At 48.6% G+C, this 143673-nt stretch overlaps 1 protein-coding gene across 2 annotated transcripts; it reads left to right on the plus strand.

The window, feature by feature from the left end:
• Positions 1–3090: 3090 nt before the first annotated feature.
• On the plus strand, positions 3091–108233 carry Lrrc20 (leucine rich repeat containing 20). 2 transcript variants are annotated; one of them, XM_021174314.3, is made up of 5 exons: positions 3161–3296; positions 10236–10383; positions 53439–53588; positions 73882–74049; positions 105558–108233. In XM_021174314.3, exons 2-5 carry the CDS (start codon positions 10302–10304, stop codon positions 105710–105712), a joined length of 555 nt encoding a protein of 184 aa, XP_021029973.1. In that variant the 5' UTR covers positions 3161–3296; positions 10236–10301; the 3' UTR covers positions 105713–108233. The 2 variants fall into 2 exon arrangements, with proteins under 2 accessions (XP_021029974.1, XP_021029973.1); XM_021174315.3 differs by lacking the exon at positions 10236–10383 and having other exon boundaries at positions 3091–3296.
• Positions 108234–143673: the final 35440 nt, after the last annotated feature.

The following is a 143673-nucleotide window of genomic DNA, read 5'->3' on the forward strand; positions in this document are numbered from 1 at the left end:
CCCTGGATGTCCTGGAACTCACTTTGTAGACCAGGCTGGCCTCGAACTCAGAAATCTGACTGCCTCTGCCTCCCAAGTGCTGGGATTAAAGGTGTGCACCACCACCACTGCCCGGCCAATGTGGTACATTTACACAATGAAATATTACTTAGCTGTTAAAAACAATGGCATCGGGCTGGAGAGATGGCTCAGAGGTTAAGGGCACTGAGTGTTCTTCTGAAGGTCCTGAGTTCAAATCCCAGCAACCACATGGTGGCTCATACCCATCTATAATGAGATCTGACGCCCTCTTCTGGTGTGTCTGAAGACAGCGCCAGTGTACGGCCTGGGCTCTTAGAGTCCTTTCTGCTTCTCCATCCTCGAGAACTCTGTGAAAGGAGACAAGATACATTGCTTAATGATGACTCATTGCCTAACAAAGCAGAGGACACTCATATGACAATAGAGTAAACAATGGGTGCAAGGACCACTCAGCTGGCTACATTTTAGGCAGGCCTTCTGCTGTTCTGAAGTGACCTGTTTCTAGAACAGGTACTATTTTCCCTAGTGAGTTTGTCCTGCTGAGGTTCCTGACAGATCCCTTTGAATTGACTTTTTTTTTTAAAGTGTATGTGTGTCCGTGTCCGTGTGTGTGTGGTGTTCATCTGTGAGCATAGGCACATACATATGTAAGTAGAAATCAGAGATCAACTTCGGCTGTGGTCCTCACCTCACCTCACCAGAACAACCTCTGGCTCACTGCTACATGCACTGGACTTCGTCAGAAAGCCTCCTGGTTCACAGGAGTCTTCTGAGGCTTAGGATCCCAGGGCCTATGTCTATTAATAACTTTCCAGACAGCTCAGCTTGTCACACCTCTCAGGGCCAAACGGCTCAGGTCTCATGCCTCTCAGCAGCCGATAGAGAGCTGCTGTTTCAGTCCTTGCTTTTCCAAGTTGTTGAGCATAAAGGATGAAAGGACTCTGGCCAGCTGGAGTGTGGCAAGCATGGCTCTGGCAGGCTTTGCGCGTCTCTTCCATTCTCTCTGTGTTAAAATAATTTTTAACTGTTTTCCTTTCCCAGGCCCAGCTCTCAAAAGTGATGACTCGAGACTATTTATTATTAAATGTGTTGGCTATTCCCGGGCTAGCTCTTATTTAATCCATTTAAACTAGACTATGGCTACCCATTTGATTAGTTACCTCGCTTTCAAGCCCGGCCCTTATTCCTAAGCATCTTCCTCAGAGCTTCTCTCAGTGTCTTCCTGAGGTCATCTACCTGCTGGTTTACATCCATCTCTCTGTGGTTCTCTTGAATCTCTCCCTGCCTCTCCTTTTATTCTCTCACTCTCTCCCAGAATCCTCTCTCTCTTCCTGCCAGTGTCCCACCCCTGATTTCCTGCCTCAGCTCATTGGCCATCTCTCCAGCCCGATGTCATTTTTTTTTTTTTTTTTTGGTTTTTCGAGACAGGGTTTCTCTGTATAGCTCTGGCTGTCCTGGAATTCACTTTGTAGACCAGGCTGGCCTCGAACTCAGAAATCCGCCTGCCTCTGCCTCCCGAGTGCTGGGATTAAAGGCGTGCGCCACCACGCCCGGCCTGATGTCATTGTTTTTAACAGCTGAGTAATATTTCATTGTGTAAATGTACCACATTGGCCGGGCGGTGGTGGTGGCGCACACCTTTAATCCCAGCACTCGGGAGGCAGAGGCAGGTGGATTTCTGAGTTCGAGGCCAGCCTGGTCTACAAAGTGAGTGCCAGGACAGCCAGGGCTATACAGAGAAACCTTGTCAGGACGTTATATCCCTAATGGGAGGTGTTGGGTTATGAGTAGTTTATTGCTTAGTCTGGTAGGGAGGGGCCTAGTGAACCTGGTCAGTTTCAGGGACTTCCTGAAGCTAATTTGAGTTTGTTTACCTTCTTCTTTAAGGAGGTTCCCAAAGCTATTTTAAGTGGCTTATTGCTTAAGGAGCTTCCTACAGGATGCAGTGTTTTTGGAAACTGTTACACAACAGGCGGTCTGTGAAGTGGCTATCTTTTAGAAGCTGTGGTTCTGGTGGCTAGTCTGGCGGCCGTGAAAACAAATTACTGAAAAGAACAGCAGCATCTTTTGCTAGTATGATTTACTAACTAGAACTTTAGTGATACAAAAGGGTTGGGTTAAAATGTTGCAGGTCCAGAGCCAGACTATTTTGTGGCATCTTTACGTCCTTTAACAACTACTGATAGCTCTGCCCTCTACTTGGCTTAACATCTTTGTAACTATCCAGTAAGTCATTTAGAGTGCAAGAACAGATCCCTAGTTTCCAATCAACCTAAGGGCTAAGAATGCTCTCAGACTAGCATCTGGGGCCTATAGCTGAGATCTTTTTCTCCTTTGCTGTAGCCTGTTTACCTGATATCCTCACCAATACAATTGAAAAGTGCCTTGTTTTTATGTTTTTCTTTGTTCTTCATTAAGAGGCTGGAGAGACAGCTAGACCGTTCCTTTGCAAGGATCGTCCAATCATGTACAGGATGGTTCATAGCTGTTTGCAACTCCAATCCCAGGAGATTTGACCTCTCTTTTGGCCTCTGAGGACACCAGACACATAGGTGGTGCACAAATACACACGCGGGCAAACACGCATAAAATAATTTAAAAAAAAGCACAAAATATTTCACAATTTTATCAAACTGTTACCATATTGGGACATGGAATAACCTGTATTTGTGTTCCCGGGCTAGGGCCGCTCCTATTTGGCTCTAGGATAAGCCATCTCTGATTCCCTTTGAGGTGAGAGTTGTGTTTTTGCGTCGCAGCAGCGCTGGACTCCACAGTCCCTTCATCAGTTCTCACAGTGACCCGTGAAGCAGGTAGACTTTAGTTCCATGTTTATTCTGCTCTGGAGAGATGAAGTTACAGTGCGGCTTCAATTAGCGTTTCTTTGCGTTTTTCAAAGTTCCCCGATCTGCTGAACCCGGGCTCATCCGCGGAATTAAAAACAAAACAAAATCCAGCCTGGAGAAGCATCCTATACAAGAAGATGCAGGGGCCCGCCCCTAGCGCGCTGGCTTTGCCGACTCCACACAAAGCGGTTCCTCCCTTGGTTCCCGAGCGCGCAGGAGGAGTTGCGCGCTGATTGGTGTGCGCGGGCGGAGCGCTGGCCCCTCCCCGCCCTGGGTCGTATCTTGGTGTCACTATTGGCTGAGCGGCCGTGCGCGCTGAGCTCCATGCCCCTTTGGCTCCGCCCCTCGGGCTCAGAACTTGCACCGGGTGCTGTCGGTCGCCGCGGGAGCGTGAGTGCTGGGCGCTGGGCTCTAGGACGCATTGTCGCCGTAAGTGCTGCCTCCAGCGGCCCACAGGCTTCGCGCCGCGCTGAATAACGGTGGCCAGAGGCCGAGCGTGGCAGGGGCAGAAGGGAAAGCACTGGGCTTGGCCGTGTCCCTTCCCCTCCCCCAGCACACCTGGTAGCACCGAGTCATGGCTCGGGCGGTGCCCAGAGGTCATGGACTATCGCTTGCGGTAGTGGGAGGCTCGTGGTTAGAGCTCTCGGACAGCCCGGCTTCCGTCTCCCCAGTGAGACGCCCTTGCCCACCGGGAGAGGCAGCTGCGCATGTCACTTGGGAGTGTGCCTCTCCGCCCCTGGCAGCGTGGGACGCCCCCGGCCTCTGCGATCACCAGCGTCCCCCTCTGCTTGCTCCATTTGTCCCAGTTCCTGTCTGCCAGGCCAGCGCGAGGCTGGAGACGAGCAGCCACTGGCTGTGAGAATGGGGTCCAGGGATCCTGTCCTTGGTCACTGTGTACTGTCGGTACAGTCTAAGGATGCTCACGCGGGGCTCCCCAACTCTAAAGCTGAGCTGCGAAACCAGGCGCCAACGCGTCCAGCTCATTGCCCCAGCGGGCTCTTTCCCCTGGGTGAGAAAGTGGGTCAACTCTGCTCTGGTCTCGAGTGGACCTTTGGGACTGTTGGGGCGCGATTAGCATTGTGCCCCTTACCTCGCCACATCAGCTCTTGGCTTCGGCAGGGTCCCGAAGTCTGTCTGGAGCCAGCGGTGGGGCAGCTCGTGCGCATGGCTGCGGAGGCTCCGGTTGCCCCGCAGAGAGGCTGCCAGGCTCTAAAGTTCCCAGTTGACCACAACAGTAACTAAATATAGGACCAGCTGGTGCGGCCGGAGTGTCGCAGTGGCTCCTTTGCAGAGATCTTAGGGCTGCAGATAATGAAGTTGAGTTCTGACCCTTAAAGACTGGGTCATTGCCATGGCCAAGGTTTAACTACCCCAGCCCCAAGTTTGGAATTTAGGCGAGATCAGTTTCAGATCTGCCAGAGAAATTATACAGTGTTCACAATCATAGCTTCCTCAAAGCAGAATAGCACACTCACCTTCAATTTATTATATGCAAACTTCCGGTCTGTCCTTGTTTGATGACCTATTGGTTGGTCCTGGTTTAATGTAGGAAGCCCTTAATGGTTTGCAGAGTCTTTTCTTAGAAGTGATTTATTCAGTTAATTTTTATTAACAGTTTCATTGAGGAAGGTGATGTTTCCATCTCACAACTGGGGCTGCCCCACAACATTGAGAACTTTCCAGAATTCTGCTTGGATTAGTTAGGCTCCTCAGGAAGGCCTCCAGAGGTCTGGAACAGACCGCAGGCCTTCTCTGTGGCTTGTCTTTATCTACCTGTTGCTGGCACCCTATGGGCCCTTCTTCTGGGGTCATGCCACAGGCCTCACCCCCAGGCTGTGCAGGCCTATAACTGGTTCATTTTGTCTCCCAGTGGGAAGCTTGTATCATCGGGCATGTCCAGCCTGTGGGCCTGGTTTGTCCCAGGAGAGCTATGAGTGCAGCTTAATAGACATGCAATTTAAAAATGCTGTGTTGCAGTATCATTCTAGTCCACACCCGATCTCTCTCTCTTTATTGTCCAGCATGGCTTTTATAGATGGTGACCAGAAGATTTCAAATTTAAACATATCCTGGGGCTGTGTTACAAACTGGTGGGTGGCAGGAGGGCACAGGTGAGTTGTCTTGTTCTGTAGCTCAGGCTGACCTGGAACTTGGGGTCCTCCTGTTTCAGTTTTCCTTGTGCTGGGGTTATAGGTATTTGCCACTGTGTCAAGTTTCTTTGAAAATTTCTGAGTCTCCCCTATCCAGAGTCTGGGATAGGTGGCACTGCTTTTACGGGAGCAGCTCGGGCCCATGTGGGCCCATAGCTCCTGTTTCTCCCTGACTCTCTGCCACCACCATCCTTATGTGGCGGATTGACTGGATTCCTGCTTCTAGGAGCCTAGAACCTAGACCTCTGGGGCCGGCCTGGGATCTGTGGATTGTTCTGGTTGCAGAGGGGTGCCCAGTGCCTTGATTGTCCAAAGAGTGCTGATGTGCGTGCGGGCAGCTTGTGAATGGGCTCAGATCGTTTATGTAGATGTGGGGGCAGCCCACAGCCTGGTCTCTTGTTTGACATGGACAATTGTCTGTTCCTCTTTTTAAAACATACAAAAGAAAAAGAGAATGCCTTGTGTCCTATCTCATCCTTCCCACCCCACACCAGTGCTGGGATTAAATAAATGCAAGGCCATGAGAAAGCTCTCATTATGTTGATCTTAAAGTCATTTCTATAGTTCGGACAGGTCTTGAACTACGATTCTCTTGCTTCAGGATGACAGGCCTATGCCACCAGCCCCAGCAAGAACAGCTCGTGCTTTTCTCCCCAGCCTTAGCTTCTATTAGATATTAAGTAAGTCCCCATAGGTTAATTGACTGGTTAGATCCCGAACAGGTACAGCCTTTGGGGCCGAAGGAGCCACCAAACAGTTGGATAGTTTCCCTTTGGCCTTTGGTGGGGCCAGGAGTCCACTCCAGCCTCAAGTTTGTTCTCCCTGAGCTCTGGAGCCCTGCCACCCTCTCTGGTCCCTGTACTGAGTGCCCTGTTTCCCTGGAGAGGCAGAAGGAGATGGAATAGCAGAAAAAGCCCCTGGCTAAGGAATCCGAGAGTTGGGGAGTCTGGGCGGGGGTTATGTGTGTGGAGGGCAGCTCTGTTTCCATCCAGCTGGTTGTTCTGCCTTCTTGGTTCTGCAGTTTCTCAGTTTGTGAAGGAGTTAAGGTAAATCCCCTGAGGGGCCAGTGAGATGGTTCTCTGGGTAAAAGCTGGTGATGAGCTGAGTTTGATCCAAGAATCTACAGTAGAGAGGACGACACCCCCTGCAAAGTTGTCCTCTTACCTCCAAATGTGCCTCACAGTATGCTTATGCCTGTATTCATGAATGCGCACGTGCACACACATATATGTATGCATTCTTTCTCTCTCTTTCTTCCTCTCTCTCTCTCTCTCTCTCATACACACACACACACACGCACACACACACACACACACACACACACGCCTGTGCCTGTATTCACACTCCCACACATGCACATGCCTACGCATGCACACATGCACATACACATACTAATAAATAAAATTTAAAAAAGACAAATGAGTCAGCCCAATTTCAACAGCACTAATTCAGGCCTAGGAATTTGAGCTAAGAGAGTGCATATTTCAGGTGGTGGGGTCCCATTTGCCATGCCCCCCACCCCCCATAAATCACTGACCCATGTTCTGTAGACTATTTAGGCATGTGAATTTAGGATCCTATTCAAGTTGGACTTGTAGACATGTTGAAACTTGGACTTGCATTAGATTTGAAACCCAAATGGTGTGTGTTGACCATGAAGAGAAGCATCCATGGTGGATGCGCCACAGCCAGTGGGGGAGGGGAGGGGCGAGGGGAGGCTAGAAAGATTTTTCTTTTCTTTTTTTTTTTTTAAGATTTATTTATTATATGTAAGTACACTGTAGCTGTCTCCAGACACTCCAGAAGAGGGCGCCAGATCTCGTTACGGATGGTTGTGAGCCACCATGTGGTTGCTGGGATTTGAACTCTGGACCTTCGGAAGAGCAGTCGGGTGCTCTTACCCACTGAGCCATCTCACCAGCCCTCTTTTGTTTGTTTTTGAGACAGGGTCTCTATATTATGTAGTAGCTCTGGCTGTCTTGAAACTCACTGTGTGGTTCAGAGCAAGCCAGCCTTGAACTCCCCAGTCCTGGCGTTTAGCTGTGTGCCACCATGCCCAGCTAGGGAGAGACATTTTGAAGCTCACAAACAACCCAAGTGACTTGTGCTTAGTCACTAAGTACCCTTGGAGCTCAGAGGGAGGAGGGACTGCCAAGGCGAGGTGGGTCGGCCAAGGCAAAGAGGGAGTGATCAGGGGACAGGTCCTGGGAGTGGAGAGATGGGATCCTTACTCATTTCTCAAGGATGAGTTCTCACGAGGTGTTTGTTCAGAGTCCTGTGGTTATCCGTGCAAGATTCATCGCCGGTGTCACACCTGCACGTGACACACATTCCTGTACCTTCTCGGCTGGCTTTTGGTGAGGGTTTATGAGGCTCATGTCTGTGGTACAGTCAGATGCTACTAGGCTCAGTGTGGTGAGACCTCCTCCGGCTCCACCCAGCTTCTCGGTGGTAGAGTTGGATTTCTGTCGGTAACCATCGCCAGTGTGTTCTGGGCTTTCGGTGTCAGCCTCCCAGTGGGACACACACATGCTGAGCACCTTTGGCCTCCTGGGCTTGACCTTACCTGCCCTGTTTGGCCAGCTCTGAACACTGTCCTCACACCTCTTCTTTCTGTCCCTGCTCTTTTGCCTCTGGTCCCTGACTCTGATCAGGGTAGTTTGCTGACACTCCCTTAGTGGCTCCTGAGTTTAGGACTAGGGACAGGGCCAGGAGAGACAGAGGAGAGAAGAGGGCCTCAGGTGCTGCCTGTGAGTTCCTCCTTTAGTGTGGTATTGCTAGTGGAGATTTAGGTGAGTTTAGGAGGCAAACACTAGAACCACCAAGTGTGGAGCGATGCAGACCGGATTGTGGCCCTTGTTTGTGCCTTGGTTTCTTTCCCTGTAATAACAGGGTCTTGGTTACTTTTATGTCTTTTTCATTTCCTTATTGATTTATCTATTTATTTAGTGATTGTCATGTTAGCCCAAGCTGGCCTTGAATTTATTCTGTTGCCAAGGATGACCTTGAAATTAAAAAAAAAAAAGATTTCTTCATTTATTTTATGTGAATACACTGTAGCTGTCTTCAGACACACCAGAAGAGGGCATCAGATCCCATTACAGATGGTTATGAGCAACCATGTGGTTGCTGGGAATTAAACTCAGGACCTCTGGAAGAGCAGTCAGTGCTCTTAACCACTGAGCCATCTCTCTAGTCCGACCTTGAAATTCTAATCTCAAACTTCTTAATACTGGGATAACAGGCACATCTCACCATGTCTGGTTTATCCTGTGCTAGGAATTGAACCCAGGACTTTTGAGAATGCTTGGTAAGCATTTTACCAGCTAAGCTACATCCCCAGCCTATTTTCCCATTTTTAAAAAATGTATATGGTATTTTGCCTACATGTATATATATCTGTGCACCACATGCATGTCTGGCTCTTGGTGCCTTCAGAAGCCAAAAGAGTATGCTTATGCTTGTGAGCTACCATGCAGGTACTGGGAATTGGACTCTGGTCTTGTAGAAGAGCAGCCAGTGCTCCTAAGTGCTGAGCCATCTCCCCACCCCTTCTTTAAGCATCTTCTCCCCAGTGATCCAGTTCCCCTTCTGTCTTAGGGTTTTACTGTTGCGGACAAAACACCAGGACTAAAAAGCAAATTAGGGAGGAAAGGGTTTATTTGGCTTACACTTCCAGATCATTGGAGGAAGTCAGGGCAGGAACTAAAGCAGGGCTGGAACCTGGAGGCAGGAGCTGATGCAGAGACCATGGAGGGTGCTGCTTGCTGGATTGCTTCCCTGACTTCCTCAGCTAGCGCACTCTCTCCCTCTCCCTCTCCCTCTCCCTCTCCCTCTCCCTCTCCCTCTCCCTCTCCCTCTCCCTCTCCCTCTCCCTCTCCCTCTCCCTCTCCCTCTCCCTCTCCCTCTCCCTCTCCCTCTCCCTCTCCCTCTCCCTCTCCCTCTCCCTCTCCCTCTCCCTCTCCCTCTCCCTCTCCCTCTCCCTCTCCCTCTCCCTCTCCCTCTCCCTCTCCCTCTCCCTCTCCCTCTCCCTCTCCCTCTCCCTCTCCCTCTCCCTCTCCCTCTCCCTCAAAGATTTACTTATTTTATGTATATGGGTACACTGTAGCTGTACTATTGTGAACCATCATGTGGTTGCTGAGAATGAAGGTTGCTCGCTCCAGTTGGCCCTGCTCGCTCCGGCCTAAAGATTTTTTAATTTATTATTATAGCTGAGTACAGTGTAGCTGTCTTCAGACACACCAGAAGAGGGCGTCAGATCGCATTACAGATGGTTGTGAGCCACCATGTGGTTGCTGGGATTTGAACTCAGGACCTTTGGAAGAGCAGTGCTCTTAACCGCTGAGCCATCTCTCCAGCCCCCTCAGCCTGCTTTCTTTTTGGTTTTTCGACTCAGCCTGCTTTCTTAAAGAACCTGAGATCACCAGCCCAGAGGTGGTACTACCCAGCCTGGGCTGGGCTTTCTCACTAGTTGAGAAAATGCCTTATAGCTGGATCTCATGGAGGTTTTCCTCAGCTGAGACTCTAACATGTGCCAAGTTGACACACAAGACCAGCCAGTACATCTTCTCATTTCCAGCCAGCCCTCCCTCTTCTTTGCTTGCAGATAAACTCCGAAGGAAGCTGAGGGTGAGGCAACTAACCTTTCCTCTCATCCGACATACAGGTAGGGTCTTCCTAGAGACCACCCACCCGCAGGCTCCAAGGTCCATTTGTCTTGACACCATGTTTCCTGCTGGTAAATGGGCGCGGTCAGCAGGATGGCTGGCCTCGTTGTGTTGATTGAGCCCTGGCTAGGAGGCCACAGAATAGACAGGTGTCTTCCCAGTAGATAGCTGGACCTAGTTTCTTCCCAACACCTTGCTCCACCTGTTGAGTCACAGGCCATTTGAGTCCTCCTGTCTGCCTGGCCACTGGTTTAAGTTCTGTGTATGGTGAGGTCAGATGTATATGGTGAGGTCACTCGGGTTGATCCTCTCAGGAAAGTGGTAAAGTCAGCTGCCCTCCCCCTCTGGGTGACAGAGCGGAGCAGCATCTGCACAGGCTAAGCTGGGTGTAGCCTGGGCTCAGGAGGACGAAGAAGAGGAGGAGCAGAGGGAGGTGATGAAAGGCCTAGGGATGTCCTTGTAGCTTCTTGACAGCCTGCATTCCTAGGGAGGAGAATATTGTTCACGGGACCCTGGCAGGTGGGTGCTTCATGGTCCTGTGTCTTTCCCAGGCACAGACCCCCCCTTTGTGAGTCGCAGACCGGCCTGAAGGCTGGGAGCCGAACACCCACGTCTGCATGCTGAGGAAGATGGGGGAGGCCGTGGCCAGAGTTGCAAGGAAGGTCAACGAGACTGTGGAAAGCGGCTCAGATACCCTGGGTAAGTGAGGCCTGGCTTTTCTACTCTGTGGCTGGTTTGTGAACTCAAGAGATGGCTCAGAAAGAGATGAAGGGGACATACGTGTGTGGCCAGGAGGACAAATGTGCCATGGAACTTTCATACAATTGTGGTGGCTGTAGGTAGTGTGTGTCCCATCTTACACTTTGGTCTTTGGTGTTTATTTGTTTGTTTGTTTGGATTTGTGGGGTTTTGTTGTTGTTGTTGTTTTTTTTGAGACAAGGGTTTATCTGTGTAGCCCTGGCTGTCTTGTAACTCACTCTGTAGACCAGGCTGGCCTCGAACTCAGAAATCCGCCTGCCTCTGCCTCCCCAGTACCGGGATTAAAGATGTGTGCCACCACTGCCCAGCCTAGACTTTGTTCTTGTTTTGGGTCCTAGTCAGAGAAATTGGGAGAGTGCTGAGCTGTGGATCCTCCTTGCTTGGACAACTTCAGTGACCTCTGTGTGTGTGCCCTTGAACTGCCTCAATACATCAATCTGGACACGCATGAGTCGCCCCATGTTGGGTGCCTCTTGAGATGGACTAGCCTGTGTGGGCTTTGGAGTTCACCCAGTTGGAAGGCACCTTCACGCTCCACTGTTGTGACATGCATTAAAAAAAAATTGAATGGATCTAGCGTTCTAGCCTTTTACTTACACTGAGATGCCAAGCATTTAAGCAAGCTGTCCATCTAGTTGAGTTCTGTAGATGTGAATGACAGGAGGGGCCAGGGAGACCAAACAATTATCTCTGTGTATGTATGTCTTTGTGTGTGCCTGTGTGAATGTGAATAATTTGTGTTTGAATAGTGCTCGTGTGTTCTGTATATACACGAGTGTGTGTGTGTGTGTGCTTGTGTGCTTGTGCACATGTGTATGAATTCACAGGAATTCAGAGGAATATCAGTGCCACTGAAGAGACCCAGGCATGCTGGCACCTTATGGGAACCCAGATGACTAGAGCACATCTTTGCCTTGGGGATGACAGTGCATGCGGCTGAGGTGGGCATGGGCTGTGGGGAGGGATTTTCCAGGCATGTAGGGGTGTGTGTGCATGTTTGTGTGTTTTTGTAACAAGGAAGTGTTTTGGTAGTGTTTATCGTTGGAGCAGAGACCCAGCTGTGAGCTCCCCTGCAGGTGTGTCTGGAATGCAGGTTCTGAGTCAGAGCATGACAGGGAGTAGAGAGGCAGTCAGCCTTCCCATAGGCTTGGTCACTGCTTCTTCCAGGAAGCCCTCAGTTTTATCGCATCCCACCCTTCCTCCCTCACTCCCTCCTCTGTAGTCACCCATTAGAGGGTAGGAACACCATGGCCCTTTTTCACCAAGTATCTGGCTGGAGTGGAGTGTTATGCTATAGGGGCCAGACTGGCCTTGAACTCACAGCACTATATGTGCCTGTCTCTACCCACTGAGTGCTGGTGTTAAAGGTGTGTGGCACCATGCGCAGCTGGCTGTGTGGTCTTCTGCGACCTGCCCTCTGAACCTAGCATGGCATTAGGCACCATGCTGGTATGTGGAGGGTTTGCTGAGCTGGGTCAGTGGATGACAGGTTGTCAGGAAGTGGAAAGGTTTCTGCTGGTTTTGGAGGGAGCCTCAGGCACAGCTGTGAACTGTGGGCCTCTGTAGAATTCTGGAGTCACCCCCAGCTTACAAGACTCAGCTTGGCTTTGGGCTTTTGGGTCCTGGATGTGAATCTCCACTCTGACACCTACCAGCTTGGCATCTTAGCAGGTCACCTACCCTAAGGTGGGGATGGTGATTGTGTCCTGATGTCAGGGTGGTTAGGGACAATTACATCTGTCACTTGTTTGAGATGCAGGAAGCTCGATAATCGGCAGCTATTATTTTTAATTTTTCTCTCACACCCAGAGGTGGAGGGGGAGGCTAAGTCCTCAGTGGTACAAACACACCTCCACAGGTGCCAGTTATCCGGGTGACACAGGTCCACTTCACATTCCCTCTGAGAGGACCAGTTCAGTACAAGTTGGCAAGGTCTCTCTAAGGTGACAGGGCTAGAGGGACCCGGGCAGCTCCTTCTCATCCAGAACTGGATGTGTGGGACATAATAGTCTGTGAGCGTGCTTCCCCCAGGGGAGAGCCACAGAGAAATGAACTCTGACCCCAGATGCTTCTAAGTGGAAGCATCCTCTGTGAAAGAAGGGACTGGATGGAGCTGACCGTGAGAGTCCCCTGCTGAGTTACAATTGTCACCTCAGCTTTCAGGAGGTGTTGTTGAGGGGTGAACCCCCCCCCAAACACCATGTTGTGAAATCTGGAACTCCAAGAAGGCCAGCATGTGTCCAGCGGTCAGGGGCAGAGGTCAGCGAGCGAGCATGAGTGGGGTCTGTAGGGTCCATGCCCACCAAGAAGCCCAAGGCAGGCTTCCAGCCACCCTGCCAGACCCCTGCAGTGCCTGGGATTGGAGCCCGTGCTTGGGCACCGGAGCCAAGGCCCTCTCTGTACAACACCTTGGAGTAAGGTGATAGCTAGTGATTGCCAGGATTCTGAGGGCAGCAAGGTGCCAGTCAGTGTGGGAGAGCCCATGGCCATGACGGTCCTGCTGAAGCCAGAGGCTTTCCTGTGGTGCGAACTGGGCCTTTAAAGTCAAGGTTGGATTGTCCGTGCCTTCTCATCCCTTTAGTGAGCATAGAAGCAAAGTGTGACACCTGGACACTGAGCTCCCTATAAGTCTGCCTTTTGGAGGGTGACCTGACCAGGCTCAAACAGTCTGAAGGATCTGGGCTTTAGGAAGTGTCCATATATTGAGCACCTACTGTGTGTCACCTGTCTGGAAAACCAAAACCAAAACCAAAACCAAAAACACAAGGCCTGGTTAGATGGCTCAGTGTATAAAGATGCTCGCTTCCAGTCCAAGGATCCAAGCTTAATCCTTAGAACCTACACAGCAGGAAAGAACCAGGTCCTATAGATTGTCCTCAGACCTGACATTTGGGTGTATACACACACACACACACACACACACACACACACACACACACACACTATACATATTCCAGACCCTGGTCTGGAAGGGAAACTGCACTCTGTGGTTTTTGCAGAAATCCACAGCAGGACTTGAACTTGAAGGTCTCTTGCATCAGGCTCTGAAGTCGCTCCCAGGCCTGGCTTTATTCTGATGGTTTGACACTGTCCATCACTTTTCTGGGACAGGCTGTTTTCAGATGCAAGCCTGTTGTCCACTAATGCTGGATTGCCGTGGCTGTCCTGGGTGGGCTCCATGCAGTTTTAGACCCTGGCCTAAGCAGCAGAGCTTTGGCGCTGTGTCCTCTCAGGGGTTGCCTTGGCCCCTGTCAAATACCTGCATAACCGGTAACAGGCGTCTGTTTACTTCTCTGCCTTAAGGCTTTCTGGGCTTTAGGGAAAATGACCACTGAAACCCAAGGTGTGAACAGGCCTTTCAGGGCAGTGGTGGCACCTGACTTTAAATCCCGGAACTTCAGAGGCAGAGCCAGGCAGATGGCAGGTTTCTTGAGTTTGAGACTACAGAGTGAGTTCCAGGACAGCCAGGGCTACTCAGAGAAACCCTGTCTTGAATAGCCAACCAACTAACTAACTAACTAACTAATTAAGTCAAACAAAAAACAAAACAAAGGTTAGACTTGGGATAAGTCAGCTGGTGAAGCGGTTGCTCTAAGACCACAAAGCGCTATGGTGTCGCGTGTCTCTAATCTCATTGCTGGTGGGGCTGAATGCAAGCGTAATCACATCACGTCACCTGGCTTTCATTTTGGAAGTGAGATTTTTATAGATCGGGGGCTAGGCCATCAGATTCAGTCCAAATGACGGTGAGAAGGTCCAAGTTGAGTCTGTAAAAGCAAGGTGGATGCCGGATTTGGTGATGCACACCTTTAATCTCAGCGCTAGGGAGGCCAAGGCAGGCAGATCTCTGTGAGCTGATGTCTAGCCTGGTCTGCAGAGCTGGCTCAGGCTAGCCAGGGGTATATTGTCTCCAAATAAAAATAATGTTGAAAAATGGTTGAGGTAGACATTCCAAGATAGTTCTCCTCTGGCCTCTACATGCACACTCCTGGGCAAGTACACACACACACACACACACATACACACACATTAGCTTCCCCCTTAGCACAACCTTTTGCTGAAGGTCACATACTTAAAAAAACCCCAGTTCTCTGCAGGGACATGGCCTCAGCTCAGTACCTCGCTAGGCTCAGAGCACCTGTCCTCCCACCCCAGGGTAGAGCAGTGTCAGCCCCTCCCGCCGTCCTGCCTCCCCAGTCTCTGTTCACTATGTACTTGTGTGAGCACTTTGCCAATCCTGACTCATTTAACTGCCTTGAGAACTTTGTGATGTTAAAATCCTGTTTTAAAGATGACAAAACAGACTTGAGTGTTTTTAAAGGGCAGTCTATTCCCTTTGTGAGACTGTTTTTTGTTTGTTTGTTTGTTTAAATTTTGTGCCAGGGTGTCACCATGTAACGCAGACTTACTACATCAAACACACTGACCCCCAAACTCATTCTGTAGCCTAGGCTAGCTTTGACCTCACTGGATGGCCCAAGCTGGCCCTGAGCTTATGGTGACCTTCCTACCTCAGCCTTTCAAACACCGGCAATTCAAGCATGTATCACATCACACTGTGGGAATTTTACAGACCTGGAGCTAGGCACAGTGTGTGGGTGACTCTGTTGATCCGGGTGAGTGGAGGTCAAACCCCAGTTCATCCAGCCCTGTGTGCTTCAGAGCCTCACATGGTAAACACCCTGTGCCCTGTGAGGGGGCAGGAGCTGAGTAGCTGGAGTTTGCCCTAGCCTGTCTCCTCTTATGTCTCAGAAACACCACCTCGAGCCCACCTTTTCCTTTGCTTTCATTCCTTTGCAAGGAATCACTATGTAGTCTTTTTTTTTTAAAAATTCTGTGAGGTCGGGCATGGTGGTGCACGCCTTTGATCCCAGCCCTCGGGAGGCAGAGGCAGGCGGATTTCTGAGTTCGAGGCCAGCTTGGTCTACAAAGTGAGTTACAGGACAGCCAGGGCTACACAGAGAAACCCTGTCTCAAACCCCCCCCCCCCCCAATTCTGTGTGTAAGTGCTCTATCTGCATGTACACCTGCATCCCAGAAGAGGGCTCCAGATCGCATTACAGATGGTAGTGAGCCACCAATTGGTTGCTGTGGCTTGAACTCAGGACCTTTGGAAGAACAGACTTATGCTTTTTTTTTTTTTTTTTTTAAGATTTATTTATTTATTTAATGTATGTGAGTACACTGTAGCTGTACAAATAGATGGTTATGAGCCTTCATGTGGTTGTCGGGAATTGAATTTAGGACCTCTGCTCACTCTGGTCAGCCTTGCTCACTCCAGTTGACCCATTTGCTCCTGTTGGCCACTCATTCAGGCCCAAAGATTTATTTATTATAAATAAGTACACTGTAGCTGTCTTCAGACACACCAGAAGAGGGTGTCAAGTCTCATTATGGGTGGTTGTGAGCCACCATATGATTGCTAGGATTTGAACTCAGGACCTTTGGAAGAGCAGTCAGTGCTCTTACCTGCTGAGCCATCTCTCCAGCCCAGACTTAGCTCTTAACCACTGAGCTATCTCTTCAGCCCTTCACTATGTAGTCCTAACTAGCCTGGAACTTGCTCCATAAACCAGGCTGACCTTGAACTTGCAGAGATCCTCTTGCCTTCTGCCTCTGCCTCCCAAAGTGCACCACCATATTTGGCTTATAGTTTTAATTATGTGTACTTGTGTGTGCACACAAATGCAGATGCCCTCAAAAGCCAGAAGAGAGCATTGGATCCTCTAGAGCTGGAGTTATAGACGATTATTTTCTGAAAGAGCAGCAGTGCTCTTTAAAAAAACAAAACAAAACAAAACAGAAAAAAACACCACCAACAAACTTTTTTGTTGATTTTTTTTTTTTTTTTTGAGTTTCACATCAGGCATTCCAGTCCTGCTCATCTCACTGTCCCTTCAGGTTTGCCTTTTGCCCTTGTAACCCCCCCCCCAAATAAATAACACATAGACAAATAAACAACAAACCAAAGCAAAGCATAGTAAACATCTCTTTATGGATGCTGTAGTGTGTCAGAGTGTGACCCACAGTACCTCCCTCTGTCCACACATTTTCACTTGCAAATGTGCAAATGTTAATTGTAATGAGTCATTAGTCTGATCTGAGATATCTGGGTTCTGTATCACCATCAAAATTGGATCCTTACCTGGCTTCCCTCCAGTTATTCTGTTGCCCTGTGTCATGGAGATCCCAAAGCTTTGGATCAGGATTGGCCCAGATTTTAGGGTGGGGCCAACTCAGAGCCCAAGATCTGGGCCTAAGTGGCAGCTGAGCCGATCAGCACCGGCTCTCCCTTATTCATACCACCAGGATGAGCACCTAACACTGCTCAGGCTAGCCTACCCAATGCTGCCATGGGCAGGAGGTGGGGTAGCTCTCACACCCTTGGGGCTGGCTCATGGGCAATCACATCTCCAGAGCCTGCTCCACTGTGCTGTCCAGTCAAGGCGTAGGACCCAGTCTCCCGAGTGCTGCAGACTGTGAGGGGCTGAGCCAGCTCTCTCAACTACCTCAGGTGGCAAGGGGGAAGGATGAGAGGGCACCGTCACCCCCGTTGACCCCATGCCACCTCATGGTAAAGCTATGGCAGGACCAGCTTTTTTTCTCTCTCTTACTCATACCTTTGGGGTTAGCTCAACCACAACCCTGCCACCTGGGCCAGTTGGGTGCAGGGACTGCTCTCCTGAGAGCTGCAGCTGATAAAAGGTGGGGCTGACTCTCCAAAGCGCTGCAGCCAGTGAGGAGGGCAGGCTATTCTGCAGAGCCCCTGGACATCCACATGGTCCCTTGGCAGCTGTCCCCAACCAGGGATGTCTCTAATGTCTCTGTTCTCTAGTGGTAATATAAGCCATGGGCATTGACACCAACCCCTGCTGCAGCATGGCCAGTGACCTGGTACTCATCAGCAGCTCAGGCTGGGACCTCACCATGGCCTCAGGTGGCAGGACTCAGAACAGGCTAATCCTCTACCCTTGGGTCTCCAGTTCTCTCTCTTCATAATGCTCAAACTGTACCACTTCTCTTTCTCTCCCATCCTGTCTGCCACATCCTCACACATGTACTGGCTCCCATTGCAGCCTGACAGGCCCCTGGGTGACATCCTGTGGCAAGCTTGTGTCTATGGCCCACCTGTGCAGTGCACTGGAGGGCAGGTCTGTGGGTGGCATGGTAGACCACAGGTATCTTGTCTGTCTGTCTTCCTCCTCCTGTGCTGCACTGCATGGACGTAGTAGGTGGGGGTCTGTGTGTCTGTGTCCTGCTTGTGCTATGGAGCAGAGAACAGGTCTGTGTGTGTCCCTGCAGAACTTGGTGGCATGGTGGAACACAGGTCCTGTCTGTCTTCCTCCTCTAGCACTCAACTGCCTGGATTTGATTTGATTGAATTTTTATGAGTCGTAGGCATAAAACAGCTTTGGCCACCAAGCCGGGCTTTAACTAGCATGAAGAAAGGACTGCCACCTGCTCTGCCCCTGACTAAGAACAATACCGCCACGACCATCTGGATGTTTCTTTGCCTATTGCCAAGGGCCAGCAAGGGCTCTTAGCCACTGAGCCATCCCTCCAGCCCCCTTCCTTAGCACTTTGAATTTTTGTTTTGTGACAGAGTTTCATCAGACTGTCTAGCCTGGTCCTGAACTTGCAACCAACCCTACTGCTTAAGTCTCCCCCAAGGCTGGAACTCCAAGCAGGGCCAACCCACGCCTAGCAGAGCTGGGCTGCCTTTCCTCAGCAGCCTGTGTGACATGCATCCTGGCTTGCGAGAACCTGTACCTAGCTTCTTTCTCCCCCGAGTGAGGTTAGTGGTGTGACTGTAGCTCTATCTGGGCTGGAGGACATGTGGGTGATTTCTAGGTTTCCCACATCATTAATGAGCCCATCGATGCTGATGTGAAGGTTTTTATGGGTTAGTGCCCTAAACAGTTGCTGGACTTGCTCATGGTGAGTGAGGTCTGACTATGCAGGGGTGAGTGAGGTTTGACTATGCAGGGGTGAAGTGGTTTGACTATGGCATGGCCCTTCTCAAGTCAGATCTCTTTAGCACTCAGTATGGTTTTCAGTTCAGGGGTGTGACAACACCTCTTGTTGCTTTATTTACAGTTCTGTATCGATGACAAATGATGTTGAAAATCTTTTCTTGTGCTTTTTCGCCACCTGTCAATCTCTGATGAAATCTGTGTTCCAAACTTCCACTGTTACCCATTTTAAATAAGTGAGTTTTCTCTAAGTTTTGAAAATATGTCAGTGGTGTGTGTGTGTGTGTGTGTGTGTATTGTATACAGATATATTTGATTTTTTCCCCCTCTTGAGGTAGTGTCTGTCTACGTAGCTCTCGCTATTTTGGACTCAATGACATCTATTTGCTTCTGCCTTCTGGGTGCTAGAACTAAAGGCATGTGCCACCCTGCCCAGATCTAGAAAGATACATCCTTTAAAAGTTACATTTATTCTCTGTTTATTTATTGGTTGGGGCACATGTATGCTGAGTGATTATGTCGAGGTCAGAGATCAGCTTCTCTCCTGCCCCCAGGGGTGAATTCAGTTCATCAGGCTTGGTGGCAAGTGCCTTTATCTGCTGAGCCATCTTGCTGGTGCCTCAGCCTCCTTAGTGCTGGGGTCCTATGTGTACGCTATCATATCTGGCCAGACGTGTTTTGCTAGTTCAGTTTCTGGGCTCTGACTTGTCTTTCAGCCTTCTAACCGTGTCTTTTGAGAGACAGATGTTTGTGATATTGATGAAGTCCAGTTTATCATTTACCGCACCCCCCCCCCCCCCCGTCCCCCTAGCCAAACCCAATCCTGCGCATCCTCCTCTTGGAACTGTCTGGGACCTGGGCAAATATGCGTGGGCTCATGGGCCCCATGTCCCTGAAAGTGCAAGGTTCTCCCAAGCAGCACCTGGATGAGAGGCTTGTGCAAGAATCCCCGCTGCCTTGAGTGGGTTGTCCCGGAAGCATCCAGGTGCGTTTGAGCAGTCAAAGTGAGCATGCGTTGGGAGAGGCCAAGCCTCAGCATGGGAGATGAAGGTTAGGGAGAGCAGGGGCGTGGCCTCCCCTTCCCTTTTCCAGGCTCACCTGCTGTTAGCTACTTTTCCCTACACTTACCAGCAGATGGCGCCCTGTCACCAGCCGGCCTGGCCCTTGCTGGGTTTTAGTCCTCCCCGGGCCAGCTCATTTCCTGTATGTGTACTTGTCTGACCCCTGTAGGGACCACGTGATCTGGAAACTCGTTGCTTGCTTCCTTCCCTCCCTCTCTTCTTCTCCTCCCTCCCTTCGTCTTTTTAAACTTAATATAATTTTTTTATTTTTATTTTGAGATATGATCCCACTGTGTAGACCAGGCTGTCCTGGAACTCCCTATGTAGACCAGGCTGGCCTCAGACAGAGATTCTCCTTCCTCTGCCTCTCAAATATACTCCGCCCAGCAGAAACTTCCTTTTCTTTTTCCTTTTAAAGATTTATTTTTTTATTTTTTTGTATGTAAGTACACTGTAGCTATCTTCAGACACCCCAGAAGAGGGCGTCAGACCTCATCACAACAGATGGTTGTGAGCTACCATGTGGTTGCTGGGAATTGAATTCAGGACTTTCAGAAGAGCAGTCAGTACGCTTAACCACTGAGCCATCTCTCCAGCCCCAGAAACTACTTAATTTAACGACAGTATTTACTATGTACTTGGTATGAGTCTCGCTGAAAATGAAATCTATCTCTCTCTCTCTCTTTTAAAAGATTTATTTATTTATTTATATGAGTACACTGTAGCTGTCTTCAGACACACCAGAAGAGGGCATCGGATCCCATTTAAGATGGTTGTGAGCCACCATGTGGTTGCTGGGAATTGAACTCAGGACCTCTGGAAGAATAGTCTGTGCTCTTAATCTCAGAGTCATCTTCTCTAGCCCCCATGAAAACGAAATCTCTACTGGCTCTTTTACCAACAAATAGACACTGAGCATCGACTGTGTGCTCAGAAGGTCTAGCTGCTCCAGGGGTGTCTGGGATGGAAACCGAGGCAGGTCTCTGCCCCTACCCCCTCCCTCTGTACACATACACATTGAGGACAAGGGGAGCAGCCAAGGCTGCAGCAGGGATGACCTTGTCTTGGCTGAGTGGTAAGACCCGGCCTTAGTTGAGATTCGTTAGCTTACAGCTCCTGGAGCAACCTGTGGGTTTGGGGGTTGTATGTTTCTAGCCTGTAGAGTCCCCAGAGTCTGCGTTTGGCCTTTCTGAGGGCATGAGGGTAGGGCAGGCTCCTGAAGCATCCCTCAGCCTCCCGTCTCTGCTCCTTGAGAATGCCCAAGCCTTTACCCCACTTTCCTGAGTCCTGCCTCTTATGGGGACTACAGACTGGGTGCAGACCCTCTCTCTGTCTGCTGCAGAGCCCTCTGCTGCTCTCCTTGGGGACCCCGAGTACCTGCATGATGGGAACCCCCTCCCAGCTCTGCCTCTGTGCAACGTGATGTGATGTGGAGGGGTGTGAGACGCCTTCTATCTAAACTGTTGCTAGGTCTCTATCTATAAACAGTTTAGGTCTCTAGGGCTTTTCTCTCTCTGGAGCTAAGAACCTTTGAAAGGAGAGCTTTGTATCCCGGATTGGGCGTCCTCAGTCCAGACTGGTCACTTCTGAGCTGAGCTGACCATTTCTCTAGAGTGTGCCTTCCCTCCCACACTGTGCTGTATACCCCATCCCCCACCCCCTTCCCCTGTGGTCTGACCCAAAGATTCTAATGCCCCAGTCCATTCAGGCTGCTGTGATAGAACACCACAGCCCTGGTGACTTAAAAGCAGCGGGAATGCTGGGGAGAGGAATCAGTGGTCCCTGACGATGTTTGCTTGTAACCATGAGGATCGGAGTCTGGAACCCCAGAAACCACACAAAGCCGGGTGCTGAAACACAAGCTGGAGGCAGAGATAGGATGCCTGGGAGCTCAACGGCCAGCTAGCCTGGTGGTTGCGTCGGTAAATAACAAGAACGATGCAGAAGAAGTGTTATGCCCAAGTCACAGGGACCCCAAAGACCACCAAGGAGCCATTCTGATGTCAACACATAAAGGTCTTTATTACAAGCTTGTGAGCAAGGACTCTCACCATCACTGTTGCGTTGGGTCAGAAGTGAGAGCCTCGAGTTTGGGGGTGTGGGGTGTTTATTGTGGTCACAGCTGCTTGGGGAATTTCCATACAGACAGGTCAGCAAGTTAATATTTTAAAAACTGCATTTCTCATTTCTGGTGCAATCTGCAGGAACCAAACACCGGGTGCAGAACCACCTGACAAACATGAGCTAGTGCTCTCTCTCTCTTTCTCTCTCTCTCTCTCTCTCCAACCCCATGTGCTTGAGGGTCACCTGCCAAGGTCACCTAGCTACGACAGGGCTTAGCTAAGGTTCAAGCCTTAGAACGCCTCTTGCTATCAAACAGGCCTATCCTTGAGTGGGTGAAAGGGGCCACAGGTACCCTGGTTATACCCCACCTGCTGTTTCCACCTGTCGGCCAGCGCCACAACCAGTCATTACCCAAGCCAGCCTGAAGGATATCTTTCCTGAAGACCCATCCTACTGTTAGGTTTCAAGCCCAGGAACAAATGGTTGAGGAGCCTATTTCACATCTCAAAGCTGACCCTGGCAGCCAGGTTCTCTCTGCATCCCTCAGTCCCAACGTGATGCAGGGCCCTCTGGACTGGCATTCCCCACCCCACCCCTAAACTTCTCCAGCCCAAGGACTGGCTGCCTTTGCCCCAGCTCCCCTTCCCTATATAATCCAATCATTTCCTTTGGGCCTCCTGGCTGCTGTATCTGGTTTCCCCCTCCCCTCTCTCCCTTCTCTTCTCCTCCTCACAAGACTGAGGGTCCTCCTGTTCACTCCCCATTCTGCCAGACGTGCCTGCCTCTGGCTCTGCTCTCCCACACATCTGTAATAAGCTTTCCTCCAGCATACCTAGGAGCCGTCAAGGCCTTTCCTTTTCATTTCTTTTTTTCATTGAACTACCTAGAGGGTAGGTACTTCTCGCCTGGGTTTCTCCTTACAGAATTCTATGCATGTGAGGCCTGCTAGGCAGCCCTGAGTCTGTGAACAGTGCTGTAGGTGAAAGCTCATGTATGCCCATGAAATATATCACACAGTGATGCCCAGAACCAACTGTGGTTCCAAGCAACCTCAGGGAAGATTCTGAACCTCGAAGAAACAAAAGGGTTTATGTTACCATTTGTTTTAGCCTGTTGGTAGCAAGCTGTGTTCTGTGGCGTGAACCTTAGTTCAGCCCTGTCCTAGCTAGGTGACCTTGGCAGTCACTTCCCAGCCCTGGCCTGAAATTGTATCAGTTCTACCTGTGCTGAGGAACCTGCCCCCTCTCCAAGATGCTTTGTGCGGGTAGAGTCTCGGGTCACCAGGGTCTGAGAAGGCAGGCTTGTGTGGGCTGGCTGCAGCTGCAGGAGCTGTCAATAAGCCTCGGAGGGTCAGAGGCTGTGTGCCTGGCAGGATGTGGCAGTACAGAGAGAGCAGCGTAGGTGGAATCCTGGTAGGATGTGAGGGCATAACTCTGAAGCAAATAACCGGCTTGAAAAGGAAAATCAATAGATTCAGAGAAGCAGAACTTAGCTTCACTACCAGCAAATTGGCCTGGCGCCTAGGCCCTGCTGCACATCAGGGCCCCAGTTTAGGGCAGCTCTGGTTTCTGAAGCGTGCTGCCGGGCCCGTGAATGCAGAGTGTCGTGACAAGGCAGTGGGAGACAGGAGAGGGCTGGGAAGGTTCCAGTAAACCTCTGTCCTTTGTGCATTGTTTCTTTGTGCCGAGGTGGTCCTGGGGCCTGCCTAGACCCCTCAGCCTCAGGTACAGAGACCTGGGGTAGGAAGTGGAGCCACTCTGGTAGGGTGCAGAGATAACCACTCTGGGGTTTGAGAGAGCATCACCTTGCTCTAAGACATTGGTTCTCAACCTTCCTAACGCTACGGCCCTTTAATACAGTTCCTCATGTGGTGACCCCAACCATAAAAAAGTCACTAAATCTGCTACTGTTGTGTGTCATAATGTCAATATCTGATATGTGACCCCTGTTGAAAGGGTTGTTCTGCTCCCAAGGGGGTGAGACAAGACCCAAGTGTTGAGACTCACCCCGCTCTAAAGTCTAGGGGTGGCCTCCACACCTGGAGGAACACTTGAACCAGGCAGATGGTCAATTAAGCAGCAGCCGACATGCTGGGATGTAGCTCAGTGTGGAGAGTGTTCACTTAGTAATTCAAGCCTGGTGGTGTACTCTTGCGGTCCCACCACTTGAGAGGGGGGGACACAGAAGGATCCAGGTTCAAGGCCATCTTCAGCTACGTAGTAAGCTCAAGGCACATGAAACTGTGACTCAGAAAAACATCAGTAAAGACCTACCAACAAAACAGCAACAAAAAAACAAGTGTCAGGCGTGGTAGTACTTCCCTGTAAGCCCAGCCAGCACCCTGGAGGTGGAGATCATGAATTCTAGGCTAGCTTAGACTGCAGCGGGGTACCTGTCTGAAAAACTAACCCTTCACCCCACCCCAACCCCAACCAGAAAGAAAACAGAAATCAAAATCCAAGTACAAAAAGAAGCTGTGGGTAGTCCGTGGGTGCTGATTCCAAGGCTGGGAAGGGTAGACAGTGGGAAGCCAGGCTTCCCCCACCCTGCCCTTGCCCCACCTCACCCTGCCCTTGCCCCGCTCCCACCCCCAGTCCCTTCCTCCCTGGCACAGTGTCTTGTGGGACCAGAAGAGCAGTTATGAAGGTACTGGAGTCAGACTGGCCAGCTGTGGGATTGCTGGGACAGAGAGTGGTCAGCTGGAGTCCTAGGCTGCTGCAGTTCCTGGTAGTGGTGAGAAAGACCCCAGAGCTCTGTGGATGGGTCCTAGGCCTCTCCCTTCCTCTGAGTTCTGCATTCTTTTGGAACTTTGAAAGCATCAGAAAGTGAGGCTCATTCACCCTGCTCTGACATCCCTGAGGGCCGAGAACCCCAGACTTCCCGATTCCAAGGATGGAGGTCAGTGCTCCAAGGACCTCAAGCCCAGGTGACCGATTGCCTAGCTCCCTGGCTCCAGCTCCCTATCATATTGCCACAGTCAGAGGACTTGCCCCAAGCCAGAGCCTGCACTGGAGAAATGACTAAAGCTCCACTCACTTGCTCACCTCCCCTGCAGCGTCCCTTTTCCGTGGTCCTTCCCCTGGGTAGTTTCACGAGAAGCAGGTGGATGGGGGTGGTCCCTCTACAGCAAGGATGCTAAGGCCCAGATGTGGCAGTGATTCATAGAAATGCTACAATCAGCGGAGACAGGGCACCAGATGGAGAGGTGACCCCTGTGGGTTGTACCGTCCTTGCAGAGGAGGAACTGAACTGAATGGAACTTACAGGAGCTCTGCTTTTACCCTCCATACTCTCGCGTGCACACAGGACTGTGGCTGCACATCTGCATTATGGGCTTTGAGTAGAAGAAGCTGCTGAACCTTAGGAGAGAGTCAGGTGCAGGGTGCTGGCAGGGGGCCCAAGTAAGAGTGCACTGACTGCTCTTCCAGAGGACCTGGGTTCAATTCCCAGCAACCACATGTCAGCTCACAGCCATCTGTAACTCCAAGATCGGACACCCTGGCACGGCACAGTACAGACATACATGAAGGCAAAACACCAATGCATATAAATAAAAGTAAATGAATTAAAACAAACAAACAAACAAACAAACAAACAAGAGGTGCCCATGGGTAAGGATGGTAGATCCCTGCCAGGAAGGGCAGGGCTGCACAGAAGGGTAGAGGAGCCTATTAGGAGGTGAGGCGGGATGGCGGTTGTAAATAGTCTGTGCAGTGGGGTCCCACCTTGTACAGGGCCTGAAGATGGAAAACGTCATAGGATTTCATTGCTGTGAAGAGACACCATGACCAGGGCAACCCTTATAAAAGACAACTTAATTGGGCTGGCTTACAGGTTCAGAGGTTCAGACCATTATCATTAAGGCAGGAATCATGGCAGCATCCAGGCAGGCGTGGCTTTGGAGGAGCTGAGAGTTCTACATCTTGTTCTGAATGCAAACAGGAGAAGACTGACTTCCAGACAGGAGGAGGCTTTTAAACCCACCCCCACAGTGACATGCCTACTCCAACAAGGTCACACCTCCTAATGGTGCCACTTCTTGGGCTAGGTGTATTCAATCCACCACAGAAAAAGTCACTTAGAAATAAAATGACTTGTAGATAAGGCAGTGGTGATGCATGCCTCTAATCCCAGCACTTGGGAGACAGAGGCAGGTGGATTTTTGAGTTCGAGGCCAGCCTGGTCTCCAGAGTGAGTTCCAGGACAGCCAGGGCTACACAGAGAAACCCTGTCTCAAAGGGAGAGAGAGAGAGAGAGAGAGAGAGAGAGAGAGAGAGAGAGAGAGAGAGAGAGAGAGAGAGAGAGAGAGAGAACGCGAGTATCCTCTTGCATCCACTTGCTGTTCTTGATGGATCAGGCTGTATTAGCTATTGGACATGCCTCCTGTTTATTCATACCACAGCTACAAAATCTGATTAACCTTAGAAAGTGCCTGTGAGGCCTTCATCTTTTTATATAACTGAGGAGAGTATTAGGATGCCCAGTTTGGTTTCATGTATCCTAGATGAACACTGTATCCACTAGGCTACATTCTGGCCCCTAATTCTGTGTTAACAGATGAGAAAACTGAGGCACAGGGACACGAAGCATCTTCCCCAGGCCACACCTTCCAGGGAGGTAGGAGGAGGGGGGTTTAAACCCAGCCAGAGTTCTCTCCAGGAGAGAGCATGCATTCATACCTCTGAGGAGACTGCTGTTCCTGTGTTTGGGAGCGCTTGAGGTCTCAGGCTTGTGGCCAGCATGTCCATGTTGTAAGGAAATAAGAGCCTTCAATGCCAGAGTCACGTACTGCCTCTGAAAATGAGTCAAATGATTGCGTGAGCTGCCTCTGCTGTTCCCGATCTGGGTGGTGACAGAGGTCCCTGGTGGCTTCTGAGCAAGAGAGCCGTATGACCTGCTCGGGTCTAGAAGGGTCACTGCTGGGTATAGGGCACACATGAAACCACCTTCTCGAACCCAGGCAGGAGGTGGCGCGGCACCTTTGTGGGTGACGAGTAGGTGGTTAGGTGTGCTCTGTGGAACCTGGTTATGCTTTAACCAACAGGGAAGCCTGGGTTGTGTGGGGTTGGTGGTGATGGGGAGTTGTGGGATTGTGATGAGTTTGGGGACCTTGCAGGGCACAGTGAGGAAGCTCACAGCAAGAAACTGGACAGATGGCTTGGCCAGCTGGCACTGGGAATCTCTGCAGAAGAAGTACTGCCCTAGGAGCCAGTCCCACCTCGTCGTTGTCCCCTCCCTTGAACCCATAGACCTGTACAACTCTTTGGGATTGCATGGCTTAATGATGCAGCTTCAAATAGTGCGTGCTGTCAGAAGAGGGAGAACGCCTACCTTCAGAAATCAGCAAATAGATCATTTCACAGCATCAGAAGCTCACGTTGCTCAGGCACGAGAGCATTAGCCTTGGGCACTCAGCCTAATGAAGAGGCTGCGGAGTTTATTAAAACCAGTTCTCTCCACAAATACACACGCAACTCTGGCTGTCAAAGTGGCAGGGGACGGAGGAGGGGACTGGCCAAGCCGGCAGTTCTGGAGTCAGAGCCTCCTCTGGACTCTAAATACAATCCTAAAGATGCCAGAGGCCATCTCTTGCCTGGTGGGGTTGAGAAATTACACTTGCTTGAGGAGATGGTGTTGTCCGGACTCACCCTTCGAAGGCAAGGATGAGATTAAGACCACTGGAGTTATCCTGCCTCAGTTGAACGTGGATTGTCAAGATGATGTTTCTGTCATGCTCTGGTTTATCTGGGAGGAATCTTTTCTCTTCTGTTTCCTGTGGACAGGTACAATTGGCCACCCTGTCGCGTCTGTGTCTGCTGGAGCCGAAGCCAGCTCTTCACAGGCACCATTGAGTCCATTGAGTCTCGCTTACTCTTGTGTCTTACTTACACAGGGTTGACAGAGTGGGTACCCAGGAGAGACTTCTCAAGTGAATGAATGAGTCAAACGAATTAATGATGGCTTTCAACGGGTGGTATTTTTGCATCACACAAAGAAAGAGGGCCAGATATGGAGGTATATCTCTCTAGGTTGCTAGTTCGAGGCCAGCCTGGGTTGTATAGAGAGAACTATATCAAAAACAAACCCCCGGAAAACGCCCCCAAAATTGGGGATGTAGTGTGCCAAACAGTTGCCTGGCATTTGCCAGGCTCTGGGTTCAAATTCTACCACTGCAAAAAAGGAAACAGAAGGTAGGGGTTGGGTTCAACTCTTGTAGCCAGCAAATCTGAAGCTGGAATTTGAACTTGAGTCTGTTGGCCTCTGATGCACTGTTTTAACATGCTGTCTGCCTCAGTAGAACCCAGTCCTAACCCTTGAGGATTTCTCTGCCTGACCAGGAAAAGACAGGCACATTAATAATGCCCTTTTGATCATTATGGAGGAAGAGTTAGAAAAGAAAAAAAGAAATGCTTGCATAAGGTACTACAGGACATGGGGAGGTGGCCCCTTGAGTAAAGTGCTCGCTGTCTGAACATGAGCACCTACTGCCACATTGCCAGTGCACACAAAGGTGACTCCTGACGCTCATATCACCACAGTCTCTCCCACTTCCTCTCTCCTTTTTGCAGTGTGAGAATTTGAACCCAGAGCCTCACGCATGCTAGGCCAACTGGGTACCAGGGTGGAGAGATGGCTCAGTGGTTCAGAGCACACACTGCCTTCCGAGGGCACTTTGACTCCCATGCACACACCTGTACACAGAGAGACATACGTGCATATAAATACAAATCAAATCCTTGAAAAGAGGCTGGTATAGTAGCACACACTTGCAGTCTCAGTGCTGGTGGGTTGTGGGGAGACAGGTGCGTTGCAGGGCTCACTGCCCAGTCAGTCTGGCAAATGGAACTCTGTGTTTAGTGAGTCCAGTGCTATCTACTTAGTTTTATAGACAATGATGTCTATAAAATAAGGTGACGTGTGACAGAGGAGGAGATATGGGAGTATATGTGTGCCAGGTAAGCGCATACACACACACACACACACACACACACACACACACACACACACACATATACAGCGTAATAGGGGAGGGACCTGCCCATGTTCACCTATACAGAGTAGCAGCAGATCAGGATTTGGGTCCCCAAATCCTATAGGGCCATGACCTCAAGAGAAGGCACATACTACCCATTTCCTTTTTAAGATTTTGAGAAAAAATTCAACTCCTCTAGCCTTAGCCTCATCTGCAAAAGAGGGGACATCTCGGATGTCCTGTCTTGGACATGGTTGTCAGGTTTAGTCCAGTGATGTTCAGACTGCTGGGCCCTTATAGAAGACCCTAGGACAGTGGTTCTCAACCTTCCTAAGGCTGCCACCCTTTAATACAGTTCCTCATGTCGGGCTGACTTCCCAACCCTAAATTTATTTTGTTGCCACTTCATAACTGTAATTTTGCTACTGTTATGAATTGTAAATATCTGATATGCAGGATAGCTGCTATGTGACCCCTGTGAAAGAATTGGTTGACTCCCAAAGAGGTCACAGACCCACAAGTTGAGAACCACTGTCCCCCTCCCCCCCCCCCCCCCAGGCCTGTGCATTCGTTCCAAGACCGGCTGAAGGCCCCTGCAGAGCTGTTGATGTCTGCTGTAAGCATCATCACGGCTGCTGTTCTGACTCCTAACTGAGGCTGGGATGAGTCACTGACTAAATTAAAACGACTGTCTCAAGTCATAACCAGTGTGTCATCTATATATTCTGTGTTTTCAAAAGGAAATTTTATTTTTAATTCTTAATTGAATATTGGTGATCTTTTTTTCTTAAAATAGCAAACAGGCTTGTCAGTGAGGAACAAGGGTTATTTTTTTCCCTTTCCTTTTTAAAAAATTTTTTTTAAATGCTGTTTTTATTAATTCCTTGAGGATCTTTTACAGTGTGCTTGGATTATACTTATTCCTCTGCCCTGCTGCCTCCCAGATCCCATACCTTTCTACCCACCCAACCTCATATTCTCTGTTCATATTTCTCTCTCAAACCTGTCAAGCCCTGTCCGTGTTGGCTGACTGTTCCTGAGTGTGGGGTCTGCTCTGGAGGGGGAGCAGTAAGCCAGGTGTCGGTCATATCAGTAGAGAAGACGGACTCTTCTCCCAGCCAGAGTCAGCACCAGTGTCTCCTCAGTGAGGACGAGGACGAAGCTTCATGTCCACTTCCCTTTATGCTGGGATTTGGCCTGGCCTGGGCATATATAAGTCTCATGCATGCGGTCACAATAGCTGTGAGCCCATACATACATCCGTCCTACTGTGTTCAGAAAAGGCTGTTTTCTTTGGATAGATCCCTGAACCTTGTGTGTGTGGGTATAATATAGATGTTCCATCTAGGGCTGCCCACTCCAAAGTCTCTTACTCTCAACTCGACCAGTTGTTGGTTTTCTGTGTTAACTGTCATTTACAGAAAAAAAAAAAAAAGGAACTTCCCATGAAGCTGGAGAGATGCTCCAATCTATGGAGATAACAGTATGTTATTCAGAGTCATTTTTAGTGTTATATCCATTTAGCAGAATAGCAGTCTTAGGGTCTCCCCTAGAGACATGATCTACCTAGCCACAGGCTCTCAGCCTGGCCAGCAGTGTCAGGTATGAGTTCCGTCTCTTGGAGTTGGGTCACAAAGTGGTTGGTTGGTTACTTCAGATAACAGTTGTGCCATTGATGCACTGGTTGGCATATCTTACTTACAGGGTTCAATGGGGGGTGAGGTTCATGGGGGTGAGGTTCACAGGGGGTGAGGTTCACAGGGGGTGAGGTTCATGGGGTGAGGTTCATAGGGGCTGAGGTTCACAGGGGGTGAGGTTCATGGGAGTGAGGTTCATGGGGGGTGAGGTTCATGGAGTGTGAGGGTCATGGGGGTGTGAGGGTCATAGTAGGTGAGATTCATGGTTATTTTTCTTCTTTGGTGCTGTGCACAGCACTTTCCAGTCCAGTAAGAGCTAGCAAGTAGGGATGAGGCTTTCCATTGAGTGTCAGCTAGATTCTCCATGTTCTATGTCTGACTCAAGTATGTGATTTCTTCAGCAGTAGGGTCTTCTTACCACCGAGTTCTGGAGGGAAATCAAGCATTGGCAATGCTTACATAGTTTGGGGAAGTTGTATGTGGACTCAATTGGCCAACAACTCAAAAAGCAATAACCCATTCCTGGCAATGTGGTTTTTATTTGATAGTGTGTAGCATCTAGTTGGAGTGTTGTCCCTCATTACAGGGCAACTCCATTTAAATTCTTTATATATGTGTGTATTTTCATAGTAGGTTCCTATGGATTTCCTTTCTAAAGATTTTTAAGACATGTTTACTTTTATATGTACGAGTGTTTTGCTGGCATGTATTTATGTCTATCACATGTGTGCCCAGTGCCCTGGTGGTCAGAAGGCATCAGTGGCTCTCCTGGATCTGGAGTTAGGAAGGTGGGGAGCTATCATGTGGGTGCTGGGATTCGAACCTTAGTCCTCTACAAGAACAACAATTGCTCTAAGCCACTGAGCCCTCCGTTTGACTTTTTCAAAATGTCTCCAGTGTCCATTACCCCTCCCCATATTCCTTCCTCCACTCTGCCCTCCTCTTCTCCCCCTCCCCCCATTTCATCCTTCCAGATCTCCTTTTTAAAAAAATATTTTATTATATACGAGTACACTATCACTGTCTTCAGACACCAGGAGAGGGCATCAGATCCCATGAAAGATGGTTGTGAACCGCCATGTGGTTGCTGGGAATTGAACTCCAGTCCTCTGGAAGTGCACTGAGCCATCTCTCCAGCCCCCTCCACCCCCAGTTCTCCTTTATCTTTTAATAACACTGTGTTCTATTTACCCATTCTGGAAATATCCCCTCCCCTATGGCCACTTACTGCTTACTTGACCTCTGTGGGTTCCAAATGAAACACACATGTCTAAAACTTATTTTTATTTTTTAAAAGATTTTTGTATGTATGTATGTATGTATGTATGTATGTATGTATGTATGTATTTTATATAGATGGTGTTTTACCTACACGTATATCTGCATACCAGAAGAGGGCATCCTATCCCATTAGGCTACAGTTATAGATCATTATAAGTTGCCATATGGATCCTGGGAATTGAACTCAGGACCTCTGGAAAAATAACCAGTGCTTGTTTACCGCTGAGCCATCTCTCCAGTCTCATAGCTAAAATGCTAATGTCACACATGAGAGAAAACTGGTAGTGTTCGTCTTTCCAGGCCTGGGCTGCTTCACCCAGGATGAGTATTTCCAGCAAGGAATAGGGTTTTGGTTTGTTCTGTTTTTTCCTAAGAGTCCCATATCCCGGGGCCTGGGGAGGTAGCTCAGTGAGTACAGAGTCTGCTGGGCAAGCATGAGGACCTGGGATCAGTGCCCAGAACTCTGGTAAAATGCTGGCTGTGGTGGCAGTTTGCTTGTGTGTCCTAGTGTCGGAGGCAGAGACAGGCATATGCCTGAGCAAACAGCCAGCCAGCCAGCCGAGCTGAAGCAGTGAGCTCCAGGTTCAGTGAGGGGCCCTGGCTCAAGATAGTGGGTGGGGAACAACTGAAGAAGACATGACCCCCCAATCCCTGCTCTTAGCACCCGGAAAATGGATGCAGGAGGCTCAAGACTGAGGCCCACCTGAGCCATGTCACCAGAGACCAGTGTAAAAAACACAAGGAGCTGGAAAGATGGCTCAGTGGACAAGTGCGTGCTCAGAGCCCCAGAGCCCATTTAAATGTTGAGTGGGTGTGGCTACTTGCAGTGCTAACACTCAAGGGACAGAGACTGTGTATGAGGGGGGCTGGTGCAGGTGTGTGTGTGTGTGTGTTCATTCCCTGGGGCAAGCTAGCTATCTTAGATTAGCCAGAATTGGTGAACTCCAGGTTCAGCAGTAGATGCTGCCTCAGGAGATGAAGTGGAGAGCAATGGAGGTAGCTATACCTAATATCAACTTTGCACTTACACTCTTACTCACACATGCACACACCCTTACACAGATGAGCACACATCCACACATGCACACATGGGCAAGAAAAGGAAATCAAAGGGGGAAAAAAAGGAAACCAAGGCAACAAGCAAATGAAGATCACCCCCAATACACACATACATGCATACACACATACATACACACATACATACACACATACACATACATACACATACACATACATACACATACATACATACATACATACATACACAGACACACAGAGACACACATGCTTGCACACAGAGAGAGAGACACACACACACACACAGCATTCAGACATGCACAGACACAGGCACATACAGACATACTCACACAAACATATACAGACACACACAGACATACACACAAACACAGACACACAGATATATATATACACACACACAGATACACACACACACACACACACACACACACCCCTATATCGCTTCATTCCATAGCATTGAGTCCAGCTTATAGTATGCAGACTGCCTGATGGGCACTGTGCCAAGCACCTTGCGTCAAACACATTCCATTCCATGGCCATAAATTGGTGGTTTTTAAATATAATTACAAGATTGTAAAGCCATTACCACTGTCTAATTCTAAAACATTTCCATCACCCTCTATATGAGCCTTTTACCATTAGCTGCAAGCCCTCATGTCCCTATTTGTCCTATCCCCTGGTCTCTACCAATCTGCTCTGTCTCTGTAGACTGGCCTTTTCTGGACATTTCTTGTATATGGGAGATCATATATTGTCTATCCTTTTTGTGGCTTCTTTCACCTCTTAGAAGCTTTTCACAGTTAAGCCACATTGTAGCCAGCATTCAGTCCAAGTTGATGGATGAATGCTATTCCACTGCATATATACACTGTAGCCCTTTTCCCTTTTCCCTTGGGGTGTAGCATTCCACTCTCAGCTGTAGTAAATGGTTCCGCTGTGGATATTCACAAACAGGTTCTGTGTGGCCCTTGTCCTACCATATTGCAGCAGTGTCTTTGTGAGAATCTGTGTCTGGGTTAAGAATCTGCCCCAGAAAGAGTTGTTGGTCTCAGAAAAGGGTTGGTCCGGGTCTGTGCACGTGCAGTGAGTGCTGCAGTGGCCCTGCTCTGTAGCTTCTTGGGTCTTTGTCACCCCTGCTGTCTGGAGCGCATCCTGGTGGGTATGAAGGCCCTTAGCCTGGATCCATAGCTAAGCCTTTGAGAAAGACACCTACAGTCACCTTGCCCCCGTGTGAGGAGGGAACTTTGCATTGGTGGTTGAGAAGGTGCTCATGAGGTTCAGGGAATATGTGCCTAGTTCTTGTCATACCAAGGGCATCAGTACAACCCTGGACTGGCCCACAGTGATGCTCTGAGCTTTGCTCTGCTGGGAGTGGAGATCTCCCATATCTTCCTTGACAGCACTTTCTGCTGATCCAGTCTCCTTGGCACTGGAGGGAGCATCTTCCCCCTGCCAAGTACTGTTAGGGTTTTTCTCTTTCATAATTAAGTAATTAAAACGCTATCCTATAAGTTTAGGTTTATTTATTTATTTATTTATTTAGCTTTGAGGTGCAGGTCTCACTATGTAGCCTTGGCTGTCCTGGAACTCACTACGTAGACTAGGCTGGCCACAAGTTCACAGAGATCCACCTGCCTCTGCCTCTGAGTGCTGGGATGAAAGGTGTATGCCACTACACTGAGGTTAGATTTATTACTTGTATTTTATGAATATGAGTGTTTTGCTTACATGCATGTATGTATACTATGTTCTTACCTGGTGCCCTTGGAGGTCAGAAGAGAGCTGGATCCATTGGAACTGGAATTACAGAAGGTTGTAAGCCGCCATGTGGATGCTAGAAACCACATTTGGGCCATCTACAAAAACAATTGCAGAGCTATCTCCCCAGGCCCTGGAGTATATGTATCAACCAAGGATGGAGAGATAAGTCATGGAATTTGAGGCTAGCCTGGGCTACATGAGACTCTGCTTCCCTCCTGCCCCCAAAGCCTCAGGCCATGTAAAAGAGAGCCATTATCTTCTTATTTTTTAAAACCCTTTCAGGACTGTCTTCTGACCACAGCAGTATTGTATAAACTAATGGGCTTTATGAAAAGATCTTAGGTTTGGGTTGGGCCACTCTGGGCTCAGGTCCCAGTTCTGTTTGGCCTGGGTGACAACACCCACAAGTCACATAATCCAAACCCCATTTGGGGCTGGAGAGATGGCTCAGTGGCCCTTGCTGCCAGGTTGACAAACTGAGTTTAGTCACTGAAACCCACAGTGGTGGAAGGAGGGAACTGGCTCCTAAGGTTGTCCTCTGTCCTCCACACATGCACCTCGTATGCACTCATTGAGCGCATGCACACACCCAGGCCCCGTTTAATAGATAGGGGCTAAGACAGATAGATAGAGCTGAGGCTGTAGATCTCTGAGGCTCAGTGGCTGACCATAGAGATGCTAACGGGAAAACTTAGGTGCCACCCAGGCCAAAGCTTAGGCCTCCTGAGTGTCAGCCCAGGGTTGCTTCCATGCCAAGGGCCATACATGTATGAATTCTCTGAGGGACAGAAAAGAAGGAGGAGATGGTGTCTCTCTCTTGAAATGGTCTGGTTTAGGGGTTCAGCATGAGACCAGAAATTAACATGAATGAATCCAGAGTCTATCCACTGGCACGGAGGAGCCAACACTCAGAAGTTCTTTCCAGGGAATGCAGCTCGGGTAGGAGAGCAAGTGCCTAGCATGTGCGAGGCTCTGAGTTCAATCCCCGCTACTTCACAGAACTGAGCGTGTTGGCTTATGTACTCCTAAACCCAACCACCAGAAGCAGGGAGATCAGAAGTTCAAGGTCAATCTCAGCTAGGCCTGGTCTCAAGAAAAAGTTTCAGTTTATTTAGTCTAACTGCCCTGTTAGCATGCACCAGGGTAAAGCCACCCAGCTGGAGGGAGACCTGATCTCTGTGACTCTCAAACTGGGCACCAGATACCCTTCAAGGCCCCTGAAGGCACAGGTACCTGGGCTCCAGTCCCTATAGGTCTGGGGTGGAGCCTGGGAATTTGCTTTGCTAACAAGTTCTGAGATGATCCTGTGAATCTGGGATCCCCTCTTTGGTTGCTTCTCACTACAGTCCTGGGACCTGTTCAGTAGAAACCCAGACTCATCACTGTCCTGCAGCTTCCGGGTCTGTGCGCATGCAGTGAGTGCTGCAGTGGCCCTGCTCTGCAGCTTCAGGGGGTAATGATGTCACTACCTTCATAGTGGCTTTGTGGTTTCTCTGGATAGCCCTGGCTGGCCTGGAACTCCCTATGTAGGCCAGGTTGGGCTTGAAGTCACAGAGATCCACCTGCCTCTGCTTCCTGAATTAAAGGTGTGCACCACCACATCTGGTTTGCTTGCTTGCTTGATTGTCTCTGTGTGTGATTTAGTTAGTTAGTTAGTTAGTGTGTCTCTGTGTATGCGTCTGTTGCGATGTGTGCACAGGTGCAGGTCAGAAGAATGCCACCGGGCGTTATCAATGTCTCCATGCTTACAAGGCAAGCTGATCTCCTGGACCTTATTTTACTTTTTTTTTTTTTTTAATTAGAAAAATCATTTATTTCTGCTCCGTTCATACACCATGTTGTCCAGGAAACAAGTCTCCCATATGCATCTGAAATTGCAGAGTAGCACACACACCATTTAAAGGGAAAGCACCACTGCAGGAACTGGCCAGTCGCCCAGATATCTCAGCTCTCACCATAGACTTCTCCATTTGCATTAATTTCTGAAAATCAGAAATATCATGTCCAAAACCTGATGATGGGTCTGTAAAAAATAATCACTTTATTCAATACCAAAGTTTTAAGAGGAGTGTATTTTCTTTAAGAGATAAAAAACGAAGGAAAAATGCCATTTAGCATAGCTGGTACACTGGGCTAGGTCATCAGGGAAAATACAGTCATGAACTTGTCTCTGACCTCGTGACTTCCAGTCCTAGCTTTGCTGTGCTTGCTAGGGTGTCACTCAAAGCGACGTTTACACTACTCTTCCTTCTTTTCCACATTGCACAAGGGAGGGAGGGGTTCAGCCTTGAAAACTTTATCAACAGGAGCAAATCCGGGATCCACTGATTTCTTCTCAAAAGACACTAGCCCATCACGTAGCCCGGCAGTTTCATTCTCATGAATACCCTAGCCACGAAGAAACTCAGTAGAACCCAGATGAAAGCCAACAAACAGAAGAAGAAACCTGTCGAGTTTCGATATATTTGGTTCATTGGATCAGTCCAGGATTATGAAACCTAAACCTCGCCTTGGAAACAGAAAGCTAGACGCAAGCCCTTCCATAATATACTGTCCGTTTACTCTGTAAGCCAAGAAAGCTACTGGTCTCTGATGCCCATGTTCATCTGTCATCGAGCCAACACTTGGAGGTTCAATGATAACACCATAGATTATTCCTCCTGTCATGAGGAAGTAAGATACCACCACCAGGGTGTACACCGTCATAGCCGACGGCAATGTGCACCCAGGGCGGTTTCTTCAGCCCCAGGACTTGGTACAGTCTTCATGTCCCCGGCGGTAGGGCCAGCCCACTGGCCTCCTGCCTCCCGAGCCGCCCTTATTTTACTTTTAATAGCACTGTACATGCATGTGTGCAGGTCAGAGGACAAGTCCGTTTTTTTTTTGTTTTGTTTTGTGTTTTTTTTTTTTTCCTGCTATGTGTATGTCTTGGGGATTGAACTTGGGTCCTCAGGCTTGACAGCAGACCCCTTAACTCGATGAGCCACCTGGGTAACCTTTTTTTTAAAAAAAACCTGTCTAATAAATCACATGATCGGAGCAAGCCATTTCCTCTTCTGTTTAAGGATAAGTGAGCACACAGCTGTTCTGACAGCGAGGAGCTAGTGCCTGAGGTGATAACATGCCCCTAGCCCAGCATGGAGCTCAGTTTCAGTGAGCCATGGCATTAGTTAACACTGGATGGAACCCTGCAGGGGAGGAGCCAAAGTCAGAGTATGGTGGCTCCCGCCTGTCTGAGAGGAGCGTTGGGAACCATGGCAATGCTTCTGCCTAGACAAAAGTTTCTGATTTTTCTCATTTTCCCCGGGATCCAGCAGCTGGTGGAAGGGTAGGAGGCAGGTGTCTAGTAAGCACATAGCTTCAGTTGTGCTAGGTTCAGGCATTCTAGAGATTGATTACACAGTACATGACCTTATCCAGGGCCACTGAACAACAAGCTCAAACATGATTATGTGGCCAAAAAAAAAAAAAAAAAAAAGGATTTATTTGTTTTTTGTGCAATTTTAAGTTTGTAGCAAAATGGAGAGGGAAGTAGAGTTTCCACAAAACCTCCCCCAACCTCCTCCCTTGTCCACATCACCGGAGTGGTCCGCTGTTAAGCTGCCTTTCTGATGGCTGTGAGACATACCCAACAGGAAGAGAGGGTTCACTTAGCTCGAGGCTGAGGATATGGCCCATCATGGCCAGTCATGGCCTGAGGCTTCTGGTCACATTGTATCCACAGACAAGAAGCAGAAGTAGATGAACGCTGGTCCAAAGCTTGCTTTTTATGTGGCCCAGGTCCCGTCTCCCCCGCCCCCCCCATTGTTAAGGGTAGGCCTTCCCACCTCAATTAACCCAGCCTACAAGCTGCGTCCACAAACACGTCCACAAACACGGTGGGAAGTTTGTCCCCCAGGTGGATGGAAATGCTGTTAAGTGGATAGCATTAACTATGGCAACTTTTGCCAGGTTAATTGCTGGCCCTGTGTCCCCGCACCATCTTTCTGTCCCACACAACAGTTCACTCACTACTATGCATTCTCTAGCTTTGTGAGGATGTATCCCACCATTGCAGTACCAGGCAAACGCATTCCCTGCTTTGAACCCCCTCTGTGCTCTGCATAGCCATCCTCCACCCCAGCTCTTGGCAGCTCTGATCATAGGTTCTTTTAAATTATTTTTATTTTATTTTTAGTTAAAAGAAATTTAAACTTACGGATGTGTGTGTGCACACTCACAAACACAGACACAGACACACACGCATGCGTGCACACACGAACTATCTTGGGGAAACGTGATGCTGTTTGGTGTGGTGTGCCAGTCAGAGAGGACAACTTTCAGGAGCCCTCGGGGCTTCTCCTTCATCCTTGCTGAAACACTTTTTTTATTTTTGAGATAGAGTCTCCCGTAGCTCAGGCAGGATTCACACTCACTGAGTACCTGAGGATAACCCTGAATATCTGACCTTCCTGCCTCTACCTCTCTACCTACTGAGGGCTGGAATTGAGTACCACCCCCTTCCAGTTTATGCATGCTGAGGAATGCCATCACAGCCCTCTGCATCTTAGCAAGTAGTCCACCAATCAGCTGCCCTCCTGTACCCTGGGGCACGCCTCCCCAGCACACCCGACTTTCAGCTGGCCATGCTGCCAGCTTCTTGGGTTTTGTTTATTGGGACCCATTTCTGCCCGAGGTTATGTGTCATTCACTGCCAGAATGAATATGTTGGGTAGCCTTTTATAAAGTCCCAGGGCTTTGGGAATGGAAGGCCTCTTTATTAATAACACTAAGTAGTGTTTTAATTAGAAGTCTGGGGGAGGGGTGTGCTGCTCAGCCTTCTTGCAGTACGTGTAATTACGAGGATAATTAAGCCTGGTATTCACCGGTACTCTCTTCCAAGGAACGCCTCTCTTGATGCTCAGCTAGGTGCAGCAGGGCATGCTGGGAAAGGACCCTGGAGCCCAGATGTGCCCCAGTATTGATGGAGGGGCTCAGGGTCGCCCTGCTGCTTCATTACCCACCACCCTCCACAGCTTGTGGCATCCCTCTGTGGATAAATGCCACCAGGCATCACAGGACTTGAATGGCAGGAGCCTTCATCTCTGGGGCAAGAGGAAGCCTGGGAGACCAGAGAAGGAAGATCAGGAAGGTGGGAACCTCACGGAGAGAGACCTCAGGGCCTTTGCCCATGCTGTTTCTCTTCCGAGGTTACCTTTCCCTTGTCTGTCTCGGTCAGCCTCCTTCGATTAGCCTGAATTTAGGGTGACTCTAGGCACCACAGTTTGAGGGGACAGGGGACTCTCCATTACTAATATTGGAGAAATCTTGAGCAAAAAATGGCTGCAAATGGCTCCATTGGTTGCCCTGCTTGAATCTCTGGTCTGCAATCTTCATGGTGATATATTAGCCCGTTGTCTTACCAGAGCGACAGTGGATGACCTACCTGGCAGCACAGCTTTAATCTTCCCGTCTAATGAAACCTCCTAGACGGGTCTGGGAGTTCATGGGTCACAGTGCAAGGGCTCATTGCTATTGGCAGCATGTGTTCCATTGGGTATTGGGTTGAATGGGGACCTTTGAGCTCACCAGCTCAGCCCCTATCTACCATAGACATCTCTGCTGACCCTGGCCTGAGCATGGCCTGTGCTACATCCTTCCTCACTTTCTTTATGACCTGGTGACTTCTTAACCCAATCTCTCTTATTTGGGGTCCCCCACACCCACCAAGAAAGAGATCCCCTTTTTAAAAAAAATTTAAGTTACATTTTTATTTATTTATCTTGTGTCTACATGCTAGGATGTGCACGTGAAAGCCAGTGGACAACTCTCCCTTTGAATTTCCCTTTCCAACATGTGTGGGTCCTGGGCATTGAACTTGGGTCGTTGGGTCTGGTGGCAGGTGCCTTTACCAGGTGAGCCATCTCCTCAGCCAAAGGTATCACCCGTGCACCGTTAACTTGGTGTTTGCAGGGCATTTTCTTTGTTTCTGCTACTGGAGATTAACTAGTGCCGCATGCCTGCTGGTCAAGCACTCCCTGGCTGAGCTATACCCCCCCACCCCCATCAGAACCCCTTCCTGAGGGTGCCACCCTGTCTGCAGCCTAGATTCCCTGCTTCCCTGGTTGTGGGCCCTTTACTTTGTTCTTAGTTGAACCAGATCACCACCTACATCCTGGCCATATCTTCTGGAAGCAATGCCTTGTGTTCGCATGACCCAGGACCCAACGTTGAATTTGGCATAGGTTATGGGGACCTTTAATCCTACACAAAACCGTGGTGGGCAGAGAGTGCGTTCAGCTTCTGAATTAAGACTTCAGAGAAACTCAGAGAGAGCAGAGAGCAGGGGAAGCCTGCAGGGCGTTCCTGAGACACTCTGAGGTCTTGGGGTCACAGGCTTTGAGCTGGAAAAGCCTCCAGGTTTGTTGGTAGCTGAAGCCACAGTTTCTCACTGAAGCGCAACCTTGATTTCCCTTTTATCTGTCTGACCTAGAGGTAGACACCCAGGCATAGCCTTGACCCAAGCAGGTGGTCCAGCAGACGGCTTGAGATGAAAGTTTACAAGACCAGCAAGACGGCTTAGCTGGCAAAATCATCAGGCTTGATGGAGCTGAGTTTGATCCCCAGAACCCCCAGAGTGGAACAAAAGAACCAACTCCCACAAATTGTTCTCTGGCCTCCGCACAGGCACCCACCTGTCCTCAAATATAAATGTAATGACCAGGCATTGTAACACCGGCCTTTAATCCCCGCACTTGGTGACGTGGGGAGGGGCAGAGGCAGGTAGCTCTTTGTGAGTTTAAGTCCAGCCTTTGTCTATATAGGGAGTTGCAGGCCAGCCAGGGCTCCATAGAGATAGAGAGCCCCTGTCTCAAAAAAACCAAACCAAACCAAAATAAATGTAGTAAAATCTTAAAAAAAGAAAGGAGGAGGAGGAGGATTAAGAGGAAGAAGAAAGAAGAATAGAGACTCTATCTACCTAATCTCCGTCCAAATCCCCAACCCTCAACTCCCAGCTCTGTACCCCAAGCTAAGGAATGGTGGAGGGGGGAGGGAGGGAGAGGGAGAGGAAGAGAGAGAGAGAGAGAGAATGAACACCTGTCTGTGTTGTGTGTGTGTGTGTGTCCGTCCTGGGAATCGAACCATGTTAGATAAGCACTCTCCCACCAAACTATGTTTTCCAGCCCTTTAAAGTCCCTTGATAGTAGTTTCCTTGTGTGTATGGGTGTGGGTGTATATGGGGTTTTGGTGTATGTGAAGTAATAAATGATAGATGACCATACGGCCACTATCCCTAAGTGCATAAACTCAAAGACTATTGCTTCCCGTGTACTGACAGGAAGATGACTGGACAAGGTAGAGGTTTGTTCCAGGATGGCCGGGTATCAGGATGTTCATGTTCTTGTCCTGAGAACATGACTTCTTCCCTCGGGAGATGATGCTCTCTGCTGAGTGGCTGGTGACACAGCCGGAATGACACATGTTTGCATCAGGTCTGGTGGACCTGTTGAGGGAATCCTTTGTGACCTCTGCTTTCAGGAGCAGCCAGAGTACCTGTGCCTTTGGTAGGCAGTTTGGGGTTACAGGATGCTGGGAACAGATGTGACAAAATCGCAGGAAAGAGACAAGCTACGGAGCCACTAGGTGAAGGGCCAGCACTTAGAGGAGCCTCAGGAGCTAACAGTGGGAAGATAAGGGAGGCAGGTGTTGGGGTGACATTCCTAGTTCTTATCATTCTTGCAGGGGTGCTCTAGTGACTTCCACCATTTAGCCACAGGAAGCTTCAGAGACAGTGTGTTACTCACACCAGTCTGGAAGAGGAGAGGAGAGAGAATTCCTTCCACCCTCTTCTTATCTGCTAATTGTCTCACCGTGGAGAATGAATGAACCTTCCACAAAGGGTGAATGAAATAAAAAGAAGTTTCATTTGTGTGGGAGTGACAGCTTGAAGGTGAAGTGGTAGCTCTTGGTGGGGGGTGGGGCGCCCGCCACCGTGGCAGCTGGCAGAAAGCTGTATTGCCAGTGAACCGGTGACAGCTTTGACTCACAGGCTGACTGACAGGGGAAGAAAAGTGAAAAGAGACAGCCAAGGACCTTGGGCTGCCAGCTGGGAGTGCCTCACCAACAGGTCGCCATCAGGGAGCTGGAGTGAGCATCCTGTCCCAACGCCAGGGTGAGCCAGTTGTTTGAAAACAGAATCATCTCCCCCTACAAGCCCGACCCAGGCATTTAGATAGGCTCAGGTGGGTTCTGACTGGCTGAGTGTCTTAAAATTAGGGGGAAAAAAATAAGGAGCAATCATTGGGTCAGTGGGAAGCTGTCCCAACCCGCGGGGAAATTCTCAATTACAGCTGCCACTCAGCCTCCTTAGGGCTCTGGCTGTGGTAGCACAAGTGGAGAAAAAAATGAATAGAGGAAAGTGGGCTAGCTCCCCCCACCCCAATTCTGCCCCAGCACACAGGTGCAAAACCCTACCCCTTTCCAGTTTTGTGCCTGACTGCCAGCTCTGATCACAACTGGGGCCCTCCTACTGCTTTTAGTGAGAAAATTACCCAGCATCCATAAATACTCGGAGGAAGGACTTATTGTTTCTGACCATCCTGGTGGGAGAGCATGGCAGAGCAGCTGATTCTGGGAAGGGGGAGCAGGGAGTGCAAGCGGTGCTAGGAGGCTTGCTCCTTTCCTTGCTTTTATTCTTGTTCAGGCGTCCAGCATGGACTAGAGCCGTCCTCAGCAGAGCATGTCTTTCCCTAGTAGAGCCTCTCTGGAGTTGCCACCCACATGCTCAGATGTGCTGTACTAATCCTAGGCACTTAGCAAGCTAATCAAGCTGTCAGTCAAGATGGACCGAAACAGTGGTGGAGCATGGGGTTAGGGCTTATAGATGTCTTAATTCGGGTTTCTGTGGCCATGAAAAGACACTGTGACCACAACAACTCTTAATAAAGGAAAGCATTGGATTGGGGCCAGTTTACAGGTTCAGAGGTTTAGCATGTTACCATTATGGCAGGATATGGCATCATGCAGGCAGACATGGCTCCGGAGAAGAAGCTGAGAGGTTTGTATCTTGATCCTTGGGTAGCGAAAGGAGACTGTGTGCCACACTGGGCTTAGCTAGAGCATAGGAGACCTCAGAGCCCGCCCCCACAGTGACATACTTCCCCTCCAACAAGGCCATACCTCCTGGTAGTACCACTCCCTATGGACCAAACATTCAAACACATGACTGGATGGTGGCCATCCTTATTCAAACCACCACAGGTGCTGTTTTTTCTTTCAAACCACCATCATAGACATATTAATGAAAATATACCTTAAATAAAAGACTATGCCCTGGAGCACAGGTGGAAATCTGAGGACAACTTGGTAAGAGTCAGTTCTTCCCACTTTTGCCTAGGTTCCAGGTTCAAATTTAGACAGGCAGACTTGTATAGCAATCACCTTTACCCATTGAGCCATCTTGCTGGCCTCAGTGTCCTGTTTCTGATACCCAACAGCTCTGCTTGTCGCTAGCACCCAGTTCCCAAGCCCGGGTTCCTGCGCTATAGATCCAAAGTTGATCAATTCCACTCATGGTTCCCACCATCAACAAACTTCCTCTCTGAGTGGTGTAATCATATCAAATGGCTGTGTGCTTTCTGGTGGCACATACTAGTGTGTAGTTTTAGATACAGTAATGGGCCGTCCCTGTAACTCCTCGGTGACATTGTATCTGGAAAGTGCCTCATTATATGCCATTCTGTCTGCCTTAGCATTGACACCTCCCTAGATGGATTTCTTCAAATCACTCAAGTTTTTTAAAATAGGATTTTAAGTCTGTGCCTGTTGAGGAAGCCACCTGAAGGGCAGGAAAGAGGCTAAACCCGGCAGCAGTTACAGATGAGGGAGGAGTGATTACCGGGGTGATTTGGAGACTGGACTGGTTGTTCTGGCCTATCAGCGGCACACTCCCATCTCCTGCTGTGCCTGCCTGGCTCTCCACTTAGCTTAATTTTACTGAGAAGAAAGTGACTGCCTAGTTTATCTTCAGATTTGCCAGGCTTTTTCCCCTGTGACAGTTCATTTTGTGATACATGTATTTTTCTGTCATGAAAGTATCACTTACATGAATTTTTTTTTTCTGTCGTGAAAGTATCCCCATATACACCTGTATTTGACAAATTGTCTTATTGTAAATATATAGTAACATTTTACTTCTGTAAAACAAACATTGTGGTCCGGTAGTGGTGGTGCACGCCTTTAATCCCAGCACTTGGGAGACAGAGGCAGGTGGATTTCTGAGTTTGAGGCCAGCCTGGTCTACAGAGTGAGTTCCAGGACAGCCAGGGCTACACAGAGAAACCCTGTTTCGAAGAAACAAACAAACAAATAAACAAACAAAAACCCAACCAACCAACCAAACATTGTGACTGTTTATGGTAACAAACAATTAAATCCTCTCAAATAATTGCTGGTAGCATTCTGGTTATTTTTCTTCTCATTGTCTTTCCAAAGCCTATATACTTTTTATCTAGTTGCAACTACTGTGTATATAGAATTTTTTGTTTTTTTGAGACACTATCTGGCTGTGTTATCCTGCTGGCCTTGAACTCTTGGGCTTAAACAGTCTTCCTGCATCTGTCTCTCAAGTAGCTGAGACTTCAGGCACACACCTTCATGCCCAGCTTAATATTAATGTTTTGTTTCAAGAAAATTGCTGACCCTGGGGCTAGAGATGGTGAATCCTATCCAGCAGGTATGAAACCCTGGATTCCATCCCTAGCATAGCATAGTGGCATCCACCTGTCCCAGCAGTTGGTACATAGGAGGAGGACAGAAAATTCAAGGATGCATTCAGCTGCTATACAGTGTGGTAGAGGCCCAGCCCTGTGCAGAAAAAGAAAATGAAAGAACAATAACAAATATATCACCTCTCTAATGTAAACGATGAAATTTGGAAAGTGTGGTGTGGAATCTGAAGTTGAGATAGCGTGGACTGTTAACTGAAAGTGACCGACAGCAGAGGGCTGAGAGTCACTGGTGAAGGGGCTTTCCTCGGCTTTCAGAGAAAGACCTCAAGAATTGCATACAAAGTAATGTAAGAAGTGAGCAGAATGTCCCATGGGGCAAATCAAGACAGTTAATTGACCATGAAATATAATTAGTCTTATTACTCAAGGCATTGCAGATTAGACCAAGGGATGCCACTTCCCCTGGTCATATTACCAAGGTATGTTTTTAAAGCACAGGCCTATGGTTGAGTAGATTTATAAACTAACATAAGGGGCTGGTGAGATGGCTCAGTGGTTAAGAGCACTGACTGCTCTTCTGAAGGTCTGAGTTCAAATCCCAGCAACCATATGGTAGCTCACAACCATCTGTAATGAGATCTGATGCCCTCTTCTGGGGTGTCTGAAGACAGCTACAGTGTACTAAGATATAATAATAGATAAGTCTTAAAAAAAAAAACTAGCCGGGCATGGTGGCGCACGCCTTTAATCCCAGCACTCGGGAGGCAGAGGCAGGCGGATTTCTGAGTTCGAGGCCAGCCTGGTCTACAGAGTGAGTGCCAGGACAGCCAGGGCTACACAGAGAAACCCTGTCTTGAAAAAAAAAAAAAAAAACCAAAAAAAAAAAAAAACTAACATAAAGTTCTAGAGAGCAGCTTGCAATCCACGTGAGGGCTGTGTATTTGTTTCTGGCCTATATTTTCTTTGTGAAAACTATCTTATATTCTATTTATAGATTAGTCTTAATGTTTCTTTATACTATTATCTAAGCATTTTTATATTATTTATCTTACAGACTTTTTTGCATAATCCATTGTTTGCCTTATTTTTCTTACTTTTTTTATTTTAAGATTTTATTTATTTATTATATGTAAGTACACTGTAGCTGTCTTCATGTCTTCAGATCTCATTAAGGATGGTTGTGAGTCACCATGTGGTTGCTGGGAATTGAACTCAGGACCTCTGGAAGAGCAGTCAGTGCTCTTAACCGCTGAGCCATCTCTCCAGCCCCTGCCTTATTTTTCTTAAAAAAATCCAAGTGTGTGTGTGTGTGTGTGTGTGTGTGTCTTTGCATGTGCTATGTGTGTGTAGTGTTCTTGGAGGCCCCCAAGGGTATTGGATCTCTTGGAGTTGGAGTTCCAGGTGGATGGGAGCTGCCATGGCGGTGCAGGGAGTTAACCGTGAGGCCTCTGGAAGAGCAGCAGGCTCCATTAGCTGCTTTGCCGCTTCCCAGCCCCTTGTCTATCTTTTACAACATTCCTGCCTTATAGACTCTCTGGGTTTGGAAAGATACCTTCGCCTAAGAGCTTACATAGATACTAACTCTACTGATTTTCTGTTGGAGATAAAAGATTTTGAATTTTAGGTGAGTCTCTTGTTTCCCCCTCAAGCTATTAAGTGAGCAAGCTGATGAACGCTTTTTCCCCAGATTCATTTGTGAGGCTCCCATTGGTATTATTAAATTATGACATGTTTTCTTCTGGGTTAAACGTCCGGGCTCAATGTTTTCTTTGTATGATACTTGTCCTTTTGCCCTCTCTTAATTAGTGTGACTTAGAGAGCGACTGTAACCCAGCTTCGTTTCTCAGATCATTCTGTTTATTCACTGAGAAGTGGGATTTGTGTAGAAAGCACGGCAGACCTTCTTTTAAAAATAGCAACATGGTTCTGAGCCGTGGTGGTGGACACTTTTAATCCCAGCACTTTGGGAGGCAGAGGCAGGCAGATCTCTCTGAGTTCAAGGCCAGCCTGGCCTCCAGAGAGAGACCCTGTCCCCAAACCAAACAAACAAAAAAAGGCAGCATGGGCTGGAAAGATGCCTCGGTGAATTGTTTTTTTTTTTTTTTTTTTTTTTTAAGATTTATTTATTTATTATATGTAAGTACACTGTAGCTGTCTTCAGACACTCCAGAAGAGGGCGCCAGATCTCGTTACGGATGGTTGTGAGCCACCATGTGGTTGCTGGGATTTGAACTCTGGACCTTCGGAAGAGCAGTCGGGTGCTCTTACCCACTGAGCCATCTCACCAGCCCCTCGGTGAATTGTTAAGCACTGTCTTAGTTTGGGTTTTACTGCTGTGAACAGACACCATGACCAAGGCAAGTCTTATAAAAAAAAACCAACATTTAATTGGGGCTGGCTTACAGGTTCAGAGGTTCAGTCCATTATCATCAAGGTGGGAGCATGGCAGTATCCAGGCAGGCATGGTGCAGGAGGAGCTGAGAGTTCTATGTCTTCATCCAAAGGCTGCTAGTGGAAGACTGACTTCCAGGCAACTAGGGTGAGGATCTTATACCCACACCCACAGTGACACACCCATTCCAACCAGGTCACACCTATTCCAACAAGGCCACACCTTCAGATGGTGCCACTCCCTGGTCCAAGGATATACAAACCATCACATTCCACTCCCTGGTCCCCATAGACTTGTTCAAAAACATGAGTCTATGGGGGCCATACTTAAACATAGCATAATGCAGAATGCATTTAGTCCAACTTTCAAAGTCCTCATAGTCTATAGCAGTTGCAACAATGTTAAAAGTCCAAAGTTCAAGGTCTCTTCTGAGATTCATTCAACTTAATTAACTGTAATCCCCAAAGCAAGGCAGGAAACCAGCTGGGCAAACTCCAAACTCTGCATCTCCATGGCTGATGTCAAAGTGGTCTTCAGATCTCCACTCCTTTTTCATCTTTTTTGACTGCAACAAACTGCTTCCTCCTGGGCTGGTTCCACTCCCTGTTAGCAGCTTTCCTCAGCATGTATCCCATGGCTCTGGCATCTTTAACATCTTTGAGTCTCCAAGGCAATTTCAATGTTACAGCTTCTTCTTTCAGTGTCTGGGATTCCACTTGATCTTTGGACTCCTCCTAAGGACTGGCATCACTTCTCCATCTCTGTCCTCTGTAGCACTCTATGCTCAGGTTGATCCACTCCATTACGGCCTCTGTTCTTGGTGATCATCCCATGGTACTGACATCTCCAATACACTGGGGTGTTCCACTCCAACTAGGCTTCACCAATAGCCTCTCATAGGCTCTCTTCAGGGTGCCAAGCCTCAAATCCTTTGCATGACCCCTTCAATCCTGGGCCATCAACTACAGCTGAGGCTTCACCTTCTCCAATGGGCTTCCCTGGCCTCTCACAGTGCTAAGCCTCAGCTTCTCTCCATGATCCCTTCATTCCTTCACAAGCAGTACCACCTGAGTGACTCTTACTCATTACCAAGTCCAGCCGCAGCATGAGGTACAACCTTGGGTATCTCTGGAACACAGCTTCTTTGTGCTCCCAGAAAACAATTTCCAGAAGATTTCACCTCAACGATGCTGGTCTCTTCTTAATCACCGCTAATTCCTTAGCTCCAGCTAACCAGCATCAATTTTCCCAGTAGTTCCTTCCATTCTTAACTCTAGAGCCAGAGGCACAATGGCGGAAGCTGCCGAGTTCTGCTGCTTACAGGAATTAGAACATGATCCCCTTGTATTATTACATTATCACTAGCTTTATGTTTTCTAAATCCTTCACTGCCTAAGCTTGGCTATCCTGGTTCTTGCTCTGTAGATTGACCTTGAATGTAGAGATCAGCATGCTTGTCTCATGGGATTAAAGGTGTGTACCACCATGCCTGGATCTAATTTAGCTGGGTAGGATCTTGCCCCAAGGTCCCACTCCCTTAATCTTTATCTCCTAGAACACAAGATTTTGCTCCATTTCATTTCCTGGTACTCCTTTAATACTCAAACCATATATTTTATATTTTTCCTTTCTAAGCTTGCTATGCTTGTTCAAACTTTTCCTCATAAGACTTAACCAGAGAACAAAGTCTCTGCTGGGCTTTTTTGAAACTTCTTTTGTCAATGCAATTAATCCAAGTCTCTTCACCTTAGCCTCAGGCAAACTTTTCAGACAAGGGCAAAAAGTAGCCACATTCTTCACCAAAATACCACAAAACCAGTCTTTATGCCACATTCTGAAATTCTTCTCCTTTGAAATCTCTTGGACCAGGTCAACACAGTTCAAATTACTCCCAGCAACAAAGTCTTCCATATTCCTACTAGGATGACCCATTAAGCCCCATTTAAAGCATTCCACTGCTTTCCAAATCCAAAGTCCCAAAATCCACATTCTTTCAAATAAAAGCATGGTCAGGCCTATCACAGCAATACCCCACTCCTGGTACCAACTTCTGTCTTAGTTTGGGTTTTACTGCTGTGAACAGACACCATGACCAAGGCAAGTCTTATAAAAAAAAAAAACAACATTTAATTGGGGCTGGCTTACAGGTTCAGAGGTTCAGTCCATTATCATCAAGGTGGGAGCATGGCAGTATCCAGGCAGGCATGGTGCAGGAGGAGCTGAGAGTTCTATGTCTTCATCCAAAGGCTGCTAGTGGAAGACTGACTTCCAGGCAACTAGGGTGAGGATCTTATACCCACACCCACAGTGACACACCCATTCCAACCAGGTCACACCTATTCCAACAAGGCCACACCTTCAGATGGTGCCACTCCCTGGTCCAAGGATATACAAACCATCACAAGCACCCTCGCTGCTCTTGCAGAGGACCAAAGTTCAGTTACCAACAGCCAGGTTGGGTGGGTCACATCCACCTGAAACTCCAACTTCTGGGGATCTGACCCCCTCTTCTGATCTTCTCCAGTGCCTGTACATCTATGCATGTATATACCAAAGACACATACATATGCACAACTTAGAAGTGAAGTAAAATTCCTTTTTAAAAAGCAGCACCACTTAAGTGTTTTATCTTGTCATCAGTGAACATATTGTCCATCTTCACATAGAAACCTATTCTAAATATATCTGAGCGCAGACACAGAAAGGTGCTAACAAACCCTAGAATTAAGTGGTCTCAGTGACACTGCCTGAGACTCCAGCTGTTCAAGCATCTGCTCAGGGCAGCGAGAAAGAAGGCTTCGTGGAACAGGTGCCATTGGACTTAGCGTTGGAACAAGAGTATCGATCCCGCAGGCAGTTGCTTGAAAAGGGCTTTAGTTATCTGATAAGTAATCATGGCTATTATATGATGATTTCCATGCGGTGTATATTATATTATTGTTGCTCTTAGGAATAGGAGCTTCAAAAGCCACATTTTCCTACTAGTATACAGCACAACGGTAGAGGGTTTGCCTAGCAAGCCCAAGGCTGCAAGGGTCGGCTCCCGGGGCTGCGCAGCAGACAAACGACAGTGTATGAGAACTCTTACTTTACCGCTGGCACTTGGGATTATTGTTGCCCTTTGCATATTTATTCTGGGACCGCCTGCAAATGCCCAGCAACCCAAGAGAGCTATCTCTTCTGCAGAGAAGAAATGGGATGTCGCTGCCACAGTCCTGGTGAGCCAGGCTTGAAGCAAGTCAAGAGTTTGAACAGAGTGTAGAGGGGAGGGTAGAAGGGGGCAGGGATGTCACCGTAACACGCTGTCTGTCTGTCTTTGTGAGTTAGGATTTTATCACAGTCTGTCTTCATGGCAGCTGCCAGTCAAACACCACTGCCATCGTTTTATACAGATGTGGAAACTGAGGCACAGGGAGCTTAAATGGCTTGGGAGAGCTGGATGGCCTAATAGCATAGCCTCTGCGCGTCACGTGTTTCTCAGTGTGAGCACACAGCTTGATGGCATGTGCTGTAATCCACGTGCCTTATAGTTCATCCATGGGACATTTGAACCACCCGAGCCTGGCCACTGGCTAAGTGTGTGGGGTACTTCCCCAGCCTACACAAAGCTCTGGGTTCGATCCCCGATATTCTGTGAGACTGGGCGTGGCGAGGCTCTGCCTGTGACCTGTGTCCCCAGCCCTTAGTACACGGACACAGGAGGATCAGAAGTTGAAAGTCACCCTTGACCACAGAGAGAGTTTGAAGCTAGGCTGCATGTGTTACATGAGACAGTGAAGAAAATGGAGGAAGGAAGGAAGGAAGGAAGGAAGGAAGGAAGGAAGGAAGGAAGGAGAGGAAAAGAAAGAAATCCTTTCCGTGGTGTGACGTTGCTGCTGCAATTCAATTTTATAGCATTGCGCAGACCCCTCCCCCACACCCCTCCCCCACCACTCACAGCCTCTGGCAGCTCTTGTTGTGGACACTCTCTTCAGTCTACTTGCTGTCTGAGTGGATTTGGCTCTTCTGAATGGTTCTTGTATGTGGAGTCAAGTATGTGTGGTGTTTATGGCTGATTTCTTTGGTTAGGCTGGCCTGTGACCCCCCAGAGCTAAGCCTTCCTAGTACAGGGATTATACACACACAGCACCATAACTGCCTTCCCCGCATCCCATGGGCTTTGGGGGATTATACACAGGCCCTGTGGTTGCAAGGTAAACACTTTTCCAACCACACCACCTCCCCAGCCCCTATAGCATCTACCTTCCTTCCTTTCTTCCTTTCTTCCTTTCTTCCTTCCTCTCTCTCTCTCTCTCTCTCTCTCTCTCTCTCTCTCTCTCTCTCTCTCTCTCTCTCTCTTTTGGTTTTTCAAGACAGGGTTTCTCTGTATAGCCCTGGCTGTCCTGGAACTCACTTTGTAGACCAGGCTGGCCTCGAACTCAGAAATCCGCCTGCCTCTGCCTCCCAAGTGCTGGGATTAAAAGCGTGCACCGCCACCGCCCGGCATTTGTTTCCTTCCTTCCTTCCTTCCTTCCTTCCTTCCTTCCTTCCTTCCTTCCTTCCTTCCTTCCTTCCTTCCTCCCTCCCTCCCTCCCTCCCTCCCTCCCTCTTCCTCCCTCCCTCTTCCTCCCTCCCTCCCTCCCTCCCTCCCTCCCTCCCTCCCTCCCTCCCTTTTTTAAAGATTTATTTATTTTATGTATGTGAGTACACTGTAGCTGTACATATGGTTGTGAGACTTCATGTGGTTGTTGGGAATTGAATTTTTAGGACCTCTGCTCCCTCCAGTCAGCCCCACTAGCTCTGGTCAACTCCATTCGTTCAATCTCTGCTTGCTCCGGCCCAAAGATTTATTTATTATTATACATAAGTACACTGTTGCTGACTTCAGACACATCAGAAGAGGGCATCGGATCCCATTACAGATGGTTGTGAGACACCGTGTGGTTGCTGGGATTTGAACTCAGGACCTTCAGAAGAGCAGTCAGTGCTCTTACCCGCTGAGCCATCTTGCCAGCCCTCTTCCTCCCTCCCTCTCTCCTTCCCTCCCTCCCTCCCTCTTCCTTCCTTCCTTCCTTCCTTCCTTCCTTCCTTCCTTCCTTCCTTCCTTCCTTCCTTTTGTTCCTTCTTTCCTTCCTTCTTTGTCTTTTGGTTTTTTTTGTTTGTTTTTGCATGGAGATACTTGTCTCTGTGGCCCCTGGGTGTATGTAGGAAGGGTGTGTACTGACTGGCTTTGTGTGGACTTGATGCAAGCTAGAGTCATCAGAGAGGGAAGGAGCCTCAGTTGAGGAAGTGCCTCCATGAGATCCAGTAGTAAGATATTTTCTCAGTTAGTGATCAATGGGGGAGGGCCCAGCCCATTGTGGGTGGAGCCATCCTTGGGCTGGTGGTCCTGGGTTCTATAAGAAAGCAGGCTGAGCAAGCCATGGGGAATAAGAAGTCAGTCAGCAGCACCCCTCCATGGTCTCTGTATCAGTTCCTGCTTCCAGGTTCCTGCTGTGTGAGTTCCTGTCCTGACTTCCTTTGGTGATGTGGAAGTGTGAGCCGAATAAACCTTCCCCCACCATCATTGTTTGGTCATACTGTCTCATCACAGCAATAGAAACCCTATCTAGGACAGGTGGCATTCCTTGGTCATATCGTGACTGGTTAGCCATTAGTCGGGTACTAGCCAGTTCTGCTCAGCGGGTTCTCTGTGGCTGCTTGTTTGATCCAGGCCTAGGAAGATGATCCAAACCACAGAGTCTGAGCATCGTGTGCATCCAACACAAGCAATCATCAAGAACTGTTAAGAGGCTGCCTCAGTGTCAAGTGTTTGATTCCAAAGGAATCGGTTCTCTAAGGGAAAGTTCAGAACAGTGCCGCCCTGAAGGACATCATTATTGTGACTCGAAGGTCCTTTTGCCTCTTGGAGTCCAGCTTAGGAGGCTGTGGTAATAGAGACAGAGACAAACCCAAGGTTGACAAACCCAAGGTTCAGAGTATGAAAAAGGGACAAAAGAGCCATAATGCTGATAGGGGTATGACCCAGGCAGGGAAGCACAGAGAGAGGGATGGGTTGGAGCCACATGGGTCTGGGGCAGGACCTTGGGCAGCTGTGTCTCATGGCTCTTTGTCCTTTTTGCTGCAGACCTGGCCGACTGCAAGCTTGTTTCTTTCCCCATCTGCATCTACAAGGTCCTGAGGAATGTCTCTGACCAGATCCATCTCATCACGCTGGCTAACAATGAACTCAAGTCCCTCACCAGCAAGTTCATGACCACCTTCAATCAGCTTCGAGGTAGGCTACGGGTTAGCTCGGGCAAGGAGAGGATGACCAGCCAGACCTTGACTTTCAGGGTCTCACCCCATCTAGGGAATGTCCCCAGAGCTAGCCTTGGTTCAAGCCGACCTATGCAGTCATTCCCAGGAGTAGCCTTTGAAGATAGACCTGTGCCTGGAGGTCTCTGAGTCAAATTCTATTTCCAGTTGGCTGAACGGAAGATTGATTGAAGACAAGAAGATGAGTCTTGGCTTGACTCTCTGATCTGACAAGACCAGCAGGTCCAAGGACATGAATGACTGATCCCTTTCTAGTCCCTAGCACGGCTTGCACCATTCCTTTCTTGGTGCAGTTTGTGACAGGTGCCAGCAATGTCGGCTTATCTCTCTGGCACACACAGAGCGAGTGGAAATGGTTCATGGAGGATGTTAGGCAGGAGGCCAGCAGGTGGGCATTGTAGATCTTTTGCAGTGGTATCTCTGGTGGCTGAGCATAATGTACTGAAACTCTGGTGCCGTGGTACTCCCTCTCTCCATCCTTCTGGTCCATGGAGCAAGACACTTGTGTAACAGTAGGATGCTAGGGTAGGAGAGGTCAGGAGACACAAGATGCCTGAGTAAGGCAGGTCCTGCCTCCTAGGGCTCTCTGTCTGTGTGGGTATGAAAAGAGTCCATGATTCCGTTTAGAGAAACAAGCATAAAACACTGCTCCCGTATGAGGAATGAGCAGGCAATTCTCATACCCCTCCCTGATCTCGGCAGGGCAGGCTGGGCGCTGGATGGAGACCAGGAAGCAGAGACAGATCTGGATGGGCAAAGCTTGGTCCAGCAAGCGGGAAGGACTGGGGTGGTGGCTCAGGGGGAAGCAGACAAGAGCTTCTCGGTGCACTCGGATGAGCAAGGAGGCTGGAGTAGTCTGGGTGGAGGTTGCAGAGCCCAGTGAGCTGTTTCTGCAAAGCTCCAGTGCTTGTGACTGGGGAGTGGGAGGGGCCTGGGGCAGGGCTTGTTTCCCAGAAGTGTGCGTGCGAGTGTGTGTGTGTGTGTGTGTGTGTACACTCTGACCTAGCTGGTTTCTCTTTTCTGTCCTTTCTGGTGTCTGCTTCTTTCCACAGGTGAGGTGGGATCTCACAGCCAGCAGGCTTCTCGGGCTGTTAGCTCATGTCTCTAGCTGAAATCACAACCATCCTAGGAACTTCTCTGTACACAAAATCACCCCAAGACTAGATGCGTCGGGCCATCTGAGTGTGAGTCTAGGCCTTGGCATTAATGCAGGCCATTCTGAAGCATTGACAGCTAGAGTTGAGACCCACATAGTTCAAGGCTTATCAGCACAAATGTCTACGAGACTAGCCTGAGAGTAAGGAGTAACTTGTATTGAGCACGTGGCAGTAGAGAGTAATGGGGACTTACCCATGTGTGTCAGTTGGGTTGCCACTAGAGAAGATGGGCTGGTGCCATCTGTTGGTTTTCCTGAGACAGGGTCTCTTGTAGCCAAAACTGTTGTCAAACTAACCATGGAGCCAGAGATGATGTCAAACTTCCCGGTCTTACTCTCTCTACCTTCCAAGCACTGGGATTATAGCCATACACTCCCATGGCTGCCTCCCGAGGACTACTCAATAAGCAATTATTAAATAAGCAGTTTGCGAGAGTTTTCCCTAGTGTCAAGTTGCATGAAAGCCCGAAGGGATACATTTGCAATGTAGATCTAGCTTGTCAAATATTGGCATGGCCTTTAGCATCCTACTTCATGGAAGAGGATGAAGAATCAAGGAGGGAAGGTGTCTTAGTTTCGGTTTCATTGCTCTGAAGAGACTCCATGACCAAAGCAGCTCTTATAAAGGACGACATTTCACTGGGGCTGGCTTACAGTTTCAGAGGTTCAGCCCGTTATCATCTTGGTGGAAAGCATGGCAGCGTCCAAGCAGACTGGTGCTGGAAGGTCCTAGAGTTCTACAGCAGCCAGGAGAAGGTTCTCTAGTCTACACTGGGTGGAGCTTGAGCACTGGGAGTCCTTCAAGCCCGCCTATGCAGTGACACACTTCCTCCAGCAAGGCCACACCTCCTTGACATGGGCCAGGCATTCAAACCACCACAGAAGAACTTGGCTAAGGTCCCAGAGCAGAATCTTCAGGACTTAGACCCAAGTGGGCCGCCCTACAGTATTAAATCAAAGGTCTTGTAATGTTATACCCAGCAGTTAACCCCCACCGCACCCCAACAAAGTCACACGTAGCTCAGACTGACCTAACTCTCTGTTTGGTTGAAGAAGACTTTTAACTTTACAATCCTTCTGCCTCTGTCCTCTAAGTGTTGAGATGATATGTCCATCTATGTGGTGCTGGGGGCTTCATCATATTGGGTAAGCCACACCCTCAGTCCTGGGTGTTTGCTCTAGAGAGAGAGGTGGTAGGGATGTCAGAGTCCCAGGAAGAGCACCTGGGCAGAGGGAGATCCTGTATGCTTATTGTTCATCTAACACTTTCGCACCTGCAGTCTTCCAGACCTGGGTCTAGAGGTGGGAAAACACAGGAAGCCAGTAAGCCTTGCGTCTCCTTGAAGGAGCCCTGGGTGTGCGCTCATCCATACCTCTGCCCCACACCCCAAGGGCTCAGATGCTGGCTAGGGCAGACTGTGGGAGAGTAGACTGCTGGGCAGAGGAATTGATACTTCCCGACAGCAGTGGGGGCTGGAGAAAGAGATTTCAGAGAGCTGTCAGCAGCAACTTGGGAGAAGTGCTGCCCAGGGCTACCTGCACCCCTGAGCTCTCTCCAATACCATTGGATCAGACCAAATGCCTGTTGAAGAATGCCGTTTGAACTCTTGTCTCTGCCCCCACCAGCTGCTGACTCCTGTATCCCTCAGCTTGGTGTTTCAAAGGGAAAGGCAGCTCTGCTAATTGGATTTTGTACAGTGGATTGTAGGCTGTAGTGGCCAGGAGCTGGGGGTTGCGGGGAGAGCGAGTGTTTGAGCCAAGGCCCATCCGGCTCTTAGAGATAGCTCAGAGCCCAAGTCTTTGTTGTGACTTCTCTTTCAACAGTGCACATGCACACACCCATACTGTGCTTTATAAGTATGGAGAAGGAGGAGGTAGCAGCAGTCTTGTTGACAAGACTCCTGTGCCACCTTCTGGGCTTTTGACTGAGCAATTTCCATGTCAATTGCCCGCTGCCTGCCTCACAGGCTCCCAAGGGTACCCTGGGGGAGAACTCTCTCTGTGAGGCTCTTGGCTTCCCAGGGTCGGGGCATCTTTGAGTCTACACTTCCATGTCCCTCACTTTGTATGAAATGGAAAGGCAGGACTTTGTCTGCAATGTCCTAAGGCTCAGCTGGTTGGCTGGATGTCTAGCATCTAGGACATCTTAGATTCAGTCCCTAGAAGTGTATAAACCAGTTGTGGCGACGTGTACCTGGGATCCCAGAACTCCAGAGCTAGAGGCAAGAGGATCAGGAGTTCAAAATCACCTTCTGCCACTTGGCCCGTGGGAGGCCAGCCTGAGATATCATAGCATGTCTTGGAAACAAAACAGCACGGCCTGAGCAAGGGAAGGAATCAGATAGAGCCAGTGTGAGTGGCAGGTGGCCTAGGGAAAGGATCTCAGTGACTGGGTGTGGCTCTTCTTTGCGCCTGTCCACTCGCTTGCTCTCTGCTCTCACAACTCCCTTGATTGGTTGTATCGTGGACTTGCTAGGTAGGAGGAGTGTGAGACATCCCTAAGACACACCTAAGAGAAAAGGATGTGTGTCTCCTGTCCGCCATGAGACACTTGGAGATCCCTGTCCTTGTAATCTGCCAAGTCCATCAGGTGCACTTGGCAGAGGCTGCAGAGCAGGCTGGGGACCAAGGGAACAAAAGCAAGGATTTCGGTCTGAGTGACTGCTTGGGCAACTGCTAATGGCTTGCTAAAAGCAGGCATCCTTGGTGATAGTCTAGAGTTAGACAGAGCTAGGTTTAGCTTTCTCCTCATGATCCAGTTGGATATAGAGACAAAAATCAGGGAAGTTTACCCAGGTATGATATCTCAAGCCTGTAAGCCCAGTACTTGGGCAGCAGAGGCAGAAGAACCCAGGGGTTCAAAGCCAACTCATTTACTCTGCCCCCTACCCCCAATTTCAGAAGCTGTGCACTATTGAGTCCTGGCCTTTCAATGCTTGTTATAGGGGTTATTGTTTTGCTTGTTGAACCGTTGTTCTAGACAACGGTTCCTCTGATGTTCCTCTGATGTCTGACTTAAGTGAGCAAGTCTCAGCTAGGGTTTCTATTGGTGCAACAAAACACCATGACCAAGAAGCAAGTTGGGGAGGAAAGAGTTTATTGGGCTTACACGTACATCCACATTGTATTCTGTCACTGAAAGGAACCTGCTTTCTTACAGAACCCAGGACCACCATCCCAGGGGTGGCACCACCCACAACGGGCTGGGTCCTCCTTCATCAGTCACTTATTTAAGATAACTCTAGTCTGTGTGTCAAGTTGGCATAAGACTAGCTGTCATATCAAGTGCCCTGGGCTAGTAGGTCCAGGAAATCAGCTTCTTGTGCTACAGGTTGCGGATCAATATTCTGTTTGATGCTGGCTTTCACTATTGTCAGTAAATTCAGTCTTTTGTGAGGCAGGAGCGGTAGATAGTAAACAACTGTAACCCCCCCCCCCCCCCCTTGAGAGATAGAAGCAGGAGAAATAGGAGTTCCAGATTATCCTCAACTGCATAGAAAGCTGGAGGCTAGCCTGGGCTATGTGAGACCTTAACAAACAAAAAACAGAATTCAATCTCTCACACCTTTGCCTTTGACCCAATTCCGTGGATGCTCGCAAGTCTCTGTCTGGATCACCTTGTGGGATGTCCAAACAAATAATAGAGAGTACAGGAACCCACATTCACTGGGCACTCCAATCTCCTGGACCCAGGGGTATGGATTTCTTCTTCTTTTTCTTTTTTTTTTTAAAGATTTTATTTATTTATTATATGTAAGTACACTGTAGCTGTCTTCAGACACTGCAGAAGAGGGCGCCAGATCTCGTTGCGGATGGTTGTGAGCCACCATGTGGTTGCTGGGATTTGAACTCTGGACCTTCGGAAGAGCAGTCGGGTGCTCTTATCCACTGAGCCATCTCACCAGCCCCTTCTTTTTCTTTTTTAAATTTCATTTTATTATTTTGTGTGTATGAGTGTTTAGCCAGCATATATGTCTGGGCAGCACTTGTATACCTGGTGCCCAAAGAGGCCAAGAGAGGGTTTTGGAACTAGAGTTACAGACAGTTGTGAGCAGCCATAAGGACAATAGATGATTCCCTGGAAGAGGAGACAGTGCTCTTAACCTCTGAACCATCTCTCCAGCTCACCCTCCCCCACCTTTGCCCATGATTTGTTATCACTGTAAGGCCAGCATCATTTGAGAATGACAAGACTTAAGAACTACATAGCCCCCGAGGTCCTCACTGTTTGACAGGGGAGGCAGATGTACAAACCACCAACATCAAACTTAAGAACTTGCCTGCTGATGGGTTGCCGGTGAAAGACTCCGAAGCGTGGGTGGGATCTCTGGAAGCGCTAGAGAAGTAATTTAAAGTTGGGATTGATGGATGAGGAGGTGTCTGCCTGATAAGTAAGCTGGAGTTTCTGTAGCAGCCTTCAGTAGCTGAAAGGTATGTTTGGCAAATGACTGTTAAAAATGTTACAAGACCAAATTGTGCAGAGAGCAGAAGGAGGAAGCATGTCCTGGGAACTGGCCTGAGGGAGCTAGCTGCTTAAGCAGGAACATTCCCAGAAGGGTCCCAGCAGGATGAATTGGGGTTAGAAAACCCAGTAAGGGACATTGAGGACAGGCAGGTCCTAAGGAGCCTCTGAGGAGATGGGTCTCCTCCACTCAGGCAAGGCCAGTAAGGTTTGGGCCAGCTGGGAGTATATTATTATGGATGAAGTTGGACCAGTAGGCTTGGGCTATCTGGTCAACCAGCCTGGGTGTCTCAATAAAGGCTAAGCCAACCCAAAGTCTCTATTGTAGGGAAAGCAGGCTTGGGAGAGCTGGGCTCAGGGATAAGGCTCTGTCTGGATTAAGTGTCAGAGAGTGGGGTGAAGGGTAGTGTGACACCTGATCCTTGGAGTGTGAAGCTGGGATATCTCACGATTTCCACGGTGATGGACTTGTTTGCTTGTCCAAGATGGTCTCACGCAACCCAGGCTTACCTCCAACTCTCTCTGTATCCAAGGGTGACCACTGACTCCCAGTCCTCTTCCTCTGTGCTGATTCACAGGTGCGCACCACTGCACCGAGCTGTAATGAGTGACACCACTCTTTCTGGGTCCTTCCCTAAGTGGTGTGTTCCCTGAGCCCTCCAGCTGACAGGAAGACCTCTATCTAGGTAGCTGGCACCCTGTGAAGCTCCAAGCTGTGCTCTATGTACTCCAGCTCAGGCTTGCAGGCCCCCCTCAGGGCCTATCTGTTCCGGGCTTCTCAGCTTAACAGGCTGCCATCATTCTCACCACAGGGGCCCTCCAGGTAGTGACTCCTTTGATTATTGCCAGAGAAAATTACAATTTACTTCATTGCCTCAGCCAAGAAGACAGGAGCACAGGGAGCTTCATCCTTTCTGTCTGGCAAGCCACCGTGTGAGAGGACTGTGCTGTCCTGCACTGGGAGCAGGGGGCTTAGGGGGTCTGAGGTGACTGGGACAATGTGGACAGTGTCCTAGGATGGCTTATTTCCCTCCCGGTGTACTAGAAAAAGGAGGCTGGGCGAGGGTGGGGGAGGGGGAGGTGCTCTGGGGCATGATATATCTCCCGAGCTGTGGATGGATTGAGCCATCCTCACATAGAGCAAGACCAAGTGCGACCAAAGTTGCAGGACACTGGGCCATCACTTCGTGCTCTCCATGGTCCCTTGTGCTAACTTTTCCTCAGCTCGGGCCCTTTAGCAAAGGAAAGAGGCAAGGATAGAGAAAGGGGCGGGGCCTGCTGGCCAGACACAGAAGGACCACTGAAGTGAGGTGCCCACGTCTTAGCTGTTTCTGGGGATGAGTCAGAGCTACTGTCAGGGCACACATTTCCCGCTTCTGCAGCATAGATCCCGATTAGAGTCATGGAGCTCAGAAGGACCCATCTCCATGGGACAGCCATCATCGCTGTCCAGGACCCGAGGAGGTGACAGAGGTGCGTGGTGGTCTCTGGCTTTAGCCCGTGCTTTCTGTCCTCACGGGTGTCTGATCCTGGGTAATGCAGCAGAATACAAGTTTAAATGTTTGCGCTAACTGCTGGGAGACAGAAAGATCGCGTACCAGAGGCAAAAAGGCCTGTAGCGCTAAAAGAAATCAGTTCCCCTCGCAAGGAAGCTGTGCCATCTGCCACTCACACACCTCCATTCCTGCTCTCTGGCTCTCTAGCCAGGGACAGTGTGCTGGCACAAGGGTGGGGGGCACACCCAGAACACAGGGACAGTGTGCTGGTACACATGGGGAGGGGCACACCCAGAACATAGGGACAGTGTGCTGGTACACAGGGGGAGGGACACACTCAGAACACAGGGACAGTGTGCTGGTACACAGGGGGAGGGGCACACTCAGAACACAGGGACAGTGTGCTGGCACACAGGGGGAGGGGCACACTCAGAACACAAAGACAGTGTGCTGGCACACAGGGGTAGCACACCCAGAACACAGGGACAGTGTGGTGGCCCACAGCGGGAGGGACACATCCAGAACACAGGGGGAGGACACACCCAGAAAACGGCCAGTGTGACTGAATTATCTATCTTCCAGCTCAGTTCCCAAGATCACATTTTCCAACCCCTGAGTGACAAAGGACTTTGCATTTATCCCCCCCCCCCTTTCCCTGAGCTCTCTGCACAGATTTCCTTTGCTGCTGTGCTCCAGGCCCCTCAGTGCTGTGCCCTCCCCCACCCCTTTCCATTTCCCTTTGGTTGCTCCCAGCCCCACCACATCTGCAGAGCTCCACCACATCCTTTGAAAGAATGGGTCCTGTCTGCCTGTTTATTTTTGAATAGGCAATAGACATACAATGTAGTGGTCCAGTCAAAAGGAATAATAGGGGGAAATAAGTCTCTCTCATCCCCCCCACCCCCGAAATCTAATTCCCTGCCCAGCAGCAGCTGTCTCTGCCAGCTCTTGAGATGTTGCTAGCCCATGAAATAGAAATTTATCTAGTATTAGTGACATTTACAGCATCCCAGAGCAGACATCGTTGTGAACCCCTTCCAAGTATAAATTGCTTAAAATCTTTATAGTCCTCTCACCTCTTCCCTGCCCTCTGCCTCTGCCTCCTCTTCTTTCCCTCACCGTGTTTCTAGCTCTCCTGATACTCTTCCCTTCTCTCAGAGAGCACAAGGAATTTGCCCAAGGTCATACAGCAAGAGGGTGGGGCTGACACCATTCACTAGAAAAGCATACATGTATCCTTTTACGTTCTAGTTATTTCTTTAACTCCGGTGGATGCTGGTCTAGCTAGGGATGTAGCTCATTTGGTAGAATGTTCCTGTGGGTGTGCACAAAGCCCTGGGTTTGATCCCCAGCACCGCTAAACCTGGCATGGTGGTGTATGCCTGTAGTGGTAACACTTGGAAAATACAGGCTCAAGAATCAAGAGTTCAAGGCCACCCTCTGCTGCCTAGGGCATATGAGTCACTCCTGGGCAATATGACATGAGAACAGCACTAACAAAACTACCTTTATGAGGCTGTCTTAGTCAGGGTTTCACTGCTGAGAACAGACACCGTGACCAAGGCAAGTCTTATAAGGACTACATTTAATTAGGGCTGGCTTACAGGTTCAGAGGTTCAGTCCATTATCATCAAGGCAGGAGCATGGCAGCATCCAGGCAGGCGTGGTGCAGGAGGAGCTGAGAGTTCTACATCTCCATCAGAAGGCTGCTAGTGGAAGACTCACTTCCAGGCAGCTAGGAGGAGGGTCTTAACGCCCACGCCCACAGGGACACACTTCTTTCAACAAGACCAGATCTTCTAATAGTGCCACTCCCTGGGCCAAGCATATACCAGCCATCACAGAGGCCTTTCTGGTGGCAGAACAGTCAATACTTTCTTTTAGTCACAGGCGCTCTGGCCGTCCCCACAGTTCAGTCGGGAGTGTGTTTCCTGGAAGCTTGCCCTGTTGCTTCCTCTCTGACTTGACACCTACTGGAAGCTGGGTGTGTCCCACCCGGCAGCACACATCATCCCTTGGAAGGACGCTTAGCTGCCCCACTGACGCCTAGCTCTGCCAGAGTAGGCAGGGACAGCTGTTCAGGAATGCCGGGTCAGAGCCTCCTCGCTGGCTGAACCTTGCCGGGTAGGCTGGCACATGCCCTTGCAGAGCAGCTGTGCTGTCACATACAAGGCCAGCCTTTCCGTGCCCCCTTGCCCCCGAACAGAATCAGCTGTTTTTCTCTTCCTCCAGGGTTAATGGGAGTCAGCCCTGGCAGCGGTCCAAAGCATAGTGGAGTCAGGAGGGATAAGAGGAACTTGCCAAAGGCAGGTTTCATCTGACAAACACTGGACACCATACCTCGCAGGCAGGAGGGGGTCATTGAGCAAGGGATTGTCACCGCTGGGGCTGCTCACAACGGGGATAGCTCCAGAGCGGTATGCAGCAGGCTCTTCTATCGTGGGATTCCCAAGTAGTCGAGCTCTGACCCCTAAGACAGTCCTTCAGACCTGAGTCCCTCAGCCAGGAGACACTGGGCAAGACACCTGGGTGCTATGATCCTAGGCTGAAGAGCAAAGCCAGGCCTTGGCTCTGGCCATGTCTAGGTAGAAGGAATGTCAACACAATCAGATCAAGTGGCTAGGGCTGTTTTCTCTGACATAATAACAGTAGGCAAAACAAAACCAAACCAAAAACCCCACAGGGCCCCAGAGCAGGCCATATGGAAGATAGAGTGGAGCAGTAGACAGCTTTGCTGGCCCCAGTTGGGTCTCTCTAAGCCTTACTCATTCCTTTCCACCAGTCTGTTTTGTGTTGTCCTAACGAAACACCTAAAGCTGAGAAATCTACAAAAGTGAAGAGGTTTGGCTCCCAACTGAGGCGGCTACAGTGGCTTGAACAGTAAAGCCCTGGTGTCCTGGCTAGGGTGCCTGCCTGGTTGCATCACAGTGTAGCTAAGAGGCAGAAAGGGAGCTGGCCCTGTGCAAGGGAGTCGCTGCATTGAGTAGCTTCTCTGTAAAGTGACTCACACTCTTGAGAACTATCCCACCCTGCAAGAAAGGCACAGGTCCCTTGACTCATAGCCTCCCTCTCTGCAATCCCCTCCCCATAATAAATACCTTGTACTTACTGCCCACTTCCCACTTTCTGAGATGGGGTCTCTCCATAGCCTTGGCTGGCCTGAGACTCATTCTGTAGACTCAAACTCATAAAGATCTGCCTGCCTTTGCCTCCCCAAGTGCTGGGATTAAAGGTATGTGTGGCACACCTGAAACACTGGTTCTACATCTTAAAGTCCCCTACCCCAGTACCCTCCTTCCCCAGGGGTCAGTCAGGCTTACAGCACAAGCACATTGGGGGATGCTCAAACCCAGTCTGAACTGTGAGCATGGGGAAGCATTCACTGCACAGTGGGTGATCCTGTGTGGTTAAAGACAATTTGTTCGGTGCTTAGTAGCCATCATCCCTGTGACAGGATTCAACATCACCATGGAAACACACCTCTGGGCATACCTGGGACAGTCTTCTCAGAAAGGTTTAACTGAGAAAAGAAGACCCACCCTGAATGTGGGCAGCACATTCCCTGTAGATATAGAAGCATAGCCATGTCCCCATTTTAAAAGTGCTGCAGGTTTCCACCCTGGTGTCAGCACAGCCGTATAGTGTGTTGGTTGGCTTAGTTCCTCAAGGTTTTTGTTTTGTTTTTTGTTTTTTGTTTGTTTTGATAACCTGGTGTCTCTCAGCTGCCATTGTTCCTTTTTTACCAGGGTGAAGAAAGTTGAGAGTTAGCAAAGCATTACTTCGTCTGTCCCTTAGGCTTCTTTTCCTCTCCCTTTCTGTGTAATCAACATTTCTTTTAAGGTTCGATCGGCTCTTTCTATAATTACTTGTCCCGTGGGACTGTGTGGTAAACCAGAGGCAGGCTTTGTATTGTAATATACAAAGAGTTGCTTTATCTTATTGGATACATATGTGGGAACACTGTCAGTTTTAATTTGTGCAGGGGTCCCCATAATTGCCATTCTTTCCAATAGGTGTGTAATTACACAGTCAGCCTGTTCAGAGTTTAAAGCAGTTTCCCGTTGAAACCCTGAGTACAAGCCAGTAGTATGGCACAGATGCCTTTGTTTTCCAAATTCTGCAAAGTAGAAAACATCCATCTGCCAGATGTAATTTCTTTTGGCTCCCCAAAGATTACTACCAGCAGGTAACAGAGTTGGGTTGCATAGAGAGCACGTAGGACATTTTATTATTATTTCTTTGGGCTTGTGGCCAAGTGATGGAAATTTTTCTCTTTAAACTTTTCCCATTAATATGATGTTTTTCATGAAACTTTGAGGCTTCTAAGACATTTCCTATCAGTAATTGGTCAATTTCACCATTCCCTTGAGCTAATGGATGGTGAGACTGAATATGGAGTAATAGATAATGGATAATTCCTACTTCTGATGGCCTGCTGCAATTGTATAAATAGCCATGTTAATTCTGAGTGATCAGGTACAAATTCAGCAGTCTCCAGATGCAAAACAGCCCTTTCTGCATATAAAGAATCAGTAATTGTGTTAAGAGGTTCAGGGTAATCTAATAATACCATAAGGATTGCATACAATTCTGATTTTTGAACTGAACTTTTGACCACCTTGCTTACTTATGATTTATAGCATAGCATACCACCTCATCTTGTTTGCATCAGTGTAAAATGTTGGTGCCTCTGGAATTGCTGTTCTCTTTACTCTATATATGTGGAAGAATCCAATTCGTTCTTTTAAAAATACTGTATACATTTGCTTTTCAGATATTTGTTATTAATTTCACCCAAGTAATTATTACAAGCTCTTTGCCAATCTTCATTGGTCATCCATAATGACATAGTCTCAGCATTTGTGAGAGGTACTACAGTATCTGCCTAATCTGTTCCTGACAGTTGATGTGGTCTTACTCTACTTTTTATAATTAATTCAGAAACATTTTCTATATATGCCTTCAAATTTTTACTCTGTTTATGAGCTAGGAAAATCCATTCCATAATACTATCTTCCCTTTGCATAGTGAGCCCAGTAGGAGAAGGAGTTGAAAGGAAAATGACCAAAATACAATCAAGTTTAGGATTGATTTGATCAGCATATGTTTCTTGTAGTCTTTGTTCTACACGTTAACCCTTTTTCTGCTTCAGCTGTTAGGCATCTTGGACTGCTTAAATTTGAATTTCCTAGCAATGTTTGAAACAACTTACTTAACTCATATATCCCTAATCTGATTGTAAGCCTCAGCCAGTTAGTATCTCCCATTAATTTTTGAAAATCGTTAAGAGTTTACGATTGGTCCCTACGGATCTGTACTTTTTGTGGTTTAATTTTTTTTGTTGACTGATTCTGTAACCCTTGCTAAATTACATGGTTGTATTTTTATGGCTTCGTGCCTCCACCAGGAAAACCATTGTCATGGTTGTCAAGCGTTTAGTACAGCTGACACCAGCCCCTTCCAATCTTATGGGATCGCCCCATGCTGCATAGCCCAGGTATCTAGCATTTCTTTAATGGATGGATTCCCTGACAGTGTGACCTGGGCTTGCTTCCCTGAGTATGAGAGGAAGGGTGGCTGCCGTGGCCTTCCTTTTCATCTCCCCGGCACCAGGCAGAGCCTTCTTGGCTCTAACTTCCCCGGTTAGAGGACCCTGCCTCTGCCATCCCTGCATTGATTGATGGCCGAGCTGAAGAGTTGTGAGGAAAATAAGGTCCCCGATGACCAGGAATGACACCTCTGTGGCCACAGTGCTGCAGATAAATAGGCTGTGGGATGAGGCCGCTAAGACCTTCAGAGGACACTTGTAGTGTTCAGAGACAAGAGATACAGAGACAAGAGGAGATGGATGGATGGATGCACACATGATAGATACAGACATACTGTTATAGTTTGTATATGCTCAGCCCAGGGAGTGGCACTATTGGTATGGCCCTGTTGGAGTAGGTGTGTCACTGTGAGTATGAGCTTTAAGACTCATGCTACCTGCCCAGAAGCCAGTCTTCTGCTAGCAACCTTCATTCAGACGAAGATGTAGAACTCTCAGCTCCTCCTGCACCATGCCTGCCCGGATGTTGCCATGTTCCTGCCTTGATGATAATGAACTGAACCTCTGAACCTGTAAGCCAGCCCTAAATACATGTTGTCCTTTATAAGACTTGCCTTGGTCATGGTGTTTGTTCACAACAGTAACACCCTAACTAAGACACATACATGTGTATATATACATATAGGCATAGAGGGATATAGACAAAGATAAATACAAATATAGAAACATATATAGACACAGACATAGGAACATAGCTATGTAGATACATAGAGAAAGAGACACATAAACTAGCATAGGTAATTCACACACCACACACACACATACACACACACGTACACACACACACTTGAACACGTGCTCTTACATATAGATAGATATGCACATACAGAGAGAGCTGTGTAGATATACGCTCTGGCTCCAGGGTGAGCTCCCAGGCTTATAATCCACCTTCAGGGACGCACACTTCTTATATGTCTGAGCCACACTGGGGCTCTGATTAGACTCAGGCCTGAATTGGTTTGACAAAGTCCATCATTTTTTCCCCTTAATAACAGTTGTTATGATCATGTCAGGAAATTACAAGTAACAAAACGGAAAGAGGGGAGTTCCTCCCAGCCTCTGCAGCATGTGAACCTCTTACCCTGCTGAGGTAGGTGTGTGTGTGTGTGTGTGTGTGTGTGTGTGTGTGTGTGTGTGTGTATGTGTGTTTCTCCAACTATCCATCCAGAGGACGGGGGCAGCAGAAGGTCTGAGACCCTTCGCATGGACATACTGTATGTGGGTGATAGCAAGGCTGTTTTATTAACTGTCCCAAACACTTGCTCCCATGTTACTTGGGACATGGTAGGACTCAGCTCTCTTCTCAGCCATTAGAGGTACAGAAAAAGAGGTGGCCGGTAGCCCCAGCACCCGAGACTGTTTTTCAGTCTGGGAGTGGGAATAAAAGCATGCCTGCACCTCCATATAACTCTTCATCCTCCCCAGGATGTGCTCCACCCAGCCTCCATTCATAGATCTTTGCTGTAGGTTTTATGGATGTCTGTGTGAAGGGAGGCCCCAAGCCAGGGGAGAGAGGGGCTCTCCTGCACTTCCCATCAGCAGCGGCTCTCACCCTTCCTAACGCCGAGGCCCTTTAATACAGCTCCTCATGTTGTGGTAACCCCCCACACCCATAAAGTTACTTGTGTTGCTACTTCATAACTGTCATTTTGCTACTGTTTTGAACTGTAAATATCCGATGTGTAGGATATCTGATATGTGACCCCTGTGCAAGAGTCATTGAACCTACAGGTTGAGAGCCACTGCTCTAGAGCCCGGTATCCTGAGGCTCAAAGTCAGTCTGTGGGTGGTGGTAGTAAATGCCTTTAGTCCCAGAACTTGGGAGTCAAGAGTCAGGAGGGTCTCTGAGTTCGAGTCCAGCCTGATCTACAGTTCAAGTTCCAGGATCACCAGGACTACACAGAGAAACCCTGTCTCAAAAACCCAAATCAATCAATCAATCAATCAAAGTCAGTCTGGGTGTAGTGGCATACACCTTCAATCCCAACACTCTAGAGGCAGAGGAAGGTGTCATCTTAGTGAGTTTGGGGCCAGCCTGGTCTGTGGAACTGGTTCTAGGACAGGCATAGTTACATGGTGAGCCTTGTCTCAGAAAACAAAAGTGCTCTCTGAGGGCATAGCTTGAGGCCCTGGGTTGGATCTCCAGCCCTGCACAGTGATGCTGTAATCCAAACTCTCAGAAGACAGATACAGGAGTAGCTGAAGTTTAAGGTCCCCTCAGCTTCCTAGCTCACTTGAGGCTAGCCTAGTCAACATAACACCCTGTCTCAAAAGAAAAACATTTTTAAAAATGTTAAAAATTGGGGCACCTGAGACGGGTCAGTAAGTGGAAGCACTTTTTAAAAAAAGATTTATTTCACTTATTATATGTAAGTACACTGTAGGTATTTTCAGACACTCCAGAAGAGGGCATCAGATCCCATTACAGACGGTTGTGAGCCACCTTGTGGTTGCTGGGAATTGAACTCAGAACCTTTGGAAGAGCAGTCAGTGCTCTTAACCTCTAAGCCATCTCTCCGGCCCAAGTGGAAGCACTTTACTAACACACAGACCCAACACACACACACACACACACACACACACACACACACACACACACTATATTCCATAAATAGTAACAGTAATTTTTGAAATTAAAAATTTATGGGGGGCCCAAGTCCTTCTGATCGAGGCCCCCCCCCAAAAAAATTAAAAAACCTGGGGCAGCAGTATGATTTATTAAGACAAGCTTGAGAGCCTGAGTTTGATCACTAGAACCTACAGCAGGAGAGAGCCAGCCCCCAGAAAGTAGTCCCTGGCCTCTGCTGGAGCACCCCTGCACACATGTGCCCACACCCTCATGCACACGCACAGTGCACACACACTGAAAATAACAATGTCTTCAATGGTCAGGCATCACATTACCCCTGCTCTGTGAACTGCTACGAAGGGCCAGCTCCTACGTGGCCCATCGGGCTACATTGGCCAAAGAGAGGCAGCTGGGCAGCATGTGTGAGGAAAGTGGGAGCTTAGAGAACCACACTGCACAGAGCCTGAGCAACCGGTGGAGGTGGGCTCACCCTCCCAGGAATGAATACCCAGCTGCTGAGATGCTTCAGGGGTCCACCCCTGGGCGATGACCTCATCATCTTCCTCTGCTATCATCTGCCTGGGGCCTTTATCTGGCAGTCTTCAGTGAGGCTTGAACAACGGTACTTTTTATAGCAAGCAATAATAGTTACTCTTTTGTTCTCTTTGGTGAAAAGAACAAATCAATGTAAGGAAGAATGATGATGTCCCCAGAGCTGGGGTGCTGCAGGATGTTTCAGCAGCGATGCTGAAACCCACTCTCTGCCCATTTGTTTACCCGCCCAGCATTATCCAGGGCTCACTGTGGACTGAGCATTTGGGTTGCTTTCCTAGGGCAGCTTACGTCCTCAGGGCAGGAGGCAGACAGAATGCTGACAGGCAGGTACACTTAGGAAACGGTAGGCGGGTGCTGATGGAGAGGAAGAGGTCCTGCTTTAGATGGGGTGGTGCCTGAGTAAAGATATAAATCAAATAAGGCAGCAGACCCGGCATACACACTGCAGAGAAGAACACTGAAGAAAGCAGGGACTGAGGCCTCCTGTATCTCCAGCACTTGAGAAACCAAGGCTAGAAGGCCATCCTCAGCTACCTGATGAATTTGAGGCTAGCCCTGGCTGCAGGCGATCCCATCACCTCAAAAGAAAGGGAAAAGGGGAGGAGAAGAAAGGAAAGGAATGAATGAATCAGTCTGTCAGTCAAACTTTAAGCATGAGGGCCCCAAGACAGCAGCCTGCTCAGCATGAGATAACGTTGCTTGTCAGGGCACTGTGGGTTAGATGTCTAACACTGCCCCCAACACTGTAACCCGGTAACCATTAGCCAGACAGCAGGGTTTGAGAGTCATGGGATTCCAGATGCCTAAATTGAGTGTTCTTCCTTCCTGAGCCTTCTGGGTACTGGATGACTGATAATGGACCCTTGGGCACTACTCATTGAACCTTGGGTTCAAGATTGTCACCAAAGAGAGGACCCTGGGAGGCACCACGCGACATCCTCTCCCATCACTCATTGGATACTTACTAAGTGATCATGTAAGTCCTGAAGGAGGCTGGACAAAGAAACAAAGAAAAAAATCACATGAAGTTCCTGCCTTAGCAGAGCAGAGCAGAGGACTTCCAGTGTAGCCAGTGGGTGTGGCCTGTGCGTGCAAGGTGCATATCTGTGGGTCTGAGGTACCTCTGTGTGCATGTGTGCACACTGTGTGTGCTTGTGCGCCTGTGCGAGCATATGTGTGTGTATCTGTGGGTGTGTGGTGCCTCTGTGTGTGTGTATGTGTGTAAATGCATACATGTGTTTGTGTGTGTCTGCATAGGGGAACAAGGTTCTGAACCCTCACTGTGGCAGGCCTTAAGGTGAGCTGTATGTATCTCAGGGCAGGCCAGAAGCCCAAGTCCTACATCACAGGGGCCCTATGAGAACAGAGCAGCGAGGGCTGGGCCGGCTACAGAGATAGAGTGAGTGCCAGCCTCGGGTTCTGGGGGAAGTGCTGTAAAATAAACAGAAAGCTTTCTTCTGCTGCCACTCACGTAGCTTGCTGTGCTGCCTTTCATTTGCTGGTTAACGTCAAAGTAAAGAAAAATAAGGACTTAGGGTGAGTCACACCCTTCATCTTCATGTCACACAAAATCTGTTTGAAGTGCAATTACGGCAGTTAGCTCACATGCAAAAGCCTGGAATTAGACAACTTGTGCTTTATCACTGGCTTCCAGAGGTGCTGTGAGTGGGCCAAAGAGACCCTTTCAGCCAGGCTCAGGAAAGTAAAAAGGAAAGACAGAAGTGGGCCATTCCCTGCCCTGGACCACCCACGATGCCAGGTGTCAGTATGTACATGGTCAGGCCTCATAATGGCTGTTCTGCTCTTAGTAGATGCCAGACTACCACTGGGGTTCACACTGGCCAGATGTCTCCCTTAACAGAGAAGCCCACTTTGAGAAGACAGACAACTCTATCCCTCCATTTTTAACTCTGGGCATCAAAACCTGTTTGGTACCTGGCACCTGGGCCAGGGATGGCTCAGGGTCACTTCTGCCAAGATTCAGCCTCCAACTGGCCACCCACACCAGGTACACTGTAGTACTGCAGCCCAAGGTCCCTGGGAAGGGGTTGGATGAGGTAGACAACACAGGATACCCAAGCCTGACTGATGCTTCCTACTGCCGAGGGCTGAAGAAGTCCAGAGCAAAGCCTAGCACAGGGAAGGGAGGCTGCAGATGGCCCAGTGATGGAGGCAGACCGACTTGTGAACTCAGCTCTCACAACTCAGCTGCTTATAAAAGAGAGCTGTCATGATGAAAGCTTTCAAGATGACATGTGGGAGCCAGCCATGCTGGGACACCCCTGTAACCCCAGAGCCTGGGAGGCCAAGGCAGGAAGATCTTGAGTTTGAGGCCAGCTGAAGCTATAATGAAACCGAGTCTCAAAACGACAAAATGTTGCATATCGGCATTCCACTCCAAAGGAAAGGGACCCTATCCGACTGTGTTGGTCATATGTTCACAAACTTGGCTCTGGGTAGAAGAACTGAGGGACTTGGTGTGACATTTCAGGGTCTCCATTTCCTTTGGGCCAGACAAGAGTTGGGACAGTCATATCATAGGAAAATAGCCTACTATAAGGTCACATGTGGATGGCTTTGTGTTCTTGCTCCCAGAGTGGCCTGTCCCCACTCCAGAAACAGAGACCCTATTCCCTCCTCCTGGTGCTTTCTCTGTGTGAACTGACATAGCTCTGCACATCCCCCTGAGGCAGGCACCTACTGGCCTCTCTGTCTGATAAGGAAACTGGGATCTAAATGGACATAATGCCTAAGTCAGCCGGGATGGGGTTTGCACTTGAGCAGCGTCTCATGATTTCCCACTGTAGCCCTGCAGTTCACTCCTGCCCTGTTCCTCCTAGGTTGGTTTTGATTTTGTTTGTTGCCTCTTCCTCTATGAGGGTCCCTGTGAGAGCTTCCGTCCTTCCTTCTGTACTGCATTTTTTTATTTAACCATATTTCCAACAGTAATACTATAGCCACATGATTACATCTGCCTTGTATTTTTTGTTGGTTTTCATGGAATAGAAAAAAAGGACAGAAGCCGAACATGGTGGCACACACCTTGAATCCCAGCACTTGGGAGGCAGAGGCAGGCGGATTTCTGAGTTCGAGGCCAGCCTGGTCTACAGAGTGAGTTCCAGGATAGCCAGGGCTACACAGAGAAACCCTCGGGGGAAAAAAGAAAAAAAAAAGAAATGCATATGACATGGACCGAGCTAATAAGCAAGTCATCGCAAAAGAGAAACTCCTCGGGTTAGTCAAGTTGTAGAAACATCCACTGCAGTTTTACAAAGCCTCTCCTCTGATTCATTAGCATCCCTGCCTCACCTGAGTGACGCTGCTTCCTATTGTCTGTGGTCATTATTTCCTTGCTTTCTGTCACTGACATCAGCTCAGGATCTTTTTTTTTTTTTTTTTTTTTTTTTGGTTTTTCGAGACAGGGTTTCTCTGTGTAGCCTTGGCTGTCCTGGCACTCACTTTGTAGACCAGGCTGGCCTCGAACTCAGAAATCCGCCTGCCTCTGCCTCCCGAGTGCTGGGATTAAAGGCGTGCGCCACCACGCCCGGCTTCAGCTCAGGATCTTAACACGGTTTGTTTTTTCTATGAGTTAAAGAACTAAAAGACAGGAAAAAAAAAAAAAACTCAAGTGTGGCGTGGAGTACCAGGGGAGTTCTGGAAAAGAGCCGACAGTGGGAGCTTGCGTCTTTCTTTCTTTTTGGTTGTTGTTGTTGTTGATGATGATGATGATGGTGATTGTTGGGTCTCTCTAGGCAGTTCTGGCTGTCCTGGAACTCACTTTGTAGACCAGGCTGGCCTTGAACTTACAGAGATCCACTTGCCTCTGCCTCCTGAGTGTTGGGATTGAAGGTGTGCGCCATGATGCCTGGCCCAGGAGACCAGCTTCAGCCTCTGCCCTGCTCCATCTCTCTCAGCCTCAGCCTTGCTCCATCTCTCTCAGCCTGTGGCCTGCTCTATCTCTCAGTGCTATCTGGGTCTCCTCAGGAGGGTCCCTCGCACAGGCCCTTCTCCCCTCAGGGGAAGAACCTGTTCACATCTGGTTGGAAGTAGCTGTGTGGGAAATAAGGACAAATGACAGAACTAGGCTTCTGCCAGCAGTCCTTGTGACACTTGGGCATATCCTGACACGTTCACAAGGCCTGTCTGAGGGAGCCATCACGCTTGTATCTGGGCCCCAGCTTCTGTCAGGAGACCCTCCTACACAGCCAAAGTGGGGTACCTCTGCTGGAGTAATGGCAGAAGAGGCCCTGGGCAGTGGTGGGTGCAAACAGACCAGGAGGCATCCTCTTGGTACCTTCCTGTGAGGTGGCGTCTTTCTCAGTGCCCTCCTGGCCAGGGTACCAGGAAAAGGCCTCTGGGCAGGCCTCCCTTCCCTCCTAACTGTCCCTTCTTCAATCCTGTGGCAGAGCTACGCCTGGAGGGCAACTACCTCTATCGACTCCCCAATGAGGTCAGCAGCCTGCAGCAGCTCAGGGCCATCGACCTGTCCCGGAACCAGTTTCAAGACTTCCCAGAGCAGCTGACCACCTTGCCTGCACTGGAGACTATCAACCTGGAGGAGAACGAGATAGTGGGTGAGTGTGTGTGACTACCGCCGCCTGAGGCTCTGAAGAGTGTAGACCGCTGGGAGTTTTTGTTTGTTTGTTTGTTTGTTTGTTTGTTTGTTTGTTTTTGAGGGCACAAGGGAGGCTCGAGTTTGTTGGGCCAAGACACCTGAGCAGGCAGTGGCCTGGGTAGATAACCACTGAAAAGCCCTGCCCCCCTGCCAGGTGCTAGCCTTCCATCAACAGCCCGGGTTTTTGTCTTCTGTCTTCACACTAAGTAACTTCCCAGTGCTGAGCAGGGGCCACAAGCTAGGCATGCTCAGATCAGTCGCTCAGGGCCCCCACCAGGAGGAAGCATTCTGGGACTGGTACCTCCTGCGAACTGCGGGCCCCAGGTTGGGCTCTGCCAGGGTTTGAAGTGTGCTTTCCCCCTTCTCAACTCCATCACACCAAGAACCGAGTGGCCTCTCCAGCTCGGAGCCTGATGTCCCCAGAGAGGTCAGGTGCTCTCCGGTCTCTGTGTCCTCATCTCCTTGGTTCTTAGCTTTCGAGTCGCCGCCTCAGCCTCATACTCTGCCTCTCATAATGCCAGCCATGTTACCTCTGACCCCCTCCAGCTCTGCCTTTATTTTTCCCTTAGTGTCTTGATGGCCCTTTATGCCACTTGATTAAAGGCGATGGGCTTTTGAGTGGGTTTGGGGCTGCAGCTGGGGAGTGCCTTGTGCTCAGTGCTTGCCTGGTGTGGTAGTGAGGGCCTGAATACCCAGGATGCTGTGCACAGGACTCCTGACCTGGACAGGGTAAGGAGGAGGTGAGATCACCTTGACCTTTTCAGTTCTAGGTCTATTATTTTGTTAGTTACTATTAATTTTTAAGTTACATTTATTTGGTGTGTGTGTGTGTCTGAGTGTATACCTTTTACAGAGCATATGTGGAGGTCACAGGGCAGATTGTGGGAATTCTTCAGTCCTCTCCTTCCACGCACATATTGGGGATTGAACCCAGGTCATCGGGTTGACAGCAAGTGCCTTTACTGACGGAACCATCTTGCTGGCCGCTCGATCCGTTCTTTGAGCGATGAGTGCAATGAGCTTAAGGGCGTTATAAAGGGCATCAGGTTGCATGGAGAGACTGCAGAAAATAAAAGCCTGATTATGAACTTTAGCCCTGTGTCTATAGTGAGCTCCCCCCACATGTCTATAGTGAGGGCCCACACCCCCATCCAGATCCCCGCCCCCTCCCCCCACCCTCATCCCCATCCCCATCCCAGTCATTCTTTTTTCCCCTGCTTCAGTGAAGCCTCTGGCCGTGGCACTCCCAAGGCCTGGGGTCCCTGAACAGCCTGGCCTGAGTTGGCTCACTTGTAGGGTCTGTAAGTAGAGTGTCCCTCAGGTACCCTCTCACTGTGAGGTCTCCCTTCTGTGCCACCACCATCACCTAAGTTGTGCTCAGCTCTCTGTCTCATTGGCAGCTCTGCCTCCTCTCTCCCTCCTCTCCTCTCTCCCTCCTCTCCTCTCTCCCTCTTCCCTCCCTCTTCTTCCCCTCCTCCTTCCCTCCTCTCTCCCTTCTCTCCTCTCTGCCTCCTCTCTCTCTCCTCTCCCCCTCCTCTCGGCCTCCTCTTTGCCCTTCACTTCCTTGCTCACTCCGATACCTCTGCTTGTTCCTGCAGCTAATCCACATGAGCCAGCCATCGGGCCAGGGCTCCTGTGCTCAGTGGCAAGTCCAGAGCTGAGCAGGTGGGTCAGGACAGCTCTCTGAGTGGAAAACGCTATGTGGTCAGTAGTTACCCAGTTCTCTGAGCATCTCTGGCCACCCCAGAAGGTGATCCAAGATGAGAAAAAAAGAATCTCACTTCCAGGCTGGGGTGCAGCCTGAAGATCTGTGCTCGCTGTAGCCCATAAAGTGACTCACTGAGGCAGCCCCAGGGGTCTAGATTCTTTCATGCTTCCGCTCCCTCAGGGTCAATTCCGCTCCACAGCCCACAGCAGGGGCAAGCCACTTTGGCTCACTGTCACATACACACATGTCTGCCTTTCTGTGGGATGACAGTAATAATGTCATCTGTGCTTAGTGCTTAGCAAGTCCCTGATGTATTTCCTCAAAGTCAAAGCTCTTAAGAGGTCCATTTAGCTTTTGCTGCCAAGTCCCTACTGTACGCTTGGCCAGGTTAAAGAGAGCTCTGTGCGGAGGCTGTCTCCCACTCAGTTTAAGCCCTGCTCAGGCCTGTGCCAGGGGGATACAGAGATGCCAGGGTGGAGGGGGAGCTGTCTCTTTCTAGCAGACACCACCAATCGTCCCCAAGTAGCAACTGCTCTAGAGATGCCCAGTTAACCTCAGGTAGCCATCAGACTGCAGGAGGCTTGACCCTTCTCATCTGAAGAGAGGGACCAGACAGAGGCAGCTGTCATACCCTGCTGAGGCACCCCAGTCGCCCAGTTCTACATCTTCCTGACCCATTCTTGTTACCCAGTGGCTTTTCTGCTTCCCAAATCTGTGGGAAAGTCCATGCTGCAGTCTCCATAGCTCTTCTGGAGCCAGGCAAGCCCCAGGGCAGGCCAGAGCAGGGTTGATGGCAAGTGAACGCAAGGACTAGGAGTCCTGCAGTGGGAAAGAGCGAGCTTTGTGTGGTTTTACCAGCTCTAGCTCCTTTCTCATAGGACCTCATGTGTGATGGTTTGTATATGCTCGGCCCTCTAAGAGTAGCACCATTAGAAGGTGTGGCCCTGTTGGAGGAAGTGAGTCACTGTGGGCGTGGGCTTTAAGATCCTCATCCTAGCTGCCTGGAAGTCAGTCTTCTGCTAGCAGCCTTCAGATGAAGATGTAGAACTCTCAGCTCCTCCTGCACCATGCCTGCCCGGATGCTGCCATGTTCCCACCTTGATGATAATGGACTGAACCTCTGAACCTGTAAGCCAGCCCCAATTAAATGTTATCCTTATAAAGAGTTGCCTTGGTCATGGTGTCTGTTCACAGCAGTAAAACACTAAAACATCTTGGGAACAGTTCTTGTCAGAGCTTGGGATGTCTTCAAAGTGTGACTTATTTCCCCCTTAGAACTTTATAAGGGAGTTGGAAGAAATAAAGCCAAATTTTTATGAGAAGCGTCTCTTTTAAACAAAACCTTTTACCTGCCGGACAGTGGTGGTCCATGCCTTTAATTCTAGTGCTGAGGAGACAGGTTGATTTCTGTGAGTTTGAGGCCAGCCTGGTTTACAAAGTGAATTCTAGGACAGCCAGGACTGTTACACACAGAAACCCTGTCTTGAAAAACAGAACAAAACAAAAGAAAACAAAACACTTTGCCATGGGATTTTTATTAATTATTTATTTGTTTGATTTTGGTTTTTCGAGACAGGGTTTCTTTGTATAGCCCCAGCTTGTCCTGGAACTCACTCTGTAGACCAGGCTGGCCTCGAACTCAGAAATTCGCCTGCCTCTGCCTCCCGAGTGCTGCGATTAAAGGCGTGTGCCACCACTGCCCAGCTTTGCCATGAGATTTTTATTATATGTATTTGCTTTATTATTACAGGGATTGGGGCATGTATGTGCCCCGGTGTACATGCGGAGGTCAGGGAAGAACTTGCAGAAGTTGGTTCTCTCAATCCTGGCAGAGTCGTGCACACCTTTAATTCCAGCACTCGGGAGGCAGAGGCAGGCAGATCTCTGAAGTTGAGACCAACTTGGTCTACAGAGTGAGTTCCAGGTCACTCAGTCAGGGCTATGTAGAAATAAAGAAAGGATGTCTCAAAAAATAAACAAACAAACAAAACAAAAACAAGAAACAAAAAAAGGGAAGAAACTCATTAGTCTCGGAGCTCAAACTTAGGTTTGAAGTATCTTTGAGGTCTCTGAGTTTCTGTAAAGATTTTACTCAGCAAGCAGAGTAGGCTTTGAGGCAGCTTTAAACGCTTAAAGGGATGCTCCCCACCCCCAGTCTTGAGGGCCACCCCCCAACCAGGCCTCCTATCTGGGTCCTGAAAGATGGATGCCAGTAGCATCTGTGCTCAGCCCAGCTGCCCTGTTTTCCCATGAGTACCACCATCTGATTCCACTCTGCACTTGACGCTGCTCTGCCCTGAGAGGAAGAACAAGGGCATGGAAAAGCGACATCCTGGGCCCTCTGTGGTGGGCCAAGACAACTGAGAGGAGTTGGGACGCTTCTGTCAGCTTTCCGAGGTTCAGGATGGGGTGCCGCCTGCCCTCAGAGTTTTTTAGTGGCTGAATGTCCTCAGGTGTCATGGCTGGTTAGTATGTGGCTTCGATGGCTGTGTAGACAGGTCTCTGGTCTGTCTGTGACTCTACTGCTCTGTGCTCTCCCCTCTGTAGCACGCCTGCTAACCCATGTGCACTGCATGTAGTGTCTGCAGATCACCGGCCGGAAAGCTCAACGCCACAGAGCAGGGATTTGAAAGCCTCAGGGTGCCTGTAATGCCCCCAAGACCAAGTCAGGCTGAGTCTTTCAGCTGCAGGCTGTGATCTACTGAGGAACTATAAATGGTAAATTAGTGGGTTGAGACCAACAGGTTTTTTTTTTTAATAGAGTAGAAAATATCAGGGCACATCACATGAAGCATGGTAAGTTGTTACTTTTGTGTCTTTTAATTTCATTTTCACTGTGTGTACACTCAGGTGTGTATTTGGAGTCATGGTGAAAAATTGTGTTTCTTACCGTGGGTGTGATAAAAACTACCAGGGCTGTCAAGGTGTAATGTGCTTGCTACCCAAGCTGGTGAGACCCTGACCACCTGAGTTTAACCTTGGGGCTCACATAGAACTAGAAGGAGAAAAACTAACTTCACAGAAGGTTCTTTGAAGCTGAACATAGTGGGCACACATCTCAGGATTTGGGAGACAGAGCCATTTTGGTCTACATAGTGAGTTCCAGGACAACCAGGGCTGTGTAGAGAGACCCTGTCTCAAACCAACCAACCAACCAACCAGCCAGCCAGCCAATACCAAAAAATTGTCCTTTGGCCTCTTAGCACACATACACATAATACTAATAAACCAAATCTTAAAAACAAAACCAAAAAAACTACCTAAAGATACTAAGTTGCCCTCCAGACAGCTGGACTGCTTCTCTCGTCAGCCTGGCCAACCAGTCCCATGCTCCAGCTCAGGGTCTCAGCTGTACTGTACAGTCTTCCCCCCTGGCATCCTCTAACCCTTCTCTGGGCAGGGTGCTTAGTCTAGAATTCCTTCTCCATGTCTTAGTACCCTCTCTGCCTTGGCTAGGTTCTCCAGTTTGAACGCCTGCTTCAGACAGACAGGAAGCAAAGCAGGTAATGTTGGCTGCTCCCTGACCCTTCCCCAGCTGTTGCCCGGTACCTCCCATGAAGATGGGAAGCCTTCTGGATTTCGGGGAAACATGGTTGTTTGTTCTGGGGGCAGGGTCTGTGTTTGTGGTTTAAGAATAATTTGTTCCGCCGGGCAGTGGTGGTGCACTTGGGAGGCAGACACAGGCGGCTTTCTGAGTTCGAGGCCAGCCTGGTCTACAGAGTGAGTTCCAGGACAGCCAGAGCTACACAGAGTAACCTGTCTAGAAAAAACAAACAAAAAAGAATAATTTGTTCCTCCTCAAGATAAATGATAGAATACTTTATCTAAGTTGCCAAATATAAATAGACTGGACATTATGAATATAACTCCTACCCAGTAATTCTCATAATTGTTTTATTTCTGTTCCTATTGTATGCTGCTTCTTATTGTAAGAGAAAGAGGCTTTTTATTTAGAGAAGAAAAAAAAATCCAGAATTGTTGAAGTTTGGTCTGTTATTGTGTATTATAATGCCAAATTTTGTATCCCAAAGTCTAGTTGCTTCAAGATGAACAAATTCTCACATGTCAGTTTTTGTTGTATAAACCTAGCTCCTTAATTTAAAAATATTGGTTGAATAAAGATGTCTGTAGCCCGTAACTGAGCAGGAGAGAGGTAGGTGGGGCTTCAGTTCCTGGGCTTGGGGCCTGAGACAGAGACCACCAAGAAAGAGGAGGAAAAAGGAAGGAGGCACCATGGGGTGGTGGGTGAATCATGAGAGCATGGTCATGAGGGCTGGCTTGTTGGGATAGGAGCGGTCCAGGTGGAACACAGCAAGTGATAGCTCCTGGTCATTGACAGCAAAGTAGGCACATTAGCATAGAGAGTTGCTATCTGACCAGCTCTAGTGCTTTAAGGCGGCTGATGTATGTATGTATGTATGTATGTATGTATGTATGTATGTATGTATTTGTTCAATGCCAGGCATGGTAGAGCATGCCTTTAACCCTAGCACTCAGGAGGCGCAGAGGGAAGTGGATCTCTATGAGTTCAAGCCTAGCCAGACTACAAAGTGAGATCCAGGACAGGCAAGGCTGTTACAAAGAGAAAACCTTGTCTCAAAAAACCAAAACCAACCAAACGAACAAAGAGTATTTATCCAAAACAACAGTCATCTAAAAGTTTCTGGGGTCTGAGATGGTTCCTAGCTTTTCCAGACCAGAGAGTGGTACAGTCATCTCTCAAAACCCATAGGCAATGGAGGCCTTAACACTGGAGGTTACCGACCGGCCTGGGTGACCAAGTCCCTTGCACAGACTGGACAGCCTTAGTACAGCTTACACACGGCCTCCAGTGTACTCGGTGTAACACCTAGCGAGAGAAGATGCTGAGTGGGTGGGTGGCTCTTACGTCACAGGGTTTACGGAATGACGCCAAGAGAAGTCTGCGCATGCTCAGTACTGGGGTTTTTCCTGACTAGTTTTGGCCTGTGGCTGGTTGAAATGTTGAGTGAAGTACGTAGAGGTGGGGAGGACTAACTCGCACTGGAGGCTTGTATTTATGAACAAAACGGCTTAGGGGAAAGACAGTCTCTGGAGAGACAGGCTTCGTATCCTGATCTCTCAGCTTGTAACTTCTTGAAAGAACAGAGCCACTAGGGGAGGGCAGATATGCTAGGACCTGGGCATAGAGAAGTCTCAACAAAGGCCGATGGCTGTGCCTGTACTTTTAGGGGAAGGACTCCAGAATCCTCCAGAGAGGGCTTCTGAGGGGGGTGAAGTGTTTTAGACTGACTGTGAGTAGCGATGTGGGTTCCTGACAGGATGCCAATCCCATGAAGTCATCCTCTTCCCACCTCAGGCGTCTCCACATGGGTTACGGTTCAGAGGGAGCAAGCACACCGTGCATCAGAGGGAGCATAGCAGCAATATGTTCTCATTTGCCAGCACTCGCTGCCCCCTGGCATTTCGGGGCTGGAACATGTGGGGGTGAGGAGAAAATCACATCTTCCAACCACTTCATTTTGCTAGGCAGGAGACGTGGTTAAGTAAGATTTTGGCTTCCCATGACCCTCAATCCTCCTGTTGTTTTTGCACCCACCCCGTTCCAGAGAGCAAAGAATCATGGGAAAATGACTTGATAAAAAGCCAGGCATGGGCTGGTGAGATGGCTCAGCAGGTAAGAGCACCCAACTGCTCTTCCAAAGGTCCTGAGTTCAAATCCCAGCAACCACATGGTGGCTCACAACCATCCGTAATGAGATCTGATTCCCTCTTCTGGTGTGTCTGAAGACAGCTACAGTGTACTTACATATAATAAATAAATAAATCTTTAAAAAAAAAAAAAAGCCAGGCATGGTAGCATGCCTGTAATTCCAGCACTTGGAAGGTAGATCTAAGATCAGGAGTTTAAGGTCAGCCTCAGCTACATGGTGAATTCCAGGCCAGCCTGAACTACAGAATTTAACACACATGGGCAGTGGCCATAGCTTAGCGGCAGATCTTGCCTGGTGTGTGGAACCTGGAGTCAGGATTCAGCACCTTTACTTGCTGTGTGGGCTGTTTTTGATGTCAACCTGACACAAGTTCCAGTTACCTGAGAGGAGGGAACTCAATTGAGAAAATGCCTCCATAAGATTGGGCTGTAGGCAAGTCTATTGGGCATTTTCTCAATTAGTGATCAATGCGGGAGGGCCCTTCCCATTGTGGGTGGTGCCATCCCTGGGCTGTAGTCCTGGGTTCTGTAAGAAAGCAGGCTGAGCAAGCCATGGGGAGCAAGCCAATAAGCAGCACCCCTCCATGGCCTCTGCCTCCAGGATCCTGCTCTGTTTGAGTTCCTGTCCTGACTTCTTTCAAAGAGCAGTGATGTGGAAGTGTAAGCCAAATGATCCCTCCCCTCCCCAAGTTGCTTTGGTCGTGGTGTTTCGGCACATCAGTAGTGACCCTGACTAAGATGCCTATAGAGTCACTCCCCATTGCCACCCTCATATCACGCTCTGTTTGAAGCAAGGTCTCTCATTACTCTGAGAGTAGGCAGGACTGGCTGTCCCTCCCTCCCTGGCACTGGGATTATAAACCTGTGGACGGTTGCCCTAGAGAGAAGGTTCAGTGGTCAAGAGCATTAGCTGTTCTCCCAGAGGACCCAGGTTTGATTCTCAGCACCCACATGACAGCTCGCAAACTGTGACGTCCAGTTCCAGGGGAATCATCTTCTGACCTCCACAGACAATACATGCAAGTGTTGCTCAGACATGTATGCGGACAGAATACCCAGACACCTACAATAAAAGTAAATATTATAAAACAGCAATAATAAAAACAGGCACGGGGCTGGTGAGATGGCTCAGTGGGTAAGAGCACCCGATTGCTCTTCCGAAGGTCCAGAGTTCAAATCCCAGCAACCACATGGTGGCTCACAACCATCCGCAACGAGATCTGGTGCCCTCTTCTGGAATGTCTGAAGACAGCTACAGTGTACTTACATATAATAATAAATAAATAAATCTTTAAAAAAAAAAAAAAAAAAAAAAAAACAGGCACATCTCACCACGCCCAGGTCTAGGACTGAACTCAGGTCTTCATGCTGGAAAGGTGTGTTAGGGGTTTCTTGCTGTGGAGAGACACCATGACCATGGCAACTCTTATAAAGGAATGCATTTCACTGGGGCTGGCTTACAGTTCGGAGGTTCAGTCCATTGTTAGCATGGTGGGAAGCCTGGCAGCATCCAGGCAGACATGGTGCTGGAGAAGGAGCTGAGAGCTCAACATTTTTATCCACAGGCAGCAGAGGGAGACTATGTGCCACACTTGGTGTAGCTTGAGCATAGGAGACCTCAAATTCCGCCTCCACAGTGACACACTTCCTCCAACAAGGCCACACCCACTCAAACAAGGCCACACCTCCTAATAGTGCCACTCCCTATGCTCAAGCATCCAAATACATGAATCTGTGGGGATCATTCCTATTCAAACCATGAGGCTTGTAGCCATAACATGATGCAAAAATATATCTGGTCCAACTTCAAAAATCTGCATATCCTATAACAAGTCTCCAACTTATTTAAAACGCCAAAGTTCAAAGTCTCTTCTGAGATTCATGCTCTCACTTAGTTGTAATCCCCTATAAAATCAAAACAAACAAAAAAACCACATCACATATTCCCAACAGAACAAGCATATTCATTACCACCCCAGAATGGAGGAAAGGGAACTATGTATGAAAATAATTGGACCAAAGCAAGACTGAACACCAGCTGGACAAACCCCAAACTCTACATCTCCATCCAGCCCCTTTCAGCCTTGCTGACTGTGACACACTTCCTTCTGTTGGGCTGGTTCTACCTCCTCTTAGCATCTTTCCTCAGCAGGTTTCACATACCTCTGGCATCTCAGGGTCTCCAAGGCAACTTCACAGCTTCATGCAATGGCCTCTCTGAGCCTCCATGCGGAGACATCCCTGCCACTCATCTGGCCTTCCTGACTTTTCCTTGGCTATGGGGAGAGATTCCATAAACCCTTCTTTTAGACTCTAAAGCCAGAGCCACGGGGCCGAATCTGCTAAGTTCTGATGCTTGCTGAGACTAGACCATGACCCCTTTGTTCAATTACATCTCACCAGCTTTCTGTTTTCTATCATTTTCCTTCAATACCTAAGCTTGGCTGTCCTGGCTGTCCTGTCTCCTGAGTGCTTGGATTAAATTCATGGACCACCATGCCTGGACCTTAGCTTTTCTTTTAACAAATCTTTCTAAGCGTGGCCACTGTGGCTCCAAATCTGGATTAAAGGCTTGGGTTGATGTGGATCAAAAGCATATATCATCCCACCTCAAGAGATGGATGAAATGCATGTTGTCTTCCTGCCTCGAGGGCCAGATCACAGGTTTGCTGTCCATTACTTTATAGTAATTCATTCCAGATGCAGTCAAATTGACAACCAAGAATAGCCATCTGTCATGGTTAGAATATGCGTGGACAAAGGAGTGGCACTAGTTTATAGAGTTGTGGCCTTGTTGGAGTAGGTGTGTCACTGTAGGTGTGGACTTTAAGACCCTATTCTAACTGCCTGGAATTGAGTCTTCCACTAGCAGCCTTCAGATGAAGATGTAGAATTCTCAGCTCTCTCTGCCTGCACCATGCCTGCCTGGATGCTGCCGTGCTCCTGCCTTGATGATAATGGACTGAACCTCTGAACCTGTAAGCCAGCCCCTATTAAATGTTGTCCTTATAAGAGTTGCCTTGGTCATTGGTATCTGTTCACAGCAGTAAAACCCTAACTAAGACACCATCACAATCATCCCTTGTCATCTTGACATACAGTTATATCTCCTATATCCAAATAAAAACAATAACCAGGTCATAATAGCACCTAACATGAAATAACTCTCCCTTGTACAACAGCAGACACATAGTAAATTTAGAATTGGTGGCAGTGTCCCTTGGGGAACATCCTTTTCACAAGATGGAAGCTTAGCTGGATGGGATCTTGCCCCAAGGTCACCACTCCCTTAATTCTATTTAATATCTTTAATCTGTTTATCTCCCTGAACACAGGATTTATCTCTGTTTTACTCTCTGGTGCCTCTTTAATCCGTGAACCATATAGTTTGTATTTTTTCTTATACAGCTTTCTCTGTTTGCAAAACACTGTCTTCTTAAGAGGGACCCACAGGTCCAGAGTCTGACTATGCTAGGTTGTTTCAGGTTTTTCTTTGTCAATGCAATTAATCTAAATCTCTTCACTTTAGCCTCAGGCAGACTCTTCAGACAAGGGCAAAAAGCAATCGCATTCTTCACCAGAAGATCACAAGAACAGTCTCTAAGCAACATACTAAACATTATCCTTTGAAACCACTTGAGCTAGGCCCTCAAAGTTCAAATCTCTCTTGGTACCACTGCCTTCCACACTCCTACTAGGATAGCCCATTAAGCCCCACTTAAATTGTTCAACTGATTTTCTTTCAATCTACAGCCCCAAAGTCCATATTCCTCCGAACAAAAACATGTGAAGGCCTATCACAGCAATACCCCACAGTCCCAAAGGTCATATCACTCTAAACCAAAATATGGTCAGGCCTTTCACAGCAATACCCCAATCTTGGTACCAACCCCTGTCTTAATTAGAACAGCATTGTTGTGAAGAGACACCATGATCGAGGTAACTCTTTTTACAGGAAAACATTTAATGGGGGCTTGCTTATAGGTTCAGAGGTTTAGTCCATTATCATCATGGTGGGAAGCATGGCCTTGTGCAGGCAGACTTGATGCTAGAGGAACCCAGATTTCTCTTGATCTGAGGGCAGCAAGGAGGAGACTGGAATTCCACAGTGGGCAGAGCATGAACACAGGAAACCTCAGAGCTCACCCCACAATGATGCACTTCTTCCAACAAGGCCACACCTACTTCAACAAGATAACACCTCCTAATGGTGCCACTCACTATGGGGCAAACATTCAAACCATTGAATGTTTATTGGTTTATTCAAACCAATAAACATTCAATGTCTATTGGAGCCATTCCTATTCAAACCACCATAAGCCTCTAGGATTCAAACCCTGATACTGGGGAAAGGAACATACAGGTATGAAAGTGGAGAACAAGAAGCCACAGGGTAACTGGTTGACTCCAGTCCCTTGTGAAAGGCCTTGTTTGGGCGGTGGGTGACTACCCAAGACAGAAACCCATTCTGATCCTGCAGTGACATCACTTGCCAAGCCTAACTGCCAGGGTTCAAGAAAATGACTGCCAGGGTTCAAGAAAATGTAGGCTTCCTTTCCAGTTTGTTTAGTTTTTTTTTTTTTTTTCCAGTGTGTGGGTGTCACCATTTCCTGCAGTGACTAAAAAATAGATTAAATGAATTCATTTCTTCTAACTGATAGGCAGGAAGTTGTCTGTTCAGAGTTGCCTGAAATATAGTCAAACGGGGGCTTGCAGAGTGTAACTATGTTATCTTGGTTACTTTTCTATTGTTGTTAAGAAACACCCTGACTAAGGCAACTTAGAAGAGTTACTAGGGCTCATGGTTCCTGAAGGTTAGAGTTCATGATCATTGTGATGGTTTGTATATTTTTGGGCCAGGGAGTGGCACCATTTGGAGGTGTGGCCTTGTTTGAATAGGTGTGACCTGGTTGGAGTAGGTGTGTCACTGTAGGTGTGGGCTTAAGATCCTCACCCTAGTTGCCTGGAAGTCAGTCTTCCACTAGCCAACTTTGGATGAAGACATAGAACTCTCAGCTCTGCCTGTGCCATGCCTGCCTGGATACTGCCATGCTCCCACCTTGATGATAATGGACTGAACCTCTGAACCTGTAAGTCAGCCCCAAGTAAATGTTGTTTTTTATAAGACTTGCCTTGGTCATGGTGTCTGTTCACAGCAGTAAAACCCTAAACTAAGACAATCATCAAGGCAGGGAGCATAGCAGTAGGCAGGCAGGCATGGTGCTGGAGCAGTAGCTGAGAACTTACATCCTGATCCACCAGCACAAGGCAGAGAAGAAGAACTAAATGGAATGGTGTAGGCTTTTGAAACTTCAAAGCCCTCCTCCAGTGACACACCTCCTCCAACAAGGCCACACCTCCTAATCCTTCCCAAAGGGTTCCATCAACTGAGGGTCACGCATTCAACCTATGAGCTGCTGGAGTCATTATCATTCAGATCACCACATATAGACAGAAGAGTTGTCCAAGGTCACACAGTGACTTTGCTCTAGCGTGTAAAGATCAGAGCCATTACAGAGCAGTATAGAATGGCATCAGCTGTAGATACCCAACAGTCTGTTGGCATGAGGGCCCCTTCTCCATCCTTCACTCCCTTTCCTTCCCTTTACCACATACACAGAAGGGATTGAAAGCCAGGGAGATGGCTCAGTCAAGAATGAGGACCTGAGTTCACTCCCCAGAAATCACCAGATACTTCTATCAGCAATGTAAAAGGAGAGAAAACCAACTGCCACAAATTGTCCTCTGAACCCGCCCCCCCCACACACACACAGGTGGGCATGTTGATGCCCCTATAATCTCAGCATCAGAGAGACAGACAGGCAGATCCCTGCCAATAGCCAGCCTGCCATACTTGGTGAGCTCCAGGCCAATAAAAAACCCTGTTTCAAAAACCAAGGTGGACAGCAGCTATAGAATGACATAAAAGATTGTCTTGTGGCATCTGTATATACACATGTGTACCTGCACACATGTGAACCCAAACATACATACAACTGAAAAAGGTGGGATTGGAGACCACCCCTTAGCACCTAAGGGAAGGGGATGGTCCCCAGTTCTCGGTCCCCACAAGTATTTGACCAGTCAGGGACCCTTGGTCTGGCACATCTGGAAGTACAAAGCCAAACTGCTCCTCCCCTCTTACCCCTGCATCTCCAAACTTGACTCAGGGAGAAAATGGAGCTATCTTCCTGGCCTTGGAATTTGGAATTTTCCCTGATTTTCCAGGCTCAGCACTGTCTGGTAACTGTGTAGGAACATCCCAGGACCCCAGAAGGATGGCATGGCCTCTCAGATGGTGTTTGCCTGCGTGTACACTTCACTGTAGTGACAGTCTTAGAAATTTGTTTTTTTTTTTAAAACACAGAAATAATATAAGAGTATGTTTTTGTTTTAATCCCAGGTGTGGGATATGGGCTGCTTTAGATTGTCCACAGCAGCTGATTGTGATTTGCCTCGTGCTATAGCAGGGGCGTGATTTTTGCCAGCAGCAGATAGTTTCTGCTGTAGGTATATAAATGCTAGAGCCTTGAGATGCATGGTGGGTTGTTGGTTGTTAGTTGGTTGCTGTTGGTTGTTGTTGACTGTGGTTTATTAAGTAGTCATCCTGTGCAAAGAAGAAACAACAAAAAGACATTAGATAACCTGGCAGTGAAGATCAAACTTGCCCTAAGGAACTCAATGCCCCTAATCTGCAGGAAGCAGTCTAACATAACGTCTACCACTTTCCTTTCTGTCTTTTCTTTTCTCTCCGATCTAGTGTTAGGGGGTCAAGAGGGTGGAGAAGGGTGGAACAAAGAAGAATCCACAAAGAAGCAAACACCAGCTACACCTCACTCATCTGCCTGGTACCTACAGAGCTGTGTATCTTGTCAGCGGTTGGTACTGGTGTCTATTTTGCCAGCCATCACTGGACAGAGAGTACAAGAAAGCACCCTCTGGCCCCAGCTGTGACCTCAACAAATGGGATTCAACAACAGTTGTGCAAAGACGCACTGGCCCTGCAGCCCAAGTGGAGAGAAGATTGTGTTTGCAGTCCTGACCCTGCACAGGTGCAACTAAAAGGGACTAGCAAGGTCATGTCTGGGACCTTTCATACACTTAGTCTCTGCCCAAATGGCATTCTCTGTGCAGGCCACTATGCAGGCGAAACCTTGATGAATAAGAACATACATTTATCCAGGATACTGTGGGCACTTTGCTGGCAGTACACAGGCATATTGCAAGAAGTTCTTTGACACTTGTTGAAAATGTAAGTGAAGGCTTGCAGGGGCTAGGAGTGTGGTAGCTCAGTTGGTAGAGTCCTTGACTGACATGGGCGGGCCTTGGGCTTGATCCTTAGCCCCCTGCTATCTAGGTATCATGACATCTACCTGTAATCCCAGCACTTGGGAAATGGCAGCAGGTCAGGAGTTGGAGAATGGTCAGGACGGCGAGGTTATCTCTGGCTATGCAGTGATTCCTTAGGCTCCACTTTCCCACTGATCTCCCAACACCTCCCACTCTCAGCTCTTCCTAGGCAGAGTGCTGGAGGGGGCTGTGTGATGATCTAGGTCTCTAAGCCCAGCCTTGCAAGGGTTCCTACCCAGGGCAGAAGTAGCTCGTTGGAGTCACAGACATAGGGGTCTAACCAGGGTACATTAACGCTGCATCAGGCACTGAGCTGAGACACAAATAAAAAAAAAATCTTGTTGCTCACGTGGGGCTCCTGGCAACATGGCATCCTAAGTAGCTGGTATTGACCCACTGTCCACGTCATGCCTAAATGGTTTCTGAGGGCTTTTCAAGAATGCGCTCATTTAATCTCTGTAACCTTTCAGAACAAAGTGATGGTCATACCACCTGGACAGAGCAAGCGTTCTGACCCAAGCTCCCTCGAGTCACTCCTGCCAGTACTTTGCACAGGAAGAGGGGATTTAGAAATTTTTTTTTTTTTAGAACAGAGAGCCCCAAGAAAGCTGTGGTCCAAGCACAGAGCCCTGACTGAAAGGGAACCCCAGTGAGATGGAGAGAATATGTAGGGCAGACTCTAGAGGCACATCCTGCCAGCTCCTGTCTGCTCCTGTGTGGGACCCAGTCAGCAGGGCTGCATCCCAGGATGGACACACCCCATGAGCAACTCCACCACCTTCTACTGAATCCTCATGGAGAGAGGAGATGGTACCCACACCGGCTGTACATTCAAGTCATCCATTTTATTTTATTTTATTTATTTATTTATTTTGGTTTTTTGAGACAGGGTTTCTCTGTGTAGCCCTGGCTGTCCTGGAACTCACTTTGTAGACCAGGCTGGCCTCGAACTCAGAAATCCGCCTGCCTCTGCCTCCCGAGTGCTGGGATTAAAGGTGTGCGCCACCACGGCCAGCTTAAGTCATCCATTTTAAACACATCAAATCGGGATCACATCCTACACCTGTTAAAACAGACTCTCTTGTGTTGGAATCGTGATTCGGAACGTTTTTAAACTCTGCAGATGGGGTTCATTCAGGAGGTGGCTCGGAGGAGCAAGTGCGAGGAATCCCAAGCCTGAGAATCCACAGGAAGCCAGATACAGTTGTGTGACACATGTGTAATCCCAGCACATCTACAAAGGGATGTGAGGCGGAGAGAGGAGAATCATAGAAGCTCATTTACAAGCACCCCCACCCTCACCCACACCCACACATCATACACAGTAGAAAATAACTGTTCCAGACGATTCCAGTGTGCAGGCAAGACTGGAGCTGAGCTAGGCCAGACCTTCTATCAAATGAGCATATTCCAACTCAGGATAGGGTCTCTTCTACTCAGAAACATATGCAAACCCAGACAAAACCCCATTTCAGTCCCTGGAAAAGCTCTAACTAACCCCCCACCCCAAACCTCTGGAGAAGTGTATAGTTCTTTGGGAAAAGAAACACTAAACCTGGTCATAGGAGGTGACATTCTGCAGGGGGACAGAATAGTTAAGCTCTGTGACTTGTATCTTACTCAACTAAGCCATCTCCTGGACCCTAGGTATGGTGCTGTGCTGACACACACACACACACACACACACACACACACACCCAATCCCTGACGCCCCAAACTCACTACCTTGGTTACTTTTCTCTCTTGCAGCCTGTCACCCCACCATCCTAGGCATTGAGCTTCTGACAGCCCATTACACAGTTCCAGCCCCCCAGTTAGAGCCTACGAGAGGAGAGAGTGGCAGACACTTGAGAAACAAGAGAAATTGTCTCGCTCTCTGAGCAGCCAAGCTGGAGCCCTGGTGGGTTGGTGCTGACCAGAGGAGGGAGAGCAGGCCAGGGCAGGAGTGGTGATGAGCTGCTAGCCGATGCTTTGAGTTTCTCATTCCTCTGTCTCCAGAGGCAGACTGTTATTTCTAAAGAGAACTGTTGCAGCCAGACTTCATTGCATGTCAGATCCGGGTACAGAGACTTTAAGAAAGTCTATGTGACTAGTGAGTGGCCTCCTTTCTGCCCACTCGGCCACCTTCCATGTCGGCCTGTGGGAGGAAGGTGTCATAGAAGCCAGGGCTTTTCTTTCTTTCCTTTTCTTGTGGCTCACACTTCTGACATGTTGTATCTGTGTGTAGGTAGGAGATTGTTCTAGGTTTCTTCTGAATCCTTAAGAAACTGCAGGCAGCTGGGCATGGTAGCACACTTTTTCCCCCTTGTGTTCAAACCATTTTATTATTATTATTAGATATTTTCTTCATTTACATTTCAAATGCTATCCCGAAAGTCCCCTATACCCTCCCCCCGCCCTGCTTTCCAACCCACCCACTCCCACTTCCTGGCCCTGGCATTCCCCTGTACTGGGACATATGATCTTGGCAAAACCAAGGGCTTCTCCTCCCATTGATGGCCGACTAGGCCATCCTCTGCTACATATGCAACTAGAGACACAGTTTTGGGGAGTACTGGTTAGTTCATATTGTTGCTCCTCCTATAGGGTTGCTGACCACTTTAGCTCCTTGGGTACTTTCTCTAGCTCCTTCTTTAGGGGCCCTGTGTTCCATCCAATAGATGAATGTGAGCATCCACTTCTGTATTTGCCAGGCACTGGCATAGCCTAACAAAAGATAGCTATATCAGGGTCCTGTCAGCAAAATCTTGCTGGCATATGCAATGGTGTCTGGGTTTGGTGGTCGTATATGGGATGGATCCCCGGATGGGGCAACCTCTGGATGGTCCTTTCTTCTGTCTCAGCTCCAAACTTTGTCTCTGTTACTCAGTGGCACAGTTTTAATCCCAGCACTGGGGAGGCAAGGGCAGGTAGATCTCTGAATTCAGGGCCATCCTGGTCTATAAAGTGAGCTCCAGGACAGCCAGGGCTATACAGAGAAACCCTGTCTTGAAAAAAGAAACTGCAGTCTTCCTTCCCATCCTCTCCAAACGGTTGCCTATCACATGCCCCTCAGTAACTCCCTCATCCCTGGAAAACATTTCGTGGTCCTCTTGATGTGCCCATGGCTGCACCCAGCAGGCAGTGAGGCACCAGGCCATCTCAGAGAGGTTAAAACCCAGGCACTGTGGGCATGCGGTATATTCTGTAATCCCAGCCCTTGAGAGAAAGGAATGTTAGGGAGTTTAAGGTCATCCTCAACTACCTAGTAAGCCTGAGGCAGTCATGAGCTATCTGGGACCCTAAGTACACACAGGGGTTGGGGGAACGGCTGAGGCAGCAAAGTGCTTTTCTTGCAAGCATGAGAACTTGAGTTAAGATCCCCAGCACCTATTAAAAAAAAAAAAAAAAAAAAAAAGCCAGGCACGGTTTGCTTTCCATGGTGATAAAACACCATGCAAATGCAACCTGGCAAGAAAAAGGTTTGTTTTGGTTTACAGGTTATATCCATCACAAAGGCAAGCCAAGGCAGGGAGGAGGGAGGAGCCTGAAGCCAGAACCAAGGCAAAAACAGCCCAAACTCTCTGGCCTAAGGAATGGTACCTCCCATGGTGGGCTGGTACCATGTCTATCAAGATGCTCCACAGACATGCCCACTGGCCAGTCTAATGGAGGCAAGTCCTCAAGTGAGAGGTTCCTCCTTTCCAAGTGTGTCAAGTTGACTACTGCCAACGTTAGGCGACAGATGGTGTTGCACATCTATGATCTGAGGTCTAAGAAAATAGAGACGGGCACCCTGAGGCTCACTGGCCAGCCTGGCTAGCTAAAGGGTGACCCTCCAGGTTCCGTGAGAAAGAACCATAGAACAAGACATCTGATGTTGACCTCTGGCCTCTACTTGCATATGCATGCACATCCCATATGTATGAAGAGTACACACCACAGGCCTGGTGATACACATCTCCCGGGGGAAGGTAGAAGCAAGACGATCTTGATTTGAAGGCCAGCTGGTGAAGCCTGTATTGGCCATATTTACTATGTAGCCTTGTATGACACTGATTTCGAGACTGGGGTCTGAATCTCAGGCCCCATCTCTTCAGTAGTGGGTTTAGGACTCCCCATCATACATAGCCTTGCCAAAGGCTGGAACCCAACATGAGGGATTGTCTGAAACCAGCTTTATGCTTTTTCTCCATGAAGGCAGGAGGCTGGCTTCCTGCCTTTCTATTGGTGTTGAGGAGATGGGAGAGTCCTGGTGGCTCCCCTACCTGGCTTCCAGCCAGCCACTGGCATAGTCTGAGGAACTGAGTGTGTCCCAGATGCTGCCCTGTTGTAAGCACCATACCCTCCTCGTGCCTCCCCCTGCCATCTCAACTGGGTCACCTGATTTTATGTGCCTGTCTGTGGCATTTTGAGTGGGATGCGAAGCTGTGCTCTGCATAGCATCCTTCATCTTACTTGGTTTAGTTTCTAGGCACCAAGAGTTGCTACGAGGCTTAGATAGAAGCCAGGCCCTGCTTCCAGCCAGCCTGGATTCCCAAGAATCTAAAGTCATTCCAGATACACTAACCTCTGCTAATTAACTCCATGCTGGAAACACCACCCCTCTACACTTACCTGCACCCAGTCTCCCAGTCTTCTCCTCCTCCTCCTCCTCCTCTCCCTCCTCTTCCCCTTCCTCCTCCTCTTCCCCTTCCTCCTCCCCTTCCTCATCCTCTTCCTCTCCTTTCTCTTCTTCCTCCTCCTCTTCCTCCTCCTCCTCTTCCTCCTCCTCCTCTTTCTCTTCTCCCTCCTCCTCCCCCCTCCTCTCCCTCCTCTTCTTCCTCTCCCTCCTCCTCTCCCTACTCCTTTCAGCATCCTTATGGGCCTTGGGGTCACACAGATGAAGAACATTACTCAGAACATTACTTTGCCTCTCAGCCGTTCCCTCTAGATTCACACAACTGGTCAATAGTGCTAATGACCAGCAAGAGGAAGTCAAGCTGGCTTCAGGGCAGTGATGTCTGTAAATTCTGCCTACTTGGACACTGCCAGGATTGATTACCCAGCCTCCCATCGATAGAGCCCAAGAAGGAGCATCCGGGAGAGCAGGGCATTTATCCTGATTGCGGTCTTTCTCAGCAAGGTTTGGCAAGTCTTTGGCTAAAGCCCCCACCTAGGACACAAGGCTTTGCAATCCCTTCCATACAGGAGTGGACCAAGAGAAATTTAAAAGAATCGGTCAGGTTTTTGTTCAGTATGTATCCCAGATGGGCCTCGAACTCCTAGTCCTCCTGCCTCAGACAGTCCCTTCTTTTGTGAAAGATGTGACCTTACCAAGGATGACCTTAAACTTCTGATCCTCCTGCCTCTACCTCCCAAATGATAAAGTTACAGATGTGTAGCACCACCCCTGAGCTGGTTATGCAGTGCTGGGGATAACTGAGGGTTTTCCTACGTGCCAGGCAGGTACTCTGTCAGCTGAACTACATCCCTACCCCCCACCAGAGCCCCACAACTGCTGGGGTTATTCAGCATATTCAGGTGGCCCACCACACCCGAATTCTTGGAGAGTTTTGCTTTGGCTTCATGAGAGGATTCTAGAACCTCATCTCATACATCCTACAGCTGAAGGAGACAGAAGCTGCTCCAGAATGCAAAACATAAAAGGAGAATCTAGAGAGACGGCTCAGAGGTTAAGGGCACTGTCTGCTTTTGCAGAGGACCCAGGTTCGATTCCCAGTACCCGCATGATGGCTATCAACCATCTGATTCCAGGGTATCTGATATTATTGTCTGGTCTCAGCAGGCACAAGGTACATACATAGTGCACAAATACACATGTATACAAAACATCTACTTACACACACAATAATAATAATAATAGTTGTTATTATTATTATTATTATTATTATTTTAGTAAAAAGAAGCAGGGTACAGTGGTACATGCCTGTAATCCCAGCACTTGGAAGGTAACAGCAAGGCCATTAGGAATCAGGTCAGCCCTGGTTACATCGTGAGTTTGGGACCAGTCTAAGCTACCTGGGAACTTGCTGCAGAATGGAAACAGGAAGCTGGAAAGATAGTGGTTAAGAATGCTTGCAGCCTTTCCAGGAGACCTGAGTTTGGGTCTCAGCATCTATATATGGCTCCTAATTGCCAGTAATCCCAGCTTCAGGGGATCTGATTCCATCTTTTAGACAAGGGTGCACACGTGCACACTTAAAAAAAAAAACCAAAGAACAAACAACAAAAAAACCCCTTTAAAACAGCAACAAAATGTTATATAAGAGTTTGGAGGGGGCACCAAGGAACATGGCCAGAGGTGGCCTTTGAGCTAGAATTAGAGGAGCAGCAGGATGTAAGGAGGTCCCCAGCTCTGAGAGGAAGTGTAGGCCAGAGTGACAAGGCCTTTTCCATTATTAGTGATAGAGTGATATGCTCTGGCCCAGGGAACCGCATTTGACGCAGACACACTTGGTGTTCTCATCCTGAGGCACAGACCATTCTCCATTCTCCATTATCTCACCGCCTCGGCCTCTCGTTCAGATGCGGGGAGTATAAATGATCTTTCTTAAGCTTCATCCCAGAGCTCCTGACTGGCATCTCAGGCTTGTCACCTGTAGTGAAACTGCTCCGGTTTGTCAATTGTGCCAGCGTTGACACGGTCTGCAGCTCCACAGCTCCTACCTCAGAGCTGCTTGTCACTCTAGCTGGAGAGCAGCAAGCCAGCCGCTCTGTGCTTTAAGAGGATTCAAAGAAAAGCTTAGACATGCAGGTAGGTATGGAAGAAGCAGGGACCAAAGTAGCCAGCATCTCGCTGGGCCTGGAGTCCCTAGCTGTCCTCCAAGGCTGGGCTGCAGCACCCAGCAAGCTGTGGCAGGGAGATCCTTTCCAGGGACACCAGCCACTGTGCAGACCCCTCGAGTCCCAGGTAGAGAGACAGAGAAGTCATGAAGTCCACCATGGAGATAGGTCTTAGCAGTGCCCCAGTTCAGTCCCCACTAGAGAACTGAGGCAAGAGCTTTGGTCTTCAGTGTCAGGAAGAAAGGTAGAATGGTTTAGCAGATCTGAGCACCGTCTCTGAGGTGGGAGCACTGTGACAGTCGAGGTGACAAGGCCTAGAGAAGGTTGATTAGTGTCTCCCTTTGTCCCTGTCCCCTCAGGTGGATGTTAGGATCAGGGTCTGTCCTTCCTGTTTGATACCCTGCCTTGACAACCTTGGTCATCAAGAATCTGGGGCTCAGTTTCTTTATCTGTGAAGTGGATCTGTGGTGGTTTGAATGGAAATGGCCTCCAGGAGCCATGGTGGAGGAAGTGTGTTGCTGAGGGCAGACATTGAGGTCCCAGAGGCTCAAGCTAGTCCCGGTGTCTCTTCCTGTTCCTGTGGATCAAGATGGAGAACTCTCAGCTCCTTCTCCAGCACCGTGTCTGCCTTGGCGCTACCATGCTTCCTAGCGTGATAATGGACTAAACCTCTAAGATGGGAAGCCAGCCCCAATTAAATGTTTCCCCTTGTTAGAGGTGCCTTGGTCATGGTGACTCGTCACAGCAATAGAACCCTAACTAAGACAGGATCATTGTGAAGAACCTTTTAGAACAGGGCGTCAGCCTTCAGTTTCTAGAAGTATCTTTCTGCTGGGCCCTCTTAGAGAAGCTGCCACGCTCCTGTGTAACAGGCACTTAGAAGCAGCTTTTGCTAAAAGGATTGACTTCTCGCTTGGACTTACAGGTCACTCAAAGCAGGACAAAAGCCTGCCATCTCTGCCTTTATCTGTGTCTGTCTCCTTGACTTTTACTCCTGTCTGCCAGGCTTGTTAATCACTTAGGAACGCTCGCCGATTCCAGCGCACAGGCACACACACACACACATACACACACTCTCACAAGCTTTTTGAGGCTGACAACACAGAGATGAGTCACTCTCCTACCTTGGATTCCAGGAGCAGCAAAGGCTGGCAGGACAGACAATCCCTGTGCCCCTCCCCTCAACATGTAGGCATCCTCAACTGGGAGCCCGTCATCTTGCCAGAACTGTATGGGTCCCAGTCAGTGATGGTTGCATTTGACAGTTGAATAATTCATTTCTGAGACCCCACTGAAGGACTAGAGTGAGATAAGCTTCACCAGGATCCCTTAATTATACGCATGCCTTTTGTCCCTACCCCAGTTCTTTCTTTATTCAAATGTAAATGTCTCACTTGTACTCATTAATAAGGGATATGGACTCAAATCTGTACCAGAATTCTATAAATGAAGACCCGTCTGTCTATGCAACCACGCTCTGAAACCTTTTGCTGTGGCTAGTGTTTAGTTATCATTGGTTTTGTTTTACTTTAAATTGTCAGGCCAAGAACTACATCGAGCCCATTTATACTGCACAGAGAGACTGGATGACATTTGAAAGAGTCTAAACTGTTATTTGCTTCCTGTGGTCTGAGAATCAACTTGGCCTCTGTTCTTTTTTTTTTTTCTTTTAGCTTTAGAAAAATAATTTTTATCATTTTATATATATGGGTGTTTTGTCTGCATGTATGAGTGTTCCACGTTAGTGCTAGGTGCCCCCACCCCCACCCCGGGGCCAGAAGAGACCATGTGATCCCCTGGGACTGGAGTTATAGATGCTTGTGGGCTGCTGTGCGGATGCTGAGGATCAAACACAGGTCCTCTAAAGAGCAGCCAGTGCTCTTAACTGGTGAGCCATCCGCAGCCCCAAGATTTATTTTATTTTTAGTTGTGCCTTTATGGGGAGGTCTTCCTGCAGAGGTCAGAAGAGGGCCTTGGGTCCCCCTGGAGCTGGAATTACCAGTGGTTATGAACCCCCTGGGGTGGGTGCTAGGAACCAGATTCCAGCCCTCAGCAAGAGCATCAAGCACTCTTAACGCTGAGCCGTCTCTCAGTTCTTAGGCAGATCCAGCGGTGAGAGGCAAACTGAAACAGTGTCCGTGAGCCTTGTTCTTAACAAGGAAAAGACATACCCGCCAGGGACTTGAGGTACAACTTTTAAAAGGTTGTCCCTCCTTTCAAAAGGACTGTCTGTGGTGGGAGAGACAATTCAGTGGGTAAAGTCACTTGCCACCAACCCTGATGGCCTGAGTCTGATCCCTGGGGCCCACATGGTGAACATAAAAGCTGACCCTGGCAAGTTGTCCTCTGACCTTCACAGGTGCTACAGTGTGTGTGTGCGCGCGCGTGCGTGCGCGCGCGTGCTAAATAAATGTGATGATTTTTTTTTAACGTCTACATGGTGGGTGAGCCAACAGTTAAAGGGCAGTGATCCCGGGCCAGCTTCGAAAGGGAAAGATTTACCATGCTGATATTGCAGGGAAATCCTAGATGACCGAGATCGATACTGTCAGGAACGTCGGCCACAGGAGAAGGGTGTGTGTGTGTGTGTGTGTGTGTGTGTGTGTGTGTGTGTTCAGAACTGGGTCTGAGTGGAGAAACAAAATAATCCCTCCTCTTTTGTGGGGTAAGCTGTAAGTTGCCATGGCCTGAGACCCTCAGTTGCCATGGCAAGAGGAGGCCATTTCTGCTCAAAGCTGTCCCCTAGGGAAGGCAGAGGTGGTTGCTAAACTACAGGAGTCAGATTTCCTGAAGCAGATGGGGGTGGGGGGGTGGTCCTGGAAGAGGCTGGGTCCCTTCCAAGTCAGGATGCTTCCAAGTATGAACTGGAGTACGGAGGCCCTCAGCAAACACCCCGGGGTTGGAGATAATTGCATAAGAGAATTCCTTCCAAGGGTTAGGGTTTATTTAGTAAACTTCAGAGATGGCAGAGGACATGGGGGTAATAGAGCTGTCAGCATGTATGACGGAACTCAGGGATGCCCACTTCTGTGGAGTTCTCCTTCCCCTAGGGTGAGCCTCTGTCAATGAGAACAGCTCAAACCAATCAGTGTGTTTATAGATGACCAGGGCGAGCCAGCTTGTGTGCACGGTTCCCATGGCTGGTGACCCCCACCATGCCAGTGAGGGCAACCCAGACTGGTTGCTGTTGGGTCCTAGGCAGTTTCAATGACTTATTTAGCATATAATTTCTCGTCAGGAGTTCGAATGATGGCAGCTCTGGGCATGGCTATGGCTGATCTTTTTGTCTGTTTGTTTTTGTTTTTCAAGACAAGGTTTCTCTGTGTAGCCCTGGCTGCCCCAGAACTCACTCTGTAGACCAGGCTGGCCATGAACTCAGAGGTCCCCCTACCTCTGCCTCTTGAGTGCTGGGATTAAAGGCATGTACCACTATCCAGCTGGCTGTAGCTAATCTTGTTTGGCCTCTGACCTTTCTGTTCCATTATTTGTGTGAGATGTGCTTTCTAGGCCAGACTCAGGGGAGACCCAGTCAAGTCTCCTCTACACTTGGCCAATCTTCTTCTTGTGGTTTGGGTTTTTTGTTTCTTGTTTCTTGTTTTTGTTTTTGTTTTTGTTTTTGTTGTTTTGTTTTGTTTTTGATACAGTGTTTATCCATGTAGCCCTGGCTGTCCTGGAACTAGCTCTCTAGTTCAGGCTGGCCTCAAACTCAGAGATCACCTTCTGTCTCCCTAGTGCTGGGATGAAAGGCGTGGGACACCACACCTGGATGCAGCTGCTCCATCTTTAATCTTGCCGACAGCCTCTCTCTCTCTCTCTCTCTCTCTCTCTCTCTCTCAAAAGATTTATTTATTTCATGTATGTAAGTACACACTGTCTTCAGGCACACCAGAAGAGGGCATCAGATCCCATTACAGATGGTTGTTAGCCACCATGTGGTTGCTGGAAATTGAACTCAGGACTTCTGAAAGAATAGTCGGTGCTCTTAACCGCTGAGTCATCTCTCCAGCCCCAGCATTACTTTTGTCTGTGCATCTGAAGGCCAGCACTTTGGGAATGTGTCTGTGCAGCTCAGAGACTTCTCATCAAGCCTTTGAACTCTCTCTCCATGTTAAAATCATTCATTACTGATCGTGTTGATATTTGCACGTCTGCGCTAGTGGTTGGCTGCAAGAAGGCCTTCTGTTCCCTTTCCCTGGCTCAGCATCCCCTCTCTTCCTCATCAGATCTTCCTAATGCTGATTAATTACCTCTCCACTCTGCCTTCACCTCATCTCTTATCTCTTATCTCTTTAATCTGCGTATCAGACAGGATGCCCAGCCTAGCCTGTTGGTAGTGCGGGAGCGTGGGATTTCACACTAACACTCCAGTTATATCTGGGCCTTCGTTTCCCTCTGTGCCCCATGGAAGTTTGTATCAATGAAATGACTTGACCTCATTAAGCCAAACACAAGGGGGTTTCCTGATTCCTGGTGATGGGGCGTAGGGGGTTGTGTTGCCTGGTTACCTCCTCTCAGCCGCTGTCTAGAAACGAATGAGCCTTTATCTTCTTGCCACTATCCCCACAGTCAACAAGGAACAGCAAAGAGTTTGCCCGGCTGTAGCAGGTGTTCAGCTGGAAGTACAAGGAAGTGGGTGGGCACTGACAGACATCAATCACGTTTGCTTTCCATCCACTGGGGGGGGGGGGATGTTTGACCTGCATTCTGGCCTCTCCTAGCCTGTTGGAGATCACCCTGTCCTTCCTTCCATCTGCAGTAGTTCCTACTTATCAAGCAGGAGGTGATACTCCAACATGGATCTTGTAGGCTGTCTTCTTGCTGGGTTTCACTGTGCAAGCTAAAGAAGGCAGCACAAGCCGGATTGTAAAGTGCTTGGGAAATGGCAGAAAGGACACAGGGCCAGTAGCCAGCCCGCCTGCCATCATATGCCCCCTGCTTTATTACTTAGTTGTGTGCCCCTTCATGAGTCTTTTAACCTCTCTGGACCTTGTCCTACCTAGTAGATCATGTTAATCATGGTCCTGAGAACGGGGAGGGCTGGGGAGGTAGTTGGGCAGCTGAGATCTGGTATGCACTTGCTGAAGACTGGAGTCTGGATATGAAGCTATCAGTATTGAGTGATTCACAATACCTCCATAGCCTACTTCAGAGCCTGGCTTCAGGCTGCCAACTGTTAGGAGGTACAGACAAAAGGATCCAGAATTCTGTCATTCTTGGCTACATAGCACACTCAAGGCCAGCCTTCAATACACGAGTCCCTGAAGAAAAATAAAAACAAGTAATAACAACCAAAAATTCTATCAGCAACAAAACTCAGCTTAGCCCAGAGGTCCCAGAAGCCTGTGTCATTGCAAAGTCCCATTTGGTTAGACCTGTGCTAGCCTTAACTGCTTTGGGGAAAAGAGGCCCCTGGGAAGTCCCATAGGCGTGGAGCCACCCACTTATCAGGCATAGAGCCTTTAGGTCGCTTTCTCCCAACCTATGCCTACAGTAGCATGCCCCTTGTAGAAGATGCTTTGGAGCCCATTTGGCCCCTGCTCTGCTCAGTAACCAAATATCCCCAAGCTAGGTTTTTCTGGCTTCAGGCTCCCCATCTGTGAAGTGGGCAGAGAGGCGGGTCCCTGAGCTGCCCTGGTTTCCTGGGCTCCGGCACCTAGACAGAGAAAGAGTGACCAGAGCTAGTAGCCTCTCTTTGTTTTCATCCTAGCAACCGAGCCTAGAGGGGAGGGTAGCATCTGTTGCTCTGGGAGCCTTCAGGGTCCACCACCTCCTGGCCATAGAGCCCTGGGCGCTATTCACCATCCCCAAAGGACTTATGGTGTGTGTCAGGAGGGAGAACAAGGGATCTCCATGAAGGTCTGGGGTGTATCTTTGCCATGGATATGGGAGTAGTCAGGCCTGACAGCCTCAGGGGAGGCAGGCTGACCAGAGCTAGGGTCCAGGAACCTTCAAAGGCAGCCTTCACAAATCCTTTGATGGAGCCATTGACTGTGTTCCTCCTGGCAGGCAGCCAAAGGCATTCTCACGCTAGCCTTTAAGGGCAACTGATGCGGCCTCTATGTCCATCACTGGCAGAGGACAGGGGAAGATGCAGCAAGGAACAGGCCATGGTACACTTGGCTGCAGTTCAAGCAGGTGATTAGATATGTTCAAAGCCTTGTAAATGGATCCCACAGCATGCCTTAATACATCCCAAAATGATGGGCGCTTGCCAACCCACAGAGCCGGGGCCAGGGGCGGAAGTATAAAACAGAACACTTGCTTGTGAGCTCAGCACTACAAAATACAAAAAAACAAAAGCCAGCAGCCAGTTTGAAGGGGCTCCCACAGGCCAGATCTGGAACAAACTGAGTAGCAAATTCATTAAACACGGCAGCCCTAAATCAGTAGAAGCATAGGCATCTCTGTTAAGAACCAGATGGGCGTCCAGGAAAGACAGCCTGTGTTATACAGGGCAAGGCTGAGCAACTCGGGGCATTGGAAAGCCGTCGCCCTGCAGTTATCATGAAGATGGATATGGCAAGAACCATCTGCAGACCCCAAGGCCATGGCAGTGGGTGGGAACCATTGATGAGGAGACTCTGCTTGCCTGTTCTTAAATTGTGTCCCCACAGAGTTCTAGTTATTTGCAAATGAGGAGGAAAAAAACCCCCACCCAACGGCAGTTAATTATATGGTGGAGGAATCTAGCACCATACTGACAAGAGTGGTCACAACAACCTTCAAGGCGACTGTGCAACTGTGCACCTGCGCAGGTGCACAGCTGAGCATCTGTAGGCTTACAGCTGAGCATCTGTGTCCCCATAGAACCCTGGGGAAAAGGAAAGTAAGGCTCAGGACAGGGCTAGAAACTACTGTGGAGGAAAGCTGGGCTGTCTATGGGCTTGCTGATACATTGTAGCCATTCATCTGTTTGTTTGGTTGGTGTTTTTTGTTTTGTTTTGTTTGTTTGTTTGTTTGTTTGTTTTTGAGACAAGGTCTATCTGTAGAGTCCTGGCTGTCCTGGAACTGGCTCTGTAGACCAGGCTGGCCTCGAACTCACAAAGATCCGCCAGCCTCTGCTTCCTGAGTGCTGGAATTCAAGGCATGCGCTTACCACAGCCTGGCATTAGTTTTTGTGCTTATGTCTTGTGGGCGGGGTATACACCACAGTGTCCATGTAGAAGTCAGAACTAGTGAATATCAGCTCTCTTCTTCCTCCACGTGGGCTCCAGGAGCTTAACTCAGGTTCTCAGGTTGCAAGTCCTTTAGGAGGTGAACTATATTCTCAGCCACCCCATTTCAGACGGTACTGGAACTTAAATCAGGTCATTACTACCTATATTTTTGACAAAGTGCCTTCGGTGTGTTTTGAGGGAGGCCCTGTTGTCCTTAGATGAATTGAATGGGTGATAACTTGAAACCTGATTTCTTCGTTGTACACATTAACATTTGGGACCCTAAGCTATGTATGATTCCTGAGAAGCCCAGCTTGTGCTTGACCATCCAGGGCACTCCTATAGGCATGTGACACAGGGGACGTGATGTAGGGAGTCCTGATGATGTCACATTTTGAGCCAGTATAGCCACGAAGGGCCATTGTCTTGTCCAGGTCCTCATGGTCTACAAGTGGTGAGTGGATAAAGCATATTTCTGCTTTAAGGACTCCTCAAGGGCACAAGTAGCCCAGGCTAGCCTCGAAGTCCTTATGTAACTGAAGATGGTCGTGAATTTTCTGATGCTACCACGGCTACGTCCCAAGTGCTGAGGTCACAGGTGTGTGTCTCCACAACTGGTTTATCCATCCCTAGGACTGAGCTCACAGCTTCAAGCAAGCTAGGCACATACTCTTATCAACTGTGTCACATCACCGGCCTCGAAACCAGCTTTTTTCTTAATCACTGTATTGCAATGTACCACATGCCACACATTTCCTACATGGAAAGTGTACAGTTCGGTGGACTTCAGCATGGTATATTACTAATTTAAAACCTTGTGCCACAGGACCAGCAAAATAGCTCTGTGGGTAAAGGCATTTACTGCCAAGCCCGATGATCTGATGACAGTCTCAGAGAGCCACATAGTGAAAGGAGAGACCAGTTTGGGATGGTTGTTCTTTACAAGTGCTCAGTTGCACTCACACATACATATATACTCACACACATATATATACTCACACACACACACACACATATATACTCACACATACGTATATACTCACGTGCATGTATACTCACATGCATATATATTACATGCATATATATACACTCACATGCATATATACTCACACACATATATACTCACATGTATATATACTCATACACATATATACTCACATATACATATACTCACATGCATATATACTCATGCATCTATACTTATATACATATATATTCACATGCATATATACAAATATGTAAATAAATGTATATAATATCGCAAATAAATATAAAAAATGGTAGCAACTGTAAATGACATAAAGTTTGCCATCATGACGATTTTCAGTGTTCCTTCGGTGGCACTGACTGCTCCCGTGACAGTGTGCGGCCACCACCACCATCCACTTCCAAGATGGATGCCTCACCCTGACTTCTTCCGGCTCTGGGAGTCTGTGCTCTGCTTGTTGTCCCTGACTGTTGAAGATGCCGAATGGGACTCTGTACCCACCCTCTTTCAGCAGCACTGTATTTGCAGAGCTGATTTGGGTTAAAGCATGTGTCTGAATGCTGCTGTTTTTGACAGCAGGCTGCAATTCCATGCATGTCATTCGCATGCTCCTCTGTGTGTTGGTTGATTCTAGGCTGTTGTGACCTGCCCCAACCTGCAGGACTTAAACAACAGGGATCTCAAGGGAAGGGAGCAACAATAACAAATTTGGGATCAGGAGACGCAAAGGAAGGAGACAGGACAAAAATTCTGTTCAAGTCTCATTTACTTTTAGGAAATGGAGGGTTTATAAAGCTGAAAACCAGGCTCGGGTGCACAGGCCAAACCAGTGTTATTGCTTGGTAACACATTGATGCCAAAGGAATGTCCCCGTTGTAAAATGTCCAGAGAGCCCCCTGTCATAAAGTGTCCCGAGTTAACAGCAACAAGATAGAAGAAACAAAGAATGTTAGTTAATAGATGATGGCCCAGGGACAAGATGGAGACTGAGATTCCAGGGGCTTTTCGGCCCCAATAGTGACCAGCTCTCTTCTTTTCTTTATGCAGCAGGACATTGGAGCCTACATAAGCGTAAGATTATGAGCCGGGCGTGGTGGCGCACGCCTTTAATCCCAGCACACGGGAGGCAGAGGCAGGCGGATTTCTGAGTTCGAGGCCAGCCTGGTCTACAAAGTGAGTTCCAGGACAGCCAGAGCTATAAAGAGAAACCCTGTCTCGAAAAACCAAAAAAAAAAAGAGTAAGATTGTGGCTTATACGGAGATTCTGTCTGCCAGAAACCTGATTCAATCCCCACTTAGCTACTTGCTGTTTTGGAAGCAAGGTCTTGTGTAGCCCATGCTGCTGTCAGATTCATTCACTATGCAGTAGAGAGTGACCTTGAACTCGTAATCTTCCAACCACTACTTCCCAAGTGCTTGGGTTGTAGCATGTGCATCCGTGCCCAACCTGGGGCCTCCTTTATACGGCCCTCCGTTAGCCTGCATGGTGGCGCACGCCTTTAATCCCAGCACTTAGGAGGCAGAGGCAGGCCGACTTCTGAGTTCGAGGCCAGCCTGGTCTACAAAGTGTGTTCTAGGACAGCCAGGGCTACACAGAGAAACCCTGTCTCGAAAAACAAAAAAAAAAAAAAAAAAAAAAAAGGCCCTCCTTTATAAAGGGATAGGACCCCTGAGCTGAGTCCATTCTCAGTGGTCCATGAGCATCAGAGGCCCTGGTCTCTCTGTATGCTCCAAGTCTTTCCATTTTGTCTTTCTTCCCACCCTGCTGGTCCCCATCTCTCTAACCTGTCCCCTCTCTTCCCAACAGATGTTCCAGTGGAGAAGCTGGCCGCCATGCCAGCTCTGCGAGTCATCAACCTGCGCCTCAACCCCCTGAGCGCCGACGTGCGTGTGATTGCCCCGCCGCTCATCAAGTTTGATATGCTCATGTCTCCAGAGGATACACGGGCCCCTCCGCCTTAGGACACACTCCTTGTGCTCACCCAGCAAGGGACAAAGGATACTGGCCTGCCACCCTGAGAGGAGGAAGGCCCATGGGAAGCCAAGCTTGGGGAGCGGGGTGGGTGGGCCAGGCAGCATACAGAGGGAGGGGCACAGCTAAGCCAGGGTGGGTAGCTTAGCACTGTAGTGAGCCCTGGTGCTCCAGAGGGAAGAGGGAGGTGAGGCTAGAGCCTAGGTTCAGGGCCATCACAGCTGCTGAGCTGACTTGGGTAGGTCTCTTGCTCTCTCTGAGCTTGGTTACTTGGGAGGAGGAAAAATTGCGGCAAGCCTTTCCTGTCTGGGACCCCTCAGAGGTTCTGTCTCCACATCATCGGACGCCCTCTAAGCTCCTGGATGAGCCTCGCTGGGCATTTGATGGACCTTATGATTTGAAGCCTGGTTTCTAGTGTGAGAGTCAATCGCCATTCTGAGAGGAGACCACCTCCATCTATTTATTGCCTTCTGAACACAGTGACACCCATCATGGTGCCATGTCCTGGCCATCAGGGTCCCTGGACTGGTCAGAGCCTGAGCCCAGACATTGGTTGGGCCTTGTGGCACGAGTATTTATGAAGAACCCCACAGACATCTGGCCAGCTCATCCTTCCTTGTCCCGAGACATTGTGTGAAGGACTTTCTACACACTCCGTTCTATCCCTCCCTGCAAATGGCCTGGCCTGGTCAGACATTACCCACAGGGCCATAAGAGAGGTGGCCCAGAGAAGACAAAGCCACCTGCATGTGATGACTGGGATCCAAGGTCCTTAGGTGACCTCCTTCACCCTGACCTTCCTCTTGTGACCTCCCTCGGATGACAACCTGGTTGCCTCGCCCTGGCTCAGTACCACCAACCTCAAGGCTGTCACCATAATGACCTGCCATCTTGATGACCTTTGCCTGTGGTCTAAGGGGTCACCAGCTGTCCCAGTGTGCCCAGAACGGTGGCATTTACCAGGAGGCAGCTGGGCCCTTGCCCCCTGCTAAGGCCTGTGCTTGGGGACATCCCTGACCCCCCTCAATCTCCATGTGTCTACCTCCTCACCTGAACAGCAGGCCTATCAGCTGCCCCCGGTCCTGGCTGGTCTACACCTTTGTATAGGTCTGTGGAGGCCCCAGGACACAGGCAGGGCTAGGCCACTTTGTCTCCAACATTTTGTCTTTAGAACCCAAACTGTTGTTCAGAGCAGAAACCCACCATGGAGTTTGTCCAGGTCCGCGTCTCTTCACAGTGTTCCTGGCTCTCGGTAGGGTTGCCATGGGAGCACTGCTGGTATCATGGCTGTGTATCCTAGAAGAAACCTTGCCCATTCCACTCTCATCCCTAGGCCAGCCTGCCAGATGAGGAGGTAGACACAGGGCCCAAGCAAGGGCTGGGTACAGCCCGGACTGGAATGGCTCCTCCACCACCACCACCCCCACCCCCCCGTGTCTCTGAGTTGGGGGTTTCACCTTGTAGAGGAAGAGGGATACAAGAGCCTGGCAACTCTTAAGTGTTGATAGGCTCACAGCAGCTTGCTAAAAATGCAGCCTCCAGGGGTGTATACCTGAGATCCGGCACATGGTGGGGCTGAGACCATAGGATTGTGGAGGTGAGGTCAGCCTATGCTGTATAATGAGAGCCTATCTCAGTGCAACAAAAGCAGACAAAGTAAAAGAAGAAGAGTGTCAGACATGGTGATGCCCCCTTATAATCCCAGATCTCCGAAAGTAGAAGCAGGAAGGAAGGTCAGGAGTTCTAGGCCAACCTTGGCCTAGACTAAAAGAATCCCCGGGGCCGGAGAGCTGGCTCCGAGGTTAAGAGTACTGACTGCTCTTCCAGAAGTCCTGAGTTCAAATCCCAGCAATCACATGGTGGCTCATAGCCATCTGTAATGGGGGATCCGATGCCTTCTTCTGGTGTGTCTGAAGACAGTGACAGTGTATCTATATACATGAAATTAAAAAAAAAAAAAAAGAGTCCCTGGGCTGTGTGAGACACAGTTCCATTTCAGTAAAGAGGAAGCTAAAATGCAGGATCTCAGACCTTACACTGGCCTTCAAAGTTAGAGTTAGTTCTTGTCCCAGCAAGTACAGTAGCTGATTTCTTCCAGGAATGTCATAGTTTGAGCATCAGCAGAGGGCCTAGGCGGCGACCTGGGTGTGTGCAGAGTGAAGGCTGGCCCTCCTCCTTGCTTCCATAGATCTGAGTATATGTTCAGCCTCCCCCAGCTCCGCCCTGGGAGACCCCTGTGTCTCAGATCGTTTCCCCATCTTTGTGTCTCTACAACGGTCGAGATAGTGATCGCCAGGTGATGGTTAGGCATGCCCTGTCTTCCCACTCTACCTCTGGCTATCCCTGCATGCCAAGCGGGGTTGCTCCTGGTAGTTGTTCTCTATGCTGCCTAGACATTATGATCTGGCCTGTCTGGGCAAGCTTGGGCAGTCAGAACCCTCCAGATCCAGGCTCACAGTGTGAAGAAGTCCCATACTTCAGTCTGCAATAAAAGATGCTGTGCTAATCTCATCCGCTGGTGCTTGGTGTCTTTTTTTTTTTTTTCCTTTTTCTTTTTTTCCTTTCTGGGTGTATATGTGTGGTATTTGATTTATTCTTCCAATACAAACTCCCAGGAATGAGGGCAGGGTGTCACCTACCAACCTTTAAGGGGAAAGCTTGATTCTCTGAACGACAGGACAGTGGCTGTATGGTCATTAGATCAGTTGGCCTGCCTGTCTGCCTGTGTCCTTAGGAGCAAGGTGTGGCCTGGGGGGGGGGGGCAGGCATTCCCTCAGAGAAGGAGTTGGTGAGGAAGTTCATCAGACCCACAGTGTGAGATACCAGCTGCTTTCCCAGCCATTTGTATACAATTATATAGGCTAGAGAATGTTAACAGAGAGGCTCCATCTCTGTGGTTACAAGGAAGCCATTATCCATGCTGGGTGAAGTCATCCACACTCTGTAAAGAAACCAAATACGCAGTGATTTCCCCAGATTTAACCTTAGTGGAACCAGACTTTGGTCTGACAGGGGTGGAGAGGTAGACATTGTTTACATCTGCCCCAGGGGAGGAATTCTCAAAACCACAAGGTAAAGAAAGCTGCTTTGGGGCAGGCACCCAGAATGGACAGCCTGCAGCAGCACCCTGCTGAACAATAGGAAGACGTGGGCCCGGAGGGGACTGTCTTGTGGGAAAAATGAACAGCTCACAGTCAGCCCCTACTGTGCCAGACATTGTCTCCCACTCCTCCGGGTCCCTGGTGCTGTGAGCCGAGTCATGGACTAGGAGAGCTGGATGCTGGTTACAAGTGCAGCAACTCGGCTCACTTCAGATTCAGGGCTGAAGCTCTCAGGCTGGTGCTGCCCAAATAAACCCCCCTGGTGACTTTGATGTCCCAGCTGGAGAGCTGCTGTTCTAGGTTCAAGCTTTTTTTTTTTTTTAGGTTAAATTGGCCAACTTGAATTTATTGAATTGTAAAGCCAGATGCACCACAGTTTGTTATTGAAGAGGCACAGAAAGTGCTCAGCAGGTACCAGGCTCATCATGGCTGTTAACGTGTTATAATCCCTTGGTGCTGTCTTAGCAGCTGTGTGATTTCCAGAAATCAGTGCCCCCTCCAAGCCTTGGTTCCCAGCTGCAGAATGGAGGGGCTGTGCTAGGAGATTGCTAGGGAGCTTGCTGCAACTCACATGATCCCTGTTTCTTGGACTCTTAAGTGTTCTGCCATTAAATGCCCCCCTGCAAACCAGGCCTTTCTTGTCAACCAGCTCTTAGGACTTCTGACTTGCTGGCTGACAGACAAGCCTCCCTTGCCCTTCTTGTAGCGAGTTTCCTCTGAGACTGCGGAGTCTGGATTTTAGGCAGGTTCTTCCATGCAGACAGAAAGCATTGAGCAAGACAGGGTGATTACAGTGCAGTTAAGACGGGTGGACTGGACATGTGCTGGGTGGTGGTGGCACACACCTTTAATCCCAGTACTGGGGAGGCAAAGGCAGGTGGATCTCTGGGTTCTAGGCCAGCCTGATCTATAGAGTGAGGTCAAGGACAGAGAAACAAATGAAGATGGGTGTGCACATGGTAAGGGAGCAATCAGGGGCAGAGGAGTCAAAGAGTTTTAGCATTTTCGTTGCTATTAATGCAGTCTGACACCTCCTTTAAGTGATTCTGAAATTTTCTGAGTTGAATAGGATGTTTGTTGCTTTTGTTTTCTGGGTCAGAGGTTCCTGGGATGAAATGGCCGTATCTAAGATGATAGACTAACAGAGTGCGGCGTGCTGGAGACAGCACAGTGTGAGAGGGTTTGCATTGTTAGCTTTCCAGAACATAGCATGAGTCCTACCTTGAAGCTACTCTTTGCTTGAAATGTGCTCATCCCTTCTCAGAAAGCCAAGGAATGGGAGAGTTGCCATTTACCTCAGTGGATTCCTGGAAGAGGAGCCAAGGGCAGAAAGGGCGGTGTTGCAGTTGCCAGTTAATCTCTACTCAAATGGACCACACTACACCACCCAATGTTCTGGGTTCTCGAATGAAAGACACACACACACTCCACACACACACAGAGCCTAATATTTTAATATGTCTTAAACAGCTTAATGGCTGGGCCACTCCCAAACCTCCATGTGGCTAACACCTCCCCTCCGATATTCCTGCGTTATTACTTACTAAAATCTATATTCCATCTTTGTTGCCCTAGACCCAGTGGGGTGGGGGGCCCTGGGGCCGCTCTTCCTGACTCTGGTCCTTTGCCCAGGAATCCTAAAGTCCCGCCTCTGTCTCCCTGCCCAGCCATTAGCTGCTGGCAACTTCGCCAATCAAAACCAACTGGGGGAGGCCAGGGACCCTTGGCATTTTACCTTCAAATTCTTGTGCAATTTTGGGGACCCAATTAACATAATACAAGCATTAAACCAAATCCACCACAGGGCAGGCCTAGGATAAGAGGTAGGTTTGAGAGAAAAAAGCTCTCAAACTGCAAGACCATGCTTTCAGTCTCTGCTGGGCTCTCCGGGCCAAGCAGGTCAGACCCATCCCTAAGAAAGGTGACACTGGTCTGGGTGTGGTGGCACACATGTTTAATCCCAGCATTCAAGAGGCAGAGATAGGTGAGTCTCTGAGTTCAAGACCAGCTTGGTCTGCAAAGAGAGGTCCAGGTCAGCAAGAGCTATAAAAAGAAACTATGTCTCAAAAAAAGAAAAAAAAAAGGAAAGGAAGGAAGGAAGGAAACACAGGGCACTAGTGCTCATGAATTCTCAACATCTAGTTGTCCCAGGAAGGGACCTGTTTTAGATTTTTAAATTTTACTTTAAGAGTGTTTTGCTGGGCTGGCGAGATGGCTCAGCGGGTAAGAGCACTGACTGTTCTTCCTAAAGTCCTGAGTTCAAATCCCAGCAACCACACGGTGGCTCACAACCATCCGCAACGAGATTTGATGCCCTCTTCTGGTGCATCTGAAGACAGCTACAGTGTACTAATAAAATCTTTGGGCTGGAAAGAGCGGGGCCAACCAGAGTGAGCAGAGGTCCTAAAAATTCAATTCTCAACAACCACATGAAGGCTCATAACCATCTGTACAGCTACAGTGTACTCATATACATAAAATAAATAAATAAATATTTTTATTTGTTTTTTTTTTGTTGTTGTTGTTGTTTTCGAGACAGGGTTTCTCTATGTAGCCCTGGCTGTCCTGGAACTCACTCTGTAGACCAGGCTGGCCTTGAACTCAGAAATCTGCCTGCCTCTGCCTCCCGAGTGCTGGGATTAAAGGTGTGTGCCACCATGCCCGGCATAAATCTTTTTTTTAAAAAATGTTTTGCTTGCACATATGTATGTATTTATGTATGTATATATGTATGTATGTATGCATGTTATGTATGTATATATATTTGTATGTGTGTATGTACATATGTACACTGTGTATGCACGTATGTATGTATGTATGTATGTATATATGCATGTATGTATGCATGCATGTATATGCATCCCATCATGTATGTGCCTGGTACCTGAGGAAGTCAGAAGAGAGCCCCTGAGCCCCTGAAACTGGAGTTACAGATGGTTGGGATCCATCAGGCGGGTACTTGGAACTACACTGTGGTCCTCTTCAAGAACCACCAATGTTCTTAACCACTGAGCCCTCTCTCTAACCCCGCCCCCAAGGGACCTGTATGCCCTTGTTTGCTACAGTGGCATCCCTCTACCAGCAGACAGGGATGAAGCGGTGAGCACATGACCGGGAAGCGTTGGAACCAGGCCTTTAGGACAGGCTCTTCTGCTTCGGCCAGTCCAGGGTCTTTGGTGTGAGCCTGGGCCTCACAAGAGGCCCACTTGCATAGAAGTGACCAATGGCTTTCTTCAGATGGCCTGATCCTGGGAAAAGGCCTCTCTGAGCCTTTGCTTCCCCAGCTAATCAGGAGAGCAATTTCCCCAACACAGGTGGGCACATCAGTGTTACACACCTGCCATGTCCTGAAATTGCCTCCAATCTGCCCACCATCATGAACAAAAGCCCTCAGTGTCGAGACAAGAACATAGCCTCTTGTTGCTACAAAGAGCTGCAGGACATCTATCCACAGGACATCTGGAAGCCCATAGGGAACCTTTCTTCATAATTCAGAAGCCTGCAAGGCTGTGAACTGCACACCTGGGAGGCAAAAGGAAATTGTTGTGATGTGGATGCCAACCTGGGCTACAGCGTCAGAACCATGTCTCAAAGAACAAAAAGCTGATCAATCTATGAACACCTGCGCCAGGCTTCTGAGGTTGGCTGATGAGGCCCTGTGATGTGGCGGAGGTGACCTTGACAGACCCAGCTGGAGCCCATGGTATGCCACCCGAGCAAAGCCAGATTCCTACAAGCAGAGGCTCCTGTGCACCCTATTTCCTGTCAATGGGGACCACATTGGATAGGGGTCCTTCCAGGGCGAGCTCTGAGGGCCTGTCTCACCTCACAGTTCACAGAGCGGGTTGCTGTAGCTGACATCTTCCACTCAGAAAACTTTGAGATCAGGAGTTATGCCCCTGGGTGGTGTCAGAGGCCAGTGTGGTCTGCAGTGCAAAGTCCAGGGCAGCCAGGGATACCCAAAAACCCTGCATCAAAAACAAAAAACAAAACAAAAAATAATTACACATGAGCTATGTTAAGAAGACAAATTCCAAGGCCACCTGAGCTGCCAGTTAGGCAGACTCTGGAAGCTGGACCTGTGCACCTTAAAGAGTTCCTGCTAACCGTCCACACAGCACCCAAAAGGTCCTTCTAGATCCTAGGTCACTCCTTCTCCAAATCCTGAATGGCTCTCTGTTTCCTTCCGGGTAAATTAAGAGCTCACATAGCGTATTTTGGACCATGCATTGTCTACCGCCTGTTACTTCTCTAATGAACCACTAGGGGATCGCTGTCACTTCTCTAGGAGAGAGACACAAACACACCCCTCCATTTCTTTTCTTTATCCATAGATCTTATCACCTGCTATATACCCAATGAGCATTTATCTATGCCCATTACTTACACTCAGTAGGACCTTCATCTTAGTATCTATGGCTTTCCCTCCCTCCCATCTCTTGAGCAATGCCTGACACATAGTAGGTCTACGGGGCTGAACTGTTCCACACAAAATCTCCATGTTTCCCACTGGGCATGTTGGCATCAACATTAGCCACTCCTCCTCACATGGGTCTTCCCAATAGATTGTGGCCGGATTTTGTCCTAAGTGGAGTGGCCTAGAGTCCATGTGCACAGCCCAAGAGAGGATGCGCAGCCCTGCCATAGCCCCAACACACACCACTGTGCTCTCCCTGCCCGACTGTGCTCTCTACCTGAGATCTCACCATTAAGAGAAACCTGCTACCCACCAAGCCACCAACCAGACCCTTGCTTAAAACTGTGGTCTTCAGCCAACAGCATCAGTAGAGGGGTGTGTGTGTGTGTGTGTGTGTGAAAAATGTGGTACAGTATGTGTTTAACATGCTCAAATGCCTGGATTCAAATCCCAACATATAGGCGCGAGCACACACACACACACACAAACAGACTACTTTCCCTTTCAGAATCTGCCTTCTACCAAGGTCCACATGAGGCAGCAGCAGCCAGCTTTAAGATCTCCTCTCCCTCTCCCTCCTCTCTTGTCCTTTTCCCCCTTACTTTCCTCCCCTCCCTCTTCCTCTTCATCCTCTTCTTCCTAATCTCTTTTCCTTCCTCCTCTTTTTATTGGTGATGGTTAACTTCCATTGCCAACTTCACTGATTTTGGAATCATGAGAGGACACACCCTGGGACATGTCTATAAGGACACTGGGCATGTCTATAAGGATTCTGGGCATGTCTGTAAGGACTTGGGCATGTCTATAAGGGCACTGGGTATGTCTATAAGGGCACTGGGCATGTCTGTAAGGGCACTGGGCATGTCTGTAAGGATGCTGGGCATGTCTATAAGGATGCTTCCAGAGAGACTTACTTTAGGATGCAGGACTAACTCTGAAATGGTGTGGCTGGATTAAAAAGGGAAGAAAAGAAAAAGAGCTGAGCAGCCACAGTTTCCGTTCTCCCTGACCACAGATGTGGTGTGATATTCTTGCAGCCATGTGATGGCCTGGACCAAAAAGGGAGCCAAGAGAATCCCTTCCTTATGTTGCTTTTGTTAATTACTTAGTCACAGAATTGAGAAAAGTAATTAGAACAAAGCTGGCCTCCTCCCTTCTCCCCTCCTCCCTTTCTCCCCTCCTCTTCCACCTCTTCTTCCTTCTGGTGTTGTTGTTGTTTTAGTTGGTTATTTTGTTTGTTTGTTTGTTTTCGGTACAGGGTGTCCCTTTGTAGTCCAGGCTAACCTGAAACTCACTTCGAGTCCAGGCTGGCCCCAAACTCCTCCTAAGGTAATCTTTCTGCTTTAGCTCCTATGTGCTGGGTTTACGGGCACCAGCCATTATGACAGGCTGCAGTTCTCTTACCTTATACAAATCAAAAAGTTTACATTTACCCCATTAAAAATGGGGCTCAGAACTGAACAAAGAATTCTCACCTGAGGAATACCGAATGGCAGAGAAGCACCTGAAAAAATGTTCAACATCCTTAATCATCAGGGAAATGCAAATCAAAACAACCCTGAGATTCCACCTCACATCAGTCAGAATGGCTAAGATAAAAAATTCAGGTGACAGCAGATACTGGCGAGGATGTGGAGAAAGAGGAACACTCCTCTATTGTTGGTGGGATTGCAAGCTTGTACAACCACTCTGGAAATCAGTCTGGCGGTTCCTTAGAAAATTGGACATAGTACTACCGGAGGATCCAGCAATACCTCTTCTAGACATATATCCAGAAGATGCCCCAACCGGTAAGAAGGACACATGCTCCACTATGTTCATAGCAGCCCTATTTATAATAGCCAGAAGCTGGAAAGAACCCAGATGTCCCTCAACAGAGGAATGGATACAGAAATTATGGTACATTTACACAATGGAGTACTACTCAGCTATTAAAAAGAATGAATTTATGAAATTCCTAGCCAAATGGATGGACCTCGAGGGCATCATCTTGAGTGAAGTAACACAATCACAAAAGAACTCACACAATATGTATTCACTGATAAGTGGATATTAGCCCAAAACTTAGGATATACCCAAGATATAAGATACAATTTGCTAAACGCATGAAACTCAAGAAGAATGAAGACCGGTGTGGACACTGTGCCCCTTCTTAGAATTGGGAACAAAACACCCAGGGAAGGAGTTACAGAGACAAAGTTCGTAGCTGTGATGAAAGGATGAACCATTTAGAGACTGCCGTATCCAGGGATCCATCCCATAAGCAGCTTCTAAACGCTGACACCATTGCATACACTAGCAAGATTTTGCTGAAAGGACCCAAATATAGCTGTCTCTTGTGAGACGATGCCGGGGCCTAGCAAACACAGGAGTGGATGTTCACAGTCAGCTATTGGATGTATCACAGGGCTCCCAATGGAGAAGCTAGAGAAAGTACCCAAGGAGCTAAAGGGATCTGCAACCCTATTGTTGGAACAACAGGATGTACTAACCAGAACCCCAGAGCTCTTGTCTCTAGCTGCATATGTATCAAAAGATGGCCTAGTCGGCCATCACTGGAAAGAGAGGCCCATTGGACTTGCAAACTTTATATGCCCCAATATAGGGGAATGCCAGGGCCAAAAGAATGGAAATGGGTGGGTAGGGAAGTGGGGGGCGCTGTGGGGAACTTTTGGGATAGCATTGGAAATGTAACTGAGGAAAATATGTAATAAAAATATTAAAAAAAAAGAAAAAAAATCAATCCAGAACCCATGTGACAACCCAGAACCATCTTTATAACTCATCCCAGAAGATCCTACCCCCTCTTCAAGACTCTGCGGGCACCAGCTGTGTAATACACAGACATTCGTGAATATAAAACACCCATTCACTTAAAAGAAATGATTTTTTTTTAAGTTGAAGGCCAAGGAGTTTGAGGTCAGTCTGGACTACACGAGACCTTGTCTCAGAAATTAAATTAAAATTTTAAAACAAGGTAAAATAATGACACTGTATATCTGTAGCTACTCAAGTCTCCAGTTACTGTCCAAGTTAGTTGCCCCTACAATATGAAGGTAGTTAACACTTTGTTGCATTGTAGAGAAGACACAAATGGCCACTGAAGTACATGCCTATGATCTCAACACACAGGAGGAGGCAGGAGGATGACAACTTTAAGGCCAGCCTGGGCTATAGAAGTGAAGAGACAGGCTTAAGGACAGTGGAACATGTCGGGCAGTGGTGGCGCACACCTTTAGTCCCAGCACTTTGGAGGCAGAGGCAGGCGGATTTCTGAGTTCCATTCCAGCCTAGTCTACAGAGTGAGTTCCAGGACAGCCAGGGCTACACAGAGAAATCCTGTCTCGAAAAACAAACAAACAAACAAACAAACAAAGTCACATATAATGGGGACACTCCTACTTGGGAGAAGAACAGGTTCTCAAATCCAGGTCTTTTGACTAGTACCGTGGTTTTCAACCTGTGGGCCACAACCCCTTTAATAAACCTTGGTCTCCAAAAAGATTTACAGTCCCAAGCTATCGTTCTCTCCGGCAAGAACACACTCAGACAACCGGATTCTTCTGTGGCAAGCTTTATTGCTTCTTAAGGAGGGAAGACCCAGACTTCGGAAAATGGTGCTGCTTATATAGCCCTCAGCGTGGCATTTCAGCACCTGATGTGGCATGTCAGCTCCTGATTTGTTGCTCACCCATCACCTCATTACTACGCCCCGAGATGGGCAGTGACTAGGCGTGAGTTCACTCTCGCACTTGCACACAAGACTTGTTTACTAGTTAGGCACAGCGGAAGCCAGCGCCATCTTATAATGGCGATTGCTCACGGCATGGCTCTCCACATCTCCCCCTTTTTGTTTTATTAAAATGAGGCTGGACTAGGTCTGTGTAATCATGTCCATCTGCTGTGGCTCCTGTCTTAGGTCGTTCCTCTAATGTCACAGCCTTTCCCGTCATAGGGTAACCCTATCACCACCGGGCCCCATGTCTTAGGTTGATCTGTGCATGAGGAAAGTTACCCGTCCCTAGATACCGCAGTGCTATGTGACAGTAACTACTAAATGACCTAGGACGAACTCTACAAAAGAGGCCAGCCAAAAAATGACAAATGCCGACTAATTCTTGAGCATAGATAGCCAAATTTCAGGGGAGGCCCCTTGCTCTATGGCAGCAAGTGCTTGAGCTATCACGAACTTGTCATATGTTTGTTGGGCTCTGAGCTTGCAAACCAACCAGAGAATGAACATAAGTCCACAGCAGATGGCAGTACCAAATAAACCTACCCCCACCCATTCCTTAAAATAAGAAAATGCAGATGAAATCCAGGAGGAGAGGCCCTCTGTCAATGACAGGTCCACTCGAGTTGAGTTGATCCTTAAAACTGCCGCCCTCAGGGCCTCAAGAGTCTCATCGAATCCCTCGGACCAATTTCCTGCAAGATACAAGGAGAGCTGTCTAGACAGATTAGCTGCACGAGTAAAATTTTCACATTGGACACTGGTAATACACAGAGCACCCAATTTTCTTTCACAACCCAACTGGGCCAACTGGTATAGGACGCCTATCTGTTCCTCAACCAGATCAAGGCGCTGATTCAAAATCATCAGCCCTCCCTTCAACTGGACACTAGCAGAAGTTTGGACATTGATGACATCAGTCAGATCGACTGAAAGCTGATTTAATTTTGTGCCTTGGACCATCCTAGTCATAGCGTACCCTGCAGCTGTAGCAGCAGCTGCACTGGCTGAAATTGCTATGATCACGGCAGCAGTAATGCCAAAATCTCTTTTTTGTCAAAACAGGGATAAGGTGGAGGGTGTTTCCACCGGAACAGGGATCCAACGTGCGATCTGGGCCACCATGGCGCGGGTGTTCTTTGTTACATCCCAACATTGAGAAATCCAACAGGAATCATTTACACAGTTTTCAAATGAATCATAAGACAAAATAAACAAAAAGGGAGGATAGACACATACTGGAGTCGATATATAGCTGGTTGGATTAATCTGTGTCTTATTTAAACCAGAGATTTCTTCAGTATGAATTATATATTTTTTGTTGGTCCATATGCCCCAATCAGGGTATAATTGGAGAGACCAGTGTAAATGGCCTTTTCTATGGCACCTCCTTTTAAGATAACAAAGGGATTAAGATCTGTACAGCTTCCACTAATCCCACAAAGTAGCTATTTGTCCTAAGGGCTCATTCTGCGGTTCTGCAAGAAGAGGCTCTTTCTCATTACAAACTCTTCTTCAGGCCCAAACAACATATTGGGGGAGAAGGTAAAATACTCCACCGGAGGGTAAACGCATCCGCCATTGGCGCCTTCAAAGACTGGAAATGCTTGCTGCACTTTTCTCTGTTCCTCTTTTGAAATGAATGAGTCTGAATGATACCTCTGCACATAGGGCAGAGGTGAATGATACCTCTGCACATAGGGCGGAGGTGCACTAGGACCCAGAGGTCGAGGGCCCGGAGACCACGCAGCGAACTGACAGTTGTCTCTAGCTGCTTCTGTCTTATTCTGTGACTGATTAGCTCGTCCTTCATCTGGCTGGTATCTTTCTCCCTCATAGCGAGCCGCTTCTTCCTCTAAGTCTGTTTCCTCAGAGGAGCTAAGTTCCTTATCCGATTCTGAGCTACTAACAGCTAGTGCCTTGAACTCGTCTAATGGCGGATAGAGGCTCCTTCCCTTATGTGCCTCCCCAGCTCGATCTCTCTTCTTCTCTCCCTTTCCATCCCTTTTTCTAAGCTCTCCCAGGGCATTCTGTCCCTTATTTCTCTTTTCCTCGGGCTCAAGGCCCGTGGAAAGGCCTTTATTCTTCGGTGCACCTTGTTTCCTCTCAACGCTTACTCTCTCTCCCCGCTCTGTCTCTGATAGACTGTCTTGAACCTCCTCCAGGATCCTCTGCCCTGTCTCAACCATTTGCTGACAATCCTTGTCTGTTAAGCACGATCTTACCAGTTTTCACAATGGCATGGTCCCTGCTTTAAGTTTGCCATTCTGCTGTTTCCTAACTAGATCTCCTTTCAGTTTCTCCCAAGAGGCGATAGTTAATGACCCTGAGCACGCATACCATGGCGCTATGCGATCTATCTCTTTAACAAAACCCTCTATAGTCTTAGTGGCGATTTTTAGGCCACACTGCCTCAAGACCGACCGTAAGGTGGTCACTACGGAGTGGAAAGTTCCCATACTGCTCGCTGCCCTGTTATCTAACTGTGCCTGACCGCGACTGAGAACCAGTCAGCAAGCGGTGGAAGCAGTACGTGATCAAAAGAAAAAGAACGAGCCCCATGAAAACATACAAAAAGGCCTCTAACACTGGAGAAATTTCAAGACCGAACATACCTTACAGAGCCTTACGTGTCCCACAGTTCTGAACCGGTCCCGCGAACAGGGGAATCTCCCTTGCGCCGGTGATGATATGCAGTTCCTGGGTTTCTTGGTTCCACTTGTCCCGAGCTATCGTTCTCACCGGCAAGAACACACTCGGACAACCGGATTCTTCTGCAGCAAGCTTTATTGCTTCTTAAGGAGGGAAGACCCAGACCCCGGAAAATGGTGCTGCTTATATAGCCCTCAGCGTGGCATTTCAGCACCTGATGTGGCATGTCAGCTCCTGATTTGTTGCTCGCCTATCACCTCATTACTACGCCCCGAGATAGGCAGTGACTAGGTGTGAGCTCACTCTTGCACTTGTGCACAAGGCTTGTTTACTAGTTAGGCACAGCGGAAGCCAGCACCATCTTATAATGGCGATTGCTCACGGCACGGCTCTCCACAATTTACATTACAATTCATAGCTGTAGCAAAATTACAGCTATGAAGTTGCAACAAAAATAATTTTATGGTTGGGGGGTCACTACAATATTTGGAACTGCATTAGAGGGTCCAGGTCAGTGGATTACAGAAGACCTCAGCCACCTAAGCTCCAGGAAGCCTGTGGGCTGCCCCTTTCTTCCCATCCCAGACTGATATCCTGGTCCTCTATAGCCTGTGGTGTCCTAGAGATGTCCCTGAGCAATTCTTGGCTCAGCACCCTCCACAAAAGTCCCCATTGTCACAATCTAGGGTGTGAACCCCAGCCTGAGAACAGGATTCGTCAAGGTGCCCCCAGCCTCTCAGAAGACTCCATACACCTAGGCTCAATAACGGGGTCTGTGAGACGCCCTCACTTACCCAAACCTCTCGTGCTTTAGAGATGTGGACGCTGAGCTCCCAAGAGAAGATGCTTAGGGAGCCAGTGTCAGAGCTGTGAAGAGGAGAATACCCAGGTTTCTAACTCCTTGTTTGGATTCTGTGGCTTGTTGTGGACTTCTCCGTGCTTCCCTGTCTCTCTGGTGGCTTCTATCCAGCTCTGCAGCCAGATGTAGCCAGCCATCTGAGTTCTCTATTGTCGTTTAGAAATGCAGAGAACGGCGCTGACCTGCTTCCTTGGGGAGGGCTAGCTTAATAAGCATTTTAAGGCTTTTACAGTGAAATGCTCCTCAGAGGCTATTTCCAGGCTCCTGGAAGACATCCCACTCCTGCCTGAGCCTCAGCCTCTCTGCAGCTACTCCAGTCTTCCTCCATTAAACACACACTACAGGAGTCCACAGTGTGTCCACAGGAGTCCTCACCATTCAGAGAGATACCTTTCTCCTTTTGTAAGAATTCTGAACCTTTTCAAAGAGGGCAGCTACTCAATGGCTTTCTTTGCTCCAAAGGCCCCTGTCCATTTCCAGTCAGGGAGAAAGATGGAGTCTCCCACTGGAAGTGCCTGGAATCCCCTCCATGGAAGAGCTGCCCCAGAGGTTTGGCCTGATGCCAACCCTCCTTCCACACACTTACCACCTCTGCTGGGTGTCTCAGAGCACACTTTCAACCTACACATGCCAAGCCAGCACAGACCTTCAACACCAGTAAGGGTCTTCACCAGGATGGATGTTGGGAGAGCATACACTGTAGTGAACAACAGCAGGTGTCTGCCCTTAGAGGATGTTACATACTGAATTACTGTGTGTTTCTCCATCCTAAGCAAAATTAATAAATTAGGAGATTGGGCCTATGTTGTTTGATTAAGGAGAGGGTCCTGACTCCCTAGGGATAAAAATCAATATCAATATAGGATATACATATGTGTGTGTATATATATAGTGTATGTGTATATATATATAGTGTGATATATATATATCCTGGAACTCACTCTATAAACCAGGCTGTCCTCAAATTCACTTATATATATCTACCTGCCTCTGCCTCCCAAGTTCTGGGTGGTACACACTAGCTAAAAGTCACATCTTTAATTCCAGTCCTCAAGAGGCTGAGGCGAGAGGATCTTATATTTGAGGCTAGCCTGGGCTATACAGTGGGGTTTCTGTCTCAGAAACAGAGAACAAAAAATTAAAAAGAGCTGGCCAGGTGTTCAGTTGATGGAATGCTTGCCTAACAGGAAGTCCTAGGTTCTCTCCCCAGCAGGATGTAAACCAGGTGTGGTAGGCACAAGCCTATAATCCCAGCACTAGGGATGACCCGTCCAACAGGTCCAGTTATTCGAGGGTCTCGAGGGGACCTTCTCCTAAGAACCAAATGGGGGGTAGAGAGAGACGAGAACCTTGTGCAATGAACGACACATGGAAGCAGTCTGAGTAGTATCAAGGTCCCGCTTTATTCAGAAAGGCTCAAGGCTTAAATGCACAAGCAAAAGGGGAAGTACAAGTACTTATCAGCAGGAGGGGTGGGGCAGTGGAAATTTTTCTTTTGGCAGCTACACGGGGAAGCAGGAACATGGTGGTATCAGGGTGTGGTCAGGACATCTGGCACTGACTTAGGGCTGGAACATTCTGTGGTTGTTCTTGGAACGGTGCGTCGGTGGCCCGCTTTTGACCCCCTTTTCTTCTCGGGGGGAGAGGCCCAATTCAGAGATCAGGACAATTGTGTTGTCTTAATAGCTCCCAACAGCTCCCCCATTTTAATATTTTTATAAAGGCATATTGTATAATAAGTTTGTGGCCACGTTTTTAACGACCGCCTAAACGTCTGTTTGCTCACCGGGTGATTCTCTAAAACCACGAAGGACACAAAGACAAGTCATCTAGGAGGCTTGAATTAACAGTTCCAGTCTGTTGGGTATAACTTGGGCTAGCCAAGGGATTTAGGAACGAAGTAAGCTCCGTGGGTAGAGATAGAGGTCTGATCCCCAGTGTGCAATGTTAGGGGCCATGTACAGGATTGACTCTCAGGCCTACAGATTTTTACCCAGAGTAACCCTAACCTGCTCCCGTGCCGTTTTTCCTGGGGGAAGGACCCTAGGGCACTCAACCTTCATGCAATCAGACATGCCTCTCAGAGACTGTCTAATAGCTTCCAGACTAATCTCTGTGTAGTGCTTAGCCTTACAACTCTCACAGGCGACGGCTTCAAGTTCCAATTTTACGATGTGTCTAGCCTGGGATGACTGTTTAGTTTCCAATGTGGCAAGAATGTATATTACCATGTCGGAAGCACAGACTATGGCAATCTATAAATGGCCAAATTTAGGGGGAGGGGAATGATCTTACTTAAGCATTTTATGGAAATTGAGTCTCTCTCCCCGAGATGAGGGTGATGAAGCCGTATCCACGTCTGCCTCTTCTCCAGTAACCTGCTTGTTATCACCAACGTCCAGCCGATGGTAATGAACTGAAACAAATGTGCTTTGAAAGAGATGAATCAATTTGAGATTTAACAAATCAGGTCAATTTCTGAAATGCCCAAAGACCGAAGGAAATCAATAATAGGAGTCCCAATAGGGGCCCAAAAAGGGAGGGCAACAAGGTCGACAGCCAGGGGGAGGTTGAAAACCAATTTTGGTACCATGACTCTTGTTGTTCTCTCTCTCTTTTTCTTTTTTCTAAACTGGCAGTAACCTTGGCAATGATATCTTTAACTAATCCAGTTTTATCAACATACACGCATGCAGCATTCTTCATTAAGTGCAGCGCATAATCCTCCTTGTTGTAGAAAGAGCAAATCTAATCCCCTTCTATTTTGAAGGGCAACTTCTGAAAGGGAGACCAAGGAATCAGTAAGATCATCTAGGCCCCTTTTTATATTCTCAATATCTTGGCTAATAGCCTCATTGAGCAGATGGTAATTGCTCGCATTCTGTTGAGACAACACAAGGGCTGTGGTTCCAGTCCCAGTCCCAGCAGTACCCAGGCCAAGAAGGACCGCAAGGGTCACTGCCGAGATAAGGCTCTCTTTTGTGGCGGGATGGCAAGGAGGCACCTCGGTCCCAAAACTTTAATAAGTCATCTGACTTATGAATACTAAAATTTGGAAAAAGCTGAACCAAGACACAATAATCTCTATTATTTATAAAATCTTGTATAATAATGTACCGTGTAAGGCCCGTGGAACATACCAAAAAGGTATCATTTGGGGCAAGAAGATAAGAATACCTATTTTTATTTACTCTAAACGTGTTATTGCAAATCTCTAGCAAGGGCCGCGGCAGAAGCATACTTGGGCCCAACACACAACTTCCTATCCCAGAGAGCTCTGCCAAGGTAAGCTGAACTGACTCGAAGGGGAGCTGCCTAGCATCTGAAAGCAGGGTAACATTTCCAAATAAGGCTATGCCCTCATAAAAGGGCAGGGAAGCAGAGAAGCACATCCAAAATCTTCAAATTCTGACGCATTATCTCTTTGTGTCTTATCCAGCAAGGCTAAAGCAGAAGCATTCAATATAGACCACAGTAAATCAGTGGAAGAGCCACCCCCCTCCCACCTTCGTACAGGCCCATCGAGGCCTCGGTTCATCCATGTCTGCGTGTTTGGCCACGGGCGGGCCTCCAGCCCCGTGCCAGCGATGGCAGAGTGTTCTTGCTCAGACCCGCTGCCTCAGGCCACAGAAGCCCCAAAGGCCCAGCCTTGGCCTTCAGGCCTAGCCAGTGGCTGCCTCGAGGGTGAGGGCTCCTGGCGTTCACAGGGTCATTCCTTTAAAACACACACATACACACACACACTCACATACACATACACACACACACACACACTCACACACACACACACACACACACACACACACACACTCACACACACACATACACACTCCAGGAAGGGGAGTGGGGAGGCAGATAAATGTGCAAGGGCACAGTGGGAAGGAAGCCCTAGGAGAATTTTTGTTTGTTTTTCAACACAGGGTTTCTCTGTGTAGCCCTGGCTGTCCTGGAACTCACTCTACAGAGCAGGCTGGCCTCGAACTCACAGAGATCCACTACCTGCCTCCACCTTCCATGAGTAACACCACTACCCGGCTGAAATCTTTATCTTAGATTTAGCAGCTCCCAGAACACTATAAAATATGTCTCCACTGTGAAGTTGTGCAGCCTGTGACATTTTCTTACAGCAGTCTGTGGAGAGAACGAAAGGAGGAGTGGATCACAGAGCTGTGAGGAAGACGGGCAGAGAGAGAGAGAGACAGGACAGCAGTGTCACTGTCATTCTGCTGTGTGTGAGACTTGCCAGGGAGCTCAATGAACCTCCAATCTCCCTACCGCCGGAGACTTTCCAATTTAATAAGACTAGGTGTGATCTGAGGGAGGGAGGAGGTGGCTGTTAAAGCCTTCTGGATGATTCCAAAGTACGGGGAAAGTTTAGGAACCACCAGCCGAAGAGCTGTGCAGAATTGAGAGCAGAAAGCGGTGGATGGGGTGAGGGGCAGCAGGAAGATGAGGCAGGGGCACAGCATAGGGGCAGGTGGAAAATGGCAAAGAGCTCATGAGAGGCCTGTTTAGTGGTGGGAGGGAGAGGCAGGATTAGACATGGAGAAGTGGATGGGATAGAGCTATAAAGGGGTGGTCAGGTTTACATCAGCTAGGACGCCTCAAGGAGATGGGGTGGGGATCCGGTATCACAGTGACATTCACCCTTTCAGAGGATCAAAGTTGTTCATCTGGTGAGTGAAAGACATCTTTTGTTGTTTGGTTGTTGTTATTTTTTAGAGACTGGTGTTTCACCTTTTAGCCCCGGCTGGCCTGGCATTTGCTATGTAGACCAAGGTGGCCTCTAAGTCAGAGATCCATCTGCCTCTGCCTCCCAAATGCTGGAATTCTTGTTTTTTATTTTTTCGAGACAGGGTTTCTCTGTGTAATCTTGGCTGTCTTGGAAGTCACTCTGTAGACCAGGTTGGCTTTAAACTCAGAGATCCACCTGCCTCTGCCTGAGTTAAGGTATGTGCCACCACGCCCAGTCTATTGCTGGTACTTAAAGACACACCCCCTCACCAACCCCATGTGACTCTAACTGAGGGATGAATTCTACTTCAAGAGTGCTGGTTTCTAGCTATTTCCGAAGTTACAAAAGAGAACAAAACCTAGGCGCTTGAGAAAAGGAAGAAGTGGTCCAGTGACTTTTTTTCACAGGCCCAAAACCCGGGGATCTTCATTCGAATGGCAGATGTGCACGCAGTGTTGTCTTCTGGCTATGTGACAGGGTCTGAGGATCGTCAAGGCAGTGTTCCCTTGTCCAGCAAGGGGCATTAATTGAGTATCTACTACATGCTGGGCAGAAATGTACACACTTGCTTCCCTTAGAACCGCTTTACAGAGGCAGGAACTCTGGCTCGGTGCAAATGCGACACTTGCCCAAGCCTGGTCTATTTGATTCAGAAGCCAGGGTCATCATCTATCAGACATCTTGTCCGCGTTCACTGGGGAGAGCTCACCCGCTTCTCTGTAGGGGTCCCACCTATGTAGCGACAGTGACTTCTTGGTCTCTTCAGAGAGACAAATCCTGGCTATCATTGTGGGCGAGTGAGGGGCAGGCTGGGCTCGTGCCACGTAAAGAGTGGGGACAGAGGCTGGTGTGTGTCCACCAGGGCTGCGGCTGGCACCGCCCGCACTTTGGAGGGTGCGGGGTCCTGGGAGAGTTTGCGGGGGAGGTGCACGGGGCGCCCTCGCTCGGCCGCACAGGTGTGCCGGGTGCCATGGAGACGGCGCGGCGCCAGCCCCCTCCTTCCCTCCGGTCCAGGAGGCGCGGGGCGGGCAGCAGAGTCCGGCGGACCGCGGCGCTGGGAGGGCGCTGCACCCCGCACCCCAGGGAGTGAGCGCTCCCTGACCGCCTGCGAGCGACCGGTGAAGCGGGGACGAGGGTAACCCACCCAGACCCCAGACCCTTCCTGGACCCAACACATCTGCTGGAAGGTGCCTGCCTCCTTTGGAGAGTTGTCCCGGAGCAGACAGTATGGAGGGTAAGTGACACTAGGGTAGGGGGGGTCAGGGTTGGGTGGGCTATAGACCCAAGAGCAGGGAGGGGGCGGGGACAGGCAGGGAAAAGAGACACTGACCACCTTGGCTGCCAGAGACAGATATTGATACTTGTGTGTTTGTGTGTGTGTGTGTGTGTGTGTATGTGTGACAGACAGACAGACACACACACACACACAAACACACAAAAGATGCAAAGACCCTAAGTGAGGGTCAGAGATAGATCTGAGGGTGCTTCTGTGTTCATGGGGTTGGGAGTGGGGGGAAAGACTTGTGTATGTGCGTGTGTGCCAGAGAGACAGAAACAGGGAAACAAACACTGAGAGACACACGCCAAGAGAGGTCCACAGAGATAATGACAGAGTGATGTGGGGGTGATTCTGTGTCCAGGATATGTGTGTGTGTGTGAAGAGTTTCGGGGCCACCTTTGCGCCTGTGGTACATGTATGTGCACGCATGTGCACCCCATCTCCGATCTGTAAACAGAGGCTATTTTGTGACCAGGTGAGGATAGTTTAGGTACCAGCTTTAGAGAAGTGTTGCCAACTTATAGCTGGCTTGCTGGGCTGGGGAGAGGGATGAAATCCCAGAGGAGGTGGCCTCCATGATTCGTCTAGGAAAGGTCCTCAACTCAGAGGCTGTGAGGAAGGAGAAGCAAAGGCTTAGCCTGGTGGCTTCAGCTGTGTCAGGTGAGGGTCCAGACCCTCTCTCCGCCCACATAAACAAAGGGAGTTACATTTAAGAAACTAAATCTGAGGCTGGTCCACTGGCTTGCTGAGTATCTCTGAGATGATGCCTATGCCTTTCTGTGCTGATGGCTATTCAGATGGTGAATAGAGGGACTTACACGCAGTAGGGCATTGCAAGGGGGGGGTTGCGAAGATAAAACAGGACTAGATGTATTGAATATATTCATACCAGTAAGTGTGAGCTATTGAAAGCCCTGGGATTCCAGTGAGGAATTGCAAGGGGTCACCATCGGAAATTAAAAGGGGGCGGGGGGCTTATAGGAAATCTTGTGAGGTGCACTGGCTGCTTTCCAATGAGCTAGGGTTTGAAAAACACACACACATACAAAGAGATCGGGAGGAATGCGCAGCCCAGAATGTAGGGTCTATAAGAATGAAGGTTAGCAATGTGCTGAAGCCCCAGTGAGCAGAGAGAGAGAGAACAAAGCACGCTGTGAAGGGTTCTACTCAGGATTCGGTGCTCTGGCACAGGGGACAGACAATTTTACTTCACACTGAGCTGAACGGAAGACCAAAACCCCAGAGGGGTATAGTGGACAGAAAGCGTTAAGCCACCTGCAGTGAGCTCACCCTTCAAAGCCAGGACATATGGCATCCCAGGGACCTGCAGACAAGTGTAGATACCATCATTGCTGTAGAGGAAATTACAGCAAATGGAAGAAAAAAAGAAGGGAGGGGGGAAGCCCTGAAGATGGGCACATGTTCTGATTTTCAAAAAGGGTGGAAGGATAATTTCTGAAACCCACTAAACTACTCAATAGAATGTCTGGCCTCTTAGTATGCCAGAGAACATTATTGAATGCAGAGTGAGCATTCGGAAGAATGCAAAGCTTGAGGCTTGGCAGAGGAAGCCGTTCAGTTCCGTCCTCCTACAAAGAGCTGAGTCGTAGTGTGTTCATCCAGACACTGTAAACTAAATGAATTAAGTCAAAGATAAGGTGCACCTGCAGTGACAGACATTAAAGACAGCATGTCAGAGTGGGGTCTGGAGCTAAACGGTACAAGAGCAAGGCTGAGTTCAGTCCCCAGCATGGGGAGATAGACTCCATTTCAGATTGCGTTTATTAACATGGAAATGTGTTCATTGTCCAAGGTGGATGGATTATGTTTTGTGAGTTTATACTATGAATATGTTAAATGACTATTAAAAAACAGATTTAGAATAGATGCAGAATAATCCCCTCATGCAACATTACATAGTTTTATTGATGGGTATCTATCTATCTATCTATCTATCTATCTATCTATCTATCTATCATCTATCTATGAATGAACTGTGTATACCAGGAGAGTTGATAGCACGTATCTCCTTTGGCTTCTCTGGTTTCTGAGTGTCCCCTAAGACAACGTTGCCTCAGAGAAGCAGAAGTGAGATGTGGAGAGATAGCAAAAAGGAAAAAAGGCAAAAGAGGTCTGGGGGTGTAGGCCAGTTGGTAGAGTGCTTGCCTAACGTGCAGGACAGCCTGGGTTCTATTCTATACCCAGCAACTCATAAACTGGGCTTGCTAGTGAATACTTATGATCCCAGCACTTGAAGGGCAGAGGCTACATAACAAGTTCAAGGCCAGCCTGGGCTAAAGGAGAAGGGGCTTTAACTGCTGCTCATCCCTCTCTACTGGTTGAAGGCTATTCCACTTCGTAAGTTCTGGGTTGCTCCTGCTATGGCTTCGGAAAGCAAAGCAGAAAGACTCTGGGTGCAGGCAGGATGATGGGACATTGACTATACAGGGCTAAGCCAAGGGGATTCGGTGCACAGCAATCAAATGCGTTATCCCTGTGAGCGTATCTCAGGGCATCCCCATCTGGAGGAGGCTTTCCCTCTGTCTTTTGTGGCACTGGGAGCTGTGCCCATCTTTTCAGAAGTTAAAAACAGAGCCACAGGAACAAGAACACATTTGGAGCTGGCGTTGGAACTGGGCAGGCAGACACTTGCTTGGCACACCTCAGGCTCCGGGTTTGAGCTCCAGCTCAGCAAAACAAACACAAATTTTCAGGAAAAAGGTAAATTTGGTGTTCATTAGGAGCCTATGTAAAAGCAAAGCACATCAAATTTCCTGTCTCGGGCTGGGTTCCTGGGAGATAAGCAGATGAATTCTAGTCCCTTTGTGTGAACTCTCAAGAAACGCAACGCACAGGATTGATGAGGGGTCTTGAGGGCTGACGCAAAGGCTGTCATTAGAGCTTGACAGCAATCTCTGGGTGCCCGAGAAGGGGAAGGAAGAACATATTTATCACATCTGTAGCTACAAGCCCACACAGCCACAAGGCAACAGACTCGGGATTTAAAGCTGAGGCCTGGAGAAACGGCCCAGTGAGTACCGGGCCAAGCCTGAGCTCCTGAGTTCAGTCCCTCACCACCCACATAAAAAAACAGGCTGGGGGCGGGCATCTGTAATCTCGGTGCCTGAAGGAGGGAGGGGAGGAAGGCTGGGGTAAGTAGATCCCGAGGGCATAAGGGTCGGGGGTTGATGGCAAACTATAGGTTCGGTGAGAGACCTGTCTGAAAAAATGAGGTGGAAGCCAGGCTGTGGTGCCCGGTCACAGCACTCAGGAAACAGAAGCAGGCAGAGCTCCATGAGTTCCAGTCTAGCCTGATCTACATACGCTTGCCCTAACGGAAACCTAAACATAATTCTAACTGTAACCATAACCCTGACCCTGACCCTAACCATAAGCCTGGAAACAACCTTAAGTTTCCTGTTTAAGAAACCTGTGGGCAGTTTTCTATCACATCCATTGGCAAGGCTAGGACGAATGGTTTACTCTGTGCTCATGCAGTACTTAAAGGAGATAGGAATCTGTAGTGCCTCCGTTAAAACACAGGAGCCAAAGTGCAGGAAAATAACAAAGAACAGTGTCCTGTTAGTAAGACAGCGCCACATCCATTAAAGAGATTACTAAATGCACAATATGTTTTGGGGGAACAAAAACCTTGAATTTCCTCTTAAATGTACATGTGAGCAAGCAGAGTTTTTTTTTTTTTTTTTTTTTTTTTATAAGCCAAGGCTACATAATGAAATTCTGTCTCAAAAATAAAAGAAAAATTGGTAGATAAAGATACCCAAAGCTGAAATCTAGCCTCCACAGACACATTCACACCACACATACAAAATAGACACGTCTTGCTGGAGGATAAAGAGAGATTTTTTTTTTTTTTCTTTTGGAGACAGGGTTTCTCTGTGTAGCCCTGGCTATCCTGGAACTCACTCTGTAGACCCGGCTGGCCTCGAACTCAGAAATCCGCCTGCCTCTGCCTCCCAAGTGCTGGGATTAAAGGCGTGTGCCACCACTGCCTGGCTGAGAGAATTTTTTAAAATGTATTTGTGTGTGTGTGTGTGGTGTGTGGTGTGCATGCATGTGCGAGCACTGTGCATGTCCCAGCTGTATGTGGAGGTCAGATGACAGCTTTGTGGAAGCAGTTTTCACTGTCCACTTGTGCTGCCTCGGGGGTGACAGTGACTTCTCCCCATTCCTTTCCCCTCCTCCTCCTCCTCCTCCACCACCACCAAGGTCTCTCTATGTGCCCCTCCCCCCATTATCCTAGAACTTGCTCTATAGACCAGGCTAGCCTTGGACTCACAGAGATCTGCCTGTCTCTGTTCCCAAGTGTTAGGATTAAGGGTTCTGGAGATAACTCAGGTTGCCAGAGTTCTGCACACAGGCCTTTACCTGCTGATCCAGCTTGCAAACCCACAGGTGGTGGAATTCAAACCGAGTAGCTAAACCAGAACTAAGACCTGGAAGGGGACTCTGAGCCGTAGACGCTTCCTCTCAAGCCCTGAAGGTAGGCGCTACAATCTGCAGAGCCCCCTGCATCGGCCCAATGCCACTGGAGCATGCCTGATGAAGGCTAAGTTGGAAGAAAGACTGTATCCCAATCAGACTCCAGAGCGGTGGCTTTTCCCTGGAAGTTCCTGGCAGCCTTCACAGCTAGTCGGAGTTGAGATACTGAGAGTAGGACTGGGAGTGTAGCTCCGTGGGTAGAGTGCGTGCATAGCATTTAAAAAGCCCTAGGTTCAATCCCCTGAGCTTCATGGAACAAGTCCACACTCCCAGCAATGAAAGCGGGAAGATCAGAAGTTCAAGGTCATTATTGGCTGTTTGAAACCAACCTGGGTAACATGAGACTCACTTAGAGGCAGAGACACAGACAGACAGACAAACACACAGAGAGAATATGAATATGAATATGAATGTATGTATTTCTGCCGGGTGTGTTGACTCCAAAGCAAACAACTCAGAAAGAAAGGTCCGGGCTCTGAGAGCCTACGGGGTCCTGGCTGAGCAGCTGTTCAGTGCTGAGTGAGGGAACCGGAAACTGAGTGTGTGGTCAGTAGGACGTGGTGAGTGTCTACCAGTTCTTCTAAGATGCACACAGAAAGATGCAAGTTCAGTCTCTGCTCTCATTAGCAACTGAAACTGCGTCAAGAGTGCAGCACTTCTTTTGAAATGCAAATGGCACAGAGACTCAGACTAAAGAAGGTCCTGAGTCACTTCCTCAGCCAGGGTTCAAGTTTATCAAAGTCTCTATTTTTTTAAAGACAGGTTTTTTTTTGTTTTGTTTTGTTTTGTTTTTTTTGTTTTTTTGGTAGCCCCTGGCTGTCCTGGAAGTCCTTTTGTAGACCAGGCTGGCCTTGAATTCACGTAGAACCCTCGGCCTTGGTGGGACTAAAGGCATGCACCACCACACCCTGCTGTTTTCTTTTTCTTTTTTTTTTAAAAACAGAATTCCAGGACAGGTAAGGCTATACAGAGAAACCTTGTCTCAAAAAAATAATTAATTAATTAATTAATTACGTATGTGGGGGGTGGAGTGGGGGTGTATCTACAGATGAGGGCAGACCTTCCCCCAGGCCAAGAAATGGTGTCAGTTCCCCTGCAGCTGCAGCCCCAGCCCCCACCCCACAACCCAAAGTGGGTGCCGGGAACTCACACTGCAGCCCACTGCTTAGCCATCCCTCCTGCTCCACTGAAATCTTTCCTCAACAAGCTGCTGCTAAGAAGCTAGAGAGAAGAAACCCACTTTGGTCAGGGACACTGAAGCTCTGGGTGCTGACAGGGTGTTAGGAAGTGTTGCAGAAGAATGGTTCCTTAGCTGAGACCAGAGTAGCTCTGGGTCTGCCTCTGCCGGTTTTGTCTTCTTTCTTCAGGTCGGTTTTCTATTGTTTGTTTGGAAACAAGGTTTCATGTAGCCCAAGCTGGCCTAAAACTCACTCTGTAGCGGAAACTCACTTGAATTCCTGATCTTCCTGCCTTCAGGTGATATTTTAAACGATCCTTCTGGTATTCACCATGTCAAACGTGCATAGGCATTGGAAGTCAAGGCCCTCTCCTGGTTAATCAAGGAGCCCTCATTGGGCACTAAAGGGTTTTACAGGTGGCATAATGGTTTCAAAGAAGACAAGGAACTGGGAAATAGCTGAGCCAGAGCAGAAGCTCAAACTCACAACATGTCTCCAGATTACTTGATGGACCATGAATCCTGAGGTCAAGTAGGGGGCAGAATCACTGTGCCACCGTGTATTCTGAAAGCAAGTTTCCTTAGCTTTGAGCTTTGGTTTTCCGGTGAGGTGAAAAGAATTCTCCTTTCCTGGTCAGAGGTAGTTTGATACTATCAGATACAGTAACTGGCAAGGTGATGCACATCCTAATCCCAGCACTTGGGATGTGGATGCAGGAAGACCAAGGGCAGCCTAGGCAGCATGGGCCCACCCCTCCCCCTGTTGGAAAGTGCCAATAACCCTGAAAAGAACAGAACACAGAGTCTGTGCCGCGCCGGGCAGCTAAAGCAGTGCATAGAGGAAAATTCATTGCTCTTAGAAGTAGGTATCAGGGCTGGAGAGAGGGCTCAGAGGTTAAGAGCACTGACTGTTCTTCCAGAGGTCCTGAGTTCAAATCCCAGCAACCACATAGTGGCTCACAACCATCTGTAATGAGATCTGATGCCCTCTTCTGGTGTGTCTGAAGACAGCTACAGTTTATTTATACACAATAAATAAAAAAATGCCTCTTAAAAAAAAAAAAAAAAGAAGTAGGTACCAACCTTCACTCTCCACCTCTGCTCTAGCTGTGCATCAGATGGTGGTAGCATTTGAAACTGGATAAGGCATGGCTGCCACCCCTAAGATGTATCCAGTATAGAGGCAGGAAACAACCTTCTATATGAAGTTACACTAGGAAGCAGAAGAGGGTGAGCAGTGTGGTATTAAGAGATGGAGCAGGCTGGCCTGGAAGCAGCAGTCACCACAGAGCCTAGACAGGAAACTAAAGAGCATGTTCAACCTGACCTACAGCAAGATGGAAGATGGCAATCTCTGTCCCCTTTAAGTCTGTCGGGATTTCGCTTACCTTAAAATAAACAAAGAAATAAATAACCTGCATGCATGTGCACCATGTGTGTGTCTGGTGCCCTCGGAAGCCAGAAGCTTCCCTGGAACTGGAGTTGCAGATGGTTGTGAATGAACACGTGGTGGCTGGGAACCAAACCCAGACCCTCATGAAGAGCCGTGAGCATGAGTGTGCCTAACCACTGAGCCACCTACCTACCTCTCTAAAGTGTGGAGTCCCTTTCAATGGACTGAGGGAGTATGCTTAATATGGGAGAGAAGAGAAATTCAGTTCCCAGAAGTAAGGACTGAAAGTGTTTCCAGATGATGGTGGCACCTGCCTTTAATTCCAGCACTCAGGATCAGAGGCAGGCAGATCTCTGTGAGTTCAAGGCCAGCCTGGTCTACAGAGCTAGCCTGGTCTACAGAGCTAGTTCAAGGACAGCCAAGGCACCAGGCAGTGGTGGCGCATGCCTTTAATCCCAGCACTTGGGAGGCAGAGGCAGGCAAATTTCAGAGTTCGAGGCCAGCCTGGCTTACAGAGTGAGTTCCAGGACAGCCAGGGTTATACAGAGGAAACCCTAGTCTTGTAAAAATAAATAAATAAATAAGTGGGGGTGGGGTGGGGGGGCACACCTAGTGTTATTAGTCAGAAAGCAGCAGGTAAGAGAGAGCTACTAGATGAGTTCTGCAAAGCCCATTTCAGATGGGGTGGGCTCCTTATTCACTTCAGCCACTAGATGGGGACTGGGCTCTGAGAAGTTGTGGGTCCAGGGAACTAAGGGAAGCCTTTTCTATTATAACTTCTCTAGAGGGGGCAGATGTTCTAGGATGACCTACGGCTTTGCTATGGGGACATGCACGATTTGAGGCCATTGGGACTGGAAGGCATTGGGACTGGGCAGGGAATGCAGAGATAGGACCGGTCATTTACAATACCTGGTTACATCTGCCCTAGCTAGGGACGGGGCTTGGGACAGGTGTGGCTAAACCATCCCTACCTTGTTTCCCTGCACCGGGATGGGTGCTTCTTAATCCTCAGCAGGGTTTGGTCGGTTGAAGGGGGTGGGGCCTGACCACTCCAGGCACTGATCTAATTGTAACCGGCCTGCCTGGTCCAACAAGCATTTAGGAGGTTAAAAGGCTTGTTTGGGGTTAAAATGGAGATTCTGTGGTTAAGAGCACTGGCCGGTTAGGCTTACTATCTTCTGTAACAACAGTTGGTGGCCTGGCGCCCTCTTCTGGCCTCTTTAGGCACCAGGCACCGAAATGGTGCACAGATACACAGGCAGGCAAAATGGTTACAGGCATAAAATTAAGGGGGGGGGGGGAGGCTTATTTGGTACTCCAGTTAGTTGCTCAGGTTTTTCTGCTCCAAGGATTCTGGAAGGCTCACTTGCTCCCATTTACCAAAATGGACAGGAATTAGAGAGGCCAGAAGTAAGGAACCCAAATTACAATGGAGAGAGAGCTGGAGAAGGTGGGCTTTGGCTCTGTCTGTAGCAGTGGTGGGATTCCTGTACCCCACTCCCACCCCCACTGCTCTCCTGAGTAGCCTTAGTCCAGGCTCACTTCCTCAGGAACAATTCCAAGTGAAGCAGCCATCACTGTGGCCCTCTGTGCTTCCTGGTAGGCAGCAAATGCCATCAGGAAGCAAGCCACGATATAGTATGACTTCCATCCCAGTGTTCAAGAAGCAGGCAGATCTCTCTGTGAACTTGAGGCCTGCCTGATCTACACAGGTAGTTCCAGGCCAGCCAGAGTTCCATAGGGAGACCTTGTCTTAAACAAAAACAAAACAAAAAGAAGCAAGCCTGGGGGTGTAATCCAATCAGAAGATAGCCTGCTTAGCATCCTTAAAGCCCTGGGTCAGCCTCAGCCCCATAAACTGCGCAGGTGGAGGCAGCAGGATTAGAAATTCAGGGTCATTCTTGACCACATAGGGAGTTCAAGGCTAGCGTGGCTACTTCAAACTTCACAAAAGCAACCCTCAGCTGGTGATTTAGTTAGGGTCTCTATTGCTGTGACAAAACAGGAGCTGATGCAGAGGCCATGGCAGTGTGCTGCTTACAGGCTTGCTTCCCGTGGCTTGCTCAGCCTGCCTTTTTTTTTTTATAGAACTCAGGACCACCGACCCAGGGATGGAACCACTTACAATGGGCTGAGCCCTCTGCCATCAATCACTAATTAACAAATTGCCTTAAAACTGGATCTAAGCCGGGCGTGGTGGCGCACACCTTTAATCCCAGCACTTGGGAGGCAGAGGCAGGTGGATTTCAGAGTTCGAGGCCAGCCTGGTCTACAAAGTGAGTTCCAGGACAGCCAGGGCTATACAGAGAAACCCTGTCTTGAAAAACCAAAAACAAACAAACAAACAAACAAAACTGGATCTAATTATCTGGAGGCATTTTCTTCAGATAACTTGGGTCAGGTTGATATAAATCTACTCAGTATAGCCTGTGAGGTGGCTCAGCTGGTAAAAGTCTTTGCTCCGAGGCCTAATGACCTGAGTTTGATTTCCCCAAACCGACCAGATGGACGGAGAGAACTGACACCTGCAAGCTATGGAACTTCTGACTTCTGGAAGCGCGCGCGCGCACACACACACACACATACACACACACACACACACACATACACGGTAAATGCATCCAGCATTGTTTAGTCAGCTGTAAGTTATAGCCCCAAGCCTCCTTTTCAAACCAGGTTGCTGTCCCCCATTCCTTTTACAATGGATGAATGACCATCCGGGGCTACCAGCTTCCAGGCCACGTTCTCAGCTCCTTAGTCAGTACCTCTGCCTTTTTGGAATAGTGCTGTCCCCATGGAAGAGTGGATGACCTGTTGAGAGGCAGTGGGGTTTGGAGAGGGAGACCACAAAACCTTACTATGCTCTCTCTGCCTGCCCCTATCTTAGGGGTACTGAACTTGGACTCTGAAGCCCCCCCCCCCCAGAGGCCCAGGATGCCCCACCTGAGTCCCCTTATATTAGCCAAGATGCTGAGGATACAAGCAACAGATGCTGGTGCCAACTAACGCTGGTGCCAATTGGAAACTTATAGGAAGGGGGTTGGGCAGTCATTGGGGTGGACGGCAAAGCTGGGTTACTAGGACCCACAGTCAGATCCAAAGCAAGAGAACTCCCACTGGCTGGCATTTGGTTAGGGATGGGTGCACACTTCTGACTGGCAGTCGCTCCAATGCTGCATGCCGGGGCAAGGGCTGGCTCCTCCTGGATACAGCGTGGTCCCCACCCACTTGTGCTCACTGTGCCCCTGAAAGTGTGTGCTCTGTTGAGAGAGGAACCAACACATTCAAGAGTCATAATTTCCTTCTGGACAGGAAGCATTTCACGCCAGATCAAGGGAAAGCCCTTAAAAGCCTCTGAAAAGAAAAAGCATCAAAATACATCAAAGGCTTTGGTGATTCCCGCCCATTAAGCCTCACAAAAGTTTAGCACGCGAGAGGAAAGATAACACAAGTCAGTAGCTCTGAAATCACAAGGAACTCATCAGAGGAGCTTTAAAAGAGAGCATTCGCAAATGCCACCTCCAGATCCTGACCCACAGCGGGTAGAAGGAATATCTCCTTAAAATCGGGGCGATCGCGGTGTGTGCCTCAAAGCCACCGGCAACGTCAGGGTTTTATTGCATGCTGCCATTTCCCTGAGATCAGAAAGTCAAAATCAAAAGTTGGAATGAAAGAAACAACAACAAAGTCACCCGAGGAAATACCACACACACACACACATTCCATGGACGAAGACTGTCGTTCAAATAAGAAATCATGGCCAATTTGCATAAGCACATTTTATATGGAATAGAGATAAAGAGTGCGTGTTTATGCTGTTTTGTGATTATTACAGCAGAGGTCAGGGTCAGTATTTTCCCCCACGCCATCAGACCTCCTTTTAAACATCTTGATAAAACCCCTGAAGAAGAGTGGCTGGTCTGGGAACCAGACACTCAAGTAGGCGCTGACCAGTTTTGCCTCTGTCTAAAGACTCCCTGGCTGGTGCGCCGCCCCTGCTGTGCGCAGCTGCACTCCAGACTCCCTGGCACTCCAGACTCCCGGAGCACCACAATCTGCCAATCTGACGAAAAGGTTACACTGAGTTCTTTTTTGTTTGTTTTTTTTTTTTTCGAGACAAGGTTTCTCTGTATATCCCTGGCTGTCCTGGAGCTCACTTTGTAGACCAGGTTGGCCTCGAACTCAGAAATCTGCCTGCCTCTGCCTCCCGAGTGCTGGGATTAAAGGCGTGCGCCCCCACGCCCGGCTCCTGAGTTCTTTTTTTTAAAGGGCATCTCCCACATTGCCAATGAGTTTGAACTTTTTGTTTCGTGTGGCTATTAGCCATCTGTCCCGTATGGTGCTCTGTGCCACTGGCAGTCCCTAATGTGGTGTTCTTCAGGGGTTCCAAGGTCGGGGTTCACCAATAAGCTCTTAAAGGTTGTATTGGAGGGATCTGGGGCGGAACTATTATGTGTTACCGGGACAAACCAGGAGGTGGCGCCAACGATCCTGTCGGTGGGAAGAAGGCTGTGAACTCCAGGGCACACCTAGACTTGATCTCCGCTGGGCTCCTTCATTTGTATATATGATGATCCAGTATTCTCCAAATTGCTGCAGCTAGGCTACCATCAGAAGTAGCCTTCATCCATGAGAACTTGACCTCTGTCCATTGTAGTAAGAGGAGTCTCTGGTTCCCAGAAGTGATATAATCAACCCTGGGCCACAGCCAGGAAATAATTTCATTGTTTGTTTGTTTTTCGGTTTTCAAGACAGGGTTTCTCTGTATAGCCCTGGCTGTCCTGGAACTCGCTTTGTAGACAAGGCTGGCCTGGGACTCAGAAATCTGCCTGCCTCTGCCTCCCAAGTGCTGGGATTAAAGGGGTGCGCTACCAACTCTTGGCTCTTTTGTTTGTTTCTTATGGAGATTGAACCTTGAACTTTGTGAATGATAGGCAAGTACTCTACCACCAAATCACACCTTATCTAATACTTTAAAGTTTAAAACAGGGGCTGGAGAGATGGCTCAGCCGTTAAGAGCACTGACTGCTCTTCCAGGTCCTGAGTTCAAATCCCAGCAACCACATGGTGGCTCACAACCATCTGTAATGAGATCCATTGCCCTCTTCTGGTGTGTCTGAAGAGAGCAACAGTGTACTCATATACATAAAATGAATAAATACATCTTTAAAAAATATATAAATAGATGGCTGAGAGCTAGAGAAGGAGCACTTGCCTAGCAAGTGTGAGGTCCTTGGTTCAATCCCCAGCACTGCAGGGAAGCCAATAAAAATCTGAGTTGGAGAGATGGCTCAACGGGTAAAGTGCTTGCTGCAAGCATGAGGGGGGCCAGAGTCTGACCCTGCCTCCAGAACCCGCATCAAAAAGCTGAGGGCTGTGGCATGCGTCTCTGCTGGGGAGCCAAAGACAAGGGGCTTGCTGGTTAGGCAGTCTAGCCAAGCTGGTAAGGTTTGCTGTAAGCAGACAACAGCTAATGAAGACATTTGACATTGCCTCTGGCCTCAAACTCATATGTACATATGTGCACGCAAGCGCACACACACACACACACACACACACACACACACACACCACACAACACACAACACACCAGATATAAAAACTGGACAGATGGCTCAGTAGTTACAAGCACTTTATATTCTTGCAGAGGACCCTGGTTCCAGTTTCCAACACCCACTCTATGGGTCACCACCATCTGTAACTCCAGCTCCAGCAGGCCTGGCAACCTCTCCCAGCTTCCTCAGGCACCAGCCACAAACATGGCGTCCATAAATACATCCAGGCTGAACACTCTTACACATAAAACCAAATCTTTTCTTGAGATTAAATAAATAAATAAAATTTAAAAACCGAGTGTTGATTCCTTTTCCTCCCCCTAACCCCAAGGGTTCCTAGCTCTCTGGGTCAGGGATAAGACCTGAGACTCTCTGAGGAGTTCCATTTGATGCTGATGCTGGTAACTAGGTAGCTAAAAGCCACACTCAAGAGAGACACTGTACTCTGACCACTCTAGCTTGACTTTTGCTGCTGCAGGTATGGCCTTAAGCTCATCAGGGTACCCTAGAGGCAGCCTTCATTATATCCTGAAGCCTCTGGGATCCCCATCCAATCAGGGAATGTAATTGGGCTCAGCAGATGCAAAGTTCACAGGATATAATCCTAAGGGCAGCTGGCAGATCCCAGAAAGGTCAAGCGAAGGGTGTTAATGAGATTCTGGTTGCTGGCATGGAACTCAGGCTGCTGGAAGTGTGAAGGCTCCAGGTCAGGGGAAACTGACAGGAAGAGGGAAGTTTTCCTCAGGGAGTATGCAGGGCTGGGAGCTGGGTTAAGTCTCGGGATGGATGCCCAGGTGTTTAGACATCAGAGATGAGCAAGGTCATCCACACACTTTTCATGGGCAGACTTTGGGTGATTGACAGCCGAGCAAAGGAAGTGGGGGCAGCAGGTTAAGATCCAGCCTGAAAGGCATCCGGCAACTTCCTCTACCTATGTTTCTGCTCCATTATTGTTGGTTGTCTATTGAGCTATTTACCATAACGAGACCCTGTCGAGATACCAGGAACACTGCAACCAGTAAGACAGGGAAGAAAGAGCCCTCAAGTCCAGGAGAGAGCTTTTTGCTTGTTTTTTTTGAGACAGGGTTTCTCTGGGTAGCCCTGGTGTCCAAGACCTTACTCTGTAGACCAGACTGGCTTTGAACTCATATCCACCTGCCTCTGCCTCCTGAGCAGTGGGCTTATGCCACCACTGCCAGGCTCTTAAGCACTTTTTTTTTTATGTGCATTGGTATTTTGCCTGTATCCATCTGTGTAAGACTGTCAGATCCCCTGGAACTGAAGTAACAGACAGTTGTGAGCTGCCATGTGACAGAGTCATCTCTCCAAGGCCCCTCTTAAGCACTCTTAAGGGAAAAGGACAGTAAACCTCTAAATAAATCATTGGCAGAGTGAAGAACACAGACAAGACCTAATGAGAGGCATGGTGGGGGCTCCTACTTTAAAATACCGTCATCAGCTTCAGCTTCCCTAGGAAGACATTAGAGTTTAGAGAAAAAGGAGGGGAAGGGCAAAGTCCCTGGGTCTGGAAAGTGCAGGAGAGGGTGTGCAAGTGGTCTGAGCTTAGTGTGCAAAGGGAAAATGGAGAGGCCAGCAGTGGTCAGAGTCTGCTGTGGGCTCAAGACTGGGTTAAGGAGAGCCTAGACGTGGAAGGTCGGGTCAGGAAGATGGAGAGTTCGAGGCCAAGGACTACAGGGATGAATGACTCAGTGGTTAAGAGCACTTACTGCTCTTGCAAAGGGCTTGAATGAGATTCCCAGCACCCACATGGCAGCTCACAGCCACCTGTGACACCCCTGGGTGGGGGGGAGGGACGTATGCACATGGTACACAGACATAAATACAGTCTAAATACTCATACATGTAAAATAAAAATAACAAATCTTAGAGAGAGAAAGAGAGAGAGTTCAAGGTCAGTCTCAGCTATATAGTGAGTGGTGGTCATTGTGGATGATATGAGACACTTTAAAAGAGAGAGATCAAGCTGGGAAGATGTGTTACACTCCTTTAGTCCCAGTACTCGGGAAGCAGGGGCAGGCAGATCTCTGAGTTTGAGGCCAGCCTGATCTACAGAGCGAATTCTAAGACAGCCAAGGAAGCTTTGAAAGAAAAGAGAGAGGGAGAGGAGAAGGGGGAGGGGGAAGAAGAAGAAGAAGAAGAAGAAGAAGAAGAAGAAGAAGAAGAAGAAGAAGAAGAAGAAGAAGAAGAAGAAGAAGAAGAAGAAGAAGAGAGAAAAGAGTGAGAGACTCGATCAAGTGAGACCACCAGGCAACCCAGACACTCTCAGATGACACCTTTAGCTTTAAGGGCAGATTCCAAGAACTGCAGAGCACAGAGTGTGGAGCTTCGGAAATGGTACCACAAGAGAGCAGCCTGCAACATCCAGCCTGCAACATTCAACCCCACAGACGAGCCGTGTCGTCCTCAAGATAGACAAGTTGCCGGGCTTGGGAGGTGGGGAAGAGAAGGGGAGTGGCAGCGAGTGAGGTGGGAGGGAGTGGGTTTTCTTTATTTAAACGTGCACTTGTGTGTGTGTGTGTGTGTGTGATGTATATGTGTGTGGAGATGTGATAGGATATGAGTGAAGATCAGAGGGCAGTCTGTGTGGGAGTAGGGTCTCTCCTCCTACCACGTAGGTCCCAGGGATCAAACTCAGTCATCAGGCTTGGTAGAAGGCATCTTACCTGCTGAGACATCTCGATGACCTGGTTGGGCTTGGTGGAAAGGTCTCATGTAGTTCAGGTTGGCCTCAAACTTAGTATGTCACCAAGAATGACCTTAAACCTCTCATCCTTCTGACTCTGGAGTTCTAGGGGTATGGGTGTACCCTAGCCCTTGGCTTGCATGGTGCTGGGGTTGGAGCCTGTGGCTTTGTGGATGTTAAGTCAAGCTTCCTATCAGCTGAGCTCCATCTCTAGCTCCTGGACCATGAGTTTAAAAAAAGAAAAGTAGAAGGCTATTTTTAAAAAAAAGATGCAAAACTATTTTTCAGTGAAAAGAAATGTCGGCTGACACTCGCTTCAGAGCAACTGAGGAGGAAAGTCAATGGATGCTGCAGGTGGACAGACTTCCCGTGGGAGTCCTTTTTACCATTCCATTTCTCATGGTTCATTAAACTTTATATTTCTGCATGTGTTCACCAAAATAATCTCTCTTGTACGTGCCTGGATATATATATGTATATATATACATATATATACATATATATATATTCTATTAAAGGTGTTTGAATGCTGTTGGAGCTCTTGAAAGGCCTGCGTGTGGGGGAGTACCATCCTCTCTTAGCTCCTTCTCCATCAGTAGACCCCTCATCCCGCCACACCCTCCTACGGCCCCCACTGGCTCCTGCAGCCCTTGATGCTGCCAGTGCAGTAGCCTGCTGCCCCCAGGTGTCTATCTCCAGCCCGTGCGTGTGTGCGTGCGTGCGTGCGTGCGTGCGTGCACTGCGCCTCGCTCATAGCCAGTGGCTGAGTGCTGGGCTCCACAGAAAGACTCCCCAGGGCCACTTGATCCTCCAGAATGGGCCCCATCCAGCCCCAGAGGAAGACATGAGGGGAACTTTTGAGACAACACCATGACTCACCACAGCTAATGACTTCCCAGAAGAGTTATGATTGGACACTGGACTGCTCCCGCCGAAAGAGGACTAGGGAAACACACACTCAGCCTGCTGCTAATGAGAAACATGTGGACAGGGTGCCTCCATAGATACTTACTGCAGGGCAGGTAAACCCAGCGGGGGGCCAGGTGCAAAGAGAAAGAATAGGTTGCTGTTGTTGCTTGGAAGTCCTAGAAGCATGGGCAACGAGTGTCTTGCTTTGTTTTTCTTTTCTCTTCTTTTCTTTCTCTCTTTCTTTAAAACTTATTTATTTAATGTATGTGAGTACACTGTAGCAGTGCCCTTCATGTGGTTGTTGGGAATTGAATTTTAGGACCTCTGCTCACTCCAGTCAGCCCCGCTGGCTCAGGCCCAAAGATTTATTTATTATTATACATAAGTACACTGTAGCTGACTTCAGACACACCAGGAGAGGTCATCAGATCTCATTATGGGTGGTTGTGAGCCACCATGTGGTTGCTGGGACTTGAACTCAGGACCTCTGGGAGAGCAGTCAGTGCTCTTACCCACTGAGCCATCTCGCCAGCCCCTTGCTTCATTTTTCTATTGCTATAACAAAATATCCAAGATTGAGTAGTTTATTTATAAAGAATAGAAATGTAGCTCATGATTCTGGAAGCTGAGAAGTCCAAAAGCATGGCCCTTCTGTTCAGGGCCTGTTTCCTGCATTCTAACATGGTGAGGGCATCGCGTGGCCAACTAGAACAAGCACGTGCGCTGGAGAGAGGCCTCGGCCATCGAGTGCACTTGCTCTTTGTGGTGGTGGAAGTGGTTCCATTAGGAGGCGTGGCCTTGTTGGAGGAAGTGTGTCACTGTGTAGGCGGGCTTTGAGGGTTCCTAGTGCAAGTGCTACCCAGTGCAGAACACTCAGTCACTCCTGCTTGTCTTACGATCAAGATCTAGAACTCTCAGCTTCTTCTGCAGC

This window comes from Mus caroli, unplaced genomic scaffold (assembly GCF_978045245.1).
Source record: "Mus caroli unplaced genomic scaffold, Mus_caroli_1 scaffold_9, whole genome shotgun sequence".
NCBI classification, from domain to species: Eukaryota; Metazoa; Chordata; class Mammalia; order Rodentia; family Muridae; genus Mus; species Mus caroli.

Coding starts and splice junctions, on each gene's coding strand:
- Lrrc20 (XM_021174314.3), top strand. CDS start 10,302: ATGCTGAGGAAGATGGGGGAGGCCGTGGCCAGAGTTGCAAGGAAGGTC. Junction 10,384..53,438: donor AAGCGGCTCAGATACCCTGG/GTAAGTGAGGCC, acceptor TTTTTGCTGCAG/ACCTGGCCGACTGCAAGCTT. Junction 53,589..73,881: donor CACCTTCAATCAGCTTCGAG/GTAGGCTACGGG, acceptor ATCCTGTGGCAG/AGCTACGCCTGGAGGGCAAC.